Here is a 142,783-nt window from a genome sequence, read left to right on the forward strand (position 1 = left end):
AGGAGCTGGGGATGTTTAGCCTGGAGAAGAGAAGGTTAAGAGATGATATGAAAACCCTGTTTAAGTATTTGAAGGGGTGTCATGTTAAATATAGAGCAAGCTTGTTTTCTGCTGCTCCAGAGACTAGGACATGGAGCAATGGATGCAAGCTACAGGGAAAGAGATTCCACCTCAACATTAGGAGGAACTTCCTGAGAGTAAGGGCTTTTTGACAGTGGAACAGACTCCTTCCTCGGAGTGTAATGGAGTCTCCTTCCTTGGAGGTCTTTAAACAGAGGCTGGATGGCCATCTGTCACAGGGGATGCTTTGGCTGTGAGTTCCCGCATGGCAGAATGGGGTTGGACTGGATGGCCCTTGGGGTCTCTTCCCACTCTATGAGTCTATGAGAATAAAGCTAAGGGTGCCACTGGGATTCAGCTGGCACTGTAAAGCTCCACTCTCTGGGCCTCCCCTAATTAGCAGCAGGAGCCTTGCAAAGCAGTGCTTGGTTGGGCGCCTTCCCTTGCTTTCCTCGCTCACCTGGGGGAGAGGTAAGGGGCGGGGCTTAGGTCAGGTATGGGGCGGGGCTTTCCAGGGGCGGGGCTTCGCCCAGGGCTTGCAAGTTGCTCAGGGAAGAAGGAGGGCGCGCGCTGCTTCCACTTCCCTGGGAAGGGCGCGCGCACAGCCACTTGTATGTGTCTCTCTCTCTCTCTCTCGGTGGCTGCAAGTGGGCTCTTTTCCTCGGGACGCAGCTGAGGCCAAGTCCAGCCCTTGTGCCAAGAGAGAGAGCCTCGCAGAGCCCGGCAGGGAGGGGGCCCTGGGGGAGTCCGGCTGCTCCTGCTTTGCAAAGCGGCTTTGCTGGGCTGACTAGAGGAGAGGAGCCTCCTTGGCCAGGTAAGGAAGGACTCCCCCCGGATGCCTTGCTCTCTTGCCCCGAAGGCTCTCTTGCAGCTCCGCTTTAGGGGGGGAACTGGGGGGGGGGAGAGTTTGACTCCTGAGGAGACAGTATTGCCTTTCCTGCTTCCTTTCCTGGAGAAGTAATCCGGCATCGAACCGGATTTATTCCCCCCAGTGTGGCTCACACTTTCCTCAGCCTCCAAGGGGACTTTGGACCCCCCCCCCATGTGACCCCCTCCCCTCTCTTTTATTTTTCAGGGAGATAGAGCTAAGTCCCACGAGCTGGAAAGCCCCCTTTGGGAGAAACTCTGCCCCACTTCTTCTTCTCCCCCCCTCTTCCCTCTTCTTTGGCATAAACCAGAGGCAACTTGGGATGCCTCCACACTGGGGAAATAACTCGGTTTGGCACCGCTTTAACGCTTTGTCTGGCTCAAGGCTGTGGGATCCTGGGAGTTGGAGTTTGCTGTGGGGCCCAGAGTGGAAAGCTGGAGAGCCCCCTTTGGGAGAAACCGTCCCACTTCGAATAATATTCATTTAGTTTTAGCTCGCCTTTCCCTGCGGATCGAGGCGGGTTACAATAAAAGAGAGTCTTCTCCCTCCCTTTGGGTTAAACCAGAGGCTACTTACTTGGCAGCCTTTTGAAAAGTCGACCCAGGTCTCTATTTCCCACTTGTTGTGGGAAATAGGTTGCATTTTATATTGTATTTTATTTGTTATTGTCAGCCGCCTCGATCCTGCGGGAGAGGCGGCATATAAATAAAATTTCATGATTATTCTTATTCCTAATCCCTTGGCGACCTGCTTCTCTTTGCTTTTCCCTGGAGGGATGGATACTCTACTCCTAGCAAATCCTCTGTGGAGTAGTTGAGCCTGTTGTACCTGCTTCTGTGTGTGTTTGTGTATCTGTTCCCTGTGAGAATCCCACCTTCTATCCAACATTTGAGAAGTGACTTCCCTCCCCTTGCTTTTGGATGCTGGCTGGTTTTCAGAAGTAGTGCCATTATTATCATATATCCTTTATATTATTATTTATATACTTATTTATAAATATTTATATAATGTTGTGTAACATATATATTTATATAATATATTATTATATTATATAAAGGCTCAGCATGTATCAACAACCATCATAATATTCATTTTGCATTGATTTATACTCGTCTGCCGCCGTGAGTCCCTTATATTGGGAGAAATACATAAGAAAAAAGGTCTAAGAAAATAACAATTTATAATAATATTTTAATTTATTATAAATCATTATTTTCTTAGATCCCTTTTCTTATATGTTATAACTCCCAACATGTGGCCTCTGTCTTGAACTATTCGGGAGAGCTATCTGACCCGCCTTATCCCTGAAGGCTCAGAGCATGTATCAACAGCGATCATAATATTCATTAAAAAGAAGATCAACCCAGGTATTTGTACATATGGTATTTAAAAACATGGGTCCTGTATTCAAGGGAGCCAGGGTGGTGTAGTGGTTTGAGCATTGGACTACGACTCTGGAGACCCGAGTTTGATTCCCAGCTCAGCCATGAAACCCATTGGGTGACCTTGGGCAAGTCACATGCTCTCAGCCTCAGAAGTTTGCGGTGGCAAACCCCCTTTGAAGAAATGTGCCATGAAAACCCTGTCCTAGGTGCGCCATAAGTCGGAAATGATTTGAAGGCACCTGACAACAAGAACAACAACAGTATTCAAAACATGTTAGCTGTAAGAATATTTTGCATTGGGACATAAGGCCAAAGTCTTGTATGTTTATACAAGGTGAAAAGAATGGTGCCAAACCAAATAAGAACAGCATTACTTTTGCACCCTTCTTTTTGAATCACCCTGTATTAGAAGTAAAATACTTAGAATATTTTCCTCTCTGCTCATCCTTTGAGAATGTAAACTCAGCTGATTTTTACAGATAATTCCTTCTATCTGCATTTGCTGAGGAGATACCGGGATCCTTTTGCAGCTGACTTTCTTTGCCGCACTCAGATGCTCCCAGACTGTTTGGTGGGAGGTGAAAATGAGGAGGCACAGGTGGCATCAACAGTGCAGCAGACTTGGTTCCATTGCACATGTTGTATTTGCACTCAGCCTGGCAACGGGATTTCAGTCTTCCCACAGCTCCGTCTAAAGTTAAGGCGATGAAACAAACAGGCTTTTTATTATGTAATGTTATACTCTTCTCTGCATTAACAAGTTCCTTTGCAAACATTGCAGAGCTACCAGTTGCTTTCCATTTTCTCACATTTTTTCTCCCGACATAATAAATTGTTGATAGAAGGACTGCATCTCATAGGACTTAACTATACCTATACTTGACTTGATTCTAGTATCTGACTCTTGAGGCAGGGTCATCCGTGTGATTTCTTTCCCTGTCCTTGCCTATGAAATTTGTGCAGTTGCTATAAGTCAGCAGCTGACTTGAAGGTGCACACACTAAACACCCTAAAGGCATTAGATCCTGTCTGATCTTGGAAGCTAAGCAGGGCCAGCCCTGGTTAGTATTTGGATGGAAGACCACCAATAAATACTAGGTTAGTCCTCTCTACCAGCAGGCTAGTCATCTGCAGACTGGCTCATCCACAGATGTCCCCTCCCATTATCCTCAATAGCGGCGCATGCCATGCTAATGTGGTCCTGTGCATGTCCATAGATAATAATGGGACTTGAGGTCCCATACTTTTTGGTATCTGCTGGGGGTGGGGGTGGGGTGGGGTGGGTCCAGAAAAGAATCTCCATTCATATGGAGGGCTGATAGTATTTAAGAGGAAGGACTTGGCAAAAATGCTTCTTGAATATTCCTTGCTTATGAAAACCCTATGAAATTCCTGGTGTCACTGTAAGTCAAAAGGGACTTCAAGGCTCACGTATGACAACACTTTTTCCCACGTAGGCTGCGTCAGTTTTCCATTCAGTTTGCAGGGTAAAATAAGCAACCTGGCTGCACTTCAGAAGTGACTGCATGTGTCCAAGGCTACAAGGAGCTATTCTATATAAGGTAAACAATATGCCTATGCCAACCCTAAGCTGGGTGGCTCTACCTGTTATGCAAAGCCGGCTGCTCCCTGGGGTTTGACTGGGTTTGACCCGGGCTCACCCCTTTTCCCCTGTGACTTCCTGCATGAGGTGGCATTGTTGGATCATGTGATGGATGGATGGAAACCTCTGGGTGCCCATTCTTGGTCCTGTCACTGATGTCGGTTGTGGCCTTAGGGAAGTTGCTCTTCTGTTGACAAAGTCATTGGAATGGATACTCAAAGGCTGAGTTTGAATTACTCATACAGTTTATTGGATTCTAATTATAATCACCCAGAAGAAAGAGACACAGCTGTTGCTATAGAAGTTTCAGTCAGTAAGAGCTTCAGTACAAGATTCAACATCTTTTTTTATTTTCTTCCTTGTGTTCTTTTTCTTTTTGAAATGATGCACACACATTCTTGACACTGTGGAAACGAGAAAAATTTGAGGAGTGGATAATGTGCTGGAATATATTCTAGAAGACACTGTGCCCTGAGTGCCACTTGTATGATTACCTGATTCTGTTGCTGTTCCCTCAGCTGCACATGAGTATGGGATGTATCTGGAAATGGAGATGATAAGGGCTCAGTTGTGGGGCTTGCTGCTAGCTGTGTCATAGATGCAAAAATACTGTATAAATGACAGAAATGTGTGCTTAACCAGAGATGAGGAACATGTGACTCTCCAGATGTTGTTGAATTACAACTCTCATCAGCTTAGCTTATTATGAGAAAAACCAGAAGATGCTGCAAGTACTGGAAGGCCACAAGTTGCCCATCCCTGATTTAAGTTTTCATGGTTAACTTTAGGATGTATTTTAAACCAAATCTTGTGGTACAATACCAGTTAGTGGTTACGGTTCTGGTCCTAGCTCTCAGACAATTAAAGTCAAAAATGGGCAACTTAAATAAATCACACAGAAAGTGAGATGAGGTATATAGTATTGCAATGCTTCTTGTTATTATATGCCTTCTAGTAGACTTAGCTTATGGAAAACCCTATTCTAGGGCTTCCTTGACAATGGTTTTTCAGAAAGATTGGCTGTTGCTTTCCTTCAAGGCTGAGAGAGTATGGCTTGTACAATGCCACCCAGTTTGGTTCTGTGACTAAGCCAGGATTTGATCCCAGTCTCCTGGTAGTACAGCACTCAAACTACCCAGTGGTTTCCAAACTTTGGACCTCCAGGTGTTTTGTACTTCAACTCCCATAAGCCCCAGCCAGCTTGCCAGGAATTCTGGGTGCTGAAGTCCAAAACAGCTGGATGTTTTATCTTTCTTCTAATCAGATGAAAGCTGTGTCTACGGTTTGTGTTCTTTCATTTTATTCTCACAACTACTAAGAAAGAGTTAACAACCCAGCTAATGGAAAGAAGGGATATCTTTACATCAGGGTTGGAATCATGGAGCTTTCCAGATGGTATTGTACTGCAAGTCCCAGCAGCCTTCACCAGGAAAAACAATGATGAGGAACACTGGGACTGTAGTCTTACTGCTTTACATGATTTCTTGTATCTCATGTTTAAATTAACCGTAGAACTGGCTGCAACAAATTTTTGGAAATGAAAGGGGACTAAAAACCCTGGTATTAATACAAAGATCTAATCTAAAGGTATAATTGCCATAACATTTAAAGACAACTATGCAGCTGCTATGAATAGTAAAGGAATTAATTAATCTTTATTATATTATACCAGAATTCTGCACTATAGTTACGTACAATGTAATCATGTGGCTTGTTTCTCATTCTTTGATTATGGTGAAGGAACAGAATACTATATCTTTACTAAACATAAATTGGACACAGTTTATACATTACTAAGTTTCAGATGAAGTATAATTACTTATACATCTTAAATTGCTTTTAAAAGTGAATCCCATTTATTTAAATGTGTGGTGCAGTGGATCAGAGAGAAGATGTCATTTAAACATGACATAGTTCCTCTATCTTCTGAACTTTGTTGGCTAAATTTCCTGTCTAAGCCACAGTTTTCCTTCTACCTTTTGATTAAACATCCAGCTAGGGATGAACAAAATATTAACTGGATTACTATTTCCATACAGAAATCCCACTGTTAGATTTTCTGCAGTTGCAGTGGAATGTATCTTGCCTTAGGAGTACTTACGAGGGCTTCATTGTGTTCTGGATAGAAAATGTGATAAAACCATGCATACATTTGAAAAATATCCATTAACATGATTTAGTTAATGTAAAAATGTATACAGAAATATGTACAGTATCTTAAAAATGTGTACATTGAAACTATGCACAAAAACATAGTCATTTCAGGGAGGAATGCCTTCTTGCAGCTCATTTTAAATAAGGCAGAATATGAGCACAAGTGGGAACCTGAGGAACTCAGTGAGAGTGAGACTGTGAGATTTTGGCATACCTATACTTAGCCATCATTCTTTACAAAGATCAGTATTATTAGCTTTTACTACATGACTGCTGGATGAGATTGCTCAGATTTTGAAGTACATTGTTGTTTATGACATGTGTTGATGACATCCTGGCTAAGTATTTCTTTGGTTAAGTATCTGTGGGCAGGTCTTGAAACAGGTTTTTTTTTTTTTTTTTGAGATTGTGGTTGAAGAATCATTCAAGAGTAATTGATTTCAAGTGAAACCAAACACAATAGAGCAAATCCTTTGAATTTGACAGCTAGTGTGGAGTAGTGGTTGCAGTGTTGGAGAGCAGAGTTTGGATCCCTGTTCTGCCATGGAGAACACACCGGATGGCCTTGGGCAAGCCACACTCTCATAGCCTCAGAGGAATCCAGAATCCCCTTCTGAACAAATCTTGCCAAGAAAACCCTGTGATAAGTTCACGTTAGGATCGCCATAAATTGGAAATTACTTTAAGGCATACAACAACAGCTAAATAAATAAATAAATAAATAAATAAATAAATAATCACCATCTTATTTTTTTAATATTAGTTATGCTAACTATTCTGATTTCACATAAACCCTTAAAAACCATGACATGTTAATTATTTGAAAGTACCTCAATAAAACCTTTTGCTTGTCTGAAAACTTACACTCTTCATTAAAGCTATATGGAAAATTTTGTTTGTCTGAAGAGTTGGACCTTGCAGAGAGTCTACTGGCTTTCTAGAAGAATTTGGATTTCTTCAGCTATAAATATTCCATTTGAAGTTGGTAGCTTTCAAATAACAATGTTACAGAATCGGTGAATCAAGATAAAAGCACTTGCCTTAGAAACAGTATCTTCTAACATTGTTTATTCACTAGCACTATGATGTTATGGAGACCATGGAAGAACCTGGTATCACTGTATCTCCAAGGGACCAGGTGATAGGGATAAATACCATCCTTTTCACAACACCTTTTCCACAACAGCCGAACTGCTCAAGTGCTGGTAGCAGTATGAAAAGATTCACATTGCTCTTTTAGATGGCTGTTTTGCTGGGTACTTCCCAGTTACTTTTTTTATTACTCTGCCAAAATATTACCGTACTAACATAACAGAGTGAGCTGATTTTTTTCTTTGTAAGAAATAGTTTTGTAGTCATTTAATCTTAATCCTACTTTGGGTTCTTTATCTGTAATTTATAATACAGATTAATATAATAATTGATGTTAATGTAGAGTTAACTTGAATATTTATCGAGCCTATTAATATTATGTCATGCTGAGCCTTTACTGCTGATGACTGTATTAGTGAAGAATCAGCATGTCCTGATAGGTTGCTTTTGCCATTAAAACCTTTAAACCATTTTCAAATATTACTCATAGTGATGACATTAAAACAGCATGCGGTATGTCCTTCTATTTCTTGTCTCCCTTTAACAATTTTCTTAGAATTGTGGAACTTTCTTTAAGATAATCTGCACAAAGTTATTCAGTTTATAAAAGGGAAGTGAATTCTGAGGAAAAGAAGAGCAAATCTATAACAATGTCTTTGAAAGTGCTGAGAGCCTTATTGGCAGTGTATGAAGACTGTTTTGTAAATCTGGCAGATGCTTTCTGCCTATTTGACTGAAAAATGTATATGCTTTTCCCGGAAGTGTAGAAAGGCAAGGTTAGAGCCATATGGTACCAAGAGTTTTGGAATGCCAGGAAGGCGGAGTGGAAAGCTTTCACCTTGTGCCTGCTGGAATTTCAGGAATTCTGCTCTGCCGCAGTCTCTGATGATCAGAGTTTATTCTCCGCCTACAGGATGAGTATGTGTGGTTTTTTAAAGCCTGTGTGTTGCTAGATCCTTTCCTGCTCATTCATTCATACACAGAGAGAAAAGAGGAGGGTGGTTTATCCACAGTGATTAATTACTCATTCTGGACTAGGATGAGTGTAGCATAGCTATGCAAGCTTTTCCTTGAACTGCCATAACAACTACAACACAACTTTTGTCCAAGGTAGACAATTGTATAATTCTTCTGAACTAACACTTGCTAATCCTTTTGATTGTGATAATATTTGGGATTTGCAGAGATGTGGAAGAGAAGCGTGTGTTATTTTCTGGCTTTTTGTGTATGCACTAAGAACTGTTATGGAAAATCTCCTGTGAAAAATCAAAGACCAAAAAAGTCCTTAAACTACCTCTCAAGTTGTAGGTGGAGTCTCGGTTTGGAAATGCAGTTTTTAATGCACTGCTGCAGGACATGTGCTCTAAAGTCATATAGTTTCAATTAGTTTTGTTTGTTCTGGATTGTGAGTTCATCTTAGAATTGGGATGAATTATTTAAATAAGCAGTAACCTCTGGCACATTGAGTTTAAGCATCAATAAAAAAGCTGTGCTTCATTTGGAAGGCGCAATCTGTCCCTGGGTCATCATGAATGACTCTGTATAATTGCATGTGGTTCTGCCTTCTGTTGCAGGCTGCCTCCAAATGGCTGCTGGAGACTTTCCAGGAAGTCCACTTGAACAGTTTCTCCTCTTAATCTTTCCCCTCTTAAAATTTCATAAACCATAGCAAGCCCCAGGACTAAACAGGTCAGCATGTGGAAAATACTGAGCTGCCTCGTATTCATTGCCTCAGGAGTCATTGGATAGGATACTTCTGGATTGCTGCTTTATGGCTTTCCCTATCTTATTGTTTACATTTCCAGTTCCGTTTCCGGTTTCCTAATTCTACACTAAATGTTTGGAGCCACAGTACAGTGTCATTTTTTTATCCGAAGTGTAAATAGAGTGTACCATTGCTCATACCAAAAAGCACTGCATGAATGTCTTTCTTCAGTTCCATTTAGAAACGTGATTCCTTTCCTTTTAATTATTAATTTCATCCTTTTTCTTTTTTTCTCTCCCTCCTCTGCAACTCCTTCTCAGCTCTCTCATAGTATCTTCCTCCTCCTCCTTCTACAACTTTTGCCTGCACTAACCTTTTTCCTCGTTCCCTAGTCCCTTTTCTTGTCGTCTCTTTCTTATTCTTTTACCCCTGCACTCAGTTCTTGGCTAACCATATTCTCTGTTTCTCCCACTCTCCACATCTTCTGGTTACACTTACATTTTCTCTTCTTTCTCAGTGCTCCTTCCCTACTCTCTCTTTTCCCCCTCACTTTCCAATTTTCCTAGGTACATTTGCCTTCTTCCTTCCATATCTTGAAACTTAGCAAGGATAACTTTGCTCCTTTTGCAGCAGAACTGCAATTTTAAAAAGTTACTTTAAAAGTTATTGCAGTGTGGCCACACTAAAGGGTACAGGAGAAGTATCATATGGTCCAAGTCCTGGAATGTGCTGTGCCTTGTATGTTTAGTTGTTAAGGTACATTGAAGTGGATGAGATGAAAAGATGTTTCAAACTACAGGCCTGTAGCTTATTACATTTAGATTTTAGAGTAACAAGAGGTGATCAGCTTGTTTGGAGAAACAAGATAGTAAAAACTTGTAATTAAAGTGTTAAACTAATTTTGAAGCCTTGGAACTATAAAAGTAACAAACTGCTTACAAAATGTGCATTCCTAGTTCTACCTCTGATATATATAAAAAAGCAGAAACTTAGTTTAATCTTTCCATTCTTAACATTATTTATTAATTTCTCCTGGCCTGATGTTTGGTTCCTAAGTTGCTTGAGAAACGTCAGAAAACTCTTTCAGTGCTAAGGTTCAGTCTGGAAAAGGACAAATTACTAATAAATAAGATGGCTGTGGGCTCATGTAAACAATGTTTCCTGCATTGTGGAGTACCAGAAGCCCATGAGCTTTCAGAGGAAAGTGTCCCAAGTTGGAGGAAGTGACATTTAGGTAGGCTTCAATTCTAGCACCTCTTCAGTGAAGCAGTGTGTGAGAGGTGGCAAAGTGTTGTTAAGAGAGATCACAATCCCCTGTTGAAAACAGGATTCCTAATAGGCACCTGTTCTAAACTATACCTAGCTTTTCATTTCAACCAGTAGCATTTTGGCCCTCAGATATATAGCCACTGTCCTGCAGTTAGAACAAATATGCAGTAGAGACTTTATTGTATGTGGGCAGACCCACGCTTAAAGCCAGTTGGAGATGTAGGCATTTCTTTCCAAGAGCTGTTGAGAATTGGTGGGAATCCCCAATGTCCCTATGCTACCTTTGGCTGATAAATACCTCTGCCCTTTAAAGAAAAATAAATAATCTCATTTAATTCTCCCAAATCCCCTTTTCTCTGAGCTTATTCCGTTATAGTAGTATACTACTAGTATTATATCAACAGGTGGTAATATTGAGAGTAGGTATTTGTAGCTAGATGAGGCAGGCATACAAAAAATGGAAAGGAAGTGGGAGCAGAGAGAATAATGTCCTAGAGCCATGAAACAGGTGAGTGTCTGGGCAGCAAAAGCAGAAGCCTGCACTGGGTGAGGCTTCTAAATATTTATTTAGTTCTAAATGAGGTTGTGCTCCTAGAATTTTAAGACTTTGTACAGCCATAAACTTCCTCTGTTCATTTTGTCTTTTATAACAAACATACATGCAAACAAATGTCACACTTGGGTCTTCTCTCTGTGTGTATGCCCAATTGCTTGTGCAGGAACACACATGTACACTCTCTCTGTCTTTGAATCTTGATCTGTCATTAAACAGCAATAATAGTTTTGCACTGTTCTTACCTAAGATGCTTTTGTGTGACAGGTGTACATGTTATCCTTGCATTGCAAGTGAGAAATCAATTCTTATCTCTCTCCCTACAAGGTTTCAAGAAACAGACAGCTGAAAGATCTCTCAAGTGGACAGCATTTCTATAAGTTATTATGACTATTTAATCTAATTGCCTTTTGTGGCACATAAAATGTACCACAAAACTGGTTAAAATTCTTATACTATGAAGGTTTCAATTTTTTTTCCAGCCCATAGGTAGAATAGCCTGTCTTGGGGCTTTTCTACACCAGCAAATATATGTGTGTCTGTGCCTTCAGGTTGCTTGTCATCTTATGGCAACCCCACTAATTTGATAGGGTTTTCTTAGGCAAGGAATCCTCAAAGTTGTTTCTGCCATTCATTTCTCTGCAGTGTAGCCTAAAGCACCTGGTGTTCATTGGTGGTCTCCCATCCAAGTGCTAACAAGGACTGAATTTTCTTGGCTTTCAAGATCAGACAGGATCTGGTACCATTGGGGGTATTTGTACTTATATAAAGATGGGCATTGTGAGATTGTGAGTAGAGGAAGGCATGTAAACACATCTTAGAACTAGAATTCCATGGGCGGCTGGTTGAATATGGTGCAGTGGAGGAGATCAGCAAATCCTGTTTCGGATTGTAATGTCTGAATGTATACATTACAGTGTCAGTCTCCTATGTGTAGCCCTAAAGATTCTTGCAGTAACAGTTTATCCTGCAAGCTAAGCTCAGCTTTCTGTGCCTGCTGGTTGTCATAGACTGATGAAACCTGAATTGACTTTTGACACCTAGTTGCAACTGCTAACTCTTTTCCAGCACATGCAGGTGTGCACGCATACACTGTCTTTGGTGATCAAAAGCAAATTGAACATGCAGCCTTCAGTACACGTTGATGTCCTGACGTGTGCAGTTGGAACATGTGATGATTTCACATGCATAAGGGCTTCGCATAGAGGTTAAGTCAATATGCCTTCTGGATAGGCTTGTAAATATCTCTTGAAAACAGGACATGTGACATTTGATCTGTGTGTAAAACCCCACCCTGTTGCACTGCACTGATGCAGTGCCAGTTGACATCTAGCTGTAATTACTCAAAATGTGATAGGCATTGACTAGAACTGGTCTGACTTTATGGAGAATGAGAGAGAGAGAGACAGAGAGAGAATTGATGAGCTGTTAAACATAAAACATTCAGTCATACGCCTGTAGGGATAGGAGACATGCAAGAGGTTATGCTTGATACTTCTATCTATTGCTGTTCTGCGTAATTCTGAAAAGAAAAGCATGAATCAAAAGGTACAGATATGATTAACACAGAGCTATTCTGTGATGCCCTGCCCCTCTATTCAATTTTTAAGACTATTCTTCTGAGAAGCAATGATTTGTACCATGCCAGTTGAACACTGGTGTATTAGTTGAGACTCTGATTATATTTGGAGGATGAGATAAAGGCTGTGCATTTTTCTAAAAGATAAGAAACTGGATTGCTTAAATGCAGGTGTGGTTTAGTTTATGCTGAAGAAAGGACTCAATATGATTATATCTGTCTGTAGTTGTGTGCCTAGGATTTATAGTGCTTCTGATCAGTTAATAACATGCATGGCTTCTAAAAGCAGACACGTTGCAAACACTCCAGCATCCTTATCAAATATTTCAGCTTGCACTGATTATTGGTCACTTGTTCAGTTGATTGTATGTGTAGCCATGGGGTCGAGCTTAGTTTCCCTGAAAATGTTGTTTGCATTTGGGCAGATAACCTCCAGTTGAGGTACTTCCACTTCATAATACTAGCCAACTTAGGCCTGCCAGGGTGGAATGAGGAGAGGGCAGTTCTACTGTTGCTCTTTCTGTGGGAAGACCCCTCTGCTTTTGTTTGTTTCTCATTTCCATCAATGGGGGCGGAATTACAGTTGGCCCACCTTTAAAAAAGTATATATTCCAAATAGCAAAGCTTGATTTTGCCATTTTATATAAGGGACATCATTTTGCTATGCCGTCGTATTTAATGGGACTTGAGCATCCACATATTTTGTTATCCACAGGGGGTCCTGGAACCAAATCCCAGTGTTTAACAAGGACCTGCTGTATTGCTGGAATAATCACTTGGAGGTTGTTGTGAAGATTCTGGGGAAATTGTAATAGATCATGGGTCCAAAGTTTGTATTATGGATTCTCTTTCATTCCATGACAGTGTCTCATGTAACAGCCTCCTTCTCAACAATTTTGAAACAAATTTGAAAGTACACTTCTCTACCATTGCTAGTCTTATGCTGCTGTCACTCATTGATCAGGAAAAGTACTTTTTTGTCATTTCACCACAAGCATCTAATATACAACTCAAGATTTTTGCAGGCCTAATTCAGAAATCAGCCCTAGTGGCACAACTCAGTGCCAGTACAGTGGGTTTCAGACATGAAAATTACAGCTCAGTTCTGTGCAGGATATTTTATGTTTAAATACCTTATTAATACTCTCTTGTCTCTGACCAAATTAAAAAAACATTGCAGACCAAATGGGAAAAGGTTTGAAAGCTACATCCAGCTATAGATTGAAGAGTCTCTATCCTGGCTCTAGAGTGGTTTTAAAGTGGCATCCTGTAAAACTGGACATCGAAGGAAACTGCTGGTGTTTTTGTAGAGCTCTATGTGTGACTGAGGATTGCTGGATGGGAAAAGAGCAGGTTTTTAAAGGTCAGAGGCACTTGCTTCTGACAACAAAATTGCTCTGTGAAGCCCTGGTCAGTAACACCAATACAAAGCAGACAGAACTAGCTTTCCCCCCCAGGCATATTCTAGTATAAGCAGCTACTGTAGAGGCATCCCTGATGTCACCTGTTGCTTTCCAGCAACTTTTGGGGAAACTGGGGAAAAATAACATTGCTTGGTGCTCACAGGATTCTTGGCAGCTTGTGATAATTGACACTCTGTTATTGCCTGTAATGTTCTGGCCATCATTATTTCAAATAGCCACAGCTGTATAAGCAGAGCTTGTATCCGTGTCTGCAGTAGTGGGAAGGCACCCATCTGAATATGGCACACATTTAATAGCTCACTAACTCTAGGGCCTAAAAGTGTTGTAAAATATATGATCCTTGTATATGTTCCTAGAGACACTAGAGAAGGGTGGTCACCGTCCATAGCAATCTGTTTTTGTGTGTGAGAGAAAGAGGCTGCATTGATCTGTGAATATACAAGAGGCTGTTTAACTGGGCAAGTTTTTGTGCTACATATAGATTTTGAAACTTCTTACAAAGATAGGAAAGTCCCACCCTAACAAATTTTTATAAGACTGCTAATATAGATGAGAGGGTTTTTAAAATTATGAGAATATATTAAACTCTGCACTCAATCTGATAATGTTACTTCTGTTTTGAGACAGAAAATGTGTTGATGTATTTGTGTTTGGACAGACAATACATTTAGGCCACAGTGTAGAACTGTTTGGGAAGACCTACCCAGCCCTGATTTATGTTTAGTAATACTCGAATCATCTTAAGCACATAAGCAATATAAACAAGATTTGGGATTTTTATTATCTATGCTTATCCCTGGTTTAAAAGTAAAGGAGTCAAATATTTAGAAACTTGACAGCAGGAAAATGCTTCCATTGCTGGTACAGGTATCATAAATCACAGAAAGAAAACTGACTGTTGGATTTCAGAAGCAATTTATTGTCGAGGTAGCATTATTTCCTAGATAGTTGTAACTTTTAGAGTCCACAAACCTGAAATCTTGCTTTATCAAATCCTTAGCTAAATTCTAATCATTATCCAGACAGAAAATACATAATCATTTACTTGCCTGGCTCTTAAAATGGATACTTAAAATTGCTGCAAGGACCTCTAATAAAAAAAAAAAAAAACCCAAAACCTGGACAGTTCTCAGGCTTCCGGCTAGGCCCAGCCCATTTTAGTATGTATTATCGTAAACCTCCTCATTCATGGCAAGAAACAAGAGTGACTTTGCTTCCCAAACTAGGGAAAGACCTTTGTACTCCAAAAGATAAGCAAACACTTTTTCTAAATTGAAATATAAACATATGCAATAGGATCCAGTTAACTTCTGTCAGCAGAATGAGGAAAAGAGTAATTCTCCTTTTCCCTGGGACCCACTGTGCTAACTTTATGGTCTGCATGGAAGTGTATGGGCAATCTCCAGAGTGAATTCTGGGAAGGCTTGGGTAGCTTGAATTCAGAGGAATGGAGGAAAAAGTGTAATAGACTTGTTCAGTGTTGGGGTCTGCCTAGGCTAGGGACATCCAGACACAAAAGAGCAATTCTAAAACATAGTTCAGGATCTTGTGCCTTAAAAGGAAAAGTTGTTTCTCCACTTTACATTCTGAGCCATAAACCGCCATTTTATCAATTAGCACAGATTAATTAATTGTATTACTTTTAATTTTGAAAAATACTGCTTTTCCAAAAAAAAAAAAAAATACTCAAGGGATATTTAAATATTCCTATTAAAGATAAAACAGTATATAATGCTCCAGTCAAGATGGACTAAAAAGGCAATAGTAACTTAAAATATTTGAGGAAATTATTCTGAAGAATTTGGCTGAAATCAAAATCTGAACAACAGACTTTCATTAACTGTGCCTGGGCTCTTGTTTTAAATGAATATTTGTATCTTTTGCTGGTAACCCTCTACTTCAAAAGATAATAACTTTGTCCAGGATGTTAAAATTAGACGTACATTTACTCAGATGAAAGCCCCATTATACACAACTGTTGTTAGTATGAATGCTGATCTTCAATTTTGTTTTTGTTCTGTATTTTGGAAAGAGTGTCCACTGTTTTTATTTGAAGCACCAGTTGTACATTTATTGGATTGAACGTCTACTTGGTGCATTGATTGTGGGGAAACCATTCTTTAAAATGTTGAAAAATTGCTCCTGAGGGGAGAAAAAGTCTATAAATCTACTGACACCACCTAATCTGTGTTGTGGTATGGCTGTATACACCTGATGTCTACATTGGTAGAACAGAACTGGTTTCTCCTGATATCAGTCTGGGAAGGAAAGAGCAGAAACATGAACTAAATGTGATGAGAGCATGTCGACAGCAGCATCATTGCTCAAATTATGTACTTAACTGCAAAGACCTCTATATAAGGACTTGGGAAAGTGTTATATAATTTCCATGCACATGACTGCAAACAAATGAGGTCAGACTTATGAGTCACTGTGTTCTTGTCATTGCATATCCAAGGATTTTGGCGTGCAAGATCTCATGTTCGATTCTATGTTTGCATTCTGGTGTTTGTTTATCACATCAGTAACATCTCAAAGAAACAAAGCTTTCTGAGTGTGAAAGAGCTCTCCTTGCATCTTTGAATTCTTGTCCTCTCAGTTTCTTCAACTATAGAACATCTCTCTCTGTGTGTATTCACGGTTGCTAATAAAACCATCCTGGAGTAAAAACTATGGCTTAGAACTTTCAGGCACCTTGTCTTCTGTGCTATAAAAATACTTTCATAAAGCCTCTTTCTTTTTAACCTGCCATCTATGTGTGAGGCCAATGGCAAAGTGTAGAGGATGAAAAAAAATGTGTATGTATGCATGCATTTGATAATGGAATCATAGAATCACAGAGTAGGTTCCTTACAGGAATACATAGCCAAGGCACTCCCAAGAGATGGGCATCCAACCTGTGTTTAAAGATCTCCAAAGAAGAAGAGTCTAGTACCCTCTGGGGTAGTTTATTCCACTATCATACAGCTCCATCAGGAAGTTATTTCTAATTTTTAGGCAGAATTTGAATCCTTTGGTTTGTAATTTGATTCCTTTGGTTTGTGTTTCAGTCTGGAGCCACAGCAAATAATCTTGCTCCATCTTCTTATGACACTCCTTCAAATATTTAAAGATGGCTATCACATCTCAGTCTTGTCCAAGCTAAACATCCCATGATCGCTTAGTTGATAGGACTCTGTTTCCCAGGCCTTTTATTATCTTGGTCACCCTGCTCTGCACACGTTCTAGCTTGTCAGGATCCTACTTGAACTGGACACAGTCTTCCAGGTAAGGTCTGAGAAAAATAGAATGGTATTGTCAACTTTGTTCAATCTGAAACCTTATTTTGCAAGTATTACTTAAGAACATAGTAATAAAAATAACGCAATTAGTGCCTTTTACTTGTAGAATATAGGTAACATACTTGTTATAATGGTTTCCTTGTTAATTTGACTCACTACCGTATTTTATTTTTTGCCATTTAGCTTTTGCTCTACTTTCTTGAGCTAGACTTTGCCATACAAATGATACTTGTTAAGCTAAAAGGCTGTGTATTTGGTACTGAAATTTGTGCAGTTTGGAGAAACATTTTCATGATTTGCTGTGCTGTTTTTGAGGTTTGCATATGGTCTGTATTTAAATGGTTTTAGCTTTATAAATTAATGGCCCTTTAAGTAATAATAATAATAATAATAATAATGATGATTTATTTATAGCCCGCCCAATCACGAAGAATCCAGGCAGGTTACAACAATAAAATACATCAATTGCAATAGAGTTAAAAATCAAACCCTAGACCTACCGCCCCCCCCCCCCCCATTCCCAGTACTAAAACAGAATTAAACAATAATAGTATAAAAACATTAAAAACATTTTTTTAAAAGGCAGAAACATAGGCGGGGAAGAATAGACAAATGAGGGGACAATATCTCTATATCTGGGGAGGGTAACTAAGTTGAAAAGGCCTGCCAGAAGAGATCCGTCTTGAGTGCTTTCTTAAAAGCTGTCAGAGTGGGAATGTGACGGATCTCCTCCGGCAGTCGTTCCATAGTTTAGGAGCAGTAGTAGAGAAGGCCCTCTGGGAAACTGATGTTAACCTAGATTTTTTTGACTGTAGTAGATTTCTTCCAGAGGACCTTAGTGTGTGGGATGGACAATAGGGAAGAAGGAGTTCCCTCAAGTACTCTGGGCCCAAGCCATGTAGGGCTTTAAAGGTAATCACCAACACCTTGTACTTTGCCCGGAAACTAATAGGCAGCCAGTGCAGGGACTTCAAGACTGGTGTTATATGGTCATTCCTAGAAGTTCCCGTGATCAATCTGGCTACCATATTTTGTACCAACTGAAGTTTCCAAACTTGGCACAAGGGTAGCCCCAAGTAGAGTGCATTACAGAAGTCCAATCGAGAGGTTACCAGTGCATGTACTACTGTTTCCAGGTCTCTCGGCTCCAGGAAGGGGCACAGCTGGCGTATCAGATAAAGCTGATAGCAGGCGCTCTTGACTGTCGCATCCACCTGAGCTGTCAGTTGGAGCGACAAGTCAAGGAGCACCCCCAAGCTGTGAACAGAATCCTTCAGGGGAAGTGTGACCCCATCCAGAACTGGCTGACACAACAAACCTTACCAAGGAAGTGCTGTGATATGTTTGCCTTAGGTTGCCATAAGTCAGAAACAACTTGGAAGACACACAGCAAGAACAACAATAATCACATGAAATGTTACTTCAGTAGGCTTTCCTCTAACAAAGCCTCTGGTACCTTACCCCACTAAAGCAGGGCTTCATGTATTACTTAGAAATAATATCCCCCCCTTCAGTCAAATGGGTTTTGAGAACCAATGCAATAAGACAACTTTATTGGCTTTCGCATATTCTGTTGCTGAATTGCCCTTTCTGCTCATGGAGAAAGACGTTGTATGGGAGAAAAAAATGGCTAGATAGAATAACTTTCAGCTTGAGTAGCTAGATAAACTGAAGTGAACATAAGCTGGATGAATGAGCAGTTTGTACTTGAAAGGAGTGTACTCTTAGTATATGACCAAAATCATGTATGTCCATGCACACACAAAGGGCATACTGAAATATCCTTCCTTCCTGTATATTCTGTCAGTGTATATGTATGAATAATTTGCTGCAGCAAGTTAAGAGTATGTTTGAGCTAAGTAACAGAGGTCAGTAAATCAAAAGGCTAGTTTTTGCCTTAAAACATAGCCAGCTTGATCAGATGAGGTCTGCCACATAATATAACCTAAAAAAATTTGGATCAGGATGTAGACAGAGTACAGTGTCACCGTGCCTATGCACTTACTATCTGAGTTTTGAAAGGCAAGTACTTGAGTTCTGCTTTAAAACTGTAAGTTTGTGTAAATGTATTTATGTTAATCAGAATCACCACTGAAACATTGCCTTCATCATGTGTGGCGTTTCTGAGAATGCACACAAACAAGTCTTACAACCTAAAATTCAGCAGAGGAAGCAGGATGCAGTGAAGGTGGGCAGAAGCAAGCAGGTAGAGAGTACAGAGTAATGCACGAAGTTTCTTCATGATGAAGGGAGTGTTCAAGTTGCATTTGTTTATTTTTATTGCAAACATCTATGCTTGGAGAAAAGGCTTGTGTAGCCTAACAATTTGTGTTTCATAATGTTCAATTGTATTTGCTTCACTAAAACCCACAGGCTCTCTTGCTCTGAAACCACAAGGAGAATGCTAGAAGAATAAATTAACATACTGGAAATGCTGTCTAATGAACTACTCTGTAAATATATTATCATACCATTGCTGCTTTGTATTGTTCCTGTGTTTCAATGCCTATGTGTGTAGGTACCTTCAAGTCACTGGTCAACGTATGGTGACCCCGTGAATTTTATAGGATTTATAAGTCAAGGGATACTCAGAGGTGGCATTGCCATAGCCTTCATCTGAAATATAGCCTATAGCATTTGGGAGTCCTTGATGGTCTCCCATCCAAGTACTAACCATGGTTGTCCCAGCTTGGCTTAGTTCCCAAATCCAGATAGGACGTGGTGCCATCAGGGTATTTAGGCCCTTCCATGCCCTAACTAAATAGGTGAACAATTGCATTCTTCTCCTGCTTACCCCTGCCTTCATTTGATTCCCCCTCTGCTTTTTTCTCTTGTAGTGAATTATATAGCTTATGAGACCCATGGGGGAAAAATTTGCCCTTTCAAAGGTGTCACACAGAATGAAGGCAATGTATCAGTGGTGGTGGTGATGGTTATCATTAGCAATAGAACCACAACTGGTCTACTTACTCATCTTAGGAAATTTCTGGTCTTGCAGAACAGTTTAACTGCTAAACAGGATTTGGCGGGGGGGCACTCTTTTCCTACAGCAGCTACACAGTAGGTCCTCCATATCTATGGATTCATTATCCATGGATCCAAGAATCCAGGGCCTGAAAATATTTGTAAAAAATATAAATTTTGAACAGCAAACCTTGATCTTTCCTTTTATGTAAGTGACACCATTTTACTATGCCATTGCATTAAATGGGACTTGTGTATCCACGGATTTTGGTATGCATGGAGGATCCTGGAACCAAACCACAGCAGATACCATGGGCCCACTGTAGTTGCAATACTTGAGTGTGTACAGGACAAATTCTTTTGATTTATGATATGTATCTTAGGATGGTGATTAAAGACTCTTATTTGGTGAGTTGTTTAAAAATAACAAGGGCCCGTTCCGCACGGGCCTATAGTACGCACTCCACGCGTACTAGGGTTAGAAAGGGGTGTCACTGTGGCTTTGGAGCTTTTAAGGGCCCCACTGTGCTCAACGTCTTCGCTGCCCGTGGAAGGTTGGTGTGGGCGCTGGGCGTCCTCGCCTCCGCTTGCTCCTCCTCTGCCGCTGCCACTTGCACGTCGCGTGGCACAAATGACGCCGCAAGTGTGCCATTGGCGCCTAGCAGCGTTATAATCGCGCCGCAAAAAGAAGCGTCATTTTGGCGCTTCTTTTTTGCGGTGCTGGGAGCCCCATGGTTTGGATGCTGGGGCTCCTCCATGCCACAAATGGCAGCGGCGGCAGACCGCCCGTTTTGGGCAGTCTATAACACGCCAAAGCTACAAAGAGCTGGCAAAGTTTTCTGTGTGTATCTTTGGCTGAAGATGAACCATTATGCCTTCTACTGTGAATCTGAAAGTTTAAGTACTTAGTAAAGCTGAAACTACTGTAATTTCTTTCTCTTATGAAATCTTGTGATAGCCACCAAATTAGGGCCCAAACAGACAGGCCAAAATAAAGCTGCTTCGGGTCACTTGGGAGATAGGCTGTTTAAATGACCCACATGTCTTAAGAGGCCAGAAGCTGTGCCAAAGCTGTGCTCCAGTCCTTAGAACTGGGGCATGGCTTTGGTGTGGCATCTGGCCTCTTAGGACACATGCATCACTTGAACAGCATACCTCCAGAATGACCCGAAACAGCTTTATTTTGGCCTGTCTGTTCAGGCCCTTTGAAACCTTCAAAGACAGAGTAGAGAGATTTACAGAGGATGGGATTCTTGGTAGCTACTAGTTGTGATGGCTAGGTGTTACTTGCAGTGCCAGAGATAGCATGTTTCTCTATATCAGTTGCTAGAGGACACAAATGGGAGAGTGTTATTGTAATTCATAACCAGCACCATGGACTTTCCATCAGCATCTGGTTACAGGTCTCTGGAAACAAAATGCTAGACCAGCTAAGTCTTTGATCTTTTCTAACATGGCTCTTCTTACATTATTAAATATACAGAGGAAAGAAAGAAGATGGAGTAAAGTTAAAACTTTAAAACAAATGTAAACAATTATATCAGCATATAATGCCACTTTAAGTAAAAATGTATTTGCCCTGTACCAAGCTGATGGCTGTTTTATCAGCAGGGATGCCTCTCTGGAAGGCATTCCATTACTGGGGTACCACTATGATGAAAGATTTCTTCTATGTGGTTTATCTTGGTAACTCTGATGAAAGAGGTAGAGTGCTAAATGTCACCACCACTATCATATGGAATATAAATACCAGTTCCTAAGGAATACTAATAGGAAGATAACGTTGTGCTAATGTCCTCTTCTGTCCTTTCCATGTATCTTATCAAGTGGACTTTATCCCACAAAAGCTTGTGCCTTTTAAAAAAAATATTTTAATATGCCATAATAAAACCCTTGGTTGTTTCCGCTGCTACAGCTAATATGTCTGTTGTTGTTGTATGCCTTCAAGCCCTTTCCAATTTATGGCACCCCTAAAGTGAGCATATCACAGGATTTCCTTGGTTGGCAAGATTTGTTCAAAAGGAGGTTGAGAGAGTGTGACTTGCCCAAGGTCACCTAGTGGGTTTCCATGGCCAAGCAGGGATTGGAACACTGATCTCCAGGGCTGTATTCCACAGCCTGGGGGCAGCCACTTAGAAGGACCCCCCACCCCACCCTATGTTCCCACTAGATGTAACCATGAGATTGGTGGGACAGAGAAAAGAATCTTCCCAGCTCTCAAAACATGGGCAGGCTAATATGGAGAAGTATGTTTCTTCAGATAACCTGGATCTGAGCCAAATAGGGCTTTACTGGTCATACCCAGCACTTTGAATTGTGCCCAGAAATGAACTGGCAGCCAGTGGAGCTGTTGCAACAAGGACACCTGTAGCCAGCACTAGTTAACAATCTGGCTGCAGGTCTTGGGATCAACTTGAAGGTTCCCTACACTTATCAGAGGCAGGAAATTCAAACCTTAAAGTCAATTAGCTAAATCTTTAAAGCTACACTGTAACATTACAATTAAATTAAAATGTACCCAGGAAAGTCCCTTTAGTATTTACCAAAAGATCACAAAAAAGGTCATTGCAGCTGGGCATTGTTAAACAGAAGATGCAAAAGTGGACATTATTCATAAAAGTAGAACATGTTACAGCAATTTTGTAATTACACAGAATCTCATGAGCTAAGAAAAATGTTTAATATGGGATTGTGGCGTTAATGTGAGAGGTATTACAAATGTTTACCTGTCCCTCAATCCCAGTTGTACTTTATTTGAACTCATATGCTCCTTCTGTTTTAAAGAAGACTGGCAACTATCTGATCAGAATATTGTTTGTTCTGCCTAGCTTCTGGTTGATTTCAGCAAATTTTACAAGATGAAAATAATGGATGTACAGATAGGTAAATTTATATAAATATTCTTAAGCATGATGATCTTAGTCCCAACCCCAACCAAGCCCCCTCCCCCCCTCCCTCATGTTACTGTGGCAGCCTGGGCTGGATCCCACTGAATCCCTTGTTTCCTGTTAAAGCGAACCTCCACCTCCTTCCACTCCCCTAATGCTTGGCCTCTAGTATTGTACACAGTTTTTGAAAGCTTTTCAATAGCATTTCAGTGTGACCAGTTGCACAGTGAATATCAGATTTCATTTATAATAATTTTTCTTTGCTTCAGAATTGTAAGGATGGGTGAACTCATCATTTTGTACCTTTATGACTTCCTGCAAAGAGAATAAAGTTTATAAGCAAAAACATTCTTAAAAACCCAGTAGATATATTCCTGGGGGACAGAGTTTCTGAACATGTGTGGCTGATTGCCCTGAAAGTCAGTTATATTTTTCCCCAATTTCTCCCAAAATATGCAGTTAAAATAATCAAGCAAGTGTCCTCTAGTGTGTCTACACATAATTACTATTTATATTTTAAGGAACTACGTGAAAGTTAAAGCAAAGGAACTCTTCCCATCCTAACCACAAATTGAGACAGTGGGTTTTCTAACACTTTTCTATATTTAATGGCAAAATTAAGATGTCTGGATCTTTTGTTTATGAAAAATATGAATATTTAAGATACATTTTCAGTTTTCCTCCTTGTTCAGTGATTCACAGTTTAAAGAAATTACACAGTAGGAATTGGAGGTAGAAATTATTTGATTTCTTGATTTATTCAGCTTTCAGAATTCAGCTTTAATTATTGTAAGATGTATGTTTAATCTGTACATTGATCAAGTTGGGTTATTTAACGAATGAATTGCTGGTTATGAGATAATCCACTACGTGGTCATAAGTTAAAATTATGCCTTTTCACCTCACCAGGTAAAATGTACTTTTAAAATGTACTTTTAAAAAATTATGACCACTCGAAGGGCAAAATGATAAAAGTTCAGTAAAAACCACGAGTTCAGTGGCAATTACTACTAGAAGGACTGTCAGCAGGAAAATGCAATATGTAGGAAGTGTTACTCTGAACATTTGGTGGCTAGGAAAGGGGACTTTTACAACCCCCTTTAATTTATTGTAAAAAAAGAAAGAAAGGATGTTTTACTGAGTGGCATCAATATGACCTGGCATACCCATGTCACCCTACTGCTAATGCAGTGTCTCTTGCCCTATTACCAATCTACTCTCTGGGTGGCCATTTGGAATGAGCAGAAAGGCTATTGGTTTCAACCCCAAGGTACTGCCCTAGCTGCATCACTGAGGTCATGTTTCTCACATTCGCTCTCTCTCTCTCTCTCTCTCTCTCTCTCTCTCTCTCTCTCTCTGCATGTGTGTGTGCACACTACATTGTTTTTCCTTGCTTTCCCATTTGATTATAGGCCAGCTAAAGGATAGGTTCTCATCTGCTCCATCAATTATCTGTACTTAGGATATATATATATTTTTAAAAAACCCACAACCCTGTGGCGTTTATATTTAAATAATGTATCTCTTGGTACCATTGGCTTTCCATACTAAAATGCACTGCTTGGAGAGGCAGGGTCACAACAGTGTTGTTTTGGCCTGGATTTGATTTCGTTTGGAACTTGAATCAACAGGTGCTTTCAGATATGGACATTTTCTTCTCCATGAAGGGGGCAAAAGGATGGGCCTCAAACAGTGCAGTAAAAAAACCAAAGTGCAGATGCAAACAAAATGAAACTTGCTGCATCCTATTACTATTCAGTGTTGTTGGCTGCCTCCCACTGCCAGGCACAGCTTTCTGGCAGGATGAAATCAAGCCTCTCCCTCCCGTTTTTATCTCTCGTCAGCAGGTTGGAATGCTGCTTGTAATGAGAGGCTGAGTCAAAATTTGCTGGTTCTGGTGCATGCTAAGTTACAAGCACACCCTATTCAAAGTTAGTTCATAGGTCTTGGCCTTCTGCTAACTAGAGATGTGAAGCCCTGGAAAAAAACTGGGGGGAGGGGGAGGGGCAAAATTTTTCCTCCAAAGCCATCCCGCCCCCCAGAAACATTGAATTGTAGAATATTTTCTTCTTAAAACAATGAATGAAATGTTTAAGATGAGATGTTCACATATTTTTCTTATTGTTGTGTGCCTTCAAGTCGTTTTTGACTTATGGCAACCCTGACCCTAAAATTCACTAGATGACCTCGGGCAAGTCACATGCTCTCATCCTCAGGAAAATGCAATGGCAAACCTCTTCTGAACCAAATCTTGCCAAGAAAACCCCATGATATATTCTCCTTAAGGTTGCCATAAATCAGAAATAACTTGAAATAAAAAAGCTATGTAAGAATGCTTACACTGGCAAACCTAAAGATGTTCATTTTAGGTATACCTACAGTTTAGGACCTTGGCACTCTATTACTAACAAAAAATAATGTTTAAAAATTACATGCAATTTGTAATTATTTTCTGGATAAACTATACTTGTAATAAATGAAATGTGATAATTTAATGGAAAACCAAGTTATGTATTTATAAGTTGGAAACAACTTGAAGGCATGCAACAACAATACACTTAGAGCTAGGTCTGGCTAATATTAAATAGCCATCTTGTTCTCCTGTTGGTGTAAGTGATTTTTTTTTTTTTTTTTTTTGGTGGCTGACAGAATAAGATATTTTTACATTTTTATTGGCATTTGGGGAGGTGGTATCGTTGTGATTTAGGATTTTGCTACCTTTCCACTGCAGGACCTGCCCATAAGTCTCCTGATGAGCCATAAAAGCAGAGGCAGAGTAAAAACAGATCATAACATTCATGGCGAAGAACCCAATTTTCAGATTACTAATATCACCCTCCTCTTATTTTATCCAAACAAGGGGTCATCCCTTTATGTACCAATGGAACCTCTGCTGTACCAAAGTGGTCTTTTGGTATATATTTTACAAGAGGGACTATGTAGTAACAAACTGGGACCACCACGAAGAATGCAGTAAGAATGGAAGGCAAATGTATCCTGAGAAGATAGATGAGGAGCTTGAATTGAATTCAGCATGCCTTTTCAAAGGATGTGCAGGGGGAGGGAGGACATGAGTACCTTGTTAATGAGTGTCTTTCTCCAGGGATTATGGATTAAGCATAAAGAAAGCAACACAGCTGGGTGAGATAAAGAGGTTTGCTCTCCCTGTGATCTGGTATATATTTTTTTAAAAGGTAGGCCCTGTCTGAATAGACTTGATGTTTTCCAGCAACCTGAAATACCTGTTCTTTCAAGCAGACTTTTATCTGCATAAGAACCTGTTTAAGTGTAAACACACTAGCTCATCTGGTTTGCGTAACATTTCTCTGTATCCAGCTGTTGATGTGACCTGCTGCTAAGAATTGCATGTACATAATGTACATGGGTGAAATGTTGGCATGGTTTTTCTGTGCCTCTTGGGAGTCATTTAATTAAACCCCAGTGATAAAATAAAAAAATAAAAAACCATTGATGATAAGCCATACATGCACTTGCAAAGGGATTAATGGGCCTTGTATTCTAACTGTTCTCCTGATTTTGGTTACAAAGGAGGGAAGAAAGCAACAGAAGAAAAAATAGGCTGTTGGAAAATGCCTGAAAACAGTTCCATTTTGTGGGGAAGTCACTAGTCACAAGTGAAATTTGGTGGCAGAGGCCCGTTACAGACGGGCCTGAAAATACGGACAGGGTCCGTATTAGGGTTAGAAGGGGGCATCACTTCCTGACACCTCTAACCCTAGTACGGACCCAGTCTGTACAAAATGGTGGCGGCCGTTCCACACAACCGCCGCCATTACGACGTCACAACCGCGCCGCCTCCAAATGAGGCAGCACAGATGTGATGTGTTTGTGTCGCGTGAGAGCGCCTAGAGCGCCCTTTCCGCGGTGCAAATAGGAACTCCAAAACGGAGCTCCTTCTGGGGTTTGCGTCGTTGGGCACAGCCTTTACATGGCTGCGCCCAGCGACACAGAGGAGAAAGGGGCCAAGCGGCCCCTTTCTCCTCCTCCCCGCTGTCGCCGGGTGTCCTTGGGGCTTGAAGCCCCAAGGACACCCCTTTCCAGGCCATGGGGAAGCGGCCTTTTGCCACTTCCCCATGGTCTGCCAAGCGGCAGATTGGGGCCTCGGAGGCTGCAGTGGGGAAAGGGGCGGGTGCAGGCCGCCCCAAATGGGCAGTCTGTAACCCGCCAGAGCAGACAAAAATATGCTAATGTGAGTACCCTAATACTGATTAACAATATCCGTTTTAGTTACTCTATGTATGTGCCATATGAACAGTTGTCAGTTCAAGCTGTCGCTTTCAGATCTCCCACTTAAAAATTACTCGAATAAGCATGAAAGTTGAGATTGCCACTTTATTATCCATTCCACTCAGCAAGGCTTCTGAACTTTTTACAGCTGTAGGTATGACAACAATATAACAGGTCCAGCTTGTTCTAAGGAAGATTAGTGAGTAGTGGTGGGGAAAGAATCACAAAATGAACATAGATCTGAAAATATGGTAGTTGCAATGAAAGTGGTAGTTGAAGGAACTAGGCGCCAGAGTAGCCCTGTAATCCCCCATATACACACTTATGGATTGTTAAAAGTGTTGTTTTTTTTTTACATTACATGTTTACTGCTTTAGCTTTTAATGTGTTTAGATATTATTCTAAAGAAGTAGATACTAGACATTATTATTTATAGTTTTCTTTAGCATTTAATGTGTTTAGATAGTATACCAAAACAGGGCGTGCTGAATTGAAGTTTCTTCCCATCCCTTGTTCTATTGAGAGGTGCTCCAAGATTGACAGTGCTGGAGAAACTTGTCAACTAAAGGAGTTTCTTGGATTCAGAAGTTACCACTTTCAAAGGAACAAGTCGGTTCGATTGCAGCAAAATCTTTGAAGTGTCCCATAGCATCTTATAGATTAACAAACCTATTGTTGCATGAGTTTTTGTGGATGCAGTGGGCTGTAGTCCACAACTGAGCACACTGTAATATTTTTTTATTAGTAGTTAAGGTGCCATTGAAATGTGTCTGCTTTGAGTTTATTGAGAATCACCCTCCATCCTCAGTCTTAGTTCAACTATACAGGAAACAGAAAAGGAGGAAACACTCTCTTGAATGACAGCATCAAAGTTCCTAAACCAGTTTGTATTACAAAAGACATGTGAGTACTGTTCACCAGAATCTGAGTCATTGACAAACTTTATAGATGAGACACTTAATTTCTAGATGCAAAATCTACTGATACTTCTATTGGAACATTTTTAACCTGAAATTGTTAGTAGGAAACTGTTCATACTCTACTCCCTCCCTCCACTTAACCAGCTATCTTTTCTAGGAAGAAAGGCACTTACAATGTTTGCATGCATTGTTCATGGGCTGTTCTGTTTCAGTGAGGTTTAGTATGAAGTAATATGTATGGAAGGAATTGGCCAATCTTTTATTTTATTCTTCAGAAATCTCAAATCTTACAGTCCTGAAAAACAGATTAGGGTGAGATAGTGACTTGCCCAAGGCTTCTGAATGGGGATTTGAACTTCAAATTTCCTTTTAAACCCAAATCAGTACTCTTTTGTTCATTACAATAGTGTGTTTGCGACCTTGCTATTACAGTTCAGCAAGTTTGAAGCCAATGTGGCCAGCCCTCCAAAAATATTTGCAGTCTCCCACTAGAAGTTAACAAGAAGACAGTGAAAGAATCATCATAGGAAGTACTCATTTCTGTAAGTGAGTGATGCATTAAAAAGGGAGGAAGCGTTCTTGATCAGACCAAAGGCCTTATCTAATCCAATGTCAAATGCTCTGCTTCCACAGTGCCTGACCAGATACCTGTAGTAAAGATGGGGAACATCTGGGCTCAGGATGACACCCATCCCACAGAGGTTCCCCTTCTTACTGATGGAGATTTCTTGCCAAGCCCTGCCCACTTGGAAAGATTGTGAAGGAGATGAATCCCTGCTATGATTTCTGATCAGTGATTGGAGAGAACACTGAGGATTCCCTAAACTTGCTGGGCATGCAACCAGCCCTTACAGTAGCCATAAAAATCCTGTTTGTAAGACTCAGAGGGTTCTTATGATACTGGCTGAGGCTAGGGTTGCCATTTCACGGCGGTGGGCGGGACTTTCCCGCCTCCTGGGGGGCGTGCCTGGTCCCGTCCCACCCTCCCCCCATTCCCGAGTGGCTGCCCGACTCTGAGCTCCCAGGGTTGCTGCCTCCCTTTGCTACAGTGCTGAGCAAGAGGGCTGCAGCAGCAACACGATTGAACCTAGCAGGGGGCGGGGTCTGCTGCTCTGCCCTGCCCCTATTGGCCAGCCCTCTGCTTCCTTATTTGGCATGCTCCAACCTCCAAGCAGGGAGGGCTTTGCACTCAGGCAAGCTGCTTCCCCTCTTTCTCTTTCTCCTCCTTCTCCTTGTTATTCTGTTTTTTTCTTCTCCTCCTCTTCCCCTCCTCTTCCTCCTCTCCTTTTTCTTCCTTTCTTCCCCCTCCTCATCTTCTTTTTCTCTTTGTTCCTATTCTTCTTCTTTCTCCTCCTTTTCTTCTTTCTCCTCCTCTGCTGTTGTTGGCATTGTTGTTGTTGTGTGCCCAACTCTTTTCTGACTTATGGCAACCCTGCCTCTAGCCCCCTCTCTTTAAGTCCCCCTCCTCTTCTTCTCAGGGGTCCAGGGCTTCTCAAGGCTTTGCCCCCATTACAAAAGAAAAAAGACTTTGCAAGGGATCTGACCCATAAATCCCCCCAAAGTTGAGACATACCTGGGGGAAAAGAGGGGATGAGGGCTTTTGGGGGGGTTGGAGGGGGCAAGGAAAAGGAGGAACGGGGGATTGCTAAGAAGGTTTGGGAGTGGGAAATGTAGTTTGCAGTGGCACAAGGGACTGCCTGTGATCTTGCAAATGCTATGCCTGCTTGGGAGTGGGACATGTAGTTTGCAATGGCACAAGGGACTGCCTGTGGTCTTGCAAATGATATGCCTGCTTGGGAGTGGGAAATGTAGTTTTCAGTGGCACAAGGGACTGCCTGTGGTCTTGCAAATGCTATGCCTGCTTGGGAGTGGGACATGTAGTTTGCAATGGCACAAGGGACTGCCTGTGGTCTTGCAAATGATATGCCTGCTTGGGAGTGGGAAATGTAGTTTTCAGTGGCACAAGGGACTGCCTGTGCTATGGCTGCTTGGGAGTGGGAAATGTTCTTGTAGAATGGGGGGGGGGGGGTGTTTGGCCAGAAAGAGAAGTACATTTCAGCCTTCTGTCTAGGAATAATGCCAAAATGTCCTGCATTTTGAGCATGCCTAAGAAACATGCATTTATATTAACATTTTTAAAAAATTACCAATTTTTCATGTGTCCTCCATTTTTTAAAAAACATGTCCTACATTTGAAAATGTGGCCCTACGTTTGTCCTACATTTGTCCTGGTTTGGAGGTCCTGACTTATGGCAACCCTAGCTGAGGCTGATAGGAGTTACATTCCAGCAACATCTGAAGAGCTGCTTTTTGTCTATCTTGTTACAAAGTGGATTAGTATAAAGCAATTTCCTATGTTCTGAAGTGTACCTATGCCATGGTCACCAATAATAATAATAATAGGATTTATTTATATGCCACCCAATCACTGGGAATCCGGGCAGCTTACAACAGAGGGGATAATAGACAGTTCCCTGCCCTCAGGCTTACAATCTAAAAGACACGACACAAAAGGAGAAGGGAATGGTGAGGGGGGGAGGGGATCAGGTCCAGCAGTTCTTCTCTCCCTCTGAGGCCTGGACCAAGGCAGATGGACTTGAGGGAGGGCTCTTCTTCTTCAGGCTAGTCCTGATGGAGCTGGGCCTGCCTGGTCAACTCCCTCGCAGGCCGGAGGATGGCAGTTACGGAGGGAGGAGTCTCTTCTTCCAGGCTAGCCCTGATGGAGCTGGGCCTGCCTGGTCAACTCCCTCGCAGGCCGGAGGATGGCAGTTACGGAAGGAGGAGTCTCTTCTTCCAGGCTAGCCCTGATGGAGCTGGGCCTGCCTGGTCAACTCCCTCGCAGGCCGGAGGATGGCAGTTATGGAGGCAGGAGTCTCTTCTTCCAGGTTAGCCCTGATGGAGCTGGGCCTGCCTGGTCAACTCCCTCGCAGGCCAGAGGATGGCAGTTATGACTATGACTGGTTTGTGTTAATGGAACCTGGGATTAGACTTGCCCAAACAGGATTGTATGCTAGTATGCTGTTTCCTGCTCCTAAATTCTGCAAGGATGTATCTTGATAACCAGTTTGCCTCTGTTTCACTTCTTCGGGCCTTCCAGTTTCCTGTGTAATTGTACTGTAGCTGTATTGACACCCCAGCTTGGCTCTTGCTCCTCATTTTGGCCTACCATGAGCAGATTCTTTTTTTAAAAAGGATATTTTCATTTTTTTCAGCACCACAAATCTCTCTGTCAAGTGCCCCAAGATGCAAAGTTGCAAGACAGGTTTGGTAGATTTTTCTTTTCCTGTTGGCAAATACTGTGGATGCAATTACTTAGACGTTTAAAATGAGTGGGAAAGCAGGACCCCTTGAGTAGGTGATTGGAGGTGAGGATGGAGTGCCTGCCAAAATTCTAAGTTTATCTGCTGAAGCTTCCTGAAATTGGCTTTTGTGCACAGGCAGAACCTAGAAATATGGCATTAGAGGTGATTGTTAGAAAGAATCGTTACAAGTAAGCAACCTGTCTATTGCTTGAAGGAAAAATCTCTTCTTCTGTATATGTATAGAGGAAAAGGGAGAGCATGACATAATGTGAAGTTGAAGGCTTTCGTGGCCGGCATCTACAAGCCAACCGCATCTACAACAGGATGGAACAGGCTCTGTTATGGGAGAGAATACACACCACCCGCAAAGAACTGGCCAACACAAAGAACTGCTTCCACTCCACCTCAGCATCAGCCAAAAGATGAACACCCAAGACTGGGACAAAATTGACAGCCTCAACTACAGTAAAATGGAAAAGGATATGGCAGATCACACTGAAGGATAAAAACAAAAATTCAACAAATGCCATTAAAACCAGCTGAAACCCACAATGGATAAATCACGGACCATCATCAATCTCACACAGTGGCAAATTTCAAATGAGGAAACATCCATCCTGGTGAAAGGAGGCAACTTTGCAGTAACCACCACCAGAATCCCTGTTGAAGACATCATTGCCCAGGTGGAATCCGCCCTCCACCATCTCCCAGAGGAAGAAGCAGAAGAAATAAGAGGGTAAACAGCAAGGATTCTGCGCAAGGCAAAACCACCTCCCAGCAACATAACCAAAAAAGAAATAAAAGCCATCAAGGACCTCAATTTGGATCATTCTCCCAGCAGACAAAGGCAATGCCACAGTAATCATGGAAACAGAACAATACAAACAAAAAAAATCAAGAACTCCTGGATCCTACAATATACAAAAAGCTGAAACAAGACCAAACCAGCAAAATCACCAGAAAAATGAACACCCTGATCAAAAACTCCTTAATTCAGCCAACCACAAGACAAAGTTTGTGCAAATCTGAGGCTCTCCCACCAAGACTATATGGACTTCCTAATGTCCACAAGGATTCCACTCCGACCCATAGTGAGTGCTATTGGATCTCCCACATATGACTTGGACAAGTTTCTGGCCACATAGGTGCAAACCCATATAGGGCAGACCCCCCCACTACATCAAGGACTCAGCTCAATTCATAGGAAAAATCAAGAACCTTTAACCTGAAGACATAGTAATCAGCTTTGATGTGGTCCCCCTGTTCACCAAAGTCTCTATAACGGACACCATGACACTCTTCTGACAGATTTTTCCAGAAGACATCACAGCCGTGTTCGAACATTGCCTCACCACAAGCTATTTTCAGTGGGACAATGGATTCTACAAACAGAGAGATGGGGTAGCAATGGGAAGCCCTCAAAGCCCGGTGATAGTAAACTTTTACATGGAACACTTTGAAAAGCAAGCCCTGGAAACAGCACCGAAAAAGCCCTCAACTTGGTTCCGATACGTGGATGATACTTTCACCATTTAGAGCCATGGAGAAGAAGATCTGGCTATATTCCTGAACCATCTGAACAACATCCACCCCAACATCCAGTTCACTATGGAAAAGGAAAAGGAAGAAACACTGCCATTTTTGGATGTCCTAGTCATCCACAAACCAAACCAACGTTTGGGTCACGCAGAATACCAAAACCCCACACATACAGATACCTGCACAAGAACTCCAACCATCACCCAGGACAAAAAAGAAGCACAATCAAAACACTGGTAGACCGAGCAAAATGCATCTGGAACTCCACTTCTTGGGAGAGGAACTGAAGCACCTGGACCGGGCTCTACAGCTAATGGTTATTCCAGCTCAAACATCAGAAGGGCTGCCAGGCCCAGAAAAACCCAGAGGAAGGAAGACAAGCAGCCACCCAAAGGGAAGGTATTTTTACCATACATCAAAGGAGTCACAGACAGAATAGGCAAAGTGGTGAGGAAGCACAACCTTCAAATGGTTTACAAACCGACGAAGAAAATCCAGCAAATGCTTCGCTCAGCCAAGGACCAGAGAGACCCTCTCACAGCCGCAGGAGTTTACCGCATACCATGCAGCTGCGGACAAGTCTACATAGGGACCACCAAACTCAGTTTGCAAACAAGAATCAAGGAACACGAGAGACACTGCAGACTGGGCCAGCCAGAAAAATCAGCAGTAGCAGAACATGCCACAAACCATCCTGGGCATAAAATACTGTTTAAAAACACTGAAATTCTGCACCATGCCAACCATTACCATGTCAGGATGCACAGGGAAGCCATTGAAATCCACAAACATCTGGATAATTTCAACCGGAAAGAAGAAACCCTTAAAGTGAACAAAATTTGGCTACCAGTCCTGAAGAATAGCAAAATGAGGACTCAGCAAATGCAAATGGGAAACCACTCAGAGTCAGAGGCTTTCCCAGCAGATAATGATCACCAATTAGCAGACACTAATCCTCTTTTGCATTAGCCTCCCAGCCTGAGGACTGCCATTAGCACAGAACAATACACATGCAAATCACTCCTGCATTCTCAGGCTCACACAGTATATAAAGACCCAGCTTTTTCCAGGCAAGCATTCTCTGAAGATGTCAGCCACAGATGCTGGCGAAACGTCAGGAAGAAACTCTTCTAGAACATGGCCACATAGCCCCAAAAACCCACAAAAAAACCGTGACATAATGGTTTGAGTGTCAGACTAAAACTTTTGAGGCCAGGGCTTGAATCTTCTCTCAGTCATGAAAACCCACTGGGTGGCCTTGAGCAAGTTACACTCCCTCACCCTCAGAGGAAGACCAGGGCAACCCAACCCCCTCCCCCAGTAAGTCTTGCCAAGAAAATCTCATGATAGGTTCACCTTAGAGTTACAGTCGGCCCTTCTTATACACGGATTTGCCTTCCGCGGATTTGAGCATCCGCGGAGGACAAACCCGGAAGTTGTGCACACATGCTGCCATTGGGGACAAAAGTCCCTGGCCTCCCCTTCCCTTTCCCTCCCTGCCTCCCTCCTTCCCTCCCTCTTTCCCTCCCTCCCTTTCCCTACTTACCTTCTTCGTCGTCGCCACCCGCAGCTGTGAGGAGGTTAAGCTGGAGGCCACGCTTTGGCCTCCTCGCGGCCGCTGCCGCGGCCTCCACACTTTTCAAGGAGGCCGCAGCTGCGAGGAGGCAGAAGGCCATGCTGGAGGCCAGGCTTCGGCCTCCTTGCCGCCACCGCCACCACAGAAAGGCTGGATGGCTGCCTGGAGGCCTCTTGGCCTTCAATGCCACCACTCGGCCTTCCTGCTGTGGCGGCAGCTGGGAGGCCGAAGCAGCGGCTGCGGCGACAACGAAGAAGGTAAGTAGGGAAAGGGAGGGAGGGAAAGAGGGAGGCAGGCAGGGAAAGGGAAGGGGAGGCTAGGGACTTTTGTCCCCAGTGGTGGCGCGAGTGCACGCACACCGCCATTGGTGACTATGGGACTTGAGCATACACGGATTTCGGTATATGTGGGGGGTCCCCGGAACAGATCCCCCACATATACCAAGGACCCACTGTACTATAGTCAAAAATGACTTGAAGGCACAGAACACCACAAGAGGAAATGGAACCTTGGCCATTTTGTCTTCCCTTCTCATTTGTATAGAAAACAACTGTGCAACTACTCTGTACTGAGAGTAGTTCAATGTTAGTTAAGGCTGTTTTTCTTACATTGTGCATAGGAAAGTACTACAGAGGAATGCTGGTTAATGATTGCCAAGGGTGAATGACTGCTTAGGGCAAGGCAGCAGTTAGCTACAGTCAAGTGGGACATTTTTTTCTTTTTCAGATGTTCCAACTTGGCAATGTAAGTATACATAATGTCTGGCTCTTTATACCCAAATAGACTGAAGGCCAGCTGCATTTTGCAGCAGCATTTGTTTTGGTGTAGATTTTTCTAAGCTATTTATGTTAATGACTTTCTCTTCTCCCCTAAAAACAGAAATGGAGATGATTTCTAACTCCTAACCAGACTTATGGAGTCAGTAGCCCAAACCTTTGTCTCTCAATGCCTTCATAAAGGGGAAATGTGTATTAATTAGTAATCACAAATTTAGTAAAAAGGTAGCACAAGGCATTTCACCATCAGCATATGAAACTTCAGGCTACTTAGACTGATAGAACATAAACTACATGTATTTAATTAAGTATAAAAAATAAGTATAAAATAATTAATTTGCCATATAGTACTGTAAGTTTTTATTATGAAGTCAGAGTCAATACATTTCTTCTGACTCTACCTTCATCCAAATTGCTTCCAATTTGCTCCACAGTCCTGTCTAAATGATCTCTTGCTATTGCTGTTTTATTTTTTGGAAATGTAGGAAACCTTGACTTGGGTGTGCTACAAATGGTTTAAAACATGATATGCATCTCATACTAGATTGATTCAATGGTGGATTAGTTGGTGACAGGCTGGAGGTGAGAAAAAGCCATCTGATTGAATTGTTCTCTTTGAGTTGAATGTAGCTTGTGGAATTGCATCATCTTTGGCATACAAGTATCTCTTAACAGTGGCAAAAATGTCTGTTTTCCTCATGTTGCTGCATTAGATGGGGAAAACAGTGTTAACCGTATTTTATTCCAAATCTATTTGCAAACTGACAAAAGAACAGGAAAAAAATGATAAAAAATTAGGGCAGTGTAGCTTTCAATGACTGTTATGATTATACCGTGTTAGTTTAATAGCAAGCTTGTTGAGTTTTGCTAGCAGAGCTTGCACAAGATCCACAAATAAATTACATGGATTCTGTGATGCATGTAAATTATGTCTTCAGAAGTGTGCTGTTGTCTTTGTGTGCGGTCTGAGATGCTGTGGTGCAATCTGTACATTCTTGTATAACCTTGTAAACAGGCTTGGGGGGAAAAAACAGCATGTTATGAGTGCTATAACTACAGGTAGTAGGAAAGGCAGTACTTCCACAATTGGATGACCCTGCATCATATATCAGCCCAGTCAAAACTTCTGGGAGTTTCTATTTCATGATGCTGCAAGTATTAATTACCTCTTTTTCTCCTTCCTGTCTTTCCATTGCCAGTCTGTGCTGCTTTGGATTTATAGATTCCCTTCACATCATGGTTCCACTTCCCTGCCCAGGGAAAGGAATATCTTGGGATTTGGATTTATTGAGGTAGCAGGAAAAATGTGGAAGTATTAAATAGTGGTTTTGCCTTGTAGGGTGGTTGTAAGGCTTGGAGACACAATAAGTGTGAAGTTTTTTGACGTATTCAACACGCACCATATAAAGTGAATCATTTCTACCCTAAGTAGCCATGTGTTCATTTCTTGCTATAACTATGTTATTAAATCCTCTGTATGTGTGCATATGAGTGAGAAGAACTCCTGCTCTCTCTTTAAAAAAAAGGGGTGGGTGGGTAGCTAGCTATGTTGGTCATATAAGAGAACGCAATACAGTTCAATACTCACATCATGGTGGTAGCTTTGTTAGGCCAACTAAAATTCCCTGTGTCTAAGGGCTGGCATTCATGGATTTCCACAAACTATTATGGCTTTTGCTACTAATGTGAAAAATACTGTCTTCATACTGTGGTAAGAGTATCTGTTGGTGCATGCTATCATGTTGTTTTGTGGGGCACTGTTGTAGATCCCCAGATCGTTTTACCCACAGGGCCATAAAAGATGCTACCTTCCCCTCTCACACACAGTCCTTCTTTCCAGGTGTCTGTAAAGAACTGGAACCTACGTAGACCACCATAGAGTGCAGGTTGGATTTTTTTTTCTCAGCATCTTTGCAGGAAATTTCCAGGGAGTTACCTTAGGAAGCACTTAGATATATTATTCCTTGCAGTATTGTGAAAGAGAGCATGGGAATTGTGGTCAGATAGTTATTTGACCCCATCAGGCTATTCATACCATCTGATTTCAAAATATTCCACCCTTGGGAAATCTTGATATCAGTACAAAAGAGGGATTAGCACCATTGGCTTTAATGGGGAAGGGGTGAGGGGTGGGAAGAGAATTAACAGAACTTCTGTTATTGTAAATGAAGAGCTAATGGTCTTCCTCGGATTATTTTCTTATTTTGTGTTTGGTTTGTTTAGTGCTTTCTTATTCTGCCAGTATTGTTGCTATAGGATTTTCTTTGTTATCCTAACATTTCTGAAGATGATATCTTTAGATCCTGCTAAAGAAGCAGTTTGGTTTCTGTTTTTGAATTAGCAAGCAGCAGTATGGTTAGGCATTTCTATAGACCCCACACTTGAGATTTGTTGTTTAGTAATTTAGTAATAAATTTATTATTATTATTATTGTTGTTATTGTTATTGTTAACCTTTATTTATAAAGCATTGTAAATTTACACAGCGCTGTACATACAATCTTTTCAATTAGATGGTTCCCTGCCCTCAGGCTTACAATCTAAAAAGACATGACACAAAAGGAGAAGGGAAAGGTGGTGGGGAAGGGGATGAGGTCCAGCAGTTCCTCTCTACCTCCAAGGCCTGGACCAAGGCAGATGGACTGGAGGGAGGGCTTGGCTTCATAATGGATGGTTAATCTTGTACCAGGGAGGCCTGTTGGAGCTAGCCTGCCTCTCTATTAGGATAATACATATAAAGTACATAGCAATACAGGAAATGGTTCGATAAAACAGGCACCAAAAGAACATCAAATAGCAAGCGACAATTATGCAATGGCTGGGAAAGCTTCTCTGAACAGGATGGTCTTCAACTCCGTTTTGAAGCTGGTTAAAGAAGTGATGGCTCTTGCTCGCGGGGGAAGAAGGTTCCAGGAGTGAGAGGCAGCGAGTGAAAAGGGGCGAATCTGAGAAGGGGCAGAGGAAATCCTGGGCTGGGACAGCAGACCTTGACTACCAGAACGGAGGGCCCTAGTGGGAAGGTGAGGAGAAAGAAGGTCTGATAAGTAAGGAGGGGCCAGCCCATGGAGGGCTTTAAACGTTGACAGCAGGAACTTATACTGAATGCGGAAAGGGAGGGGGAGCCAGTGAAGGGATGCCAACACAGGAGAGATGTGGTCAGAGCGGTGGGCGGATGTGATAATGCATGCAGATGAATGCTGGACAGAGATTAAAGGACGGAGGTGAGAAAGAGGAAGCCCAGCCAGGAGGACATTACAGTAACAATTCCCTTTCCCTTTTCAGTTAGTAATATTAATTTTACTTCAAGAAGCCTTTGTAATTGTCCATCTGCAAATATGTTCTTTTCTTATATTTGGGTACACTACAATCAGTTTTAGAAAGCTTTTTTTTTTAGCACTACCTTGAAGTATCAGAAAAGCTATTTCAGTGGCAAAGAGAAAAAAACAGCCCTGAGATTATTATCAGTTGTTTGTTGAAGTCAACCAGCTATCTTGCTATTCTTGCACTCATTGTGGAGCTGGGCTATGTACAATCACTGTAGCTGGATCAGGATGATTAGATGTACTCCTTTTCTAAGACCTGGCCTACATTTCAGCTTTCTGTCCAGGAGGAATTTCAAAATGTCCTCCATTTTGAGCATGACTAAGAAGCATGAATTTACTTCTATATGAGTATTGTCAGCTTTTATTTGGTGATGGCCTACATTTTTCTTGAATGTCCTACATTTTGTGCCTTGTCCTACTTTGGGTTCAGGACATCTGGTCACCTTGAGCTGGGTGGATAGGAGAGACCTGCTGGTCTGTTTGTGTGATTTTGTGGTCAAGGGTGCATTTTTTCTATCCAGGTAAAGCTGGGAGGATGTACAAGGCTACAGTACAGAATAAACAGATAATCTGAAAATGTAATGCCTTTAGGGGTTTAGTGGGAAGGGGAAGAAAAGTGATCTTGTACTCCCTCGTTTGTTTGCTTGCTTAAAAATAATTGGAATCAGAGGTAAGAAATCTATTATATTCTTCCCAACTGTCATGAACAGTGGTCAAGGATGATGGGAACTGTACACAAACAACATCTGGAAAATTGCCAGTTTCCCAACCCTGATAAATATGTAATATGTGAAATAAGATGTACTTCCTGATTGCTATGCTTGCAAATATCCTGAAGGCACTTTTGTGAAGAATGACTCTGGTGTTTATCACACTGAGTTTTTTGCAGGTTATTGCAGCTCAGATCCAATGTGACTGCAGTCCTAATGCTGCGAATTCACGTTATAACGTGAATGTGTTATCAGATGCAATTCCTTTCTATGGGGGTTCCTTCCGTGGTGCTTCTGCAGTAAATCCAAAGTGACTCCTCATTTTGATGAATTCGGAAAAAAGTAAATTCACAGAATTCGCTTTCAAGCTCACTTCGATTTCACTCTGAATTAGTCTGGTGTGGAATGCAATTTTGCTTCTGCTCTGGTACACCACCGCAAACCCCCCGGTTGCAAATTTCCCATGCTGCGGCGCTGCAGTTTCCCTCCATTTCCTTTCAGTAGTCCTTTCACTTTCAGGGCAACTCATTTTTTTATATGTGTGTATGTACATGAAGGTTCATATACAGATATGTCTGTCTTTCTGTCTATCTGTGTGTTGAAATTGCTGAAATGGAAGGGAAAATAAAAAAGGAGGATGAAGACACAGAAATATGTACGAGGCAAATATTCACACAATCACACAATTACACGAAACAGGGAACAAGAACTTGCCCCCCTTTTCACCCCAAACGTACAAGATCATGATGCGTTCAGACCCCCACTAAGCATGCGCAAGGGTGCCGATTCAAATCGTTGAATCCCACTGGTGTGGTAATACAATTTGCGCACTCTCCACTTTGCTTGAATCCGCATCACGTGACTTGCCTTGGATTCGATTCCCCTTCGATTTGGAAGGGCAACGGAAGGGCAACCAGGTGTGATAAAACATTCATGTTATAATGTGAATTCGCATAGCTGAACCAGGAGTCACCCTGGATCTGAGCTGCAAAATCCTCTGTGTGATAAACACCTCTGAGGGATACTATAACAATGAGTTCTTAAAACACCACTTTGAGATATATACTTCAAGTCATTTCCAACTTAGAGCAACCCAAAGGTTAACCTGTCATGTTTATCTGGGGTTCTTTTTTTTTGGGGGGGGGGATTTGTTCACAGGGCCTTCCTCTGATACTGAAAAAGTGTGATCTGCTCAAGGCCACCCATTGGGTTTCCATGGCTCAGTGGAGATTTAAACCCTGGTGTTCTAGAATCCTAGTCCAACACTCAAGCCATTACATCACACTGGTTCTCATGTATGGAAGTAAATCTTTAAAATAAGAAAACCCGTATTAATATATCTTGGCTGAAAACAGTGCACCGTGGGGCCACTGAGTAGTCCGTAGATCCAAAATAGCACTCATATTTGGCAAGACTCTTTAAGAGAGACCTGAGACAGCATGGTGTAAGTAATTTGACTGTTGGACTGGAACTTTGGAGTCTAGGGTTTGAATCCCCACTTGGTCACAGAAACTCACTGGGCAACCTTGGGTAAGTCACACTCTCTCAGCCTCAGAGGAAAGCAAAATCAACCCCCCTCTGAACAAATCTTATCAGGAAACCCCCATGATAGGATTGCCTTAGGGGCACAATACATTGGAGATGATGGGTTTCTTTCACACTATATATTTGTATCACTTTGGCACCTCTTTAGTTGCCATTGTAGTATCCCATGGATTTTTTTTAATTTGCAGTTTAGTGAGGGATATTTATTAGTCAGAGAGCTCCTCTAGTGCCTCCACAACCCCAGGTTTCCAGCGGATGTAGCCATGGCAGTTAAAGTGGTATTAAATTGTGATGGTTTTATAGTGGAAAAGAGAGAAAGAAACCATAGAAAATGGCATGGATGCTTTTAAATTGGACCAGAGTATATGCTTCCCCTCCCCCGCCACTAACCTCCCCATCTTATCCATGAAATTGTGCACAAAAAGTCAACAACAGATTAAACCATAGTGACTAAATTCTGATTCAGAGCAGTGTCAAAAAGGTGTGCAGTGTGCAAATAAATTGCAAATTGGAGATGATTGATGATGTTACAGACTGAAAGCTTTCTGTGCTCATGTAACATACATAAAATGAAATGGCACATTCTTCTCCTTCCTTTGCTCACTTTCCAGTGACTGCCATTTACTATGGGACGGACTATTTAGGAAAATGTGAAATGACTTAATTGCATTGCAGTATTTATTGCAGGCGCTTAGTTGAAATGCTGCCAATGCCACTTTCTTCTTTCCCTCCTACATTTATTTTTGTAGTGCTGGATCCTTAAAACATTTCTGTATTCTTGGTACCTTTTTGCTCAGTTCCACTCCCCACCAGTTGCCTTTTTAACTCTCTCAGGAAGTGGCTCATTTTATCCAGACATTTAAAACTTCAACTGTAGACAAAAATAAGCACAGTACTAGGCTGTACTGTCAGACCTAAATTATAGCACCTGAAAGCCACCACTTAATGTAATGGGTTGTTTATGATGCCGTTGATGTCAGTCCTTGGTGCAGAAAAAAGAGACATTTGAGTCTCCTGATCCAGGAATAAGTTGGAAATTGTTTAATTTTGGTACATTTCTCATTCCTTTTGCTACAGGAAGAGGAATAAGGCTGAGCCATGTAAAAAAGATTTTTTAAAAGAATGCTATCTTTCTTGAACAATTACAAATAGTATTCCTCTTCTCTGAAGAGGCTACCAGTGTATTTGGTTATGTGGCTTTCCCAGTCTTCTATATGTTTGTTGGCTCTCCAGTTTGCAGGAACAAGCAAAGATGCATTTTTTCACCCAGAAGGATTCTGAAGTTTCTTATGTGTGCTTTGTGACAAAAAAGGAGGCCCTTGGAGCTATGTACACTAATTCACTGAGTGCTTTGCAGAGAGAGATATTTCAGCAATAAATAATTGATTGAGGAAAGGTGTGGAAAATAGCAATACAATTATCAGCATGACCTGAAATTCTTTTAGGAAATGAGGAATCTTATGAAAAAGAGACAAAAAGAACTGAGTTCAAACAAATGGTTATAACAAATTACAAATTATTTTTAAAATGCATTTTCAATAGTGTTGTTTGATGCCAGTACTAGAGATCACCAAACTGACACTGAAAGAAATTTAGAATTTAATCTAGAAAAAGTTTCTTCCCAGATGTGAAGAAGATACCAGTGATCAACAGTATAAAAACAAAAACAAGCTACTTATAAAATAGTTATAAAGTTATAAAGTACATTGAGTAAGTCCAACCATTTACATATCCCAGTGTTGTGGCCTCCTGAGCAAGAGTGTGTCTGTGGCCACCTACTCTGGCACCCACAAGACTCACTAGGATTCTTGATTTTTTTTAAAAAAAAGTTTTCTCAATGTTGTTGTTATTTTGACTGGCAAGTCAGCATGATGCAAAGAGAAGACTCTGGTTTCGGGAGCATCTTTGTTTCCAAAAAGGCGTAGGGGCAAGCATTCTTAAGAAAGGGAAGTGGCCAGTGGCCACACTCAGTGTTTTGTTTTGAAGCATGTCCTGCTCTCCAAAACAAACAAGCAAGCTGGCCTTGTAGAAAGTACCCTGGGATCTAGAGAGAGTGACCGGGAACAGGAGGGTGTTTTACCCACGCTGTGGGAGATTGCTTGTGGGTTGCTGTCTTTTTCTTAATGTGTTGTGTTTTCCTGTTTATTTAGGTTTGGAGGTGTGTGGACGTTTGCCTTTTATTTTATTTTGTTGGTGTTTTGCCTCCTTATGAGTGCTGGTTTTGCTTAGTTACAGCCTGCCCCTCCATATTCATAGAGGTAAGGGGCAAACCCTGCTCACAGAAGTAGAAAAATTGTGAATAAATATAAATAAATATTTATAAATAAATATAAATAAAAACTCTGAATTAGGGTTGCCATAAATCAGGACCTCCGAATCGGGACAAATGTAGGACACTTTTTTTTTTTTTTAAGCAGATCCAAGCCTCTTCCACCCAGTTTCACTTTCCTCCCCCCCAAGCCCTTCTGGGGAGAGGAAATCCCCAGAAAGGAGAAGCCTGGGCAGCGGAGGACAAGCCTAGACCGAGGACGCAGGCTCCTGAGGGACTTGTGTGCTCGGCCCAGGCCTGTCCTCCGAGGCCACTTTCCTCTTCCCAGACCTCCCCTTTCCCCCAAAGGGCTCTTTGGAGGGAAGAGAAGGAAGACAGGAAAGGAGAGGAGAGACCTGGGCACTAGCCCAGTCCTGCTCTTCCCAGACCTCCCCTTTCCTGCTAAGGGCTCTTTTTGGAGCCCTTTGAAGGGAAGGGGAGCAGGGAAGGCGAGGACTTGGCGGCTGTGGAGGACAGCCCCAGGCCTCTCCTTGGCAGCTTCATTTTCCTCAGGCCAAAGGGAGAAGCCTGACCCAAGCAGGGAAGGTAAGTAGGGAACTAGGGAGGGAAGGAGGGAGGGAGGAGGCAAGGTGAGGGACTTTTGTCCCCAATCCGATATCCCATGCTTCTTCACCGAGACTCTACTGTACACAGAAAGTGCACTTTGGGGGGGGGAACCTTTGAAAATGGGCACCCACCTCCTCCTCCTCCTCCTGTTTCCCCCTCCTCCTTCTCCTCGCCATGCACTAAGAAAGGGCACTTTTCCCTCCCCCTGGCTGGCCCAGAGTCTCACTCCTCCTCCTCCTCCAAGGGTCCACTTCCTCCTTGAGGCTGGCCAATGGCAGAGTGGGGCTGGAAACAGCTCCACCCCAGCTGCTGTGCCATTGGCCAGCCAGCCTCAAGGGGACGAGTGTTCCCTTTAGGCGCGATGGCTGCTGGCCGGGCCCAAACCCAGGATTTAGAGTGAACCGGACCGTGACCGTGCCAAACTGCAAAAACTGTTACAAGCACGGGCACAGCCGGGTTATGGCATCCCTACTGTGAATGGTGTTGTGTTTTAACCTGAGAGAACCCTCATGTAACCAGAAAAACTATTCTAAAATACATTATTAAATTCAGGTGTTGATAAGCAAATTGGATGTGTTTTGCTATTGTCTGGTTCTCTCTCCTCACCAAATATATAGGGGAGAATTGGTGGGAACAGAGAAAATGAGAGAGCAACAGATTGGCTGACAGTTGAAGAAAAGAAAAACTAGTCAGAATTGCAACCAAAGAGACCAAGAACAGGATGGATGGGTGTATATTAAGGGCTGCCGACTGAAAGCTTTTACTGAAAACTTTCAGTGAATGACATGCATGGAGGCAAAGTACTCACAGGTTTTTTTTTATTCAAGTTTTTCAAAGAGTGTATAATAATAAGGTTAACAAAGGAAAAAGGAAACAACAAAACATGGATGTGATTTTTGCTATGGAAACAGTACACATATCCATGAATACAATGAAGCATCTAAAATTATTTTGTTATTGGGGCAACTGCTAAGTCTTTCCAAAATCATGACTGCTGTGATAGAGGTTTTCAGGGGCAGCAGAAGAAGTGTACTCTGCAAATGCTCAAGGATATTTTTCTTCACCTATTTTAGAACTCATTCTGTTGCTGCTAAGCATGTATTAAGTCTGAAGTGGGTTGTTGGGTGGAAAGTTTTCCTACAACAAGAAGGTGGGGGGGGAGGTTTTTTGGGGGGAACCTTGGTTTTGTGAAAAGCTGTGAGGAAAGTGAGGCAAGGAACTAAAAGTGGATTCTTCCACAGAGACAAAAATCTTACCCTCATCCTCATTGTGTGGCCAACAGCAATATTTGATTTCTGAAGAGATATGTTGACTTTTTATTGTCCATGGGAAGCATATTGTCCCACTGTATGCCTTTCTCCATAATTCCAAGTTTGTAGGGAAAGCTGTAGTTGATGTGGAGAAAACACTCAAGATACAGCTAGCAGTGCTCTTTAGTAGTCAGTTAGCTTCAAGGATCTTCTGCCATAGAGTTACTGACTGACCTTCAGCTAACCCCACGTATTATTGTCTGAGCAATAAAAGGAGATCAATGTCCTCTAAATCTCTGCTTCTTGAGATATCTGATATGTAGAACCAGCAATTATTTTTTCCAGTGTGACAGGAACCACCACTATATTTGTGTCCACTAGCTACAATTGTGCTTTTTTCTTTCCTGGAAACTCTCCAGAGACCAGCAACTGTTGGCTTGTGATCCAGCACTAGTCCAGGGATCACTCCTTGGAGTAGCACTGTGTGGAATGGTATAAATGTAATACAGGTTGTATCTGTCCATGGCATACTGCAAATACTTCCTACTTTGTGTGCTTGTAGTACAATTTTACCTGAGCAGCCGCACTGTTTCTCTGTCAAGCTACACTACTGGACTTTGCTCTTGCTCTGCCAATTAATGTATAGGAATGTCCTTGTTCTAATCTAATGTATAACTTGTCAAAGTGGATGATGTTGTTTTATGGAAATGTACTTATTGAAATTTTCTATTATTTCAATCTTTTATGCCAACAACTACTGAGTGTAACACTGACATTTTTAATATGAACCACTTGGATATTTTGCAGCATGCAGATATTATAAATAAGTAACTAATTATCAAGGAGTGCACTTTTCAAAAATCACATGTTGTTATATCTGTAGAAAGTGAGGACTTCGGATGAATCTGTCTGCATCGTGCATTTGCTTGAAAATCTCCTGCAATGTATTGCCAGTTTGAATGAGAATGAGGTTAGGATATTAAGGAAGGGTGTCCGTTTTAAAAGCCAGTGAAATAATGAACCTAATTCAACTGAAATAACAAAATTATTATTGCATTGAACAGTGGCTGAGGAAAACAAACATTTTTTCTCTATCTCAGTGGGTGGTAAAAGCAGTGGCAAATTCAACAGCACTGAATGGTCCCTTGTGCATTATTGTGATGTTTTACTGCGTCTGTCAGCTCCAAGAAATGCTAGTTTTACTTACTGTGAGTTGAGAATTGTCCAGACTGCTGGGGATTTACATATAGCTGTGAAGGTTATTTTTAAACAGCTTAGAGACCATTCCAGGCTAGAAAATGTCCAAGTCTAAATCCAGTTGGGTGAGGGACTGTCTGGTGGATAAAACAGTTTCTGCTTATTTTACTTTTAAAGATTAGTTGTTATTGAAAATAACTAGGCTTTTGTAAAGACATTTCAGCATTTTTGAATTGTATAGAAGCTGGAATCCAGAAAATGATAGTATCATGGGGAAGGGGATTTTGCCCTATAGTTGATTAAATGAGACTGGAATCTTTTAAAATAGATGGTCATTAAATGGGTCAGCAACTTAGAAAATACCTTAAAAAGGTAAAAATAAAGGTTTTCCCTTGACATGAATGTTTAGTTGTGACCGACTGTGGAGGGTGATGCTCATCTCCATTCCTAAGCCAAAGAGTCAGCATTGTTAGAGAACTGCTCTGGCGATTATGTGGCCAGCATGATTCCATCTGTTACCTTCCCACCAAAGTGCTATCTATTTATCTACTTGCATTTGTATGCTTTTGAACTGCTAGGTTGGCAGAAGCTGGGACAGGCTATGGGAGCTAACCCTATTACATGGCACATAGGCTTCAAACTGCCAACCTTCTGACCTTCCGATCGTCAGAATTTGCATCTTAACCACTAAGGCTCATCAAGCCACTTTGAAAATACCTTACTAGTCCTTTAATTGTACATTTGAACTTGTATCTTGCTTGCATAGTTACAGGGAATCTTGGCAACTTTTCCCACACGCCTCCTGTTGTAGACTATTTTGTTATCCTTTGTCCAAATCAGCCTGAATTTCCCCAGTTTGGCACACGCAAATTTCTGCTTTCCACTTCCTGGGGATGAGGATTATGTCCTCAGCTAGTTGCAGATGCAAACTTGTTTGTCTCCAACCTTTATCAGCTTGGCATTTGCTCTTTGATGATTCATAGGCATGTTCTGTCCCAAGTCTAGATCATTTCTATGTATGAAAATATTTATAGCTCTTAACATATACAGCTTAACTTAATGTAATTGTTTGACCTTCTCAAGTACTTAGAGCTTCAAAAAGTACTCAAAAAAAATATGATATCCATTCTTTGTTTGACCAGAACAGAGAGCAGTCCATTTTTATAAATGTACAAATAATTTTCTGAACTGTTGATTTCTAGCCGTTCTTGTGTGTTTTTCTCTGCAGCAACTTTAAGTGGTTAATATTTCTCTGCATCTATGAAGACATGTACCTAAATCTCAAAATTGAAACATAGGCATTTGGATATGATAGCTATTTGTTTATGGATGCACAAGTTTGTGTGTGTGTGTGTGTGCCTTTTTTAAAATCTAGGCAATGTCTTTTTGCACTTTACTTTGACTTGAAGAAAAGAACATTTTTTCAGGTGTGGCCTTGTTAGCCAAGGTGACTTTGTATTGAGAACTGGATTCCAATACTCTGATATCCAGCCAGGAAGTTCCAGTTCTTCATTCTTTTCATAGCTTTGGTGGGTGGCTTATCACACATTGTTCAATATTTGAACTGGAGAATTCTTGTTCTGTTAGTTGCCTTCTTAGAACTGTTTACACACAACTAAAAATGGAGGAAGGGGGCAGGAGATACAGGGGCAAAGTATAGCAGCCACCCTTTAAAAAAATAGAGGAAATCAAACACTAAATTACCCAAATCTTCATTTTTTACCCCACTGCAAGTTTCACATCAGAACATTTCATAGCTATCTGTCTGGTTTGTATTCTTTTATATTATGAGGCTGTATGTTTAAGGTCAGCACAGTATAGTGGTTTGGGAGTTGGACTACTACTCTGGACACCAGGGTTCAAATCCCCACCTGACTACAAAAATGCACTGAGTGGTCTTGAGCAAGTCACATCCTCTCAGCCTCATAGGAAGGTAAAGGCAAACTCTAGTCAAATCATGCCAAGAAAAACCCAAGATGGGTTTGCTTTAGGGTCATCATAAGTTGGAAAGAACTTGAAGGCACACAACAACTATTTACCTTAAATAAAAGTGAAAAGGAATGTGTTAACGTTGTGTGCCTTCAAGTTGTCTCCAACTTATACCTAAGGACTCTCTCATGGGGTTTTCTTGGTAAGATTTGTTTAGAGGGGATTTGCCTTTCATCCTCTGAGCCTGAGAGTGTGTAGCTTGTCCAAGGCTACCAGTGGCTTTCTGTGGTTGTATGGGGATTTAAACCCTGGTCTCCAGAATCGTAGTCCAACACTCAAACCCCAGTCTACCATACTGGATCTCTGATGCAAAAAGCAATATGAATTAAGCCAATTGCATAATAATAGTAAGACATAGAAAGAACAAGAGCTGTTTACTGTGTGTGGTATGCCATTTCAGTCTGACAGTTTCTGCAAAGAATGAAAAGAGCACAGTAGTTTCTACTGTTCTCTTAGTTAATCATTCAGTCTGTCTCCAGGAACTTGTTTCTAGCACATAGCCTAATGTAAATATTGTTTGTTATCCCTATGATTCAGGCTCTATCACATACATATTTTCTGTGCTGTCGATTAGATGACTTGTCATGCTACTGAAGACTCTGTTGAGCTCCACATTTACCAAAAGCAAACATAAGTTAAATAAGTAATATTATTATTATTATTATTATTATTATTATTAGTTAAATTCATTGTGCATGTGTTTTCATAGTTGTTTACAGGTGATTTGGTACCATTTCCGCCTTTTCTGGCTAGTACAGCCTCTAAAATTGAGCACAGTTTCTGATCTCATTTCAATTCTCTCATGCTGGTTGACTACACCTTGGCTACGTATTGTGCTCATTAATGCAATGACTGAGTGGTTACAAAATAAAACTGTGCTTTAAACTTGTTACTCTTCATTGGTTTTTAAGCCAACCTGGTGCAATCTGTGGGAAATCAAGTATAAACATAGACAGGATCATTGTAGTTAGCTACGTAAATTTCTTGGTTTCTGGATTTTGTGGGGGGTGTTATTGCTGACCTATTTAAAGAGGAGAGCTGTCATAGTTCTAAACTGTCTATCTTCCCCAAAAGAAAGGCTTAGATTGTCTAGGAAAATACAGTTGAAAAAACCCACATTCAGCCAGATGATTCTGTGAATAATCAAAACAGAACTGCCTGTTGGAACAAACAGACTAGAAATTGGGGGCTGGGGGAAGAAGACAAGTACCAAAATCTCCAAATGTCCTAAAATTTCCACTAGTTATTGTTTTTGTTCTTGAAGCAGACTGAGGCATTCGTCTGAGAATGAAATCAAAGCACGTAGACTTAAACTCTTGTTTCTTTTAAATATCTCTGCAGGAAAGACTCACAGACATGATCTAGAAAGCCTAATCTTCTGCTGTTTTGGTGATGGAGCTGAAGGTCTGGGTGGATGGTGTCCAGCGGGTGGTATGTGGTGTCTCAGATCAGACCACCTGCCAGGAAATTGTCATAGCTTTGGCACGTGCCATTGGTAAGTAATCTTTCTTTCTTTTACTTTTCTGTCTAAAAGTAAGCCTGTACCTCAATCCTATGTATGTTTACTCAGAAGCGACTTCTGTTAGGCGAAATGGTACTTACTCTCATACACATATACACAGAATTACAGTTTTCATTTTCTTGCCTGAATTACTGCTTTAAAATCCTTATTTCAGACGAGTGCTTTACTCACACCTCTGAATGGTCACATCCATATTATGTAAGCAAGGACTGTTCCTATGTAATAAATGAATAGCATTGATACCTGCGTTCATGTGAGAAGCTTGCAAGATTTATTTACACAGCTAAATTGCCCAAAGGCTGTCAATATTTTGCTGTTTAGAAGTAGAATAACTGAACTCTGTATGAAGAGATTGGTTTGAGCATTGACTTGCTGGTATGGAAATCATTCCTGTATCTGGGCATACAAGTGGATTCTCTGCTGAAGACTTGTTTCCACAGTTTGACAGCACTGCCACTGCTTCTTCTGTGTGCCTCACACAATTGGGTTATTGTGGCTGTGCAGAGGATCCCTTCAGAAAGTTCTAGAGCTGAGTAGCTTAGCATGAAACCGTGCCCACTCCTGCCTACCATGCATGTCCCCACCTGCCAAGCTGCTACCCCTCAGTTTCTCTTTGTCTGCCAGCAGAGCGATGAACTTTGTGTCCTTTCATCGAGTAGATCCTCCTTCATTTTTTGTCCTTCATTTCTTTCCTCATGTTGTCTATCCAGTACTTCTTCCTTTTCCCTTGAGCTTGTTCTGTTTGGGAAATGAGCATGTGGTGCTAGGGCTTCATGTCCCAGTCTTTCAAAAACAGGGCTTTCCAGATTCAAATCCCACATCTGGGAGAAGTCACTAAAGGTCACAGATAAGATTGCCACCAACCAGCCACTTTTTATTGCCTTCTCGACCACCACCAAACTGAGGAAACCAAAGTCCTCAACCTCTGTACCATGCCCATCTCCATTTTTTGACCGCTGTGTTTTCCTCAACCTTCACTTCAGTACTGATGCTTGCCTTGGTCATAAGCAATACATCCATGCAAGCTACTATAGTACAGTTGGCCCTTTCTATCCGCAGGCTTGCCATCCCCAGATGGCTCCCGCCCTGTTCTCCCCAATGGTGGCACTTAGACGCAGCCGTGCTGTCATTAAGAAGAACAGGAATTGAAGTTCCATAATTTTTGGCATCTGCAAGGGGGGGAGGTCTGGAAGAGAATCCCCATGGATATGAAGGGCCAATTTTATCTGCACTGGTCTCGCCATACCCTCAACCGACTTGCTCTGACTATTCCAAGTCCTCAAGGAAGAGACCATCCTCACCCAACAGTTGTCCAACTACCTAGGACCAGCCGGACTCAAAACCAAAGGAGAAGGAGTACAAATATTTGAAACAACTCAAAACCCTACCCAGGGATCCCGCTAGATACCAACATCCTCAGCATCCCTCACAAGTACCTACATCCTTGGTACAGAAGGAACCCTCTTTGCTGCCTTCGACAATACTTGACCATCAGTCCCAACTGTGCAGGATATACAGATTACCTTGAGACTCATGATTCTGAAGAGCTGTCCCCTCAACAGGACTAATTATCCCTTGTTTCATGACCCGTGCACAGACACCATCGGTAATGGTAAGACTACTTTTCTCCTCAGTCTTATTTAACAACCACTATCAGATGGAACAGTCATGGAAGAAATCCCCTAGTCTCTACTGTGCCTACTCACCATTTTACCATGACTGGTGTTACCATCATGACTATAGTCAGTTCCATCACTCACCCAGTCATTAGAACCAAAGCCACTCAAAATATACTTATGATTATCCTGGGGGCTGACCTCGTCACAGAGATTGACTCTGGCATGGAGGCTCTCTGCGACCCCACTCCCCAATACCCACATTACCTCATTCCTTGCCGACTTCACTCCGATATCATCCCCATTCTCCACTACCAAGGACTAATGCCATGATATTGAAGCCAATATCTCTCCAGTATCAGCAGCATCTACCACACAACCCCTCTACATGATCACATCTGCAGTCTACTCAACACCCCTTCTAAACATTATCTCACAAGATTCCTCGGTGGCTCTGATACCTTTAGTCTCCAGCTCCACAGCCCCACCAGTCATACTCTCTCCTGCCATACATCTGCCACATCTCTGAACCCTCAACACCAGGATCTGCCAGACACTTTAGAAAGGGGATATGATTCATATTCCTTGTCCCTGGACTCCCTGTCCCCTCTGATGTTGTCCCCTTTGAACGGCACCAAGAAGACATCACTGGGCTCATCCCCAGGGGGCAGTGAATGGCCAAGTCCTTAGGCTTGGAAACTGTATCTCCTCTGCTCCATTGGTTTTGGTTTCAAACTCAGTGATTTCAGTTGATTGACTCATAGACTCCAATCCTAGCCATGACCAGTGCTACAGGAGCTCCTCAACCAGTCATGGTGGAAACTTTCTTCCCTGCCACTGACTTCATGGTGCCTGGAGAGTCTGTACCAGACCCAACCCAAGAGTGCTAAATTTCAACACCCAAACTCTGTTCTATAGTAGTGGTGATATCCTAATCCAAGAGCGGGAAGCAGGCACATTACACAGGGAAGGCAGAGGGTTGAACATGTATGTGGTGCACACCCACAAACTCAGAGTATCTGTCAGGTTGTAAGCCCCTCACACTGGACTTAAACCTCAGTTCCCCTCTGGAACTCATAAAACTGTGTTCACTCACTGGACTCAACAGAACCCTATTTGAAGTTCTTAAATGTCACAACGGAACTGTCAATCTCTCCCCGCTAGCATTTCATTGGCTGAGAGCAGCTGGCTCGTGATTGGCTGCTGCTGTTGCTAAGCTAATCCATCTTTTCTCCACATACCTCCCTCCTTAATAAGTTATTGATACATTCAAGCTCCTTTTAAGCTTGCATGTCTCAATGAGTATTCAAGTGATAGTTCAAAACAATATATCAGTTTTAAACACTTTACCTATTTTTATACTTACCCTTAAACAACCTTATGTATATATCTATAACATCATATAATCATCAAGTTATACATATAATATTTATATATTTAAATACTTATTTTATCAGTAACCATTATGGACTTATGTATCTTTCAGTTTTCTCTGTAAACAATAACCAATTATATATATTTTTTCTTTTAAACATATGTCCAATATCAATTCTATCTGTTATAACAACTTACCATATTTTTCTTATAAGTTTAGCATATTACAACCATAAACCATATCGCTTGTTGGGTTTTAACACTTTAATAACCTTTTCCCCCAGCTTTAGATCCTTTGTATGTTCCGTTTAAATTTATTATCAACCATAATTCAAGATAAGAACTGAGACCTGGCTGGGGACCGAGAGCGATGCAGTCTGGGCACAGGCTCTCCCAGCCGGGTACACAGTCAAGGACCAGATCAGGTTAGGTGGGCGGGGGGGTGGGCGGTGTTGCCTTGGTCTATAAGAACACCCTTCCCTTAACCAGGAACCATGTCCAGAAAACTGACTTCATCGAGTGTATTTACCTGACCCTGAGGGCCAGGGACAGGCTGGGGATTCTGTTGGTCTACCGTCCACCCCGTGTGCTAACAGACTCCCTAGCCGAGCTGACACAACTGTTCTCGGAACTGGTGCTGGAGTCCCCTAGGCTTCTAGTCCTAGGGGACCTCAACATCCCTTTCAAGGCCAGCTTACGAGGTCCAACTGGTGTGGCTCGGGAGTTCATGGCTACCATGACTGCCATGGGCCTGTCCCAATTGGTCTCAGGGCCTATGCATTGCGCTGGTAACACACTTGATGTCGTCTTTAGTACGGACATGGACACTCTATGGGCAGAGGTATGTAATATCTCTGCCCTATCATGGACGGATCACTTCCTGGTTGAGGCTCGACTTAAGGCTTCTACCCAAATCCCTCCCGGGGGTGGAGGACCTATTAGGATGGTCCACCCTCGAAGGCTGATGGAACCCAAAAGATTCCAAGAAGCCCTAGAGGGGTATATGGTTGGAACTGACGGCGATTCTGTTGATGCCCTGACTAACATCAGGGATAAAGATCTCTCCAGGGCTATACACAGTATCGCTCCTAAGCGTCCTTTCCGGCCCGCTTCCAACAGGCAACCCTGATATACGAAAGATCTCAGGGAAATGAAGCGGGCCGTGCAATGACTAGAGCGCAACTGGCGGAGACACCAGCAGTTATCTAACAAGACACTCCTTGAGACCCTTTTGAGGTCTTACGGAGTGGCAATAAGTGCAGCTAAACATTCGTTTTATGCTGCACGTATTGCATCCGCGGAGTCGCATCCGGCAGAGCTGTTCAGGGTAGTGAGGGAGCTGACACAACTGCCCCCCTCCCTGAACCCTATATTAGAACCATCTAAAGCCTGCTGTGACGAATTTAACAACTTCTTCGCGGATAAAATTTCTCGGATAAGGGCTGATCTCGATGCCAGTATTTCTTCAGAACCTATAAGAGAGGTATCCAGAGCTTCCGTGGACTCTATTAAACTGGATCATTTTGAGTTTGTGAATACCGAGGATGTAGACAAGATTCTTCGAAGTGTTAGGAAGACGACATGCTCTCTTGATCCCTGCCCCTCATGGCTGACAGCCCAGGGGGGAACGGCAATAACATCTATGTTGTGCCGTATAATCAATTCATCTTTTAGTGAGGGCCGTTTTCCATCTAGTTTAAAACTAGCAGTAGTTAAACCTCTGTTAAAAAAGCCCTCCTTAGAACCCCTGATTCGCAACAACTATCGACCTGTTTCGCTGCTGCCTTTTTTGGGGAAGGTGATCGAGAGAGCAGTTGCCTTCCAGCTTCAAGCGATCTTGGATGAAACGGATTTTCTAGACCCATTTCAAACTGGCTTCCGGGCGGGCTATGGAGTCGAGACTGCCATGGTCGCCTTAGTCGATGATCTCCGTCTGGGCATGGACAGGGGAAGCGTATCCCTGTTAGTGCTTTTGGACATCTCAGCGGCTTTTGATACCATTGACCATGGTATCCTTCTGGAACGCCTAAGGGAGTTGGGTATCGGGGGCACTGCACTCCAGTGGCTCCGTTCTTACCTCTCGGGCAGATTCCAGATGGTGCAGCTGGGGGACGTGTGCTCCAATGAGAGGGCGCTTACATCTGGTGTCCCTCAAGGAGCCATTCTGTCCCCCATGCTATTCAACATTTACATGAAACTGCTGGGAGAGATCATCCGGAGACACGGGGCGCGGTGTTATCAGTACGCTGATGACACTCAACTATGTTTCTCTGTGTCTCCGACTGATGCAGTGACTAGGGATGGCATCTCTCCTCTAAATGCCTGCTTGGAGTCGGTAATGGGCTGGATGAGGGAAAACAAACTCTGTCTGAATCCAGAGAAAACGAAAGTACTAGTGATAGGCTCCCTGGGCTCGGGTAGTGAAATTTCTCCACCTGTCCTGAATGGGGTCACGCTTCCCCTGAAGGACTCAGTTCACAGCTTGGGAGTGCTTCTGGACTCGTCACTCCAATTAACATCTCAAGTGGATGTGACGGTCAGAGGTGCCTGTTATCAGCTTTGGCTGATACGCCAGCTGCGACCCTATCTGGGCCGGGGGGACCTTGAAACTGTGGTACACGCTCTGGTAACCTCTCGATTGGATTTCTGTAATGCACTCTACATGGGGCAACCCTTGTACCAATCCCAGAAGCTTCAATTAGTGCAGAATATGGCAGCAAGATTGGTCGCCGGTTGTTCTAGAGCTGACCATATAATGCCCATCTTACAAGATCTTCATTGGCTGCCCATTCACTTCCGGGCGCAATACAAGGTGTTGGTAATTACCTATAAAGCCTTAAATGGCTTGGGCCCAGGTTACTTGGAGGACCGCCTCTCCCCATATAATCCGCCCCGCACACTCAGGTCAGCTGGGAAGAATTTGCTGAGGGTGCAAACTGCGAGATATGCATTGACCTTGCAAAGGGCCTTTTCCATCTCGGCCCCGCAAATTTGGAACACCCTTCCCGATGAGCTCTGCTCCATCACCTTCCTGGATCTCTTTAAAAAGAGACTCAAGACCTTCTTTTTCCATCAAGCTTTCCCCCATGTGCCTTGATATGTGTGGTTTCCCCCCTGTTATGTATCTTGTACCATTGATTATCAACTCAGCTGGCTTTGATATGGTTTTTATGGTTTTAAATTGCGATTAAATTTTTATTGTCAAGTTTTAATGTTATGTATATATTGTGTTGTTATTTTTGATTATTGTATTTTGTATTCTTTGTTGTGCACCGCTTTGATCAGTTTTGGAAAAGCGGTATATAAATATTTTTTTTAATTATTATTATTATATTCAATCTTCTAACCCCTCTCTTACTGGATTAAAGACTAATACACTGGTGCCTCGGGTTACGAAATTAATTCGTTCCGCCATTCCTTTCGTAACCCGAAAATTTCGTAACCCGAAAAATAATCCGTTAGCACTGGAAAGCCTATAGCTGCACTTTGCAGCATTTGAATTTCGCGCCGAAATGAATTTCGTAACCCGAAAAATATTTCATAACCCGAAACAGTTTTTGCCAATCCAACTTTTTCGTATCCCGGAAATTTCGTAACCCGATCATTTCGTATCCCGAGGCACCAGTGTAGAGCCTTATCCTTTGTCTGTGACTCTTAGACTTTATATTGAAAAGCTCAAGTCAGAGAGTATTGTATTTTGTTTTTACGTGGTAAAACATGGTTTTCCATCCTTTTGTTTGTGTATTGGCTTTATGGTAATTTTCCAAAAGTGTTTGAACTTCTCTGTCTTTAGAGTTTAGCCTATTTTTCAGTCTGGCTATCTCTGTGTACAAATCTTCAGTTTTTAACTTCATGTTATCAAGCTCATTTTGACCTTTATTAACTTTTCGATGCAGAATCTGATTTGCTTGTTTTAAATCATATAGTTATTCTTGGTGGTTTACAGACCGCCCTTTCCCCAACAGATTGGGGCCTCAGCTGCCACAGCAGCAGCCTCTGAGGCCCCGATCCGCCACTTTCCAGGCTGTGGGAAAGCGGCAAAAGGTCGCTTCCCCATGGCCTGGAAAGGGGTGTCCTTGGGGCTTCATGCCCCAAGGACACCCGACAGTGGCGGGGACGAATAGAAAGGGGCCACTTGGCCCCTTTCTCTTTTGTGTCGCTAGCGCAGCCATGTAAAGGCTGCGCCCAGCGACACAAACCTAGAAGGAGCACCGTTTCAGCGCTCCTTCTGGCGCTGTGGAAAGGGCGCCCTCGCGCAGCGGCAGGACGTCACTTCCACACAGCTCTGTTTGGAGGCGGCGCTGTCATGACGTCCCAGTGGTGGTGCCCATGTAGAATGGGCGCCACCATTTTGTACGTCCTAGGGTTAGGGCGTCCGGAAAGGACGTCCTTTCCTAACCCTAGTACGTACCTAGTATGTACTTTTTTGCGTCTGGAACACGCCCTTGTAACTTTTTATTTTCTTGCATTAAAGCCTTTTCTATTCTTTTGAATAATCTTCTCATTTGCACCATCTAGCAAACCCTGTAGTCTGTGAATATCTTTTTCATATTTATGTAGTGTTTCGGTGGACTGTTTAGATGACTGTTTTATTCCAGAAACTATATACTCTAAATCTGAAATAGCTTTTTCTTTCTTATCTAAACTCTCTTTTAGAATAACAGTTTTCTTTATTTTCCCTTCCATAAAGCCTTGTAAAGTCTGGTTTTCGGACTTCAGTTCAGCTACGTTTTCTTGAAGTGTACTAATACAATAGAGTCTTGATTATCCGACATAAACAGACCGACTGATAGTCGGATAGCCGAAAATGTCGGATAATCCGAGGCTCAGTGTCCTCAATGGCGGTGCGCACATGCACCCGCACCGCCATTGAGGACAAAAGTCCCTCGCCTCCCCTCCCACCCTCCCTCCTTCCTGCTTACCTTAGTCCTTACCTTACCTTGAAGAGGCCTGGGTGCCCGGCCCTGTCCTGTCCTCCGTGGCCGTGGAGGACAAGCAGGGGCCGAGGATGCAGCCTCCTCAAAGAGACCTGGGTGCCCGGCCCTGGCCTGTCCTCCTTGGCCGCGGAGGACAAGCCTGGCCGAGCACCCAGGCCTCCTTTCCCAGGCCTTCCCTCTCCCTCAATGGGCTCCCTGGAGTCCTTTGGGGGAGAGAAAAGGGAGGCAGGGAAGAAGAGGCCTGGGCGCCCAGCCAGTCCTCCTCTTCCCGGACCTCCCCTTTACTCCAGAGGGCTCTTCGGAGTCCTTTGAGGGGAAAGGAAGGGAGGCAGGGCAGGAGAGGACTTGGCGAAGGTAAGTAGGGAACGAGGGAAGGAAGGGAGGAGGGAGGGGGAGGGGGGAGGGGAGGCGAGGGGCATCGGATAATTCAGAGTGTCGGTTAACCGAAGGTCGGTTAACCGAGACTCTACTGTAACTTCATCCTGTCTCTTAATTTACTGTACTTTACAGAATCATCTAGCTTTTGTTCAGTTTGTAAAAGCTTTTTGTTCAGTTCCTTATTTAGAAGATCTTTTTCTTGAATTAAACTCTCCAACTTTTCTATCTCTTCTAACTTTCTTATTGTATCAACCATATTTTCTTTAGGTAGCTTTTGTTTTTGATTCTCTAGCTGTTTTCCACTGTGTTTCGCTTTCAGGGCAATCTGGTCTTCAGACTTCCGTCTCCGAGTGAAGTTTCTGTCTTGTTATTGCTTTGTAGCACAGTCCGTGATGAGATACCACGGCTACGTTTGGCGCCAGGATCACCACCTTCAAATCTGTAGGCAGCAGCTTGTGAGCTGGAGAAACACCTCTCCCCTTCCAGAATAACTGAAGAGAACACTGTAGACAAAGGTCTCTCAGATGAGGCTTTTATTCTTAGCTCTGTACATATTGGAACTCCTATCTACAGACATCTACACAGTCCACCATCCATCAAACAGAAAAAGCCACAAAGTCAACTGACTATCCTCAGCCAACTGTCAGAACCAACTGCCAAGGCCAACTGTCAACAGAATATTCAAATTCCCCCCAGCCAGCGCCTGATTGGCTGATGACCCCTGGCTGCTGAATAGCTGGCCTGTTGCTATTAAATCCCACATTGTACATTTTACTATGGACTTTACATCCCAACAGTGGTGACAGGTTTTCCACATAATTAACTGCTTTTGAATCTGACTTTAATTCTTTACTTTATACCTTGGGACAATTGTATTTTAAATGTCCTCGATTGCTACACTCATAAAATGCTTTATGACTGGATTCTGGGTTATCTTTTTTAGACCACTTATTTTTCTTACTTAGCTCAGAGTCACACTCTCTAGACTCAGTTTTTTTCTCCTCAGCCTCATTTCTGTCATGGTGCCAGGGCTTAACATTTTTACCGTAACCAGACCTCTCACTTGAGGCTTCCCCATTTTCAGGGAGTTTCTTATCGCCATATTCTGTTTTAATTTCTGTTAACTTTTTCTCATTTTTTCTTATAATAAATCTTTGTTATGCTTCAGTTCTCTCAACTGTTTTTAAGCTCCATTTCTCTTAGCTGTGTCTCATATTCTTTTTTCCTTAATTCTTTTTTATGTTTCAGTTCTTTTAATTCAAGCCTAATCATGTCAAGCTCTTTGTCTTTTGACTCTGTATCATCACAAACTTGTTCAAAATTAGCTATATATAAGGCAAGATTACCTCCAATAACATATTTAGGGGAGAAAATTGCATCATATAGAGGGAAACCATTAATGTTATTCTTGACAATGTGAGTAACTCTAGATTCTAAACTGATCGTTAACTCCATGTCTTCATTTTTATGTCATGCATATCTCTCATTCTTTAGTTCTTTCATTTTAATGTCATGTATTTCTCTATGATGAGTACAGTACTTCCAATTTCTATTAAAAGCCTCTCATTTTCAATCTTGGCCAATCCAAGCTTGATTTTCCAAATCTCCACACTCTCATGTGATTTAGAAATGGAGGTGTCAAGGCTGGCCACCATTTCTTTTCCAACTACCTCTTCTTCTACCATTTCTGGCATTGTTGGAGGCTGGACTTTGTTATGTGGCATGTTGTTAGTATTTCCCTACAATTAACAAAACTTTTACCTCAGGAAACACTTTTATTTTGCTGTGTCTCAACTAAGTATAAAGAATCCCCTTGGATCTTGAACTCAGACTAGTGATTCCTTACTTTACCACAGACTTTTACCTCAGGAATCACTGTGTGTGCTTTTTCCTTTCCTACCCATCTCTTACAATTACCCAGTACATTTACCTCAGAGACTAGTCACTATCTAGCATGGTCAGTCTCCAAATAATCTCCTACAAGATCCCCTTTACATTTACCTCAAAGATTATTCCCCTGACACAAACACCTAGATTTTAAACTGTAGGCTTTCTTTTCTTTCAGTTTAATCAACTATCAAGTATCTGGTATTTCACACTCAGACCCCTATAACTCAAGCACACCTTTAGCAACCAGATTTTTCGGATCCCTGCGCTGCCTACCAATTTATGTGATGCACACCCACAATCCTTTCCTATGATGGCAGGCACCTGGGAGTTCTTATCCCACTGCTGCCACAAAATTATGTGACAACCCACTCCAGACTCTTTATGTTTAGTAGCATGTTGTGTTTTAAAACTCATGCCAAGTGGTTTTTTAAACAATAATAAAAGTTTATTAGAAAACAGAACTGTAAAATGTATGATGGATATGAAGTTGTTATTTTAGTCTTTCTTGGGCACTTGGTTCCAGATGTATCTTTGTATTCTTATTATTAACTCAGCCACCCAGGATACGAAATCCCTCAGGATATAACAGATCTGTAACTCAACCTGTCAACTCTTTACATTGTCAAAGTTATTGTTTTCAAGGACATTCACCCTGCCCTTTTCTCGTGTTTAGTTTCTCTAAGCTCTATCCTGCCACTCAGGCAAAATATAACCCGCAGGTTATTTAATAATAATAATAATAAGAAGAAGAAGAAGAAGAAGTTTTATTTATAGACCGCTATTCCGCAATGATCATAGTGGTGTACAATAAAAATTGCAATACAAAATTAGCCCCTACCCACCCCCTCACTCCCTCCAGGCTGGACGATGACAGTTGGCCGTGGAGGGAGGGCTCTGTCCCTTCAGGGCAGTCCTGATGGTGTTGGACCCACCCTCTCACTCCCTCCAAGCTGGACGATGACAGTTGGCCATGGAGGGAGGGCTCTGTCCCTTCAGGACAGTCCCGATGGTGTTGGACCCACCCTCTCACTCCCTCCAGGCTGGACGATGACAGTTGGCCATGGAGGGAGGGCTCTGTCCCTTAAGGGCAGTCCTGATGGTATTGGACCCACCCTCTCACTCCCTCCAGGCTGGATGATGACAGTTGGCCGTGGAGGGAGGGCTCTGTCCCTTCAGGGCAGTCCTGATGGTATTGGACCCACCCTCTCACTCCCTCCAGGCTGGACGATGACAGTTGGCCATGGAGGGAGGGCTCTGTCCCTTCAGGGCAGTCCTGATGGTGTTGGACCCACCCTCTCACTCCCTCCAGGCTGGATGATGACAGTTGGCCGTGGAGGGAGGGCTCTGTCCCTTCAGGGCAGTCCTGATGGTATTGGACCCACCCTCTCACTCCCTCCAGGCTGGACGATGACAGTTGGCCGTGGAGGGAGGGCTCTGTCCCTTCAGGGCAGTCCCGATGGTGTTGGACCCACCCTCTCTATTTCTTTAAGATATCTCCCTAACTCGGAGTATCTGTCAGGTTGTAAGCCCCTCACACTGGACTTGAACCTCAGTTCTCCTCTGGAACTCATAAAACTGTGTCCACTCGCTGGATTCAACAGAACCCTATCTGAAGTTCTTAACTGCCACAACGGAACTGTCAATCTCTCCCTGCCAGCATCTCATTGGCTGAGGGCAGCAGCTGGCTCGTGATTGGCTGCAGCTGTTGCTAAGCTAATCCATCTTTTCTCCACAATGTTCAGCTGCAGGTTCTCCTCTCTGGCCTAGCAGTACCAGTGGCCAACATACAGGCCTGCATGTCTGCCTATCAGAGGTTCCTCTGGGACAAGATGTTCTCCTTTATTCCCAACTTCCCAAGAGACCACAGCTCTTCAGTTCTCCAGGAAGCTCTGGTGCTATATACCCAACAGATACAGTTGGCCCACCACCCCGCAGAGAGCACATGGCCAGAGTAATGTCAGAGACACCACAGAAATTGAACAGGATGAAGCAAGTGAACATCACTTTTGTTTGCTCTATCAACAAACAAGGAGATACATATGCTGGGAGAAGGGGCGGCATGTCCCATAGGGAATAATGGGGCACGCACTGCCACGTGCACAAGCCCCATCCATTTAAATGGGGCTAGAGCATAGGCAGAATTTGCTTTACGCGGGGGAGTCCAGAACAGATCCCCGCATAAAGAAAGGGCTGACTGTATATTCATACTTAGATGATCCAAACAATTTAATGTACCTTTTCATGGGCTTCCTGCTGCTTGCAGATGCCATGGCAAAATTCAACAGGAACAGGTCCAATGCAGCCTTGATTGCACCAATCTTGGTCTCTGGGACAATTTTGCTTCATTTTTCTCCTCTGTCTCTTCTGGGGCTGAGTCATGTCTCTTTCAAAGACAGCAGAGCAAGTGGCACACTCTCAGAGATATGGCCTCCACCTCAACCTTGAGTAACTCAGGTTGTCAGCATGGAGGATAACTCCATGATATCACCTTCACTCACTGTGTTCTTGACAATATCTAGGAAGACCTCCATTATGTGATCTGCTGACATAAATTAAGCAAATTCTGCGCATTAGCATCAGAGAGATCAGAAGCATCCTCTCCCACAACGCTCCCAACTGTTCTCCACTTCAGAGAAAAGTTGTCCTCCAACCAGAATTATGTTGGCGTGAGAGAGGACCTGGACCAAGTTGGTTGGCTCTGTTCTGTAGCTCCACTGATGAAGCTGTTAAAGATTTTGCACAGTCACTGCTTCCCCAAGAGGCTCCTCTAGACCACTTGTTCACCTCCACTCCAAAGAAGTTGCTTTGGAAAAAGCTTTTCATCAGCACCAGTGGGAAGCAACACTTTTCAAGAGGAAGTCACTGATAGGGCCGCCAAATTTTTAAAAAAGAAAGAAAGAGGGGGGTGGGGTGGGTTCCTGTACCTTGAATGGTTATGTAAAAGAGGGTATTTCAGCAAGTTTTGCTCTTCATGCAACCAGGTAACAAAATACCTGCTGAAATTCCCCCTTCTACATAACCATTAAAGGGGTAAAATTCAGAGACATAGCCATGTTAGTCTGGCATATGAGTATGCAAAGGGCTCTTGTAGCACCTTTGAAGCTAACTGAGTGAAAGAAGCTGTAACATAAGCTTGATCTACTGCCTCAGATGCATACAAGAAGTAGGTTAAGTCTATGAAAACTTATTCTACAACTTCTTTTGCTTAGTTAATTTGCCTACAGGTACAGGATTCCTCTCCAGTTTTTATGATGGCAGTCCTTAACAGATGGAGGGGAGAAGAATTCCCCTCTATATGTTGTATCTTAATCAAATTGCTGCCCTCCTGTAAAGAGGACAGAATGAAATCCTTCATTGGCTCTAGTGAGCGACTTTTCCCCTTAGGTTTAATTGCTGGGCTCTCTCTGTGTGTATGTGTATGAATGAATAGATATGTGTAAGTTGGGGGAAATGCCTCTAACCAGGTTGTGGACCCATCCACTAATACAGTATATATGTGGCTCCAGAAATGTGTGCCATAAGGAAAGGTTTATGCATCCTTGGGAAATGCATGTTCCTTGAACTCCTCTTGCTGAGCTAGTGAAGGACTAAAGGTGATATTGGTAGGGCTGTATTGGAGAAAAAGTAGGAGGAAATAGTTGCTTAAAATATCCTTCCCGCTTTTCCCTATGAGTGCGTCCTGAACAGCTTCTACCATGGCTGGGCTTTCTTCCCATTCCAGAGCAGAGGGAGAAGAATCAAAGTGCCTGGGAGGCACTTACAGGAAAAACTGGTTCAGGAATAGTTACATACTCACTTCTCTTTGTCAACTCTGTCCCCAAACATGGCTTACAAGGAAAATGGGCAAGGCAACCCAATATTTTCATTGGCAAGTGAAGGTTCCCATTGTAGGTAATCTCCTGTTCCAAAACAACTAAAACCAGCTTCTCGTATTTAGTACAGGCTGGGCAAAGTACCCCCAACCTCTGGAGCCCCCTGAAAAGTGGAGAGACCCCACCACCACCAATACTTTGCTCCTGCCCTGGCTTAAAATCTTATCCTTGGAAATGCTCCCCCCCCCCTTTCCATCCACCTCACCTCAGTCCCTTACTTTTCAAACCCACACAGCTAAGGGTTAAGATGAAGGGTGGTGGGTTGACATTTAAGAGAATGATGCAGAGAGATGGCTCAAGATAGAATTGTGCTATAGCTAGTTAAGGGTTTGTGCTCTGCAAATAATATTCTTCTAATAACTGATCATGTTATTGCCAACTGACATTGTAAAAATGTGTGTTATAGCAGAACTTATTGTATGTCGTAAACAGTTTCTTCTTCCTGACACTGGCTCATCCTGTAACCAAAGGCAGTTTCAGGTGTTACAAACAAGTGTCACTGTTAACCTGTATTACCTCTCTGTAGTCAGCCTGTGACATACATTTATAACATCTCCATGGGTATCCTTACTTGAAAGCCCTCCATGATGTTCTTCTTTCAGAGAAGCAGCCATTGTTTCCCTGACTAGTAGTGGTGAGAAAAATGTTTCCTTAAAGCAATTCAGGGCACTTTTATTCTGGGGGTTCAACCTTCACTCATGGGAAACTGTCTAGTAAGAGTATAGCACATGCCAGTGCTGTTATAGGAGCACTACTGAAATGCCCCATACAAATGGCCACCTAGTTGATTGTGCTTCTCCCTTTTTCTTATCCCAGTATTTCTCTCCTCCCCACCTACCGCCTCTTTTCAGACTAGTCCAGCCCACCCCAAGCCCCCCATGGAGCAGTTCAGCTTTAAAAAGAAAAAAGAAAAGAAAAAATTCCCATCAGCATCTTTGAAAGCTTTTTCTGCTGGACTTAATCCTCCTCCCCCATTGCCATCCCCCTTTTCTTTTGTGTCACGTGTTAATTAGATTAAAAGCCCAAGGGGGGGGGGACTCATTGTTGTACTTTTACTTGTAAAAGTGATGGCACTATATAAGTACATAATAGTGATGATAATTAACAGTAAACTGCAAATCCCAGGATCCGATAGGCTGGAACCTTTATAGTGAAAGTAGAATCATAACACCATAACTATGTAGTGTTGAAAGGGACCTAATTGAAAAGAAGCAAAAACAGGTAGCAGAAACCTTCTCTGTCAGTTGTGTGACTCCTTTTTATAAGCTACATCCTCAGTTCTATTTATTTATTTTATGCACTTCTGTACTGCTGCTTAGCCAAAAAGCCTCCCAGATTTGGTTTATAAAGACGGTCCCTGCTCTCAACATGACAACCTGAATTTAAGACATGAATTTAAGACAAGGAGTAGGAAGCAGAGAGGAAAAAGGCAAGTTTGGGTTACAATTTTTATAATAACCAGTTGGTTTAACCTGATGAAATGGCTCCTGACAGGTGACAATTGTGGGAGAACTGATGGCAGCTGGTGTCACAGCAGAGGCAAAGGAATAGCCCTAGTTGTCCTACCCGCTTACTGTTGTCAAGTTCCTGTGGTGGGAAGGCCCTGTGGCAGTCTTCCCAACTAACTGTTATTTGGAGAAGGTAAAAAATAGCCAGAGAAATTCCTGTTGCTTCTTGCCTTCTCCATATGGTCAGTGAGAGAAATGAGAGAAATTTCTGCCATTTCCTGGTAACCTTCTACAGCTGGCAGAAGGTGGAAGTGTCTAGTGGGAACAAGTAGTGGTTGGCTAATTTAAAAAACACTAATATTTGTGGACCGCTGCCTTATATTCCCCATTATATGGATGCGAGAGCTGAACAGTTAAGAAAATGGACAAAAAGAGAATAAATTCATTTGAGATGTGGTGCTGGAGAAGCGTGCTGAGCAAAAAGAACAAAGAAATGGGTCCTAGAACTACTACTACTAATAATAATAATAATAATAATAATAATTTTTATTTTCCCTCCTCTCCGTGCAGATCAAGGTGGGGTTACAACCCAATAAAAACATACAATACAGTTGATAAAATCCAATACAGTACATCATCTCAATAACAAAAATCATATAAAAACTAATTTGTTATAGTACAGCAGTTTATAGCAGTAGAATTGCACACAATCATCATTAAGGGTTGAAGGATGGATCCTAATCAGGGTCGGATAGATAGGCCCGCTGGAAGAACTGCTCAGGCCTGAAGTCTCCCTGGAAGGAAGGATGATCAAATTGAGGCTGCCATACTTTGGCCACATCATGAGAAGGCATGAATCATTAGAAAAGACAGTAATATTAGGAAAGGTGGAGGGAAGTAGTAAGAAAAGAAGACCACATGCTAGATGGATGGACTCAAGGAGGTCACAGATATGAATCTGCAAGAACTTAGAAGAGTAGTGGAGGACAGGGAGTCTTGAAGTTGTCTCATCCACAGGGTGACCATGAGTTGAGATTGACTCTAGGGTGGTTAACAACAACAAATCTCACTGAGTAAAGAAGGTTCATAGAATCGTAGAGCTATCCAGTCCAACCCCCTGCCATGCAGGAAATCCAAATCAAAGCATCCCCAACAGATGGCCATCCAGCCTCTGCTTAAAGACCTCCAAGAAAGGAGACTCCACTACACTCGGAGGGAGTTTTTTCCACAGTTGAACAGCCCTTACTGTCAGGAAGTTCCTCCATATTCTTTCCCTCTTTGTCTTTAAGACCACAGAAAGACAAGAGACTTAGAGTCCCTGTAACATAATGTCCTGAGTAATGCACTAATGTCATTGTGCAGTTCTGGTGTTTAATTGTTAAGTCCTTGTCATGTAAGTCCTTGTCATGTAAAATAGCCTTGAGTATTGCTTGCCCCTTCCAAGCCCCAAAGAGTGTGTTGCTTTTCCATAGTCAGAGAGGTACCATAGTTTACATCTGAAGCATAAAAACATGACTCACATGTCAGAGTATGTATGCTTTTCCTCTTTAACTATTATATGGGCACATCAGTGCTGATAGCATTGCTTGAAGCAAACAGAGAGGGTTTGTTCTGCTTTGTGATGTGGAAAGCAGAGCTTGCATTAACATTTGCCCTCTAACTGAAATTAGGGAACTTCCGTCCTGACTCTTCAAGACAAGGTTTCAGTTACAGCTTACATGAATACCCTTGCGAACTGGTAAAGATTCATCTGGGCTTTTAAGGCAACAACCTGGTGGGCTAGAAGCTTATTGAATCTCTGCTAAAAATCATTGGAGCTGCGCTAGCTCATGGACTCTTGCTAATGACAATTCGGTCTGAAGGGGTTTAGGTTCTTACATTAAAACACTCCCAAGAGCTGCAGCCAGAAAAATGTCAATGGAATTTGAAATATATTTTAAGACATCCCATAGAATCTTTTCAGTTAATATTGCTGGGGTGGAACACTTTTAGCTTCATCTTTTTTTTCTTTTGAGGTTTTTTTAATTTTTAAAACAAATGCTATTGTCCTTATAGCAACCTAAATACCCTAAAGACACCAGATACTGTCTGCTCTTGAAAGCCAAGCAGGGTTAGCTTTGGTTACTACTTGGATGAGAGGCCATCAATGAATACCAGGTGCTATTGGCTACAGTTCAAAGGAAAGAAGTGGCAGAATCACCTCTGCATATTCCCTGCCTAAGAAAATCCTGTCAAATTAATGGGGTCACCATAAGTCAACAGGTGAGGGTGCACCCCCCCCACACACACACACACATACACACTGTTTAGCAAATACTGTTGTCCGTTTTCCTGCCTCTGAAAAAGAAGGGATTAATACAGTTCTGTACATTCTGAAAATTGTTGGCAATGTAATTATTTATTTTGTGGTGCATGGCCTTAATTGTACATTTCCATTATCATTACCTCCAACAATACCTCTTTTTATCAAGCCTTGACAATGTTTCTAGTATATTCTGTGTGCCAGATGAAACTCCTTAGAAGAGAAGAGAAGATGCACTGAACTCATGTGTGAAATACACCTCAATTCATTTTTAGTGGGAGTAATAGAGGTATAGGTATAGAAGAGGATCTATGAAGTTCATGTCTGATCCTGAGATGATGATGATGATGATGATGATGATGATGATGATGATGATGATGATGATGATGATAGGATTTATTTATATGCCACCCAATCACTGGGAATCCAGGCAGCTTACAACAGAGGGGATAATAGACGGTTCCCTGCCCTCAGGCTTACACAAAAGGAGAAGGGAATGGTAAAGAGATAAAGGTTGACCTGAATGGGCAGCCTACCTTCTGCACTGCAATTGTTTTTAATAGAGTAGTAATCACCTCCATTTAGCCTTCTGTATATCTCAGTTTCAACCCTAGCTCTTATTGGGAATTATTTGCATTATTTTTATATAATATGCGGTCTAAAAGTATGTTTCCTGAATTCTAAAATGGGATGTGAGAGGCATGGAAGGAATTGAGGGTCATTGGCATGTCTTCCTATTGCTTAACTATTCCTAGGCTTATGCCTGTCACTTCATAAATATTTAACCCCCACCATACCCCCGAAAGCATTCAGCCTTTCGGTGTAACAAAGTTGGACCATATTACTATGGAATGTGAGCTAAATACAGCTGGAGGTGGGGGGGTCTGTAGTGAAAAATATTCTCTTCCCCCAAGTAATGCCTTCCTTTCTCTTCTCAGGTCAAACGGGTCGGTATGTTCTCATCCAAAGGCTACGGGAGAAAGAGAGGCAGCTTCTTCCCCATGAATGTCCTGTAGAGTCTCTGGCCAAGTGTGGACAATATGCTAACGACGTACAGTTTATATTGCAGCGCACAGGCCCCAGCCTCGCAGAAAGGCCTTCTTCAGACAATGCCCCCCAGGTACCTGAGAGGACGTTTGTCAGAGCCAGCCTGCCCATCAAACCTCGGCCAGTCAGCACAGAAGTGCCCAGGCCCAGGCCCCCTAAAAAATCCTTAACTTTCAACTTGGGTTCTGTGTCTTCTAGTGAGGTGCTTGCCAAAAGCAAGCTGAGGCAGCACAAGAAGGACGCTGCTCTGGGCTTGAAGGATGGTGCCAGTGGGGGGCTCCTGTCCAAGGAGGAGCTGTTCAGGACTGTTCTGCACCAACAGGAGCACCTCTACTCCCTGGAGAGACAGGGGGATGCTTTGGAATTGGATATCAGGCACTGGGAATCCAGTAGGGGCTCCCACCTGGAGGAAGAGCTTCTACATCTGGAGCAGGTAATCCGGCAAAATGAGAGTGAGCTGAGCGAGGAAGAGTTTTGGCAAAGCGAACTGCACTCTGAGAAAGTGTGTGAAAGGGAGTACCAGGAGAAGGTTCATAGTCTGCGGGCCACCATGGAGGAGTACACACAAAAAATCCATGAGCTTATGGTGAAAACAGAGGCCTTGGAGAAGGAAATCCAGTGGGAAATTGCAGAGAGGGCCAAGAGAGGGAAGGAAGCTCCTACCCTGAGCTCTGCTGAGCTGGAAGAAATGGCAGCTAAAATGAAGAAGGAACTGGATGCCAAAGCCAAACAAAGTGTCCAGCTGGAGAAAAGCCTGGAGATGGTGGGAATGGCCTTGGAAGAGGCAGAACACAGCCTTCAGGTAGGTGTCTAGTAATAACACATCTTTCTGAAGGATTCATAGACAGACAGTTTCAGCCTGTGCTTTTAAATCTTATAGAATGCAATTGAACTTAATCATTCCCTCCCATTCCTGTGTTGAGAAGGTGTTGCAGTTGTGTTTGTGGTGGTGGTGGTTGTTTCTACCCTGCCTTTCCCCCAGTTTAGGACTGAAAGCAGCTAACAACAGTTTTAAAAACACATAATTAAAAATCCAGAAAATGCAAAAGTTATACATAGATTAAAAATCAGAAATTGAAACCCATTAAAACATAACCATTGAAGAAACACAGACACAGATACAACAAATTAAAAATTCCAGCAGATTGTTTAGGTGGCATGGACCTTATACAATCAATCATCAAATGTCTGTTAGAACAGCAAAGTCTTTGTGAAGAGAAAGTAGGGAGGATGCCTCCCTAACTTTGCTAGGAAGGGAGTTCTGGAGCCTGGGGGCAGCTACTTGTATGGCCTTCTCCTGTGTTCTCATCAGATGTACCGGTAAAGGAGGTGGGACATAGAGAAAGGCCTCCCTAGCAGATATCTAAGCATAGGCAGGTCCATAAGGAAGAATTCAGTCCTTCAAATAACCTGGACTGTATAGAGCTTTATAGGTCAATACCAGTACTGGAAATGGACTAGCAACCAGTGGAGCTGTTGAATTGTGTGCTTCCTTTAGCCAACCCCATTTAGCAATCTGGCAGCAGCTTTATGGACCATTTGAAATGTACTTGTATTTGTTTTGCAATCTAAGGTGCAAAACACACTACAGAAATAATCCATTTTGAGACTGCTTTAACTGCCTTGGCTCAATGCTATGGAATTCTGGGAACTGTAGTTTTGTGAGACGTTTAGCCTTCTCTGTCAGATTCCCAGGATTCCCTAGCACTGAGCCAGGGCAGTTAAATCAGTCTCAAACTGGATTATTTCTGCAGTGTGTTTTGAACCTTGACGTGAATACACAGGCATATAACTGAAAGGACAATTTTAAAAGCTTTATCTTTTAGTCTGAATGCTAAACAGTCCATTCCAAAGAGATGAAATACTGCTGCTGGAAGGTTGGCTTTACTGAATTAGAATATAAAGCATTGTGATCTCTTTGGCAGCCTGAAACGTTTGGAAATCCTCCTTTTCCTGGCAGATAGCAGTAAATTAGTTGAGTCCTGGGAGCTATTGGATTATAAACTGGGAAAACCACAGCAGAATTTGTAGCTGTTGCAATAGACAGATGGAGCTGATCCTGCAATAATGCTGAATGGTCTGGGACTAGGCCAGCATGACACATTCTTGGCACCAGGCTCCTGGTTGTTTTCTGTTCCGCTTCATTGAAGAGTCTTCCCATGAAGATTATGATGTGCTTTTGCTGGTATGGAGCCCCAGTGCCAGGCATATTCTAGGATCATGATCCTACACAAAGGACTTAAAAGCTCTTTTCTGCCAGATAGGAAAAAAATGGATTAGTAATCAGCTTTGTGCCATAAGATTTATGTGGAAGGATGAAACCAAATTATCACCCTTATCAGGAATGGCATTGTAATGCGGTGCTGGTTTACATAAGCAGAAGAAAGTGTGTGAGTATATTGAATATGCAAACTTGTAGTACACATGCAGTGTAAGACTGGGACCATCTTAAGATAAAAAAGAACATTGCTTTGGAGCAATATAAATATCAAATAATAACATAAAACCCAATGTCAAAATGTACCTACCTGCTGCTATTACAGTGGAAGAATCACTCCTAAAATGTGTGATGGGCTCACTGAGTAATTGCTGAAATAAAAACTAGTTTTCAATGAAGCTAAAGTTGCTCCCCAGAGCAGAGGCTGCATGTTATAGCTCTGTATGATTCCCTTTTCTGGTTTTGCCTGCTTCTAATAGAAGTTTGTGGAAGGTGGGTGAGTCTGCTGAATTACTGCACTGGGCATGTTTTGTCCAGTACAGTTACATCCACTACACAGCAGCACAGTCTAAATTTCCTATCCTCAGAGTAAGTTGGCCCTTTAATACTGAGTCAGAAACACAGGGGTCAGGGCTGTATTTTGAGGGAGACAACAGTTGTCACTTTAAAAACATCATTTTGGGGGGATAGAAAAGTGAGCTTCTCATTTTAATTCAGAGTAACAACTACTATCCCCCTCAAAACAGTCCTGACCCCTGTGTAAAAAAATCTGAGGGCCAATATGATGTGATGGTTTGAAGATTGGACTGCAACTCTGGAGACTAAGTTCAAATTTCTACTTGGCCAAGGAAACCCATTGGATGACTGGACATGTCACACTTTCAGTCTCAGAGGAAGGCAAGGGCAAACCCCCTCAGAACAAATTCTGCCAAGAAAACACTGTGATAGGTTTGCCTTAGGGTAGCCATATTTTAGAAATTACTTCAAGTCACACACAAACAAATAGGAAATCTGGCTGGAATGTATGTTTCACGCTCTAGCTGCATTTTGCTTCAGTTTGCCTGGATATGCCTATGTGTCTTCCAAGGCACTGGTTGATACTGCCTCCCCTATCATTATGCTTTGCTTTAAGTAGATAAAATATTTTCCCTTCTTTTCTTACTGCTTTTATCTATATACTAGGCACGGGTGCCCTCTTATGGCTTAGGAAAAAACCACTGTGCACACATTTTGCCTCTTCTCCATTTTTTGTTAGAATGACGTGATGGTGTGTGTGTGTGTGTGTGTGTGTGTGTGTGTGTACGTACATGTGTGCCTTCAAATCACCTATCAAGTTGTGGCAACCCCATGAATTTCATAGGCTTTCCCAATATAAATGCACACATACTAGACTTTGGGCTGCTAGCAGGTAACTTACTTCAAGATAAAAGAAGGTGGGGACAATTTGCCTCTTAGCTTTTGGAATGTGTAAGGATTGACTACATGGGTGTCATGATATCTGTGCCTTTAACACTCTTCTTACACATAGTTTCTGTAAGATTTCTATTCATAGTTGAGCAGTGAACTTTGACAAGAGGTTGGGATGGGATCAAAAGCCTTGCTTCTGCAGTTTATTATCACAAATGCAGATAGCTTTGGCATTCACTCTGCCTGTTCCTTCTCTGTCTTGCAGGCTCAGAACCAAGAGCTGGAGGAGCTAAATAAGGAGCTGAGGCAGTGTAACTTGCAACAGTTTATCCAGCAGACAGGAGCCATGGTGACTGCTCCACAGGCCAGATCAGAGGCAGAACCCCAGCTGGATGAAACTAACCATGAGCTGCCAGCTCATCAGAGAAATGGAGGTTGGAACACAACTCAAGCAAATGGGCAAAAGAGGGCAGGGGAGACAGGAGAACTCTAAAGCCATTTGTCTTACAGTGTTGTAATTCTTACATTTAAGCTGATAGACCATTTTCTGTCCATGAGCTGCAATACCACTTTTGATAGCTCTAAATTAGAAGTTCATGGTGGTCAGCTAATTGACTGACCATGGCTTTCTTTAAAGATCCATTGATAATATCTGGCAGAAATAGCAAGCAGCCAGTAGTAGAAACTTTCTCATAAATCCATATTGCTGCATGTGAAAGAAGAGTTAACTGGGCATCTGTTTAGATTTTGCTGTGTGGGTTTAGAGTCACAACACTATTGGATATTTCTGCTAAGACATTTATGTCTAAAAATGAAATGTAGGGAAAAAATGAAGTTTCTGAGTTGGCAGTTGAGCATGATTAAGCAAACGGTTCATTTCCAATTCTTGCTTTATATGCCTCTTTCTCCATGTTAAAACACGTGTTTCCCATGTGTGTTGTTTTGCACTACTGGCAATTAGCACTGTAAATATTTAAACGTACCTGTATAGGGTTTGAAGTTCCCTTCTGTTCTGTAGGATAGTGTTGACGCTGAAAATGCAGGCTATTCTGATTTCTAGTGGACTGAATTGTCACTGCTTCTCTTTTGCAGATTTCTCCGATTCACCTCCCCGAGCCACAGCCAAGCACTTCCTTGGCCATCCACGGAACCTCCAGAACCCCCTGGTGTCCAGCTTGAACCCTGAGGGTGTGTATGTTTGAACTGGCCTAAGTCCCTCGTGTGCTTAATGCCTGGTCTTGCCAAGAAGTCCTGCAATTGTTCTAACCTTGCTCTGCTGGGGACAACTTTCATCTGCAGGGAGTTTGCAAACTCTTCAGCTTCCCAGTTTTTCTCTCTTTCTTTCTCTCCTCCTTTAGAACAGTAGCAGTTTGGTTCTTTTGTGAGGCTTATACCAAAATTGTTAGGACCTGCAGTAACTAAAGATAAGGGGAAAGAGGCTAAGAACAAGAGCAGACAGAATCATTGGACATTGCTTCAGGGACTTGAAGTGACAGGCCCAGGGCCAAGTGTGGGTATAGTCCATTAGTTGCATGCTGTGTGGAGGATGGGATGTTGACAAATACTTGCCAGTTAACATTGTGGCTGTTTGCAGAATGGCATCTTGTTGGAGAACAGTTGCTTTAGCTTCCCAGTATTGCTTATTAGGTTGAGGTTACTTGTACATTCAAGCATAGTTTAAAACTTACTGAAAGGTTATTGCCATGCTCTTGAAATTAGTTTGTCCTTCATGTATGCTTCTTCAATCAAATTCCACACTTGGGCTTGGATGCTTACAGAGTTGATGGTGATAGGTTTTTTACCTTTCCTGTTTTATAGTCTGAATACACAATGCATGCTTCATTATCTTGAATGAATTAATTGCAGTTTTTTCTCCCTCTATCATTAATTGTTTCATCTTGGGGGAGGAAAGGTTGTTCTGGTCACATGAGAATATGAAATGCCATACTTTAGAGCACACCCAAGTTGATCTGTACAGTTTTAAGATTCAGTTTTGAACTTCTCAGTCTTTTAGACAAATAAAATTAGGTGCTGTGTAGGAAATGAAAGGGAGACTTTTTACATTGCACTCGTAGGTCTAGTGTCCGTAGGAAACATTTAGATCAGCTCAGGAACAATCTCTTCTTTAATTTAAAGTTTTTGTTCAAGAGAAAATTTGTATCAATTTTTACTTCTCAGTTCAAAGCCATTAGAGTGGATAAGAATTCCACTTGCTTGCCTGGAAATGGTGGAATAGTTTGGCTGAGATCTCTGCTTGGCTTAAAGTTTTGTATTGTAATTCATGTATACAAAGACAGTCCCCTTGAGTGTCAGCCAGAAAGCTCGGTCAGTCAGAGGAGACTCGTGTGCTTTTCTGCCCCAGATGAAACCACACAAGAATCAATGTTTGTGTTGTTTTCACAGATCAGGTTTTTAAACCCTTTGTAGTGGAGCTGTTGAAGGAATCACATGGCATTAGTTCCACTGGTCTGCAAGTCCATGGAATGTTCTGCTGGTCTCTTTATATTCCACCAGGAGCTTCATGGTTATTCTCCTTGGTTGTGTCCATAGAAAGGATGGGAAAAAGCCAAATCCTCAAGATATCTTGGAGGTATTCTGGGTGATATCTTTTGAGCATCAGATCTTTAGCACTTCAGTCACTGGCCCCAGAGTAAGTGTGTGTAGTGACCCAGCATAGTGCAGTGGATTGAGCACTGGAATACAACTCTGGAGAGTGAGAGATTCCTCACTTGGCCATGGAAACCCACTGAGTGACCTTGGGCAAATCACACTCAGCCCAGAAAACCCCATGATAGGTTCACCTTAGGGTTGCCATAAGTCAGAAATGACTTTAAGGCACACAACAAGAACAACATGAACAACATGCATCTGATGATTATTTTTCATGGATTTGGAGTCTAGTCTCATCACTAGGAGACCTTCAGCTTATTGTTGTTATAACACCTGTGTAATTATTTCATCTTGCTCCATCTGTTTGTGGCTCTATTTTATTAAACCAAATAAGTCTGCCCAAATTGTTTTTCTCTGGCTATGGTTGTGTGTTCAACTTTGAGGATGCTTTCTGAGAACATTAGCCTGATACTCCTCTTCAAACATGGGAGCATTTGAGAAATAAAACATGGTCTTGCTTTGGACTAGATTACTATGCTTGTGGTTGATATTGTGTGATTTTCTACATTGTGATGCTGCATCTAGGATAATCCTTTCTGCATTCTTCTGTCACATACTTAACATTCATTTCAAAGTTTGCACTCATTTCAGGTAGATCCAGCCATTGTAAACACTGTGTCAGTGTTTTTGTTTAAAGTGCAATTGCATGGAATAGGTTCTTTCCCCTCCACTTTCTGTCATCTTCTCATTTACCAAACAGTAAGCAATCATAATGGGATCACTTCGTTTATTTTTGTGTGTCTTGCAGTCATATCAACAAAGCAGAGCATCTGGAGGTAAAAAGGCCAGCCAAGAAGGACTGATTGCCTTGCGAATATAACTGTATAGAAAAAAACTGTTTCATGTATGTATTTGACTTCTTTTTATGATGATCGGATGGGTGTAGATGGTTGTGCAAAAATATTTTGCAGACTTTTTTTTTAAAGAGAAAAGGAATTTGATCCATTTGGAGGAAATAAACTTGATGTATTTTTAAAAATCCCTTTTGTGATCATTTAAAATGAAGATGCTGTTTGTGGCTTCTCTGAAAATTTATATAGCCTTTCTTATTTTAAAACTTGATCACATATAACAGTGCTTAGGATTAAATAACAGCTGTCCTGGAGGAGTGTGAAGCCTGCTGGGGATGAACTATCCAAATCATACAGTAGCAAGTCCTCTACATCCATTCTGAAGTTTATACTACAAGATAACTGCCGAACAACAAAAGGCCAGAACTCTTTACTGTACTGTATCAAAGTGCTGGAGTGCTCCTGCATGCATGCATGTGTACATTGTTGAACAGCATTTATTTTTATCATGTATGTTTTATATTTTCTGGAAATACAGAGCTCTTTTTAATTGGAATGGGAGAAGTAAACTCCATTTCTTGTGAACCTATAAACACAAAAGACAAGTCATTTTAGGATAGAATATCTATGGCCATCATGTTGTTATTGAGACTGAATGCATTTCAGGAAAGACCTTTCAGATCTGGTAGAATGGGATTTAGGTGCTAGCACTATCTTGCCATTTGTGGCTCATGCCAAGTGTTACATTATCAAATTTTGCTTACAGAGAATTAAATTTCATCAGTTGCATCTATAGATAGGTGCATATTTATTGTCTTTAAAGTCTTGTGATGGAATATATTTCAGGTATGAATTCTATGCTCCCCCCTAGCCCAAGCTGTATAAAAGTAGAATTTCCTCTGTAAGTGAATCACTGGTGACTTTTGACAGCCTTGAACTTTGTGCTGCATGAAGGAAGTCCTCCATGCAATCTCTGGCTGCTGGTTTGTGTATTTTGATCTTCCTGTCTTGCAGAGTAGCTTCTACAAGGCTTCTGTTTCATATTGAACAAAAGGGCCACCCAGTGAAGCACTAGTAGTGCAATGCAATACAAACTATATTGGCTGTATATAATTTGTTGTATTTTGATAGCAGTTTAGATGCCATTGGAAGGGTATGTATCTGCACATTCAAGGTTTAGTAAAGGGGATGGTTTAAAATGTTAAGATACCCTTGATGTCCCCATCCCTGTATTGGCCCTTTCTAATGTCCTACACTGGGCTGGAGGTTTCTTGGACCTACTTTTCAGCGCCCCTTATCAGCTAGGTCTGATGACCTGTTCAGAGATTTGAATGGGAAGCAGTGGGCAGAAAGCTGCAATAGAAAGAATGGATGTCTTTCTCCCTTTCCATTCATAACAGCCATTTCACTTTAGAATTCATTATACAGTTGGCCCTCCGTGGGGGATCTGTTCTGAACCCCTCATGAAAACGGAGGCTTGCGTATATTCAAGCCACATAAGCTTGAATGGGATTGCCCCCGTGTGCATGGCCGGGGGAGCATGTGCCATTGAAGACAACAGAGGTCGCCCATCCACAAATATTCAAGGGTTTGGATTAGTTAGGAGGGGCGACTACACAGTGTTCATTCATCCTGCTGCTGAGCATGTTGCAAGGAAAGGAGAAAATAGAGCAAAAGAGGGAATTTCCCCAAAAGAGGAAAAGTTTGATCCATCTTCATCTTCAGGACTTTTAGTCAGTAATGTTGCTATTGTGTCCTGATCAGACCTTAGAACAGACTGTGAAACTGAGTGTCCTAATTTAATATAAACATCAATACGGGCCTGCAATATGTTCTTGCAGTTTAACTATTGTCTTACCTAGCTAAGTTATTTTTAGAAAACTCAAAATGAGCCAGATTACTTTCAAGGCATGTCTTCCGGTGCCTTTAGGATATTTCATTCACAGGGGTGATCATTGTACTTCTGTACTGATGCTAGTTGTTCAACAGGCTAAGAAAAAACAGCTGATAGCAGGACTTCTCTTTTGAAATCCCTGGAACCCACACTTAGGATGAGTCTGATTGTAGTCCAGCAGGAGTGTGAAGTTGTATGGAAAGAAAATACTTTGTTTATTATACAGTATGCAAAGCAAGAGCCAAGTAGTTCCAGTTACTATACTAAGAAGCACAGAAGTACCAAGAATTTAAGCTGCTCTTTTTCAGTCAGGCTGGCAAGTCTGTCTCCTGCTTCAGACATGCAGTCATTCCACCTTTTTCAACAGATGCTGCACGTCTCACAAAGGTTTATGCACAAGTTCAAAATTATGAATTAAAAATTGTGATACTTTCCCTAAACCAAGTGTGGGTGTATCTTTTAGCAAAAGAGGGGACCAGCATTGGTAAAAACTAGTTGAAAATCTTTCCAATGTGTTTTCCTGTCCTTGCCCATGTGTGAAAAGTATTGGGAGGAAGCATTGTGGGTTTTTTTGTCCTTAACATTTTAAAAGACACAAGTTGTTGATTTTACCAAGTCTGAACGAACCCCTTACATGATCCATTACATGGAACTGGTTTCTGATGTACTTAACTCAGTTGTTTTTACCGCAACCTTAACTTATAACCTCAACTTGTTTCCAAATATAAAGCAGCAGATTCCACATTTCTTGCGACAGCCACAAAAAGAACATCCTAGACCCGAAGTAGGAGTCATGATTACCCTCCTCTGTCACATTTGTCTACAATTTTTTTAAAAATTGCCAAAATCACTGCTCTGAAAGCCTCCTGGAGTGGTGATTCTCTGCTAGAGCAAGTTGAAGCTCTGGCTTTAGTGGAGGGCATTTTTTAATCAATGGAAATACATTTTGGGAGGTGGTATCATCCACAGAAGGTCACAGAGGCAAAATAGTTTGCTGGATCTCTGGAGTTTGCCAGCTCCTGTTCTAGGACTCATGCCAGGAAGGGATGGGATGGGAACACAAAATTAGGTAGAATCTCTATCATTTTTCTAAGCTTGATTCTTTTTAAACTATGCCGATTTGATTTATAATAGGTGAGGATAAAAGAAACACCATTTCCAAACTGTGGTGGGAGCAGCTTTTTTAAAAAATAGGTGAATTTTAGTAGAGTACGGTAAGAAGAAATGATACAATATTTACTAATAGGATTTCCCCCCTGACATTCCCCCCCCCCCCCCCTGTATTTATGTTGCCCAAAGCTGATGTATGTTCTCATTGTGAAATCTAGGGAAGCAAATCCAGGTATGGGAGGATTGAATGAATGGTTGGTTGGGAGACCATAAATAGCTCTGGAAGCCCTGGTCTCTTTCTCTCTTTTTTTAAAAAAATGTTCTTTTGTATATCATGTATATGAAATGTGATTTCCTTGTTCTCCAGCTAGGGAAAAAATAATGTTTCATGTCTGAATGTATATATAACATGCAATTTCTGGTTTCAAATTGTAATAAAACTCCTAAAAATAATTTGCATAAAGGTGGGTCTTTTCATTTGTTACCAAACTTACTGAAGTGGAGGAACAACGCTGCCATCATCTGGTGTTTGCTCTCAGTGCAGCATTTTCTTCATTTATGTCTGCTGCTATAGGCTCTTTCTTCTTGGAGTTATTATCCACTGAAAAGTACCTTGTTCCTGGGATAGTTTTTCTATGACTCAGATTTACAAACAACCCATCCATATGTTACAGCTTCAAACTGGGACTATATTTGAAGGTTCCAGATACAATTGCAGTACTTTCGAAGGCACCTATCTCAGACAGTTTCAATGTTTTGAAATACAGTACTTGCTTTGGGAACTGAACTTGGGAATGGTTGTTCAAAAGCTTCTTTATTACTCATTCCATATTAGAAAACATTGGCCATTATGAAACAGTCGTAATGTTTCTGACATACTTGCTGAAGCTAAAGAATAACAATAGCATTCCTTGTAACTAAAAAAGAATATACTGTGTGTGTGTGTAGTTTTTGTGGATTTTTCGGGCTTTGAGGCCATGTTTAGAAGACTTTATTCCTGATACCAGCCACAGCTGCTGGTGAAATGTCAGGAATAAACTCTTCTAGAGCATGGCCTCATAGCCTGAAAAATCCACAAAAACTATGGATGCCGGCCATGAAAGCCTTTGACTTCACAATAAATAAATAAATAAATAAATAAATAAATAAATATAACTTAAACTTTGATCCAGCAACCCATTTTATATGTTATCTTTGTCATAAGACTAGCCCTCTTTAAATCTCTTTAAAATCCTAACTTGAGTGGTAATCATACATCCTTGTAGCATCTATCTCAGCCATTCAACACATATGCATTCAGGGATGAAATGAAGTATGGTAGTTGTTCAGGAGGGGAAAGTATGCCTTTTCCCTCCTGAACAACAGCAGTGTGGTATAGTGGTTTGAGCTTTGGACTATGAGCTCTGAAAACCAGAATTTGAATCCTGGCCATGTAAACCCACTGGGTGACCTTGGGCAAATCACACTCTCTCAGCCTCAGAGGATGGCAATGGCAAACCCCCTCTGAAGAAATTTGCCAAGAAAACCCTGTGGTAAAATCAGAATTGTAGAGTTGGAAGAGACCCCAAGGGCCATCCAGTCCAACCCCAATTGCCATGCAGGATCTCACAATCAAAGCACCCCCGACAGCCATCCAGCCTCTGTTTAAAGATCTCCAACGAAAGAGACTCCACCACTTTTTGAGGGAGTGTGTTCCACTGTCAAACTGCTCTTACTGTCAGAAGTTCCTCCTAATGTTGAGCTGGAATCTCTTTTCCTGGAACTTGCATCCATTGTTCTGGGTCCTAGTCTCTGGAGCAGCAGAAAACAAGCTTGTTCCCTCCTCAATATGACACCCCCTCAAATACTTAAACAGGGCTATTACATCACCTCTTAATCTTTCTTTTCCAGGGTCACCATAAATCAAATTTGAAGGCACCTAACACAATGAGATTACATGAGAATCTTTGGGAGGGGCACTGGGATTAAAGATCTGGATTAAATTGCAAATGAGTGTTTATCTGTGACAACTATAACTCATGAGGATATCATCATGCTGGATGCCTAAAACCTCACTCTGTTTTGGGATGTCACCCAAACTGCAGTACCCAGCTTTAAGATGAAATTCTAGGTATGGAGCTTCATAGAAGGAAAAGGGTTGGGGCTGCCACAGCTCATAGAGACATTATTTTTCAAAGGGCTAGAAAAGAGTTTTCTGAAGCACTGCTGCTAAAATTCTGTAATTTTTTTTAAAGGTGCTGAAAAGGGAGAGAGATTTTTGACATCTTGGTAAGAATCCTGAGGCTTAAAAATTAGCACAGTAGTCTCTTTGAACTGATTTGGGAATAAAAATAATTATTAGGTGTAGATCTGGGCAGCATCAGGTACCTAGGACACACACACACATATTTACACACCTTATAACTGTAGCAACATTGACACAAGTTTACTTTTAAAAAGGAATGCTTCAGGCATAACTAGCATATAGACTTCTTTATAATAAGTAGAAATGAATAAGTAGAAGCTAATGAGTACATGCCTCCCTCCTGATATAAAGCATTTTAGTAATAATAATAACTAACTGAAAGAGATGGTCTGCTTTTGTCATTTCATAATGACATGAAGCCTTCAGCTCCAGTGTTTTCCTTTTTAAAAGAACATATTGTTTTCAATTGTCCCTTTTTATCCTGGAAGACTTTATTCCAGTTTATGGAGAATAGTTATGTGTATTCAAGGTGAGGGAATAGTTAAAATGCAAGAAACAGAATGGAGAGGGCAAGAAGTCCCTTTCTGAGATTTTCCTGAGTTCATTGAGATGGCACCCCTTCAAAAACAATAGTGATCCTCCTCAGTATTGCTGTGTTTTAAGTTCATTCCAACAAAATTTCATTGCAGACCTATAGCTGGTGACAGCCTCTTCTTTGAAGCACTTTGCATGTCATTTTCACAAGCCAAGATAATAACCTCTGCAGACTCCTTTTGAAAATAATCAAATCATGCTGGCCTGCTTTTGCAAAATGGTCAGCCATCATTTATGGTTAAAACATGCATTTCCCTTCCTAAAGTGATTATATCCTCTTCCCAAACCTTAACAATGTTGAAACTAGATCTGCTGCTAAAACTCCCAACAACTCAGGGCTGATAAGCAGACGAGGAGAAGAACAAACAAACCTTTCCAGCTGACCAATAAAAGTGGTTTGTGTTCAAAGAACAAAAGAAACCACAGCCTTGATCCTATTCATATAGAATACTTAGAAATAACTAGTTAAATCTAACTATTTTCCTCCTAATTAGTTACCCCGTTTCCCAACATGGTGAGCTAAGTTGTTTGTTAATAGGCATTCTTTATCAGAACTTTGAAATAACTAATTTGATTTACTTGTGTACTGATCTCTTTCCCCTTCTCTCAATAACAGATAAATCTGTAAGGTAATAGCACTCACTGTTCCTGTAGTTGGTGCAGTTGTGGTGCCACAACAAATTACAATTCCCAGAATTCCATAGCATGGAGCCGTGGCAGTTCAAGCTGTATCAAAACTGATTATTACTGCAGTGAGGATGCAGCCTAGGTTTCTAAGAACTGGAGATTGCAGGGACTGGACTTGAGAGCCTTTGCCTTCACACGTAAAACTTGTGCTATAGCACTGGGTTGTGTGGGGTTTTTTGCAGATCTTGCTTCATCATTCTGGGAGGAAGCAGTTCTTCAGTAGGGCAGAAAACTGTTCAGCACATGGTCAGAGATGCTAAAAATAGTTCTGACTAAAGAAGTCTCTGCCCTTGATTCACTAACTGATCTTCTGCACTTTGGTATTGCAGTGGAACAGTGTCATGTAATTGGAATGAACACATTATTCACCTTTCCCAATCTGGACAATCTATGCTGTTTGAAGGGTGAATAAACAGCATAAATGCTGATGGGAGTGGAGTGGAGAGGAGAGAGAGGCAGATGAATGATTAAAAAACATTAACAAGTTGTTAGATCTTATATTTGAGCATTTCCTTCCCAACCTAAGTTGCAGTTTTCAATACATCTGGAAGTTGGGGAAGCAAAATGTACCTTTGAAGGAGCTGACATCAGCCTGTGCTAAGAGTTAGTGGTGGTAAACCTCATAACAGTCCTGGTAAATTGTTCCCAAAACAAACCATAAAACCCAAGCAATGAATTAATAGAAATCAAGGAATTAAACAATTTCAATTTTTTATGTTCATGACAATGAAACTCCCCATTTCTCACAGTTAGTATTAATGAATTAATTTTCAAACCAAACATTTCAAAGTCTGACTAAAAATATGAAAAGAAATGAGAAGAAACAAAAAAGGTACATTGAGCAGTATCTACATCAGAAGAGTAACATATTTTTGTTATTAAGACTAATTAAATAGCCATCCTTTGGTTTTTCTACATTTCCAGCACATACCAGTGGCACTAGTGCAGCCAACTGCATTTGCAAATGCAACAATTGTGTTTGGGGCAGAGGTTAGAAGCCCACTACTTACAAGTAATAAGCTGCTTATCATTAATTCATTTTCTCAATAATTATAATTGCCTTGCAAAACTATTGCAACTTTGCTCAAGTGACACAGTTGTCGCTTATATTTGTGGGCTAAGCATTCGATTTGATTATTCATGGTTACTGTGCTATACAGTATTTGCCAATGCCCCACAGCATTTTTAACAGAAGCTTTGATAACACCAGTGTCACATGGAGAAAGTCAAAACTGCTGGGGTGTCTGGGCCAGACCATGAGTGTGTTTGGTGGGGGGGGAGAGCATGAAAAGGGAAGGTTTATGTGTTCACTTGCTGGGGGGTTGAAGGGGATGGGATATGGGGAGTGTGAGGAGGTCCCTTGCTCATGTGGACAGGAGGGCTGAAGGGGATGGGTGTTTCTTTTCTCTGCCCACCCACCCATCCACCAGCCTATGTGAGTGAGTGAGTGAGTGAGTGAGTGAGTGAGTGAGTGAGTGGGAACACATATGTGCCTGGGCCTCCAGAACACATACTTTTTTGTGTTACATACAGTTGGCGGGGGCCTGGTGATAGTCCCATTTTCCCACTTTTGCTGTGGGCTACACCCCTAGCCCCTGAGAAAATTGAAGGCTGGAAGTAGGAGTTTGGCCTCACTTTATGGTGGAGGGAGAATGATACATGGTTGACATCCTGGCTCATCCTTGGTGTCCTGCAGTTGCATTCTACTCTGTTGTGGAAGTTGAGGTGACAACAAGGTGTGGGAAGCAATATTCTACACAATAGGCTAAGCAGCTTCCAACAGGGTTTCCCCCAAGTAACTGAAAGCAGTCTATCAGCTATTTTTGACAAATGTATTACATTTTAAAAATTGTAACTACAGTCACTCCTCCAAGTCTGCGGACTTCAGATCCACAGACATGAAAATCTGCAGAGGGGCAGCCGCCATTAACCTCAATGGGGCCTGCGTCCATGGCGCGCACCCCGTGTGCATGTGCCCCATTCAAGCCTTATGGGACTTGAATATGTGCGAGATTTGGAACTCACTGAAAGGGGGGGGGGGGTCCAGAATGGATCCCTGCAAGTTCCAAGGGGCAAGTGTATTGTAACTATGTTTTTATATTACTGCAATATTTGAAACCACAATGAAATTACATCTGTAGTAATATTTGTAATATATGGAAGTAAAATAAAAAAATTAATATTAAAAAAATTAACTATGACAGCATTGAACTGCCTTTTGGGGTCCTTGGAGCTACTGTATAAATGTGGCTAATAAATCTTTGAAAGTAATATTCAAAGCTTTATGTGAAGAGACTGTTGCAATTTTGGAGGTCACTTTGTAGAGAAAAGCAATGACAAATCTTGTGGCACCTTAAAGACTAACACTGATTAACATTTATTATGGCATAAGCCTTTGTAGACCAAAGTCCACCTCATCAGATGTGCCATCAGGGCTGGGCTGTCTCTTTATCATCAAGTGGTTGCCACTAGCCCAGCCTCTGCACTAGCCAGGGCATATGGTGTATCTGGACTGCTGCCCAGAAGGAAGTGACTGATCATTGCAAATATCCTGGACAGAAAAATAAAAATCTATTTTTCTGGGAATCCAAAAATCCTTTAGTGGCCAAGGCAGGGTGGAAATTGCTATTTAGTAGCCAGGGGCCCCATTCCCACTGGCCCAATTAACGTGGGTGGAACTGGGTAGATCTGGATGCCCCTCCCCCGAATCTCTCCGTTAGTGAGTGAGTGCCCACTATATTGAGGGACATTTTAACCCGAATGCCTTATTGGGTTTAACTTGAAGGCGCCTGCTGTCAATCAAGTGATTGTCATAGGTGACATTTGCAGGGGCATCGGAAGTGTATCCCCCCCTTTGTTTAACGTGCCATGCACAAAATGCCCCAAAGTGCACACATCAAAATTTAAAACCTCTTTTTGTGTGTGTGGGGGGGGCATTTGGGTCAGTGCAGGTTATGATCTGCCCTTGGCCCCATTTTCAACCCCAAAATGCAAGCTAATGAATCCTGTATCCCCAGCTCCTTGCCACCCCAGAATGCCTCTTACACATGTAATAATAATAATAATAATAATAATAATAATAATAATAAATAACTTACTCACCTCGAAAATGCCAGAAAAGGATGCGATTGCCATGCATTCTTTTTTGCTTTTAAAAGCAATTCAGGGCTAGCCCTGAAGAGACAGTAGCATTTTGCCAGTTGCTTAATTGACAAGAGCAACAAATGTAACATTCGAATTATAGCATTGATTCGCAAAGGGAAAAAAGTCTAGCCCTTTGCAACATTTCCCCTTTGCTGGAAGCCAGCAAATAGAAGGAAAAGTGAACAAGCAGCTAGCCATGTTCTATCCATATATATCTGCCTCAAGAAAAAAAAACATGCACATATTTTGTCAAAAATAATTTTAAAAAATAAAAAAGGGGAGGAAGGTGCCTTATGGGAGCTCCGTTGACCTGACCTGAACTGACCCTTTTCCTCCTGCTAGAGGAACTTTGCCATTGCCTTCCACTGAGGCTGAGAGACAGTGACCTGTCAGTTCTAACTGACCCATGGAATCAATTAGGAATAAAAGGAAATGCAGCGCAGGCATTTTGACTGTAGCATCTGCATATAACACAAATAATAATAATAATAATAATAATAATAATAATAATAATAATAATAATAATAATCCAGGAGCAAGAGGAAATAAAGCACAAGCAAACACACAGACATGTCACCCAAAAAATCATGTGCATAAATTGTCAGAAATAAAAAAGACACCTTCTGCTGCAGCTGGATTTCCCTACATCCCCCGGCTTAGCCCCACAGCCCTATTTCCCTGGGCAATCCTCCTCATCCTCTTTCCTTCCGACCCTCTCCTCCCAAGCTACCCTGACTCCTTCATCCTCCTCCCCCTGCTCCGTTAGAGAATGCCCTCCATGGCTCCCTTCTTCCCAGGGCTCCTTCCTCCTCCTCCTCTTCCTCCTCCATCACTTTCTCCACTCCCCCCCTCCCTCTTACAGCCCTTTGTAGCCCAAAAGTCACCCTGATTTCCCCTTTTGCCTCCTCTCAGCCTCCAGTCCTTCGGCTCTTTCCTCCTCCTCCTCCTCCTCCTCTTCCTCCCCCTCCCTTCGGATGAGGGGAGGGAATGCTCTGACCTCTGCCCACCCTCCGACCCTAATCCCTCCCTGAATTTGCCCCAATCGTGATCGAGGGCAAGTTCATATTTCACGGAACCCGGGTCTTTTGGGAAAAGACGGATTTTAGCCCGATTCTGGATACCCTGGGGTAAGGGTCATTTCCTTGTGCAAGCCTCGACATGGATTGTGACAGAATCAGGCCCAATATGAACTTCACGTGCAAATTTCGAATCCTGAACTGGGTTAAAAGGTAGTTTGAATGGCCCCAGGGAATGTTCAGGGTGCCCAGGCAGCAGCCAGGTGTAAAGAGCCACTTTCTCCTCCCCAGATCCTCAGGTTGTTTATCAGAGATCCAAAAAGAGGAGAGTTGCTATCTTCTCTTGGCTGGCAGGGCACCCCACGTTCTCCACTAGCCACCAAATGGCTAAGGAAACACCCAGATGTAAAGGGTCCCTGATTCAGTCCCTATTGTTTCCACTTTAAGAAACAAAAACATTCCTAATAATACATCTTGAATAACTGGGGATAGAAGGTATGTATCTGCAGAGACCTCTGGCAAAAAGAAGATGTCTTTCCCAACAATTCTGGGTTGCAGCTGAAAAATGTAGAATTCACTGGGAAACACTGAGGGCTGAGGATGCCCTTTCCTTCCCTATCTTGTCCCTTTGTCCCTGACTTCAGTTGCAAAAATATGACTTGGACTGTTTCTGGACTACAACAAGCTGACCAAATTCCATAGCACCCATGCAACATGATTTTAGGAGCATCCCTTTGTGATCTGCATCAGTTTTTAGAGTTTAAAACAGGGCTAAACAATAGTCTCTTTTGTAATACTGAGGGATAAGAGGCTGTGTAAGAACTGTGCCATCAAGCCAGCCCACTATCAGTGACATTAATGGACAGGCATTGTTTGCTTTGTCTGTACAAAGCAGTTAAAATGCTGGAAATTCCTCCATAGCTATCGACTCAGCATATCAGAGTGTTCTAGCAGTTAAACCATCTCATTTCACACGTATCATTCTCCAGTTCAGTCATTATTGCAGTGTGAAGCAAAGCTCCATCATTCCTTGTATAAAGTGTCATAAGAAATCTTGGCGGCATATAAACATGCACTCATGCACACACACTTCCTCCATCCTCACACCTACCTCAGGCATCTATTGGTATTGTACCTGGCATTCAGGTTGCTCAGGCTCCTGGACTGCCCTATTTCAGTTTTCCCCAAGCTGGTACCTTCCAGATGTATTAGATTACTACTTCCAGCATGATGAATAAGCATAGACGCGTTAGCTGGGTATGGGGAGAGTTGAGGTCCAACAGGCTGCTGTAGTTCCTTTGTAATCGTTTCCCGTAATCATTTTGATTACTGTATTTTGTATAGCTTTTATACTTAATATGACTTGTTATAACTCTGCTAAATGAACATGGCCAATAAACATGAAGAGTATTTATAAAATGATTTCATAAATGGCGGGATGTCTTGCTTTCCATGGCACAACTTCGCCAGTGTCTTGTTGGTGACTTACACTATAGGAGGATCCCCTTAAAGGTAAAGGTTTCCCCTTGACATGAATGTCTAGTTGTAACCAACTGTAGAGGGCAGTGCTTATCTCTCTTACTAAGCCAAAGAGCCAGCGTTGTCCAAAGACCACTCCAGTGGTCATGTGGCCAGCATGTCTGTACAGAATGTTGTTACCTTCCAGCTGAAGTGCTACCCATTTATCTACTTGCATTTGCACGCTTTTGAACTGCTAGGTTGGCAGAAGATGGGACTAGTGACGGGAGCTCACCCCATCATGAGGGCCTCAAACTGCCAACCTTCCGACCTTACAGTTTGTAAGAACTGGTGCCTTAACCACTAAGCCACTGCATCCCTAAGCATCTCCTTACACTAACATAAATACAGATAAAGTCTCCATTATCCGGAATTCCAAAATCTGAAATACTCCCAAAACTGAATGTTTTTATGGGTGACAGAGACATTTGCTTTCTGATGGTTCAGTGTACACAAACTTTGTTTCATACACAACATTATTTTAAAAAATTAAACATGTTGTATAAAATTACCTTTAGGCTATGTGTATAAAGTGTATATGAAACATAAATGAATTTAGTGTTTAGATTTGGGTCCTATCTCCAAGATATCTCACTAAATATGTACATGCAAATACAGGTATTCCAAAATCCAAAAAAATCTAAAATCCCAAATGCTTCTGGTCCCAAGCATTTTGAATAAGGGAGATGCAACCTGTACTTTAAAAACCTTTGTAGAAGCACGTCTCCTGTGCCAGCTTGTGCAACATGTTCACTCTGGGTGCGCAAGGGCAGCCAGATATCTCTTGGCTGCAACTTCAACTCCCCCAACAGGCACCAACTGGCCAGGGAGATGTGTCTATGCAATGTCCAGTCACCATTTTACACTGGGGAAGAAGCAGCAGCCTTACACTGGAGGGCAATAGCACCTGTAGCTCATCTGCGCCTGGGAGCAGTGGAGTTGTGCCTGGGATCTGTCCAGGATGAACCGTGAAGGAATCATAGCTCTCACCGTCTATCAGGGTGTCTAGATGCCATGACCACAAAAGAGGAGACGGAACCACAGAATGTAGAACATTTAAGAAAAATGTCAGATATTACAAAATGAAAACTAAAACCACTTATATAAATATAAATTTATTTCATATGGTTTATTTACAGCTTATATTACATATATTGCATTTTATAATGTACCCAACCATATTTTTCTGATGGACCTATCTTTGTTAAAATGCTTGCAATAGATTTATAGAACTCTGAGCAAGACAAATGCTTAAAATTGTACTTTACTAGCAACAAATCTTTGACTGAATCTTCATTTAAATTATTCCTTTCAATTTTTCAACATTGCATTGCATCCTCAAGCAGCCCATTGCTTAACCCCACATTTGCCATCCTTCCCCCCCTCACCAAAGAAACAAACTTGCCCTGAGCTCTGGGGCCAATTCTTGTCTGCTGTTGCTCCTAGGAAAAAAGAACTTTAAAAAGATCCAGCACATCCCTCTATTTGCAGCAAGGACAGGCTGCCAAACAGACAAATTTCCTGAAGGGAAACAGCAAATGTGATGCTATATAATGGGCTTCTTAGTCATGCTCAAAACAGAAGACATTTTGGAATTCTTCCTGAACAGAACATTAAAATGTAGGACATGTCCTGGAAAAGGAGTACATCTGGTCACCCTGCCTTCTGGACCAGCAGCATAGATGTGCTGGTGGAGACTTCACACTTAAATTTTAAGCTCAGTCAGAACTCAGACAGGATCTTGGCCTTCAACCCTCTGTAATATGGAAATGCCAAGAAAACATCTGATTCTTCTTTCCTTCCATTGTGTTATGTTTTAAAATGGCAATAATGACTTCAGTCAAAGAGTAGTCTGTGACTCTCTTTCAGGTACCCACACAAGGAAGGCTACAATTCCCATTGAAAGGCATTTCTAGCTCTGTTCTATGGGACAGAATTAGAGGCGTCCCTTTTAAGCATACCATGCCTATTATTTTGCCTTTCTGAAACTCCTTCTATAAGGGAAGTCAAAAAATGACAAAGTGGTGTTTATACTGATGCCAGCTATTTGATATTTTACTCCTGCTCTGTCTGGGAGGTTCTTGTGTGTTAGCTGTAAACCATCTTACCGTAGCTGCAAAAACAAGTCAAGTTTAATATTGTAATAAAAGCCACAGATTAATGGCTGCTGAGGTTTTCAGGTTACACTCGGTGGAAGAAATACAAGAAGCAAGGCCAAGCAGCATGCAAGAAGTGCCTGTCTTGACTCCAAGAAAGTGATCTTTCCTTTATTTCATTGTAGGTTTTGAAGAAGCAACAGCCTCTAACACAGCTGCCTAAATCTCTGTTTCAATCTGGAGTGCTAATTGTAAGCACAGAATTGTGACCATGAGAATCTTCCCCTCCCAGTAATAGGAGTGACACTGGTCCTCAATGGTGCACCCTCTATATCAGCCTTTCTCACCTGACAGCCTCCAGATGTGTTGGACCACAATTCCCACAATCTAGCTAGGGGATGGTGGTCATTGTAGTACAAGACATCTACTGGTTGAGGAAGGTTGGTATGTCTATGCATCTGTGGCCAGTTGACTGAACTTCCTTCCTTCTTTCTTTGCCTGCTTCATTTCTTCCCTTATATCTCACCTTTCCACCAAATGGTGCTGTGAAGACCAGACCACAGTTTCTGTCTCCTGGCTTTCATTATAATAGAGGCAGTCCTCAAGTAGGTGTTGACTGCCAGAGCTTTTCAGCTTGGGCTTGATGTCCCTTGCTTTCAGCAAAACGTGTTGCATCCATTTGATTATAGGCCTGGATTAATGAACTTAAAGATAACAAGTCACTTTTCTGAAGCAAGAACTGAATGCAGTATCTGGTTGACTCTAGCTCTGGGTAGATATATACAACCCTCCAGATGTTGAAATGCAAAGTCCATCAGCCCTAGCCTAGTGAATATTGTTGGGAGTTGCAATCCAACCACACCTGGACATGCAACACAATTCCCATCATTGTTGTAGCAGTTTATTAAAGAACTCTATGCCATTCAGTAGTTTGCATTCCTTCACTACACATCAATTTCTCCAAGATGTTGCCTTCTGATTTTCTTATAGCTCCAGCTGATCACTAGTGCTAAGCAGCTACTGGGATCAATGGTGATCCATTCCCCTCCCAATCAAGATGTGACTGCCTGACATTTCTACCCCATCCCTCTCACAAGTGATCTCCAGTAGGAGGGGGATTTGCAATGGATCTTTTTTCTGCCTGTCACACCAGATTGCTCACAGGAGGGAGTGAGAATGTCAGGAAGCCATTTCTTGATTGTCCTGGGAACAGATCCCCATCAGACCCAGCAGTTACTTACTGGACAGTAGGCTTTGGGGGACTTTCATTGTCTCTATGTTTAATTGGGGATTTGGCCAGAATTCACTGCATAGCTTTGTACTTACAGTGCCACATGGTAAATAATGGTCATACAGGATTCCTCCAACAGTTCACCGTGTTATCTAGGTCCCCCCTTGGAGGGATTGGGCTAAAGACTGGACAGAAGAAAAAGATCAACTGGAAAAGCCTGCTTCCCATTTACAATGTGAATTTTACACAACACTGGATTTCACTCATTATGCAGGTTACAGCATTGCAAGTTCTACAGAGATTCTGTGAAGGTGGCTGAGAGATATAGCAAAGCATGCCAAGAGAATATATCCATAGTCACTATTTGTCTCCTTCTCTGTCAGCCCCACCCATTCTTTTGTGCACACTCTTCCATACCAAGAAGCATTACATGGTGGGTGTACAAATGCCTCGTGGTTTTAGCAGAGAGAGAGAGAGAGAGAGAGAGAGAGAGAGAGAGAATATCTTCTTGAGCATGAATTAATGAGCTGCACAAAAATATTTGGGGAAGACAGTATTGAGATTCTTAAATTCAGATAAATAATGTTCAGAATGAAAAGACCGATGCTTAGGGGAGAAATACTTTATTGATTATAACACCCAGAATCCTGATAGCCATGTTGGTGGGAATGATGCTGGGAACTGCAATCCCAAAACATTTTCCCTTTAATTCACCTGTTAAAATGCAGTGAGGATCTCACCTGATGAGATCTGTCTCTGGCCCAAACCACACTGCAGAAATAAACCAGTTTGAGACCATATTAATTGTCCTGGCTCAGTGCTAGGGAATCCTGGGAATGGTAATTTATTGTGGCACCAGAGCTCTCTGGCAGAAAAGGCTAAATAGTTCACAAAACTACAGTTGACAGAATTACCTAGCATTGAGCCAGGGCAGTTAAAGTGGTCTCAAACTGGATTATTCCTGCAGTGTGTTTTGGACCTTAGTGAAAGAGGGGAAATAAGACCACTTCTGTGTACATAGTGTGTGACTGTGGCTGAGTCCTTTAATGAAAGTCCACCCTCCTGCTGAGAAACACAAAACAGTAACAAATATATGTCAATAGGCAAACTATTCCAGCAGTTCTCTGTCGAATTAAAAAATTGTTATCTTGTGTCTGTAAAATATTTCCTTTAAACCCAGTGACTTCATCTTGCAGGGATAAATCACTTTAGTCCAAGCCACTCAAGGCCATTGAGCATTGCTATGTATGACAAGATGTGAAAGCACCATGTTTTGTTAGACTTATTCCCAGAGTCAGTTAAACACAATGTTACTGGACAGGGAACAAGCTCTAGCCCTTATAAGCAGTACCACTATTGGCTTGGTCAGATGGATATCCATTGGATTTAAAGGCCAAAGAAGGCTGGACATCTGCTTTCCTTCAAGAGCTCCTGTAAATCTACAACCAAACAGATGAAATGCCTCCATCCCACCCGGCAGCTAGGCACAGAGGCTACGTCAATAATACATTTCTGCTATTGAATATTTTATTGACGATTTGACTTCCACTGCTTGCCGTTCCCATTTCAAGGATGCCTGGTTGTTTCTAATTAACATTTAATGTCCCGGGAGAAGGCTTCTCACTATAGGGGAAACGTTGCTATTCTTTCCTAGACCACTGCAGAGCAACGGGAAGAGGATTTCTGGCCACCATACAGCAAGCTATTACTTAAGCATAGTGTGGAAAATGAAGAGTAGGACCATAGGAAGGCAGGATTTGGAACAAGATCTGAAATGTTTCAATACTTCAGAGAGCTCCTTCCATAAGCCCAACTGTTCTGGCTGCTGATCTCCACATCGGCATAGAAATGGAGAAATTCTACCACTGCAGCTGCAGTCAGGTGCATCAGGGAAATTAACTGGACTCAGAGAGGTTTTATTTGCAAAAAAGGGGTTCATTTTATTTTTATACTATAGTTCCCAAGTCCTTTAGCCAGCAAGGAGTTTTAGCCCCCCAAAAGGAAATTTTCCAAGTTCTCTGTAAATTACACCCTAATTAGAGCATAATTCTCCAGTTGATGGGTTGGATTTAAAATCCACTTCTATCTGCAAGATGCTTCTGTCTCAATGGGGGAATTTTGCTTGCAGAACAAGGTGGGTAAATTACTTTCTCCCTTTCTCTCTCAATTCCCCTATCATTGTTGTTGGGCTGTTATTAATTACCATCAAGTCAGCTTCTACTTATGGCAACACTATGAATAAGAGAATTCCAACAATTCTGGTCCTCAGCAATGCTGATCAAGTCTTCCAAACTCAGGACTCTGACTTCCTAGACTGAATCAACCCATCCATACAGTGGTTTTCCTCTTTTCCTAATGCTGCCCACTTTACCAATTCACCTTATTTGATTCATGATATGTCCAAAGCACAATGGCCTCAAGTTTATTCATTTTAGCGTAAACTCAGTTTAGCCGTAAATCTAATTGGCAAGTCTCCCACAAAGCAAACTCTACTGATCAGAACATCCTTTTGTCATGGCAACATGGGCATGGTGGTTACAGACACAGGCAGCAACCCAGCCCATGTTTGGTGCCCCCATGAAACTAAAATTTTCAGAATTCCACAGCACTGACCCATGGCAGTTAAAGTGGTATCACCCTGGGTTATTTCTGCAGTGTAGACACAACCTTGGCTGCCTGTCCTCACTGCATATAGTGGGGCAGGGTGGATTCTTCTAAAGTTCTTTATTCTTAGCAACAGCACATAAGACTTGACCTCAGGGCGCATGTGTTTCTTGGAGGGGGAAAGGACAGCTAATGTGGTATTAGGGAATGGGCTGCTTGAGGACACAATGAAAATGTTTTTCCTTAATTTCAGCACAATGGACAAATGAAAGGAATCATTTAAATGTAGATTAAGTCAAGGGTTTGTTGTTAGAAAAGTACAGTTTTAAGCATTTGTCTTGTTCAGAGTTCTATAAGTCTATTGCAAGCATTTTAACAAAGATAAGTTCATCATAAAAATATGGCTGGGTACACAATATAGTATAGGTAATATAGTTGTAAATAAACCATATGAAATGAATTTATATTAGTGGTTTTAGTTTTTATTTTATGTTCTACATTTTTCGTGAAAGTCCTACATTTTATGGTACCTTGTCTTCCTTTGTGGTTATGACATCTAGTCACCCTGCATGCAGTTTTAAACATTACTGAAAAATCTGGCCAAAAGGAAATCATTTGTAAATTGTAACATCCTTTCAAGAAAATCTATATGGCTATTGAAGGCTGCCCTTTAAAAGTCCTCTCATGTAAAAGACCCTTTGGAAAAACAATTTGGCCAAGGCTTTGGAAATCCCTCCCTGGGGAGGCTAGAAGGGCCCCCTCCTTGCTGACCTTCCTTTGGCAGAGAAAGCCTTTTTTAAAATTTGCACAGGCTTTTAAATTGAAGTTTTTCAAGGAAAGTGTGTTGAAGAGATTTCTGTATTAACTGGATTCCCCTGCTTTTAATAATTTTGAAGAGAATGTTTTAAACAGTTTTGATATCATTTATAGTTTAATTCTATTTTAATGTTGATTTATTCCCATGTTTTAACTATATTGTAATCATGTTAATCTGTAATCCTTGTTGAGTCCCAAACTTTGTGAAAAGGTGAGATATAAATAAAGATGATAACAACAACAATATTGTGAAGTCGAAGGCTTTCATGGCCGGCATCTATGTGGCCATGTTCTAGAAGAGTTTATTCCTGATGTTTCCCCTGCATCTGTAGCTGGCATCTTCAGAGAGTGAAGATGCCAGCCACAGATGCTGGTGAAACATCAGGAACAAACTCTTCTAGAACATGGCCACATAGCCCAAAAAACCCACAAAAAAACTAACAACAATATTGTTTAGGATTATTGCCACCATTAAGGGCTAGAGCAGGAGTGGACAACTTGTACTTGTCCAGCTGTGGGAGAGAATAAATATATGGTCCTGAGGACCTATCTTGTTCTGCAACAAGCCCCCGCAAAATGCCTTTAAAATGCAAAAAATAGAAACCATATGTGGCTGGAAGTGTTGTTCTGTTTTCATTTTTGGAAACTTTTTTTCTTGTGGGGAGGAGTTTGGAGATTCTGGGGCATCTTGTACCCTGTTTAAATGCCAAACCACTGCTCTTGCCATCTTCTCTCCTTGGCTTTTACCCCTGGTTCAGTAGAGCTCTGAAGGATTTGGAAGTTTGGTCCATTAAGACAGAGCATGCAGCTCATGGGGAGCAATTTGGCTGTATCTAGACTGATGTCTCTTTCATTGGCTAGAAACCCATCAGCACCAAGCCACCTCTGTTGAGGAAATGGTAAATGATAAGTTAAAAACAAGGCTAACCTAAGAAGTGTTCGAGGCAGGCAAGCAATGGCTGCCCTCCACTCATATTCTTGAACCACAGCTTTAGGATGTGCTGTCAGTTGTTCACACTCTCCCCCTGCCTAAGCAGCTTACCTGGTCATGATAACAGAAACATCTGGAATATTTTGCAAGCCATGATGGAACGCTTGAACATGGCCCCAAACTTACTGGGTGGCTCCCATATCAAGGGGGCAGCAAAACCTGAGCTGATTTTAGCAGGAGCCATCCAAGGTGCTGAAACTATTTTAGCCATTTTGGATAGCAAGAGCCAGAGTGGTGTAGTAGTTTGAATATTGGACAACTCTGGAGATCAGAGTTTTATTCCCTGCTCACTCGTGGAAAACCACTGGGTGAGCTAGAGCCAGTCACACTCTCTCAGCCCTAGAAAACTCTGTGATCAGTTCACCTTAGGGTTTCTGTAAGTTAGAAATGATTTGATAGCACCTTCAAAATTCAACCTAATTCCTGGAGTGAATTCAACACCACACTGACATGGAAGTCTCTAGCCACCACTGAAACTTCTGCTGCTGTCTTGGCTAACATTGTGGCATTCACATGTCCCAGGAAACACAGCTCACCTGCCCCCAGTGGCAGCAGAAGTTTAAAGGCAAGAGCTGAATGCCTGCTTGGCTCTGAACGCTGGTCTCAGCAGCAGACATCAGCCATGTTAAAACCGTCCAATGCAATGCCCAACATGGCACTATAAAGTCACTGCATCTGAGGTATTTTAAAATGGAAACTGTCTGTTGATGAAGTTCTGGATCTCCCAGGTGGGATGGAGGTGGGGGACAGCAGAGACTCAGAAAGATTGGCTGGTTCATTTTGTCACCCCTTCCAACCTACCTTCATGATAGAGCTGGGCCTGGTTAAAGGCCAAAATATAGAGGGTTGAATTAAGATTTCAATCCCCCACCCCCCAAAAAGCAAGTATCCTATCCCATGCTGCAATGCTGACATTCAAAAGGACTGCCATGTAGTGGTATAAGTGTTAGATGCTGAAGACCAGGGTTCAAATTGCCATTCTATCATGGAAACCCACTAGGTAATCTTAGGCAAGTCACCCTTGTTCAACCTCAGAGGAAGGCAATGGCAAACTGCCTTTGAACAAATCATTGCCAAGAAAATCCCATGACAGGTCCACCTTAGGTTTGCTGTAAGTTGGAAACAGTTTGAAGGCATGCACATGCAGAGGATCTTTTAAAGGCCTAATTGCCTCACAGGAGACATTTTGGGAAGGAGGTGCTACTGTTGGGTAGGGAAAGGCTAACCTCAAGTGTTACAGAAAAATCAACCTTTGCAATGTAATAAACTGTTTAAAAGAACCAATTTGTGCCAAATGGGAGCCATTTTTCAGAAGGAGCTAATATTTGTTGTGTGTAGATGTAGATTAATGGTATTGGAGAAATTGTACTGGAGATACATAGTAAAGGTGGTGTCTTTCCTTACTGTAGACATGAAGCTTACTGGGTATTTGCCTGGGATCTAGGTTGTAGTCTAAAAGATGCTTTGCCCTACCCCTGGTTTAAAGCTTGGCTGCTCTGGGTTTGACATGAGGAGAATGCCCCTGGCTGTTGGCTTCCACTGATCACACGTAGAACAGGGTCAAAACAGGCAGAACCATTTTAGTCCCTACTAGTCATGAGAAACTGATGGGGAAACTAGTTGTGCTCTTCTTGAGAAAATTTTCCTGCCACTTGCCACCTTTCCCCATTGAGCTAGGATGAAAATGCTCAAAAACAAAGGCTAAAAGGGAACAGTCTAGTACTCTAGAATGGCTACTCTTTCTTTCACATAGGTCTTCAGGTTTACTGGGCTTGCTTGCCACTTACCTCCTAAATAGGATTTTTGCTGGCAAAAACCCCAGACTCCCTCTTCTTTGGAATTCAGCACAAAGTCAACACACAGCTTCTCCAGAGGAACACCAAGATATTAAGAGCCAAGTACTTTCATAAGTAGTTTTTAAAACTGTAGTGAATGCCATATGTGGACATCCTGAATTTGTCAAATCAAGGCTAAGTAAAAGTGTACAGTGTATAAAGGTGTACTCAAAAGAAAATTTCAGTGGTTGCAACAGCTAGAAAGGCAGTTGCCATTGGTCATCTCATGTGGATGCCTCATGTTTCCAGAACCTGACAAAGATACTTTTGTGGACTACATCTCCCAGAATCCTTCAGCCAGCATGGCCGGTGATCATAATGGTCACACGATTCCAGGAAATGTAGTCCACAAATGGACATTTTCTGAAGTCCTGCCTATTTTATCATTCATCACATTGGATATTGTGCTCAACATTCTAGGGATTCAGTGGTAACTGAAATTCTTGAGGGTAAGAGTTCAGCAATGACCTTAATTATCTAGACAGGTTGTGGACTCTCTTGTCATTTAAGTCCTGAAGCACAAAACAAATAACTTACCTGCTGTTGAAGTTGCTCTAGCTCTAGATGTCCTGTGTTGAATGTAGAGTTGGATTTGATGGCCGATGTAGCTCCTTCCAACTCTTTGATCCTATTTTCCCTTAGGCTGTCCAAGGGAAGTGTTTTGTGGCCATGGAGACTGGCTCTTAACCTACCTGAGATTTTTAAAAATCCTATGGCCCCCAGACATGTGGACGGTCCTCAAATACTTTATAGAATTATCAGTGACATGAAGGGAAGGTCTAACAGCTTAATCTTGTGTTATGTCTTGACTGAACTGTGTGCCAACTGAACAATTTGCTTGGAGAGAATGAACAGCCTCTCTTGATTTTAAAAGACTGAAGAACTTTATTTCAGCACCATTTACTAATCTGAATACAGACTGCTGTGAAACACATTCACACTATTAAACTTGCAACAAAAAGCATTAGTATTGTGACTAACATACTATTTATTCTATAGCTGAGGGTGGTTAAAGGAAGGTAGATGGGGAAAGTGCAGCCCACAGATGCCCCCCAGGCTGTTTTTCAGAAACTCTGAGCTCCCCCTTTTCCCCAAAAAACATTTTGTCCCCAAATGCCCCCTAAAGTCCCTTGGGGCTATATGGAGCACTTCTGCCATGTTTTGTCACACAAATCCTGAGACATTTTAGGAACAGAAGAGACCAAAATCCAAAACGTAGTGAAATTACCCCTCACATCCCTTAGAGGATGGGGGGCATTTGGGGGTCAAAAAGTTCGTATGAGAAAACATTTCAGGGTAATAAGGGGTGGTATGTACAGCGCTGTGTAAATTTACAGGGCTGTATACAGTAAATAAAGCTTAATAATAATAATAATAATAATAATAATAATGCTTGCCCACCCTGATCAATGGGATTATTTATTTCCATGAAACCTATCTCATCAACAAAATCATTTTACTTGGACTAGGTGATTCAAAAAGAATGGTGAAAAAGTAAACCTGTTGTTACTCAGTTTTGCAACATTCTTTTTAAATCATCCTGTGTTAAGTTTCCTATATAAGAGTAACTTCATTCTTGCCACAGAAATCAATAGTTGTTTGGGTCTCCTTTTGGCCCTAATGAATTGGTGCTGTTTTCATGTGACTGATTTTATGTAGTAAATTCAATGTGTTCATTTTCAAGAGTGATGTTCTTGAGTTGGTTTTTCCTATTTTTGAGTGGAGACATTACTAAAATAGGAACCATATAAATATGTGAGCCTTTGCTTTTTATATTGTCTGCCCTCTGGGCTACATGAAAATGCTAGCCCCATCTACAGTAAAGCCACTGAATTAATATGAATTGGGTAAAGTGGCACTTATTTCTTTCATCCAATCCTAAACTGGGACTAGCAACTGGATGTTGGATTATGAACCTGTATTTGTAACAGTAGGATTTATCATGAATGACTTATACTGAAGTAAGTAAACGTTTTGAGGATGTTTTATTAGCTCTACACTTAACACCATTTATATAAACAATTCAAGCAGAAGTGGACACTTGCAGCCCTCTGGATGTTTTTGGCTTACAACTCCCAGCTTCTCTAACATGTATAGCCAATAGTGAAGGCTTCTTGGAGCTACAGCCTAGAAACATCTGGAGAGCACAACTGTCCATCTTTATGCTAAGAAAATTGTGCTAATAGCTTAAAAACAAACTGTCAAAATCAGTTCTGAAATTATTAAAAAAATTCCCCATGATACCTATAAAATGTGCATGGAAAGAAGGATACAGAGAGGAAAGAACGGCTTCAGGCAGCTTGACACGACAGATCAGAGTTCATACAAAAGTCTGGAGTTTGATAAAAGAGCAAGTCAGAAAGCTAAAGAGAAATGGAAAGACACTGAAAAAATATTTGAAAGAAAAGAGATAAGTATCTCTGGATAAAACAAGAGGGGGGGGGGGGAATGACATAAGATAACCAGTACAAGAAACTCAAGTGAGCCAGTAAGGGAGAAACAAAATATGACAGTATCAGAAATCAGCACAGAATCCTTTTGGAAAGCTGAAAATGCAAAACTAAGAACAAAAAAATGGAAGGTTTAGATTGTGAAGAAAACTCAATTTTACATGAGATAGCAGAAAAATAAGATTGCTAAAAGAGCTGAAAGGGGGAAAAACTTGTGTGAAGACATATCAATACAGATATGCACTGGTATGGAAAGTATCTGAACAGAAACAGTATTTTCTAGAGGAATTAAACTTCTCTTTATGGGATGCCTTTGGGTTCTTCATACAGGTCTCCAATCTACTGTGCTATGGAGGCACTGAGGTCTCTTTCTGGATGTTTCCTGACAGAAACAGCAGATAACCTGATGCATCATAACCTTTTCTCTTATGCAAAGCACAAACCTTCTGCTTGCACCTCAAAATATGCAGCTGAAAAATTGCTAACACATCAAAACAGTAAAGCCAAGAATATCTGTCGTAAGTAAAATGTGCACGGCATATCCTGCCAGACTGTTTATTCTGTAACAGCAACAAAACGTGTATCAATTCCTAATATGCTGGATTCTTGAAACAGCTTTCTCTAGGTCTGGTATCTTGAAGTAGTGCCTGTTAAATGAATGCAAAGTATGGGCAGAGTCCTGCTAACTCCAACGCCTTTCCAGGTGATGTATTCTTCATACATGCAAAGACAACAGGAGGGGCTGTTTTAGCAAACAAGAGGGAGGCAGCTTGCAAGCAAACTCAACGGGAATGTTTTGATCAGGCAAACCTAATCAGTCATACAATACAAACCTTTGTTATCTCTGCCCCTACCTTGTGTCAACAGAATCATACACACACACAACACAAATGAAGTGTTGCTAAAGGAATTTTAATTTAAATATTTCAAAATGTAATGAACCCATAAGGAGAAAAGATGCCAATCGCTGGGCAAAACTTGCTTGCTAGAAAGGAGACAGAATTTAGAACTTGCCTTATTATTTTTTTAGTGGTTTTCATTCTGTACCAAAAGATTCTGGTTGCTTCTGGAAGAGCGAGTTCTCTCTCTCTGTCTCTCTCCCAGTGGAATTTCCTGCCAACTGATTTTAAGAGGAGGTATTATGTAAGCCTTTGCTAGCATTTATATGGAAGTAACGTGTGCTTTTCTGATCTCAACCCCAAATGCTATTTACATTCTTCTAAGATCCTGTTGGCATACATCAAGTCTGGGGTACACTTGAAGCAAAGCAGGATGTTTCCCTTGACCTTGGACAGACCTGCATTGGACTTCTTCATAAAGATGAAAGGAATAAGATCAGATTACCTTCATTCATAAGACGTTAAACCACCAGCATTGTTAACTCTTCCACTATATTAAGGCATCAATCTCCCCACTTCTGTGAACCAGTAACTCCATCAAGAGTCTTCCTACTTGGTTTATGGTAAATTGCTTACAATCCAGCCCTAAAAGGTTTGCTACATGTGTTGCTAAGGGGTTCCACTGCTTTTACAACCCAAGCTACTGATAATCTCAATGCTAGTGTTCTGGTAGCAAAATATTAGGATTATTAGATATTCTTGTGTAAATCAGAGAACTAGCTGAGCAGTACCCTTAAGCTTTATGCCTCATGTAGTGAAACTTTTAAAAAATAAAAATAGATACTAATTAAGTTACTTTACTCAGCAGAAAGCAAAGGGGTCTTGTAGCAGTTTGAGACCATCAATTTCAAAGGTGCTGCAAGATCCCTTTGTCTGATAATCTGATATTCCAGATTATTCCTGAATTCTGCTCAGAGTAGCAACTGTATAGCCCTTACTGAGATGTCCACAGCATTGTCTCTTAATATTAGCATCCCTTACTGTTCACATCTGCTAAGTGGCAAACTCAGCACACCACCAAATGAGAGTACAAATGTAGCAATAAGAACATTCAGATGAAATGATGTCAGAATTTGAAATCAGATTCTTTTACCACCAACCCCTTTTCAGCGATAAAATAGGGTTTACAAACAAAACGTAATAAAACAAAGCACTGTAAACTAAGGGTTGTTTTTCCAGAAGTAATATGTACACAGTTTATATTGCAAAATATTTATTTAGAAATGCAACAAAATGACAGATTTACATCCTACACATACACTCTTCACACTCATACTACAAAAAATTTATTTTCAACAGTGAATTATTATTACTAAATTTCTTTTCCCAAAATTGACACTCAAGGCTATTTCTTTCCATTATATGCTCCTAGACCTTGGTACTTTTGGGTAAATGCTGTGAACTTTTCCTTGAAATGAATTCCACCCAGTTCCCCAGCTTTCACTGCTTTTTAGCATCCAATCTTATCTACAACCTCCCTCTCATTCAGCCTTGCAGCAATCCTGCACCAGGTCCAGGGTGACCAGATGTCCAAATCATAGAGGACAAGGCTTTTCAAAATGTAAGACATTCAAGAAAAATGTAGAACATTACAAACCAAAAGCTAAAAACACTGATATCAATGTAATTCATGCTGCTTGGTCCTGCTCAAAATGGAGGACATTTTGACATTTCTGCTGGAGAAGGTTGAAATGTAGGACACACCCTGGAAAAGGAGGACATCTGGACATCTTGGCTGTCATAGTTATTCCACTTTACACACAAGCCCACAAATCCATGGGCCACTGCCGTGACAAATATACTGACCTGAAATATTCCCCTCCAAACAAAGAGTCACATTAAAGTTTTTGTTTTCTTATATATTCAGAGAAGCCACCTGCTTTCATTTATAGTTCTTTGTCAATGTATACTCAAGGTTATCTGCATATTCACTCAAGATTTCATCACTACTGTACACTAGTTGGTACATGCAAATATATTACTTAATTACTAGCATGTGAATATGTGAGTTGATTGGCTTGGAGCAGTTGGGAATGACAGGATATGAAAGGTATTCTGCATGTTACCTCATTCACATTCGCAACAGATCTTGTAGTAGTCAAGTGATGAACATCCATGGCTGAGTCAGCCCTTAAGTGCAGGAAGATGTAGGGTGACTTCTGTAATGGAAAAACCACCCAGTCAGATTGCAGTGATCTGCATAGACATTTAAAGGTGCACTGGAACACTGCTTGGGGGCTGAGCATGCTAAAGCTCACACAAAATAACCTGGAAAGACTCATCTCCCAGCAGCTGTCAACATTGTTTTAAAATAAAAGGTAAAGGTTCAATAAGCTTTGCTTATAATCAACCAAGGGCAAGAAGACCACATTATGATTTTAAAAACCCACAACCTACATGTAAGGAAAATCACATACTACATCTGCTCTGATGTTTACATATGACATTGTTGTCAACATCTACACCTTAAACCATTTCCTCCTGAACGTTCCTCAACTGTTCACATTACTGTGGAAATAAAAGCATTTGAGCAGTGATCCAGTGCAACTGACTGGATGGTGTGACTACCTTCAGGAATTTTGATTCAAATTCCTGTTTAGCCATTAGGTGTCTTTGGGATTGGAAAGGGCAGTATCATCTTCTTGGATTCAGTTGTCCATCTGTAATGAAAAAACACCAGGACCCATTGGCTAAGAGTGTCAGGAGGATGTGATGAATAGAATAATGAAAGTACAACATTATTACATATCAAGAGATAGTAAACAAATGAAAGGGGACCAAAGCCAAAAGAATTTGGTAGGGTTTTTTTCTAACTTAATGTATACAATGAAATGCAGGAAAGATTTCCTATACCCTAAGGATGTACTTTCCACAGAACACAATCTGTAAAATCATTCACACATCTCCAAGGCCATAGTGACACATGCATTTTAGAATAAGAATTATAACACCACAATTGTCTCCCCACTGCTGCTAATAAATGTGACTAGGAGTTCTGCTTTTCCCACTTAAACACTACCATTCCCAGTTCCTCCACTACAGGGGGAGAAGATGCTCCTGCATCCACCTACAATTATAATCATAGTCCACAATGCTTTGTGTTAGGCTTGGAAGCTAACACATGTCCTTCTAACTTATCCCACCACTGCATCCTTTACTGTTCTCATCTGCTCTCCCGTAAAACTGACTAGTTTGGGGGAAAGCCTTGTCAGTTTCATTTGTTATAATGTGTAGACTCTTATGCCCTTACCCTTACTTCAAGTATGAGGGTGGGAGAAAATGGACAGATTAAGCTTTCCCTGAGTTTGAGAAAATGGTAAGGCTTTTTCTCCCAACACATCTGTACACAAAGAGATACATGGGAAGAAAGCCTAAGCCCAAGAGTCTACTACTCTGTGCAGGAAAACATGGCTGGCAGAAGACTTCACTTCAGTTTTTTTTAATTGTCTTTTCAAATGCAACACAAAAATATGCAAGAAGATGGAATGGCAGTTACAAACCTATATAACCATTGATTGGTGTTAAGATAATGGATAGCATTTGATAACCTGCATTTATATTTTTGTGGATGTGCAGCTTCAGCCAGAGTGGGTCAAATGTGCTTTAAGTGGCAGAGATGAAATCTAAGATCACAGGGCATCTCTTTCTCCCTTGCTTTTATGGAGAGTACACCACCATCCTGATTTGTTTGTGGGAAAGAGGAGCACAGGATGCTTAGGCTGTTGTTTGCTTTAAAAAAAATATAAAGAAGAATGGCTACAGTTAATAGTCAAAATGTTAGCGAGTTTCCTCTATTTTCCCCGTCAACATACAAAGTATCTGTCACTTTTCTCACTCACAATAAGAGGCTAATCTTTTATTATTTAGTAAATCTCCACTGTGCTTTGTTGTTGTTGAAAGCATTGGGGGGGGGGGTTGACAAAGATGTTCATTTCCGTAGCTCGGTTGGCATACATTTATGATCTTCTCAGAGGGATCTTTGGGAGGCCTTTTCACTTGTCCATTTCACCAAACTGGTCTTGCGGAAGAAATCCAGAAACGCTCCAAGTAGGCCTTTGCTAATTACACCCCTTCCCTTTATCCCGAGTTGCCAGTAAAGACAAAAACAAATGCCTACTTAAAACTTAAGCCCATGTGTTTCACACATCCTCAAGGGGAAGCGCACACACAGATGTCAACTCTGCTTTTCTGCAGTCATCACGGACGTGCAAGCTTGCTGGTAGCTGATGTTCGGGTCTTACAGGAGGTCCTTTCTCCTACTGCGCTCCAAGGGGAAGACCAGCCACCAGGCTCTAATGTGTAGAAGGATGTCGCTGCTTCTGGGGGCAATGGGCAGGGGGCAGGAGGTAACAGGAGGAGATGCAGCAGTGATGATGTCCGAAAAGCAGGTTAGCCGCTGTCACACGCACAGTGGGGACACTAGCAGCACAATGTGCGTTAGTCAGTGGCTCACCTGCTCCTGGAGAAATGAACCCAACACCGGCAGGCTTGGTGGTTTCTGTGGTGCCCACCTTCGCCCCCAACCCACACCTGCCTCTGACCAACAAGGACCTGAAACACACAAGGGACAAGTGAGCAGCAGAGTCCCCACCAACATTCACTGAGCCACAATATACACATTCCTGTGGATTTATCCCCAAACAAGCTCTTTCAGCACCCCAGCTCATTGGACCTTATGCAACACAGATGCAGATGTGGACCCCAAGGAGTCTTACTAAAACCCTCCAGCAGTTTTTTTAAAATGACTACATTTTACTATTCTACTGAGATGCCTCCCTGATCACTTTCTGCTTCATTTCACAGCAACTCTCTCCACCCAGTTCCCCAAAATTAAAAACAGCAAGCAAATTGAGGAAAAAATCTGAGGGATCTTTAAGTCAGCCGTCAGAGACCACCCACTATTTCAAAGAGAGATACCAAGAGATGCCGCTGTAGGGATTTTCCTACTGAGACATTTCTGTTTCTAGCTTGAGTACAAACCCCACTAACTTTCATACCGAAACTCCCATTTATTTTTATGCTGTCGAACTGTATCCTTGGTCACTCACAGACTTCCCTAAAACACCACCAAGTTTTTCTTGGATGTTTAAGGCAGCTTTCAGTTATGGCTCAAGACCACAGTGTTTGTTATTGTTGTAGTGTGCCTTCAAGTCATTTCCGACTTCGTTGACCCTAAAGGCAACACTATCACTGGTCTTCTTGGGCAGATTTCTTCAGAGAGGGTTTGCCATTGCCAGCCTCTGAGGCTGAGAGAACGTGACTTGCCCAAGGTCACCCAGTGGGTTTTCCATGGCCAAAGCAGGATTTGAACCCTGGTCTCCAGCGGAGTCTTAAGGCAGCTTTCGGTTTTCACTCAAAAGTGTAATGTTTACCAGACAGCTTTTTCATACTCTTTAGACTGGAAGGGACTTCATTCATTCAAAGACAGAGCTGTGTTAGTCTGGAAGATCATTGTGAAGGGATCTTGCAGCGCCTTTGAGACTCACAGAAAGAAGAAACTGGGTAGCATAAGCTTTGCTAGACTTGAGCCTCCTTCCAAATGCATCTGAGGAAGTTTAGACTCAAGTCTAGGAAACCTCATGCTACACATTCCTCTCTTTCAGTGAGTCTCAAAGGTGCTGCAAGATCCCTTGGCACAATGATTCCTGCACTCTTGGACATTTCAGAAGCCCAGCCACACAAGACAACTTTCCCAAGAAGAAAAGTGAACCTACTACTTGCTTCTCTTCAGCGGATGGTTTTGTAATGCAAGGGTCAGGATTAAACAGGACCAAAGGAAAGCTTAAAAGGGGGGACCCCTTCCTGAGAGAGGGACCCAGGCCTCCTTGCTGCCCTTCCTGTCCCTCTGGGCGACCCTCGCATCCCCCACTTCCTTGGAGGGGCTTTGGGAGACACAGTTCGCCCCTCAAGGCGGAGGAGCCTTTTAACCCAGGAGGAAAGCAACAAGAGGAGACTGGCCCAGCCTTTTACCCTCCCCTGGCTTTAAGGGGTCTTGTGGCACCTTTGAGACTTAACTGAAAGGCAGAAGTTGGCAGCATGAGCTTTGCTGGACTTGAACCCACTTCCTCAGATGCACTTGGAAGGAGGCTTGAGTCTAGGGAAAACTCATGCTACAGACTTCTGTCTTTCATTGAGTCTCAAAGGTGCTGCAAGGTCCCTTTGCAAACTGATTTTCCAGGCTAGATCTTTGGATCCAAGAGAAAGAATGAAGTCCTCTTCCAAGTGTTTTGCAAAAGGCTCAAGTGTACGAAAGCTTAGGCTCCCAGCTCTCTTTCTTTCTGGGAGCCTCCAACGTTTCCAGAGTGGGTCCTCCAGGTGTGCTCAGGACTTCATTTCCCAGAATCCCCGACCATTGGGCTAAGCGGCTGGGGCTTCTGGGACCTGAAGTCCAAAAACACACCTGGAGGAGCAAAGTTTGGGAGCCACGAGAAGAGATCCCTTTCTAGACTAGGATTTTTACATGCCAAACCTTAGTGCAGGGGACTAATACTTCCCGGTCTGCAAGATGCACTCAGAGCATTTAACACTAGCCAATACATTTAATGTAATTATGTGTGTGTGTGTGTGTGTGTGTGTGTATATATATATATATATAAAACACATTTAAAATGCCTTGCAGTTGCACCCACTCCTTGCAAGTGGCCAGCCAGCCCTCGCCCGCCTCCGGAGCCTCGACCGGGACTTACCTGCCAACTTTCTCCGCAGCAGGAACGAAGGACCCAGGGAGCGAGCGAGCGAGCCAGCGCTGCCCCTGCTGCTGCTGCCGCCGCCGCTCAACCTGCCTCCCCACCCGCCCCGCCCTAACATTCATGCAAATCAAGGATTGTGACGCGCCGTTGCGTCTCCTCCAATCAGAGCCGCGCCCGAATGCTCGGTCGCCACGCCCCCTCGGGTGGCTGAGCCAATCGTCGCTCGCCTCCTTCCTTTGGCCCAGCTCCCGCCTTCCCTTCCCTGCGAGTTGACAGTGCGGGGTGCGGCGCGTTCGGTTCTGCACGTCCTGACTTGGGAGGGAGAGAGGGAGGGAGGGACCAACTGTACTCGCCCAAGCATCCACACACAACTAACCAACCCCCCCTCTTTCTCTTTCGGAATGGTTGCGCCAGAAAGGAGCATAGGAAGTGGTGATGGTGAAGAAGAAGAAGAAGAAGAAGAGGGATTCACCACGGCGGAGGAGGCCCTCAGTGTCAGTTTGGTGTTGTCTTCCTATCCTCCCCAACCTAACCCCACCCCGCCCCGGCCCCCCTTTTCCCCTCCCAGAGGCTCTCTCTCAGTGGTAGAGCCCAGCCCGGGCTTTTTTGCCATGAGGACAGTGTCAATGCGCACGTAGCAAGCGCAGAAGCAACAGAAGGACGGGTCCCTAGCGGCGCGCGCCAGGGAGTGAGGGAGGGAGTGCGCGTGCGCGTCCCCTCAGCTGGGTCTCCTGCGCGAGAGGCGGCAACGGCTGCTGTTTGCAGCTGGAGCGGGGCTTCCCTTCCCCCTCCCCTACACACAGACATAGCAGCGCGCGCTGACGCGCACGCGCGTTGTCCTCAGAAGCTCCCTGAGACCCCAGCGCTGCTACTATTGCTGCTGCTGCTGCTGCTGCTGCTCCAGCCCAGTACAGTACTTTTCTCTCCCTCGCCTCACTTTTCCCATCTTCTTTTCTTTCTAACTTCCGTCCTCGCCGCAAAGGAGGGCGAGGCATGGCCACAAAATGGAGGACACATGGCCAAAGCAGAAAGCTGCTTCTGTTCTGATGGTTCTTGTTGTTGTTGGCCTCCAAAACACACTACACAGAAATAATAACCCAGTTGGAGACCGCTTTAAAGTGGTGGCAAATGAAGTTCTGGGTGCCTTAACAGGCTTACGTGAGAAACGACTTGAAGGCACGTAATAACAACAACAACAACAATAATCCAATTCGAGACCGCTTTAACTGCCCTGGCAGCACTCTGTCAGAGAAGGCTGAGTAATGTCTCACAAAACTACATTTCCCAGGATTCCCTAGCACTGAGCCAGGGCAGTTAAAGGCGGTCTCAAGATGGATTATTATTACAGTATTATTATTGTTAGTACGTGCCTTCAGGGCGTCTCTCAAGCCTGTTAAGGCACCAGAACTTCATTTGACACCGCTTTAACTGCCGTGACTCCCATGCTATGGAATTCTGGGAAAGCCCCTGGTGCCACAACAAACTGCAAAACCTCTGGCAACTAAGGCAAAGTTTCTTCAGAGAGGAAGAATGGTTGGCCATGGCCGTCCTCTGAGGCTGAGAGAGTGTGACTTGCCCAAAGGTCACCCAAAGGGTTTCCATCATGGGCCCAGTCAGGATTCGAACCCTGGTCTCTAGAGTCCTAGGTCCAGAACACACTGCAGAAACCATCCAGCTTTGAGACCACTTTCATTGCCGTGGCTCAGTGCTAGGGGATCCTGGGGATAGTAGCTTATTGTGGCCCCGGAGCTCTCTGACAGAGAAGGCTCAATGTCTCTCACAAAACTACAATTCCCAGGATTCCCTAGTACAGAGCCAGGGCATTATTTCTTCAGTGTGTTTTGGACCCTAGTCCCAACACTCAAACCACACTAGCCAAAACCACTCCTATGAATATGAATCTACGCTTTTTTAGCCCTGCTCAAAATGGAGGACGTTTGGGACTTCGTCCTGGGCAGAGGGTGGAAATGGAGGACATGTCCTGGAAAAGGAGGGGATGCCTAGCCACCCAGCAACTTTACAAGAAGAGGCGAGAAGACTCGTTCCCCTCAGCCTGCTCTCTTTCACCTCATTTGCTTCTTCTTCTTTCAAGGATGCCTGTCTTTCTCCCTCTGTGTGTGTGTGTGTGTGTGTGTGTTGTGTGTGTGCGTGCAAAAAGCCCAGGGGGAGACCTGGTTATCTTTAGCACACTGGAAGAACAGTACATTCAAGACTGTGCAGCAAACGTTGCAAATCTTGCACGCTGTGCACCTCTTCCCCAAAAGCCCCCAAATACTTGTGTACCTGAGCCTCCTCCTCCTCCTCCTCCTGGCAGCTCAGAGGTTGGAGCCAGACAGCCTTGCTTTTCTCCTGTCTGTGAGTGTGGGACACAATGAAGGGAGAGTAGTGCCCTAGAAAAATCCCCCAAGTCGTCCACTGGAGGGATTTTTAGTCTTTGCAGGAAAAACATGCTCAAAAGTGTGAAAATGTGGGTTTTTAGATCTGTAAGTCATGGGATGCACTCACATTACAGAAACAATCCACTTTAACTGCCATGGCTCCATGCTGTGGAATTCTGGGAGCCATAGTTTGTTGTGGCACCAGAACTTTGGTTGACACCACTGTTAACTGCCATGGCTCCATGCTGTGGAATTCTGACACAGTTATAGTTTCTTGTGGCACTGGAGCCTTGTAATTCTGGAAGTTGTGGTTTGCCATGCCCATCCTCTGAGGCTGTGAGAGTGTGACTTGCCTAAAGGTCATTCAAAAGGGTTTCCATCATGGTCTGAGTCAGGAATCAAACCCTGGTGTACAACTCCCAGAATTCCAAACCATGGAGCCATAGCAGTTAAAGTGGTATCAAACCAGGTTATTTCCACAGTGCAGATGCAGCCCTACTTTCAGCCTCAGGGGAAGGCGATGGCAAATCTCCTCTGAAGAAATCTTTTCAAGAAAACACCTTGATAGGCTGCATTAGTGTGTGCATTTTTGGCCCTTAAAAAGACTGCGTTATAATCAAGTGTCAACTAATACGTGTGTGTAATTGATGTTTTTATTAATCATTTCCCAGCAACAATCTGCAATCCTTTTTTGTGCTACACTCGACAGTAATTGTGCCCAATGGTGTGGCAGAAAGAGCACAACAAGGTAATCTGTGTGAGCAGATTATGCTAAACATACTGACCATGTGTTACCTGTATGATGTTTTGTGTAGATCAGCTGTTTCTCCAGTGCCCTTCACAGCCCTGAATGCACATTTCATGTCCAAAAAATGGGGGAGCTGATGTCTATGTGGAAACAACTAGTAGTAGGCTGTCACAATGCTGTGGAGGTCATTGTGAAACCTCTCCTGCCTCCCTCCGTCTTTATCATTTTTATGATGAGATTTTCAGAATTGGGGTCAACTACAACCCATGGCACTAGCACTGTCCAGGTTGTAGAAAGATAAAAATCCCTGGGAGGAGTGTGGCGGATGCCGATGGCGCGGCTTCCTCTTCTGCCTCTGATCCCAGTGTGGCACACACTGTGTGTTACATAAGAGGATGCCTGATGGTGGGGTGGGCACACACACAGAGCGGGCAGGGTGGGCTGCTCTCTCCCAAAGGAGAGAAAGGCAGGGCAGGAAACTTTCAGGCCAAGAACTCCATGAGGCAGAAGGGGATTGGTGTAGTGTGTGTGTGTGTGTGTGTGTGTGTGTGTACACATTTGTGGTGTGGAATGGCCCCTTACCTCACTTCACAAGAATGGGGATGGAGGGTAGCAGTGCTGGATAGGGTTCCTGGGGTACTGTGGATTATTTAAAAGCAGGCAGTTCCCCCCCTTTCCCCTTCTCTTGCCCTCTTGCCTTTTCCATTTCCCTGTCATTCTCTCCCCTCTATTCCTGCCTCTCCTCCTCTGCCTCAATAGTTTAATACCATTTTAATTGTCAGTTTTGTAAGTTGTTAATTATACTGTGTTTTTTAGACTATACGCTGCTTTGTGTCCCAATCTTGAGAGAAAAGTGAGATAAAAATTGTTGTTGTTTTTGCTATTATTGTTGATTTATTAACTGTATTTTACCATAGTCACTATAATTATTATGTCAATTTGCTTTAAGGAGGGAGGGGATAGTGGAATTTATTTTATTGTATTATATGGTTTTTACTGATGTAAGCCATCTTGACCTTGTTGAAGAGGCAGGATAGAAATAAATATTATTGTTGTTGTTGTTGTTGTTAATGTCAGGATCTTTCTCCTAATGATGAGGTGGAATCTCTTTTCCTGCAGTTTGCATCCATTGCTCTGGGTCCTATTCCCTGGAGCTGCAGAAAACAAGCTTGTTCCAACCTATATGGTGCCATCGATGTACATGGCACTTTACAAACATCATCATCATTCTCATTATCATTTTCAGCTTCTCTCAACCCCCAATCCTGCCACATAAACCCCCCCCCCTTCATCCTTTGATCTCCTACAGCCCTACTTCCAGCCCACTTCACCATGCCACTTCCCATCCCTACTCAGTTCTTTCCTAAATCTTTTCCTGGTCCCTCCCCATCATCATCATCAAGTTGGAAGAAACCCCAAGGGCCATCCAGTCCAACCCCCTGCCATGCAGGAACTCACAATCAAAGCCCCCCCCCAAACAGATGGCCATCCAGACTCACTTTAAAGACCTCCAATGCAGGAGAGAGACCCACCACTCTCTGAGGGAGTGTGTTCCACTGTCGAACAGCTCTTACTGTCAGACGTTCCTCCTAATGTTGAGGTGGAATCTCTTTTCCAGTAGCTTGCATTCATTGCTCTGAGTCCTAGTCTCTGGAGCAGAAGAAAACAAGTTTGCTTCATCCTATACAGTGCCATCCATGTACACTGCACTTTAGCAACGGTTACAGAATAGAGCATTTATAACTATTCCATGAGTTACCACACCAGGTGACACCAACCATAGTGATGCTACTGATTTCAGTTTCCAAGTGCAGACTATGTGTGACAAACAGTTACACATGAATCGCAATGAACAGTCTACCAGGTACAGCTGTTTCTTCCAACTGCAACAATACTGGCGGGCTGCTGAACAATGTAGGAGCATCTGGAAAGAGTTAATTCCCTAATTTACTTTCTGGCAGACATCTATACAACAGGGAAAGTGCACTAGCTCTGATCTACTCTACATTCTCTGCTCTTTTACTCTGGATTACTTGGTTAATTCCTCACTCGCTCCCTGCTTTTTAAGCCTCATGTTTGCCCCTCTGAGCCAGTTAATCAGCTACTTTTAACATATATCCTTTTCTATATTGACAAAGGCATCACTTTCCACATACTTTAGTGGTCGCCTGTTATACTCACTTTCAAGGAAATGTAGATTTAGTGCCAAAGGAAGTAGAATTCAGCAAGCAAGATAAATTATGCGCGTTGACTATATATCAAAGCATCTCCTCTGCTTCTGAGAGGAGAATTAGGCATCTTGACAAACACTCCTGTTATAAGAGACATGCCCAGAAAAAGAATTGGGCAGCACCTTATCCAATTTCCAATTTAAAACAACTCTCCAAAACCACTCTTGTTCCATGTTGTCCATGTATTCTTACAGCTGAAACATTTTTCCAGATATCCCATCCATTATTCTTCCTATCTCGTAACAGCTGTGACAAAAACTGCTTTCTGTTTCTTTTATGGCTTCTTGCCTACTTGCAAATCTTACTCAATATAGCAATTTCATTGGAGTAAAATACTTGTGAGTCTTGAAAGTGAACTACCTTCCTTCCATTTAAAATAGTCCAAACTTCGGAGTTTATCACACTGGAGGAATTTCTCTTAATTTCGAATGAAAAGAAAGTGGGGCCAGAACACATTCACGTAAAGTCGCTAGTTTAGCGAAATTACATGAATACTCATTGCATTCGAACTGGCTCCCCAATGCCCAAAAATAGCATGCTATTGCCCAAATTTGTGTGTGGTAGTCTATCACGCAATAACATGAAACCCAGTGATTGTGCTCGGACTGACTTCCCATTGCCCGAATTTGCATGTAGTGGGTTGTCACGCAATAACGTTAAACCCCATGATTGCGTTAAGATTGCCATTGGATTATACTTCCAATTTCCCTTGTCTGATAAACTCCATAATCATCTGTTTAAAATAGAGATTGTGCCTATTTGGGTGCAACATTTATTTGTCTGGGACTAGTAGACCCCTTCCAATAATACTTGTACAAAACAGCATGAACTAACCCCTTTTCAAGAGTGTGGTAAGCTTATTGGTTAATCCAGTCCTGCTGGCATATATGTAGAGTAATACCACTGAAGGAAGGGAATTACAGTGTTTTAAAACCGCTGTAAATGAGATTAAACTCAGGCTAATTGTTTTTTGGAGGGATTTTGCAGTAACTAAGCCCAAGACTTAGATCTCTTTGTATGCATTAGCAAAGTTTAATATATATACAGATAAGATCTCCCATTGGATTTCTCAGTGGGTGCTCCCAGATACTGGAACTCCCTACCAAGGAAGGTTTGCTGTCCCCTTGCTGTTGGTCTGCTGGCAAGCAATGCGTTTTGTATTCAGGCAGGGTTTGGGCTGCTGAGAAAATGATGGGGTGCCATAATTTCCCTGAGTAATGTGTTGCTTCATTGCAATTTTAATGGTTTAAAATGCTGCCATTAATTTAATTTGGTTTTAATATTCAATCTTGTTTGGTGTTTTACGTATTTAGTACTGCTGTGATCAGCCTGGAGTCCCATTTTTGGGAGAAAGGGAAGACAAATGAAGAACAGTTTTTCCCAAGGACAATGAAGGTGGGAAAACTTTTTTGTGGTGGCTACTGGAGCTATGCTTAACTGCAACATGAGGTACATAAATATTAAAAGATAAAGGTAGCCCCTTGACATGAATGTCTAGTGTAATTGACTGTAGGAAACGATGCTCATCTGTTTCTAAGCTGAAGAGCCAGTGTTGTGCAAAGACTGCTCCGGTGGTCATGTGGCCAGCATGACTGCACCGAATACTGTTTCCATCCCACCAAAGTGGTACCAATTTATCTACTTGCATTTGCATGCTTTTGAACTACTAGACTGGCAGAAGCTGGGACTAGTGATGGGAGCTCACCCCATCATGCAGCACTCGGGCCTCAAAGTGCCAACCTTCCGATCAGAATTGGCATCTTAACCACTAAGCCACTGCATCCCTAGTATCCCTAGCAGATATTGCCAAGAAAACCCATAATAGGTTTACCTTAGGGTTGCCATAAGTCCAGAGCCGGCTCTAGGTATTTTGCCACCCTAGGCGAGAAATATTTTGGCGCCCCCTGAGAGCAAGAAGCAGGAGACCCAGAGGAGAGTGAAGGGTGCTTGGTGCGTGCACGCACAGCCAGCCAGGCACCCTTCACTCTCCTCTGGGTCTCTTGCTCCTTGCTCTTCGCAGAGATCAAAAGGCAGGAGACCCAGGGAAGAGCAAAGGGTGCCCTTCCCTCCCTTGCTGGGTCTCCTGCTTTTCACTCTTCATGGAGAGCAAAAGGCAGGAGACCCAGGAGTGGGTGAAGGGCACCCTTTAGGCACCACTGGCCCTCCTGCTGGCCCTGCCGCCTTTTGCTCTTTGCAAAGAGCAAAGGGGGGCAGGGCCAGGGGAGGGCAGAGGGCGCCTGGCTGGGGTGCACGCACGCAGCCCAACCAATCTGGGGCGCCACTCGCCCTCCTGCTGGCCCTGCCCTTTTTGCTCTTTGCAAAGAGCAAAAGCGTGCAGGGCCAGCAGGAGCGCGAGTGGTGCCCCAGGGATTGGCATGCACTCTCTCCGTGCCGCGCTGGTGCTGCCCCTAAACCTTTGGCACCCTAGGCAGATGCCTAGGTCGCCTATATGGACAGGCCGGCCCTGCATAAGTCAGAAACATCTTGAAGGGTGGCAGCAACAACAAATCTCACCCTCAGATCCCAGTCTAAGATCTGTTAGCTGCTTTCCTCCTATTCACTTATTCTTTGTCATGTTCAGAGTACTTCCTGTATTTCAAGATGGGCTGCAGTACTTTTCTCTGTTACCCACACAATGAACTCGTGAGGTACATTAAAACCTGTGAGGTAGCAACTTGCACAAGAGAGCTTTGTGGGTGAGCAGGGATTGTATCTTGGGAGGACTGGACCCCATAAGAGTGATAAGGTTTTAATTGTGTGTTCTTTGAATTTCAGACAGAACCAATGTTGAGGTTGTGATTATAATTTCAACTGGTGAAGATGTTGTTTCTGTGTGACTTAGAGAAAAACTTTACAGCCCAGCAATAAAAGTGAATGCTCAGTGACTGAATTTACGTGGGGAATGTGTCTGTAGTTCTAATTATCCCAGTGTTTATCTGTGCGTGACATACACTGAAGAGCACATCAGAGTTTGGAACAGATTCAAATCCTCTGTGTGAAGACAATAGGGTGGTTCTTGGTCAAAGCCAAACTATATCTTACGATTACAGACTGTGGACATCATTCCAATAAATAAGTGTCCACAATTTTCTGATGAGGTGGAAATATAGTTACTGCCAGATTATATTTATTTTAGCAAGATAATAAAACAACACATCACTAAATCTATTTAGCAAGATGTTTGTGCAATTTTCCAGGGTTTGATCATGTTCCTATTATTGCCCTTTAGACAGATGCTTGAAAACTTTTATTTCTCTCTCCAAAAGGAAACTGGTGAAAAACAATACAAATGGAATATCTATATATGTCTCTTTATTTATATCCCGCCTTTCTCCCAAAGTGGGACCCAAGGCGGATAACATACATAAAACACAAATATAGTAATATATTTAAAGCTAGGTCAATTATGATCATTAATTTATTGCAGTTCATGGAGTTCATCACAAGAACATGCTTTGTGACTCTATGGCACATATCAGCCATTAATTTCTAGATTTCATGGGATGTAAGATATCATGGGATATGATCCAGTTATTTTGCATAATGCTGTTGCCCAAAGGAAATACCTGTGTGCTTGGTTAATGAGTGTCCTCCTTATAATGTTCACCCAGGCCCAAATGAATGTGATGGATGCATGGTGATGTCGATGCAGAAATGCATTCCTGATTGTATCTGGACTGTGATCAATTGTTGCCATCTAATTTATTAAAATTTATTACCTGCCCTTTAAGCAGATTATCAAAGTGGCTTACAATTATTAAAAATAACATAAAACAAAAGTTAAAGACAGTCAAATTTGTAAAAGCAGCATAGATGTATCAAAATAACTTAAATAAAATAAATAAATCAATTAAAATTTGATTCTGCAACAATTTGCTTCTCTTATTAAAGGCTAGTGTTGGGAAGGAAGCATTCAACCTTGCTGAGGCAGAAAGCCTATACAAAGATTATGTTTCAAAGGCATGGGTGCCTCACAACCTCCATGTGAAGCTTTCTACAGAAGTCCCATAGAAACAAAATGGAAATCATTGCAGTATCTGAGAGATTGCACCCTTTCAATTGTCTTGGGATCACAGTGATTTTCATTAAAAAACAGCAACAGCATCCTAAAGGTTAGGCTTACCTTGCTTAAATGTTGGAGGTATTGTACAGAGTGGTTTTGCTCCTGCTTGCATGACCACTTATGGAAGTTGACAGGAGATTATTTTTCTGAGTCTTATGTGTCATTTGATCTCCCCTAACATTTTAGCATCTGCTTGAAACTACTGGGAGATACTATCTGGAATTTTAGAATATCTGGATGGCACCCAACTCTCTTTTTTATCCAACTGAGATGAAGCATTGAGTGTTGTGAACCAACAGAGCCAATGAACAGAAAGTCCAGGTAAGATGGAAACTGTTAATGGATGTTTTCTTTGCCCGGTTGAGTGGTGTTCGGCCTGTTTTGAAGGGAGCTGTTAGTCTTCTAAAGAAGGGATGGTCAGCTTGTGGTTTGTCAGATTTTTTATATTTAACCCTGCAGCTCCCAGAAGCCATAGCCAACAAAGGTAATGAGGAGAGACTATGTGCTGTAGTCTTGAAACACTGGGGCAGGGAGACATTTTGTTCCACCTGCTTGAAAAGATCAAGTTCATAGTTTGGGAATGGTCTTGGAGCGGCTTTGGAGACATAGAGCAACATTCATAAATGTAGGCCAGTATACCAACTATTAACTCTAAGGCAGATAATTATCCATGCTCTGCTAATCTCTTGTTTGTACTGCCTTGGAAAATGACCCAGAAATTTCAGCTGATCCAAAACAAGTGCTGTTAGTTTATGAAAAGGGTCTAGCAAACATATTATGCAGTGTCTCCAGGCCCAGTTAAATGTGCTGACATTAAAGCCTTAAATGGGTTGGAACCAGATAGCCTCATGATGGGGGGGCATAGGTTGAGAGCCAGCATGGTTTTATGGTTTGAGTGTTGGACTACAGTTCTGGAGACCAGGGTTTGAATGTCCACTCAGCCATAGAAACCCACTGAGTGCCCTTGGGCAAGTCATATTCTCTCAGCCTCAGAGGAAGGCAAAGGCAAAGGCAAAATCCCTCTGAACAAAACCTGCCAAGAAAACATTGTAGATTTGCCTTAGGGTCACCATAAAACAGCAGAAATTAGTTGAAGATACACAACAAATTGCCTTGGACCTCACATGGGGAAGAGATCATACAGTGAAGGGGGCATGTAAAACTAGCCTTACTGCCACCTCCTTTCTTTCAGAATCTCACTAATTTGAGCTCCTTATATTGGTTATTTGCTGTCATCAGCTTTGATATGTGGTGACTCTGCGACTGAGAAGCCCCCGAATGAGAGGCCTCCATGAGCCCTGGTCATCAACAGCTCTGCTTAAGTTTTGCAAACTCAGGGTTATCTGTGGCTTCCTTGACTGAACCAATCCATCTGTATTGTGATCTTCTTCCTTTCTTAGGGCTGTCCGCTTTACCAAATATTCTTGTATTTTCCAAGGAGTTGTGTGGTCTTATAGTATGTCTAAAGTACACTGGCCTCAGTTTATTAATCATTTTATAGACTCATTTAGCCATAAATCTAGTGGGCAAATACACCAAGCTCTATTGGTTATACTGCCCTTTTATCACAACAATATGGGCAAGGTGGTTACTGAGTGCATCCCAGCCCAAACCGTACTCAGGTATTTTGGAGGGTAAGGAGAATTATAACTACAGTCATTTCCCCCCATCCAAAGAGGCTTACACTTTTACTCCATTTTATTCTCTCAACTATCTGTGAAGAACATTAGGCTGCTAGTCAGTGACTGGGCCATGGTCATTTAAAGGCTGAAGAAACTGGGTTTTTAAGTTTCAGTCTAACACTCTTAACTACTACTCCAGGGGTCTCAAACAACTGCCATGACTCAATGCTATGGAATTCTGAGAAGTGTAGTTTTGCTGTGGCACCTAGGGTTGCCATATCCCGCCGGGGGGCGGGACAATCCCGGTTTGGGCGGTGCTGTCCCGGTCCCGGCCCGGTTTGGGGCCCAAACCGGGACGGCCCCGCCCACCACGGCCACCTCAGGCCCTGCGGCGGCTCCAAGGCCTTGCTGAGGCCTGGGAAGGCTCTCCGCGGTTGGAGCTCCAGCCACGGAGACGCTCCCTCCCGGGCCCCAGCGAGGCCTTGGAGGCAGCTCCGTGGTCGGAGCTCCGGCCGCGGGGTCCTCAAGGCCTCCACGAGGCCAGGGAGGAGGAGGAGGCCGCTTCCCACCGCGGCGATCGCCGCGATGAGGGGCGGCCCCCGCCTCCTTCCCGGCCTGGGAGCCGGCCGAGGCTTCTTCCCAGGCCAGGAGGAGGAGCAGGCCGCTTCCCACTGCGATGGGGAGGAGGAGGAAGAAGCCTGGCACCGTGGCGATCGCCGCGATGCCAGGCTTCCCCCCGCCCTTCTCGGCCTGGGAGCCAGCCTAGGCTCCCTCCCAGGCCGGGAGGAGGAGGAGGAAGCCTGGCACCGTGGCGATCGCCGCGATGCCAGGCTTCCCCTCGCCCTTCTCTGCCTGGGAGCCAGCCTAGGCTCCCTCCCAGGCCGGGAGGAGGAGGAGGAAGCCTGGCACCGTGGCGATCGCCGCGATGCCAGGCTTCCCCTCGCCCTTCTCTGCCTGGGAGCCAGCCTAGGCTCCCTCCCAGGCCGGGAGGAGGAGGAGGAGGACAAGGTTTAAAAATCTAGGACTTTTTTTTTTAATTTCCTAGCCAGGAAATTTTAAAAAAAAAATGTCCTACATTTTCAAACCTTGTCCTACATTTGTCCCGGTTTCGAGGTCCTCCATTATGGCAACCCTAGTGGCACCAGAACTCTCTGATAGAGAAGGTTAAATGTCTCACAAAACTACAAATCCCAGAATTCCATAGCATTGAACCATGGCAGTTAAAGTGATGCAGTGCGGATGCAGACTGAATTACAGAATTCCTTCCCCAGAAAGGCTCAACTGGTGCATATGTTGTGCTTTCTTTCTCCAAGAGCAGCCAACATTTCTTCATCCTTCATGCTTTTTAAAAAATAATGTTTCTGATTTTTAGTTCTTCCCACTGCTGTTGTCATCTATTGCTGGTTCCACCTCCATTTGATTCTGTAGCTGTTTATCTTGTGTATGGAGTTTATCACATGTGAAATTTGAACTAAAATCTAAAGCAAATTCAAAGTGAAGGGGAAGCAGAGTCAATTTGAATCTAAGGCAATTCACGTGATTAATTAATTAAGCGTAATTGTGGTCATTCCTGAGGCAAAGTGAAGCGAGTGCAAAATAAATGATCACACCAGTACATACCAGGCGGAGTCACCAATTGGCACCCTTGCGCATGCTCAGTGGGGCTGTGAATGCATCGTAAACCTTTGCACTTCCTGGGTGAAGAAGGGGGCCACTTCCTGGTTCCATTTTCACGTGAATGCAAGCCTCACATGAACGTTTGCTTCACGTTTCTTCCTCCCTTCTATTTTCCCATCCCTGGCAGCCAAATCCAAACGGGTCCTCCGTGTCAGAGCCCCCAACCATTTCAGCCACATCTACATTTATCCCCCTGTCTTTCTCCTCATCCATTTCTATACCTATCCTCTGTGTCAGAGCCCCCATCCATTTATTATTATTATTATTATTATTATTATTATTATTAAGGAATTATTATTATTATTATTATTATTAAGAAATTTCTTTCACTGCAAAATAATCAATGTAGAAGCTGCAGCTTTACTTGGAAGTAAATCCTTTGGATCTGAAGGAGACCCATTTTGGAGGAGTGCAGAAATGATCCGGTTTACTTTTTTCTCCACATTCCCTAAAATACCACCTCGCTGAATCCAATCCACTCTCCTTTCCTTTGTAACAATTGCCTTCTCTTAGGTTGCATTCCACACCAGACCAATTCGGATTGAAATTGAAGTGGGCTTGGAAACAATTTTTGTGCATTTGCTTGTTACCGAATTCACAAAAATCAGGAGTCACTTTGGATTGATTTTGGATCTGGCTCGGAAGTACTCCCCCATAAAAAACAATCAAGTGTGATAATCTATCATTTTTTAACGTGAATTTGCATGATTGGACCAGGATTGACTTCGGATTGGAGCTGCAAAACCCGTCATGTGATATCGTCCTATGTTTTATTGCGCTTTTATCTTTGATTATTTTAACTTCTGTTTTGTGTCCAGAGTGTTTTAAGCTACTGAGTAGCATAAATAACACAAATAATATATGAATTACATAATATATAATTAAACTCAAATAGGTCCAGCTTATGGTTTCAGCTGAATTCTCAAATATTTTGTTTCGAAGGCTGTATCTTTAGGATTTCTAGTCTTTTAGGATTGGTGTGCCAGAAATGCATTTCTATAGCATCTTCAGAAAGAATGTACTCCAAATGTATCAACTGATGTATAAGTGAATACCACTGATACTGTCTCATCTAGCCAGTTGCCATGTTTTTTGCTCAAAATTTGAGTAAAATAAAATAACATTCCTTTTTTGCTGAACACATTTTTCCAACTATTGTGGGCTTTCTGTCAGATACTGTACCAGCTTTTTAAAACTGGACCTACTCCTATGTTTTTAATATTAGTCAAACAGGCTGAAATTTCACAAGCAGTGCTTGCCTATCCTTGAAACAAGAAATGCTAGATACGCATAGACTATTATAGGTAGTGGATTTTTTAAAATCAGAATATTACGGTTATCATACAAGAATTGTACCAATGGCCAGTAGTCTAGATTTCTGTCTCTGACCCCTGACCCCATCGATTACCCCCAAATAATTTCTCTCTCTCTCTCTCTCTCTTTTTAACCAAGAGCAACCCTCAAGAGCAACAAATAGAGCTTTGTTTGAAAATGGTTAAAAATTGAATCCTTGAGTCCTTCATTCATAGTGGAAGCCTTGTTTTTCTCTTAAACATCCAACATCTCATGAATTATAGTTGAAAAGCCAATTTCCACTGTTCTCTTTTGCTTAAAGATGCCAGCAAGGGACAGCTGATGCTGGTGTAGTTTGTGCTGAACTGTGTTGAGTAGCATGAGAAAAAAATACACACATGCTTTTCCTACTTTTTTTTATATCAAGAACCATCCTCAGTCTGGCGAGAAACAGACATAGGAGATTAAACAGAGGATGAAACACCCTTGACCGCGATCACATGAAAGAGTTTCAAATGACATTGCGCAGATCCCGTCATTGTGCCATAATTGAAGCGGCATTGCCCAGCATTCTGCATTAACGGGAGTTCATGTTAATGCAATGCCACTTCAATGATGGGATAATAGTGCTGCAATCTGAAAGGTTTTCATGGGATCACAAAGACAGGATAAGGACGGGGAAGCTATCCCTTCCTTATTCTATCCTCGTGTGATAATCTCCCCAGTGAATGAGTACAGAGAGATTGCTTTTGACATTTTACATTATTTTTTGTGTTTGTTTTTAAAATCTTTGTTTTAAATAGTGCACTATTCTCAGAATAACTTTGAAACCATTTTTACTTACCTGATCTATGTGAAGTCTGACTCTATGAAAGAATACTCAAAAGGAATCCTCAGAATTCATCAGAGCAGGGGTGGGCAGAGTGGGAGTCCTCCAGATGTTGTTGAGCACATCAGCCCCAGTCAGCACACTGACCACAATTGTAAAGGATACTGGGAGATGTGGTCCATCATCACCTGGAAGGATGGATTTTCTCCACCCTTGCTGAAGAGCTTAATGGCATGTACGGCTGTAGTTCTAACACAGGCACAGCTACCCCAGTCCATTTTTGGCCACTTTCATGGCTAGTGCCATTCTGTCATGACCATCATTTTGGCAACTGGACATGATGTTTGAGGAGGGCTGTGCTGTTTTGGATTTTTGTAAAAATATTTGGTATAGTATGAAAATTAAGGTAATGTAAAGTTATGTATGTGGTGTATTGTATATATAATATAAGTGGTCTATTGGGAAGGGGTGGGAGCATGTTGGCAGTAACTGGTGATGAATGTTTCAACTGGAATTTTAGTAGGTGGATGTAACTAAGAGATAATGAATGGGTGAATGAAATATTTATTTATATCTCATCTCTTCCGTTTTGGGGATCGAGGCGGGTAGGGTTGCCATAAGTCTGGACCTCCAAACCGGGACAAATGTAGGACAAATGTAGGACAAAATTTTCAAATGGAGGGCACATTTTTTAAAACATGGAGGACACACGAAAAAAATTGATGGTTTTAAAAAAATGTTAATATAAATTCATGTTTCTTAGGCATGATCAAAATGGAGGACATTTGGGCATTATTCCTAGACAGATGACAGAAATGTACTTTCCCTTTCTGGCCACCCCCCCTCCCCCATTCCAAACAGCACATTTGGGCATTGAACATGGCTTTACTTAACATGGCAATCTGTTGCATATTTCAGAGGCTTATTCGATAACCAAACTCTTTGGGTTTCACACTGAATATGCTATGCATACTGAATATGTCAAGGTGGTTTAACAAGAAGTGGGTTTGCCCTCGGATTCAACTGTACTTCTCAGAAGTGTGTATTTGGTCAAGGGACTTTGGTTTTTTTTCCACTGCACATGAGTTTGTAAAAATCAGAGCAACTTACATTGGTCGTGCCTCAGAAACTGGCTCATTTGATCATCATCATCATCATCATCATCATCATCACTATCCTCTTCCTCCTCCTCCTCTTCTTCCTCCCTCCTCCTCCCTCCCTCCCTCCTCCTCCCTCCCTCCTTCCTCCCTCCTTCCTTCCTCCCTCCCTCCCTCCTCCTCCTCTGCCTCCCGGGCCCAAGTGGAGGAGGAGGTGGGTGGCTGCCTTGGCGCGCTCCCCCCCGCCCGTGCGCCAAGGCAGCAGGCAGGCAGCCACACACCTCTGCCTTGCGTGCCTCCATGCGACCGCGCTAGGCGCTTGTCTTGGGCCCGGCAGGTGGAGGCAGAGGCAGAGGGGGAGGCAGAGGTGGCTGCCTGGCTTGGTGCTCCCCTCCCCCGCGCGTGCGCCAAGGCAGCAGGCAGGCAGCCACCCACCTCCGCCTCAGCCTCCTCCTCTGCCTCCGCCTCCCGGGCCCAAAGAAGTGCCCAGCGCGGAGGCGTGCGAGGCAGAGGAGGCGGTGGGTGGCTGCCTGCCCGCTGCTTTGGCGCGCGCGCGGGCGGGGAGCACCAAGCCAGGCAGGCACCTCTGCCTCCTCCTCGGCTTGGCGCGGCCTGGAACGGAGGAGGAGGAGGAGGTGCGCCTCCTGCGCGCCCCCGCGCCCCCCTCCCCCCCTCCTCGCCTCCCTGCCCCCCTCCCCTCCCCTGCCTCCCCACGCGGCCGCACCCCCTCCTCCTCCTCCGTTCCAGGCCACGCGGCCGCGCGCAGTAGGCGCACCGCCTCCTCCTTTGCTTCCTCCACGCGGTCGCGCGGCCTGGAACGGAGGAGGAGGAGGAGGTGGGTGGCGTGGCCGCGCGGGGAGGTGGGGGAAGGTGGGTTGGTGCTGCACGGGCCCCAAACCGGGGACTGGGGGCCAAACCGGACCGGGCCCGGGCCCCCAAAAGCGGATTTGTCCCGGGGGCCGCCGGGATATGGCATCCCTAGAGGCGGGTAACAGCAAAATGTATATAATACACAGGGATAGAAACAACAAAAGACCCTAACCCAACCCTCCCTTCCAATATGAAATTAAATGGTAAAAACATGCGCTCTCTCTCTCTCTCTCTCTATGTGTGTGTGTGTATATATATATATATATATGCATCAGAATTATTACAATCCATGAATGAGAAAAGTTGATGGAAAGGGCGGATTCAATTGGCTTCTGGATATTATCAATCGTGAAAGACTGCCGGGAGAAAAAGGTTTTTGTCGCCTTTTTGAAAGCCAGGCTGTTTCTACACTGCAGAATTCATCCATTTTGACACAGGTTTTACTGTCATAGCTCAATTAAATGGAAATATGGGATCTGTAGTTTTGTGAGATCTTTAGCCTTCTCTGTCAGAAAGCTCTGGTGCCACAACAAACTACAAACCCCAGGATTCCATAAGATGGTGCCATGACAGTTAAAGTGGTATTAAACTACATTAATTCTGCAGTGTGGCAGATGCCTAAGTGAGAAACAAGAATTAGACTCGGAGATAAGAGTTACAGAAGAAACAGTGATGAGTGAAATGAGACAGTGAATGCAAGGGGTTTGTGTTTTGGGCCAATTAGGACAGTAAGTTTGGTTCAGCTAGGATTATGAAGAGATAAGGAAAGAGTTAGGGAGATGTGTTAGAGCCAATTAGGATTTAGATGAGTTAACTGAGTAATAATAACTGTGCTTTAAAATTATGTAACCATAAGCTTCTGTACACCAAGTAATCATTGAACGTGTGTTGAAATTCTGTTTAATAAATTATGCTTGGGACATACACATATGTCTCTGCAGTAGCAGCAGCAGTTCAAGAGTGGTGGTAATTTTGGTGACATAATGATGGGTAAATGGAAGTCACCATGGGGTTCCTAGCTTTTTTAGAGCCCTTCAGTACAACAGTATTGCACTGTTTTAAAGCCTGTTCAAGGGACAGAGAGGATTGCCCAAACCACTGAGGAATTGTCAGGGGGACCTTCACTGACTCAAAGGTCATGCTGGACTCTCTCAAGGCTTGCATGCAGTCCGGGATGCATAATTCCCACCACAGAAATAACAATATCCTTCACTGTATTGTCCTTGCACTGTTTGCTGTCAGTTCAGTGACCTGGTTCTCACCAGAATAGTCCTGGATGTCATAACAACAACAACAACAATAAGGTCCTGTCCTTTAAGTATGAGGAGGATGTTGCTAGTGTGATCACAATGCTCAGATGTTATATGGTGTGTGTATGTGTGAAGAGTGCCAGTGTGGCATAGTGATTTCAGTGCTGGATTACAACACCGGACAACATGAAATCTACTGGGTGACTTTTGATATGTCACATGCTCTCAGCCTCAGGGCAATGGTAAACGTCCTCTGAAGAAATCTTGCCAGGAAAACCCCATGAGAGGGTTGCTGTAAGTAAAAAACAACTTGAAGGCACATAACAATGTGTGTGTGAAAGAGTGAGAAAGAGAGGTGTCTACTTTGCATATGATCTCCTGCTCTTCATAGTTCTATGCCTGGCCCACATTTGGACAGTCCAGGCATTTCAATTATGCTGGTTAATTGTTACGTAGTCCAGGAGGTAAGGACTCAAATAGAATGCCACAGGAAGGTGATATGAGAATCTCCAGCATCACTTTTCTTGTTTAATTGATAGCAGCCACCCCACAATTTTGCTTCATATCACCTTCTCTGTTGCCAGTCTGTGCAGCAAGATTAAAGATCCATGCATTTCTCCCACAGGAGGTTTTTTTTGAGGAACAATTTTAATTGAGACTAGAGCTAGCATGAGGAGAGGCAAAATCCCCTCCTCCAGCTCTGCCATCCTAATCTAATTGGGGGCGGGGTGTATTGCAACTATATATAATGTAATAATATGTCTGCTATGTCATATCATGTTTCTCTCCTAATATTGCCAATATTGTCTTCATGGCAAGCAGGGATTCAGCAGATGAAAATTGTGCCAGCATGATACGCATGGCAAAACAATCTGATTCATTTCCACTCATAATACAAATATTAAAGGAGGGGACAATGATCTGGTAACACTGCTTGAGAAGTCAATGTTCTTGAATGCTAGAGTTGTGTGCCCTTTGCCTTGTTTCCATTTGAATGATTTTTCCCCTTATAATAGCCCCTTCTTAAAGAAGTCACTAAAAAGAATTTATTAATAGCAACTGCCAAGTGGTACATATCCTATGGTAACTGCAACCTTATGAACTGGGTGCAGTTTTCTCCCCTTTGAGTATCAGAGCTTAGAAAAGTGACCTTTTCACTTCCAGAATCCCCCAGCCAGCAGTGGCCATGCTGGGCTGATAGAAAGGCCTCTTGTTTCTATCCCAGTTGGGTGATTCTGGGAGATGTAAAGATAAATTAATTAATATTAATAAATTTTATTTATATGCCACCTCCCCCACAGAATCACACACTGATTTCAAGAGCAACCTCTGTGGTCTGGAGACTGTATCTTTAGGTATAGGTCAGGATTGTTGTCTAATATCATTTTCTTTTAGAGATCCTTGAAACAGTCAACAAGCTGGTGAATAAGGACAATATGGTAGAAACTATAGCCATGGCCTTCTGAGGGTCTTGAGTAACACTTACCAGTTATGGGTTCCTCTTATATGTCAACATGTTCAAAGAACAAGTAACACAGCCCGATTGGTTAATTTACATTCACATTGACATTTAATGCACTAGGGAAGCGAGTGACTGGAGTTTTAGGCTGCATCATCACTGCAGAAATAATGCAGTTTGACACCACTTGATTTCATGGCTCGTTTGAATCATAGAGCTGGAAGAGACCACAAGGGCCATCCAGTCCAACCCCAATCCGCCGTGCAGGAACTCACAATCAAACCACCCCCAACAGATGGCCATCCAGCCTTTGTTTAAAAACCTTTAAAGATGTAGATTCCATCACAGCTGCTCCCTAAATTGCTATGGAATCCGAGGAATTATCATTTCATGAGGCATTTAGTCTCCTCTGTCAGAGACGTCTGGTGACACAACAAACTACAATTCCCATTTACATGTGGTGTGGTAATTTCCCATCTTGTGAAATTACCATGCTGAGGCGTTCTATGGGAAACAATGGATTGAACTATATTGGTTGGTGTCAAAGTGGATTGTTCCTGTAGTGCAGATGCAGCATTTCTGCTTTTCTCAGTGCTCCTGTGGAAGAGTTTTGCTTGGTCTCACTGAGTTACTTGGGGCCTTACTAGCACACCGTATAATCCTGATAATCCTGGACTCCTTAGCAAGAGGACCTTATATTGGCATGATGCAGTTCTCCTCTCCTCTCCCTCTTTGCTTGCAGCAGGAGGATGAGGAGGACAAGGGCACAGCAGACCCTACTGGCAGGAACACCGCATTGCCCTGCCAGCTGGAGGCCAAAGGCTGGGCAGCCACTCTTTGCCAAGGCGTTTTGGATTGGAAACTGGGCCATCCCCAGCCAGGGACACCCCCATTTCCACCTTTTGGCCCAGGAGGAATTCCAAAATGCCTCCTCCTCCATTGTGAGCAGGACTAAGGTTTCATCCGCACTGCAGAAGTAATCCAGTTTGACACCACTTTAAGTACCATGGCTCTGTGCTATAGAATCCTGGGATTTGTAGTTTGCTGTGGCACCAGAGCTCTCTGACAGAGAAGGCTGAGTATGTCACAAAACTACAGTTCCTAAAATTTCATTCCACTGAGTCACGGCAGTCAAAGCGGTGTCAAACTGGATTATTTCTGCAGTGCAGATGAGGCCTGAGAAGCATGAATTTACATTCGTATGAGCATTTTTAGCTTTTATTTGGTCTGGGCCTATGTTTTTTTCTTTGAATGACCTACATTTTGCAGTGCTTTGTCCTCCTTGGCGATGAGGACACCTAGTCACCCTGGATATTCAAAAATGGCCAGTAAACCTCATTTCGAAATGCAGGTGTACAGGACCACAATCTTACCTAAAGAGTCCCAAATGATGCACATCCTGCATAGGGTTGCCATAGCTGAGGACCTCCAAACCGGGACAAATGTAGGACAAGGTTCAAAAATGTAGGACAATTTTTTTTTTTTAATTTCCTGGCCAGGAAATTAAAAAAAAAAAAAAGGTCCCACATTTTTGAACCTTGTCCTCCTTCTCCTTCTCGGCTTGGGAGGAAGCCTGGGGCTGCTCCCAGGCCGGGAAGGAGCGTGGGGGCCGCTTGTCATCACTAGGGTTGCCATAATTGTCCACTTTTACCAGGGACAAAATGTGGAACAAATTCAAGACCAAACTGTAGGACAACTGCAGGACAAAACTCAGCCCAAAATGTAGGACATTGAAGAAAAATGGTGGACCTTAAATGTCCTACATTTTGAGCTGAGTTTTGTCCTGCAGTTGCCCTACAGTTTGGTCTTGAATTTGTCCTACATTTTGTCCCTGGTAAAAGTGGACAATTATGGCAGCCCTAGTCATCACGGCCATCGCCGCTGTGGCAAGCGGCCTCCTCCTCGGCCTCGCAGAGGCCTTGGAGGACCCCACAGCCGGAGCTCCGACCGCGGAGCCACTTCCAAGGCCTCCAAAGGGGCCTGGGGAGAGCTTCTCCCAGGCCCCAGAGGCCTTGGAGGAGCGCTCCGCGATCGCGGAGCCGCTTCCAGGGCCTCCAAAGGGGCCTGGGGAGAGCTTCTCCCAGGCCCCAGAGGCCTTGGAAGAGCGCTCCGCGATGGCGGAGCTGCTTCCAAAGCCTCCAGGCCCTCGCTGGGAGGGGGGTGTCCCGGGGGCAGGGCCAAACCGGGGCGGGACCGTGTGGATCCGCCCCAAACTGGGAAAGTCCCGCCCCCAGGCGGGATATGGCAAGCCTAATCCTGCACATTTGTCCTGCTTTAATGTCCAGCCTATAATGGTTTGAGTGTTGGACTGTGACTCTGGAGACTAAGGTTCAAATCCCAGCTTGGCTATGTAAACCCACTAGGTGACCCTTGGCAAGTCACACTCTCTCAGCCTTGGAGGATAGAAATGGCAAACCCACTCTGGAGAAACCTGCCAAGAAAACCCCATGATAGGTTCACTCAGTGGGACCAGATATGCTACCACCCACAAAGGAGGACAAGACACTGCAAAATGTAGGGCGTTCAAGAAAAATGGAGGGCATTACCAAATAAAAGCTCAAAACACTCATATACATGCTCAAAATGAGAGTGTTTTGGAATTCCTCCTGGACAGATGGTTGGAATGTAGGACATGTCCTGGGAAAAGGAGGACGTCTGGTCACAATGGGTTGACCTTAGGGCTGCCATAAGTCAGAAACGACTTAAAGGCACAAAACAATCAACAACAACACAACAGTGTCCAGCAAATCAAGGAATTCCTTGTTGGTCACACTCCCTTTAAACTCACCCTCTTTTCCAGAGCCCAGAAAAACACGCAGAGTTTTGAGTGTCTGCTAGAATAAACATTTGGGAACTCAACGCTTCATAAGGCAGGATGGGAAGCAGAACGTTCCCTTTCAATTGATAGTAAGACCTGGGAAAATATATGGACTTATTTCCCATTTAAAACTAGGCCCATTGCCGTTAAAGAGAATACTATCAAGTTGGTCCCTCAATGGTACTCACCCCAGTCAAACTGGATCACTAAACAAAGTATACCCTTATCCCCACTCCTGCCCCATTCTCCATTTTTATGAATGGAAATGAAGCCCTGCAGCATGAAGAACCTATTAGTTTGCTTCTGGCTGTTGCCAGGATTGAGAGAATAATAATAGCCAAGAACTGGGAACCTGGGAAGCTGAATATTGCAGGATGGTGGACTAGACTCTGGGGCTTGTGGTTAATGGAGGAAATGGCGAGGGGCTTACGCTTTGGATTGGCCTTTCATAAGGTCTGGCACCCATTTATTGAATGCATCCAGCAAGGTTTCGTCTCTAGGCATCCCCCAATTTTAGCTAAATGTTTATGGAAAGATGTCTTTCAGGATCCCTGAATACACATTTTATCTATAACTTTCAGGGCCTTACCTGGGTTATTCCCTGTATTTATTATTGATTTGATGTATTGTTTGTTGTCATGTTGGCAGCCAGGCTTGTCTCAGGAACATCTAGGAGGGACCACATTACTCTGGTTTTGAGGTCCCTCCACTGGCTGCCTATCAGCTTCCGGGCCCAGTACAAGGTGTTGGTTATCACCTTTAAAGCCCTAAATGGCTTGGGTCCAAGCTATCTCAGGGACCGCCTCCTCCCGTACAATCCTCCCCGCGCTCTCTGGTCCTCTGGGAAGAACTTACTGCAGCCTCTAAAATCTAGGCTTGCGGCGACCTCCCAGAGGGCATTCTCTGCTGTCACCCCCAAACTCTGGAACGACCTGCCAGATGAGATCCGTCAGATAACATCATTAGACAGCTTTAAAAAAGCTGTCAAGATGGATCTCTTCCGGCAGGCCTTTCCAGACTAACCATCCCGGCCCAGGTTCCCTGATTCCCTCATTCCTCCCGTGGCCCCATCTTAGTGATGGTCGAGGATCAACAGAGGGATATCAGGGGTTTTAGTTTAATTGCTGTTTTTATGCTTGATATTGTGTTTTAATATGTTATACTGTTTAATATTGTCTTAAGGGGGGAGGGATAAAGTGTTTTTAATTGTTGTATATTATATTTTACTGTTGTCAACCGCCCGGATTGGTTTGCCACAGGGCGGTATATAAATAAATATTATTATTATTATTATTATTATGTTTTGTTTTAAAATGTATTAATACATTTAGGGGGGAAAGGAATTTAAAAGGAGGCTTCCCTTTAAAACCCCCGCCAAGGAGAGGCTTCCAAGGGGGTCCCCAGAAAGGAAGGGGCACTTCGCTTCTTTCTGCCAGCCAGTACAAGCAAAATGTTTTGTGAGAGCCTGATCCTTTTCTGTCAGAGAGCTCTGGTGCCGCAATAAACTACAGTTCCCAGGATTCCCTAGCATTGAGCCAGGGCAGTTAAAGCGCTCTCAAACTGGACTGTTCCTCAGTGTGCTTTGGACCTTTGACCATTTGTTAAAGGTTTCCTTGCATATCATTGAGAGACCACAGGCGGTGATGCTTCCTTCCTCATCAGTTCTCTGCGTTAACTTCATATATTAACATATTGGTTAAAGTGGTATCAAAGCGGGTGATCCGCGCAGTGCGGACGCAGCAAAGACCGCGCGCTGAGAGGGGCCGCTTCAGCCTAGAATGCGTTCGGACGAAGGACGAGCCCAAAAACCCCTCCCCCTGTTTCCCCCCGCCCTCCCTCAAAAATGGAACATTCCAGGGTTCCCCCTCTCTCCCCCTCCCTTTCCCGGCCTACGTCATCCACTCACCCGGAAATGGTGGTGCTGACGTTTCTTTCTCTTCCGGGGCGGGCTCGGCCTTCTGAGTAGCCCGGCGTCCCTCCGTCCCAGTTGGCCTGGTTCCTTCTGGAGGCTTCGTTGACGGGAAGCGACTGCGCATGCGCGCCAGTGCCCTGCTTTTCTCCCTCTCGGAGGAAGCCTTGTGGGGTCCCCTCCTGAAGGTCAGAGGTACGTCGCGAGGGGAGGGGAGGGGAGGGGGTGTTGCTATGGAGACTGAGGGAGGGAGGGGGACTGGGCGCCATTTCGGGATGGGGCGCAGGGCGGCCAGGTGTGCCCTCCTCACCGCTGTGGAATGGAGCACCTTCCAGGCGGGAAATGGAGGACCTGGCCAAAGAAGAGCTTTGGAAAACTCACTAATATCAGTTTAAATCGTGCCTCTTAGTCCTGTTCAAAATGGAGGACGTTTTGACATTCCTCCTGGACCCAAGCCTGAAATGGAGGACGTGTCCTGGAAAAGGAGGACGTGCCTGGTCTCCCCCCCCCCCACCCTTGCCTATTAGCCACAGTGACCATGAACTGGCCTTGTGTGTGTCATTTCCCAACCTGGGGCAACACCAAAAAGAACCTGTAAAGGTTAATGCATGCTGCTGAATCAGGCTCAGAATGGAGGACGTTTTGGAAACACTTCCTGGACAGAAGGTTGAAATGGAGGACGTGTCCTGGAAAAGGAGGATGTGCCTGGTCACCCTGCCTATTAGCCATAGTGACCATGTACTGGCCTTGTGTGTGTCTTGCATGCCTTCATGTTATTTTCCTATCTATGACAGCGCTAAGGAGAACCTCTAAAGGTAAATGTATGCTGCTTAATCAGGCTCAAAATGGAGGACGTTTGGGAAACTCTTCCTGGACAGAAGGTTGAAATGGAGGGCATGTCCTGGAAAAGGAGGACAGGTCTGGTCACCCAGGCTATTAGCTGTAGTGTCTAACAGTTTTGTAAGCTGCTCTGAGAGCATTTCTAATGAGCGGGGTATAAATACAGTTCATAATAGTAATAGTAATAATATGTCTTTATTCATAGAATCATAGAGTTGGAAGAGACTGCAAGGGCCATCCAGTTCAACCCCATTCTGCCATGCAGGAAATCCACATCAAAGCATCCCCGACAGATGGCCATCCAGCCTCTGCTTAAAGACCTCCAAGGAGAGAGATTCCACTACACTCTGAGGAAGGAGTCTGTTCCACTGTCGAAAAGCCCTTACTCTCAGGAAATTCCTCCTAATGTTGAGGTGGAATCTCTTTTCCTGCAGTTTGCATCCATTGTTCGGTGTTCTAGTCTCTGGAGCAGCAGAAAACAAGCTTGCTCCCTCCTCAATATGACTTCCTTTCAAATATTTAAACAGGGCTATCATATCACCTCTTAACCTTCTCTTCTCCAGGCTAAACATCCCCAGCTCCCTGAGTCGTTCCTCATAGGGCAAGGTTTCCAGACCCTTCACCATTTTATTTGCCCTCCTTTGGACACGCTCCAATTTCTCAATGTCCTTTTTGAATTGTGCCCAGAACTGGACACAATATTCTAGGTGGGGCCTGACCAGAGCAGAATATAGTGGCACTATTACTTCTCTTGATCTAGACACTATACTTCTATTGATGCAGCCTAAAATAGCATTGGCCTTTTTAGCTGCCGCATCACACTGTTGACTCATGTTCAACTTGTGGTCTACTTGGACTCCTAGATCCCTTTCACACGTAGTTTCATTCAGCCAGGTGTCACCCATCCTATATCTGTGCATTTCATTTTTCTGCCCTAAGTGTAATACCTTACATTTCTCTGTGTTGAATTTCATTTTGTTAGCTTTGGCTCAGCTTTCTAGTCTATTCAGATCATTTTGAATGTTGGTCCTGTCCTCTGGAGTATTAACTATTTGGTGTCATCTGCAAATTTGATAAGTGTGCTCCCAATTCTGTCATCCAGGTCATTGATAAAGATGTTGAATAGCACTGGGCCCAGGACAGAGCCCTGTGGGACCCCACTGGTCACTTCCCTCCAGGAGGAAAAAGAGCCATTGTTGAGCACCCTTTGGGTTCGGCTGGTCAACCAATTACAGATCCATTTAACAGTTACTTTGTCTAGCCCACATTTTACAAGCTTGTTTGCAAGAATGTCATGGGAAACCTTGTCAAAGGCCTTACTGAAATCCAGATATACTATGTCCACTGCATTTCCTTCATCTATCAAGCTGGTAATTTTATCAAAGAAAGAGATCAGATTTGTCTGGCATGACTTGTTTCTCTGAAACCCATGTTGACTTTTTGTGATTATGGAATTGCTTTCTAGATGTTCACAGACTCTCTTTTTAATGATCTGCTCTAGAATCTTTCCTGGTATTGATGTCAGACTAACTGGACGATAATTGTTGGGATCCTCTTTTTCCTCCTTTTTGAAGATGGGGACAACATTTGCCCTCCTCCAGTCTGCTGGGACTTCTGTTCTCCTGGAGTTTTCAAAGATTATTGCCAAAGATTACATTTGCCAGTTCTTTTAATACCCTTGGATGTAGTTCATCTGGTTCAGTTAGTCTCAAAGGTTCTACAAGATCTCTCTACATAATAATAATAATAATAATAATAATAATAATAATAATAGTGCCTATGATCTGACTGTGTGTGTGTGTGTCTTGTGTGCCTTCATGTTATTTTCCAACCTATGGCAACCCTAAGGAGATCCTATAAAGGTGAATTCCTGCTGCTTAGGCTCAAAATGGAGGACGTTTTGGAATTTCTCTTGGACAGAAGACTGAAATGGAGGACATGTCCTGGAAAAGGAGGATGCCTGGTCACCCTGGGTTGGGGACTCTGGATGTGGGGATGCCCTCAGCTCAGGACCAAGAAGGTCAAGAGACCGGGGATGACACCAGTTTGACACCACTTTTGAGAGCTCCAGCTCCAGCCTATAGAATCCTGGGATTTGTATTATTATTATTATTATTATTATTATTATTATTATTATGAGTGTAAGGCACACAACAACAATAATTATTAAAATACCAGTTCGTTTTAATGCCCACTCAGCCATAGAAGCCCACTGATTGACCTTGGGCAAGTCACACTCTCTCAGCCTCAGAGGGAGGCAAAGGCAAAACCCATTCTGAACAAATATTGGCAAGAAAACCCTATGACAGGTCTGCCTTAGAGTCATCCTAAGTCAGAAGCAACTTCAAGGCGCACAACAACAAAAGAGTCCTTAGCCTTCTCTGCCAAAGAGTGTTGGTGCCTCACAAAACTACAAATCCCAGCCTTCTGTAAAATGGATCCAGGGCAGCTAAAGTGCTGTCAAACTGCATTATTTCTACAGTGTAGATGCACCCTGACGCTGTTGTGTGCCTGTCTGCACTAGGTTGCTTCCTAGGGCCCTGGGGTTGGTGTGGTGTAAAATGAGGGCATCCCCCCACCCTCCAAATGAGAATCACAACTTCCCAAATTTCTAACATTGTGGAGAGTGAGGTGCTGAAAATCACTCAAACTCTGTATCTGTTGTGTTTGTACTCCCTTGGTACCTTTGCCTGCCCCTTTTCTTTGGATGCTTAAACCCTATTTCTGAATGTTAGAAATTGGGGGGATTTAAGAAAAAAATCTTTCTGTAGGGTACAATTCTTATTTGAGGAGAATGCCCTCATTTTGTCGCCCCCCCCCCCCACGTTATAGTTACACACTTGGCTTAGGATTGCTATAGAATAGATTTTGTGTTTGTTTTTTTAAAAAAAGAGAATTGTAATGTTTTGCTATATGTTTTCTCCTTCCTGTGGATGGTGGTGAACTACCGTATATACTCAACTATAAGTCGAGAAATTTATGCCCAAATATTGACCTAAAATCTGGAGTCAAATTATACAAGGGTCAATACAGTTACCATGGCTTGAGATCGACTGGAGGACGGTTAACAACAACAACAAACAGTAATGATGCTCATAAAGCTGCTTTAAAAAGTAGCCCTGATGTCCCACTCTCCGTGCCTCGGCAGCGCTTGCTGAAAGAGCTGCGAGGCACCATGTGAGTGTGCTGCATGGAGTGATTCCCATCTCCAAACTTTTCTTTCTCCTCTTTGCATTTCCCCATTTCCCCTCCCTGTGCAAACTCATCTCCAAACCTTGCCTCTTCTTTGCATTTCCCCATTTTCCCTCCGTTTGCAAACTCATCTCCAAACTTTGCCTCTTCTTTGCATTTCCCCGTTTTCCCTCCGTTTGCAAACTCATCTCCAAACCTTGCCACTTAGTTGTATTTCAGACCGCTTGCAAGCTGATCTCCAAACCTTTGCTTCTCTTCCTCCTCCTCCTTGTGTTTCCTCTGAAAACCAAGCTTCTCTTTCCCCCCCCCTCCACTTCCACTTTGAAGCCAACCTTAAAATCTGTCTCCTAAATTCTGCCCTCGACTTATCCACGGGGCATATCAGAATCCAAGATTTTGATCCTAAAACCTTCCCTCGACTTATACATGAGGTCGACTTGTACACAAGTATATACGGTAGATGTCAGCATTAATTGCCCATTTCTGTCTTGCTTCCTTCTTGGGTGCATTCTCATATTGCACTTTGTGACATTATCTCAAAAGGCTATTTTCTGCATTTATTTCCCTTTATTGGTGTTTACTCTCACACACCACTCCTATGATGAAAATGACAACACAGGAAGGCTTTATAGCCCTGACTGTTAGGCATAAAATCTTGCCTTTATTTGTTCAGAAAACTTTACAGGTATATCATATTCTTTAATGGTATTATTCAAAATTGCCACTCGCAAACTCATTTAGAGAGTTGTTAAAACAATAAAACAGCAGAGTAGCAAGCAGCAGGAGAACTGAGCAAGCTCACAGAGTTTACAAACATCACCTAGGTGAGTAAAATGTGAACACTGAAGAAACATAGATGGATGGGAAGTGAATCTCTCTTTGGAGAGCACTTCATAAATAGGGTGCTACAATTGACCTCTAAAGTGGACACACTTAGGAAAAGGTATTTGGAGATGACATCAGTAAGGAAGGAGATTATTGTGAGAATAGATGGTTCTTTGAACATAATGTACAAAAAAAACGAGACCTGTTTCATGGTCACTCTAATGGTAGTATCAAGTTCCAAATCCTGAAAACTATCGTAACTTGATTACAGCAGTTCCCAAACTTTGGTCCTCCAAGTGTTTTGGACTTCAAGTCCCAGGAGCCCTACTCAGCTTGGTCAACAGTCAGGAATCCTGGGAGCTGAAGTCCAAAACCTCTGGAGGACTAAAGTTTGGGAACCACTGTTTTATTGTGAACCGTGGTCCAAAACACACTGTAGAAATAATCTAGTTTGAGACCACTTTAACTACCCTGCCTCCGTGCTAGGGAATCCTGGAAATTGTAGTTTATTGTGGTACCAGAACTCTGAGAAGAGAAGGCTAAGTGTGCCACAAAACTACAGTTCCCAGGCTTCCCTAGCATTGAGGGCAGGCAGTTAAAATGGTCTCAAACTAGATTATTTCTGCAGAGTGTTTTGGACCTTTGACCATTTTTTAGGATTCCTTTCATATCATTGAGAGACCAGCTGTGTCTGTTACTCAAATACAGGTGGTGATGCTTCCTTACTCATTAATTCTGTGTGCTAACTTCATATATTAAAATGAAAACAAATATGAAATCAGCTGATTCTCCCTATCATTTGCTCCATTTGAAATAGTGCCTGTGTTCTAGTAGTCATGACCAACCCAACTCAACATCCGTCAAGTAAGAAAGTTTCTGTACTATACCAGATTGACTCAAAGTGGCCCATTTAGCTATTCTGCCCTGAATTTGAGATGTTTGAATTTCCCTGATGTGGAAAATATTTCAAATTTATTATGCAAGGTGGAATAAATATTCCATAATAACATTTCTATACTTCCTGCTTGAGAAGCCTTGTATCTGGGATTTTCCAAGACCACGGTACAATAACAAAAACCATGGTACAGTGGAACCTCGCCATAGGCGGGCGCGCCATACACGGCCTTGAGCATATGCGTTCAAGCCGCGGCGCGTGCGGGGGGGCGGAAGGGGCGATGCGTCCCATTCAGTTGAATGGGTGCACATGTGTGTTGCGCCGCGCGTGCGCCCGTTGCACCCTACGCACCTCCGCGCCGCTGTGCACGAGCCCCATTGTTTACAATGGGGCTCGAGCATAGGCGGAAATCGCCATACGCAGCGGGATCCGGAACGGATCCCCTGTGTATGGCGAGGTTCCACTGTACACTCAATATCTTTGAAAAATGAAGCGAGCCGTGCGACAACTAGAGCGCCACTGGCGGAAACACCAACGCTTATCTGACAAGACGCTCCTAGGAAACCTTTTCGTTTCCTACAGAGTGGCAATCGATGCAGCAAAGAACTTGTTCTATGCTGCACGTATTGCATCCACAGAGTCTCGTCTAGCAGAGCTATTCAAGGTGCATAGAAAGCTAATCCAACTGGCTCCCACCCCGAATGTATTACTAGAATCAACAACGGCCTGCTGTGACGCATTCAATGACTTCTTTGCCAATAAGATCTCTCAGATAAGGGTCGATCTGGATGCCGACATTAAAACAGAGACTATGAGAGAGGTATCCGGTGACTCCGCAGACTGTGTTAGCCTGAATCGTTTTGAGCTTGTGTGTACCGATGAAGTGGACAAGCTCCTTGGGTGTGTAAGGAGGATGACCTGCCCTCTCGATCCCTGCCCATCTTGGCTGACCGTTCAGGGAGGAGATGCTGTAACATCACTGCATCAGGCTGTAATAAATGCATCCCTTAGAGAGGGGAAATTTCCATCCGTACTTAAACATGCAGTGGTTAAGCCACTCTTAAAGAAACCCTCTCTAGATCCACTGATAAGGAACAACTATAGGCCAGTCTACTACCATTTTTGGGCAAGGTGATCGAGAGGGCAGTCGCCTTCCAACTCCAGGCTGTCTTCGATGAAGCTGATTATCTGGACCCATTTCAAACTGGCTTTAGGGCGGGATGTGGATTTGAGACTGCCATGGTCGCCCTAGTCGCTGATCTCCGTCTGTGCATCGAGAGGGGAAGTATGACCCTGTTGGTGCTCTTGGACATCTCAGCGGCATTCGATACCATTGACCGTGGTATCCTTCTGGAACGCCTGAGGGAGTTAGGTATTGGGGGCACTGCGCTCAAGTGGTTCCGTTCTTACCTCTTGGGCAGAATCCAGATGGTGATGCTGGAGCACAGTTCTCATAAAAGAGAACTGACATCTGGTGTCCATCAGGGCGCCATTCTGTCCCCCATGCTTTTTAACATTTACACGAAGCCGTTGGGAGAGATCATCCGGAGACATGGGGCACGGTGTTATCAATATGCCGAGGACACCCAAATTTACTTCTCTATGTCTTTGACTGCTGCAGTGACTAAGGATGACATCTCTCCTCTGAATGCCTGCCTTGAATCAGTAATGGGCTGGATGAGGGAAAACAAGCTCAAGCTGAATCCAGAGAAAATGATAGGTGCCCCTGGTCCGGGGAAGGAGATTTCCCAACCCATCCTTGACGGGGTCACACTTCCCCTGAAGAATGAAGTTCACAGTTTGGGAGTGCTCCTGACTTGTCTCTACAATTGACATCTCAGGTGGAGGCGAGAGCCAGGAGTGCATGGTGTCACCTTCAGCTGATACGCTAACTGTGTCTCTACCTGGCTCAGGGGGACCTTGAAACAGTAGTACATGCACTGGTAATCTCTTGTTTAGATTTCTGTAATGCGCTCTACATGGGGCTGCCTTTGTACCAAGTTCGGAAGTTCCAACTGATTCAGAATGCTGCAGCCAGACTGATCACCAGGACACTGAGATCAGAGCACATTACACCGGTGTTGAAATCTCTACATTGGATGCCGATTAGCTTCCGGGCGCAATACAAAGTGTCGGTTATTACCTATAAAGCCCTACATGGCCGGGGCCTGAGTAACTTAAGGGAACGCCTCTCCCTACATAATCCGCCCCGCACTCTCAGAACATCTGGCACAAAAATATTAGAACACTCCAAAACCAGGTTGAAAACTACCTCTTGTAAAACAGTTTCTGCGATGGCCCCTAGACTTTGGAACAACTTACTGGAAGAGATCCGTCTTATACTTTCTTTGGGAGCCTTCAAGAGGGCATTGAAGACGGTTCTCTTCCGGCGGGCCTATCCAACGGATCTTCCTCTAATCTGATTTTGAATATCTGAATCCGATGACTCGATTCTTACAACTGTGAGCAATACTGTAATAACTCTTCCTTTTTTATTTCTGATTGAAGTATTTTGTATTGTCTATGTATTTTATGATGTTTTTATTGCTGTAATCCCGCTTCGATCTGAAGGGAGAAGCGGGAGATATAAATAAAAAATTATTATTATTATTATTATTATTATTAATATAGTACTAACAGTTTAATCCTATAAACACCTCAGTGCATTGCATCAGACCCAAATTAGTTGCTGTAGTACTTCAGCCTTGGAAGGGCCAATCTCATTTTTATGATCTTTCATTCATAGCCAACTTAGATGCATATCCAAGAAGATCTTTCTCAGGATTAAACTGGAAAATAAAAATATTGTTTAATTTATTCCTCAGATCTATGCAGGAAATGTATCTCACTAGCTACTTGTTTGTTTGTGGGGGGGATCCCTGTTTTGAGTGTACAGTCCTGTTAAATGTGGTTATTTGCATTCACTGAAATTTGCACCCTTTATTGTGGGATGGACCCCCAGAAGCCTCTCAAAGCCTCCAGATCTCCCAACTTGTTTTGGGTTGATTTGGGGGCAGTGTTTTGCCCCTAAACCACCCCAAATATCCCCACCTGAAAGGCAACAGTTCGCTTCCCTGACCTCCAGACCTCTGAGGTTGCCCACGTTAATTCAGTTCAGTTTTTATTACAACCATAGACCAGCACAGGTAAAAGGGGATACAGAATAAAAGAAGGTAAAAACATGGTAAAAACACAGGTTAAAACAGTATTTAAAATATATTTTAAGATTCCAGTGTAGCAAGACAAGCTTGGTACTAGTCTGCTATGGAGGTCATTGCCTGACAAATTTTATCCACAGCTATACAGAATTTGGCAATTTTATGTGTTGTTATCAGGGTTGATATCCAAAACCAACAGAGAAGTGTAAAATTGACTGGTGTGTCCTTGGTATTTATGCAGTTTTCACGTTAATTCTTGAAAATAATAATAATAATAATAATAATAATAATAATAATAATAATAGATTTATTTCTAGCCCGCCCAATCACGAAGAATCCGGGCGGGTTACAACAATAAAATACAACAAATTACAATAGAGTTAAAAAATCAAACCCTAGACCTACCACCACCCCCCATTCCTAGTACTAAAACAGAATTAAACAGTAATAATATTAAAACATTTAAAACATTAAAAACATTGAACAAACAAAAAATAGGCAGAAACATTGGCGGGGGAAAATAGACAGATGAGGGGACAAATATCTCTATATCTGGGGAGGGTAACTAAGTTGGAAAGGCCTGCCGGAAGAGATCCGTCTTGAGTGCTTTCTTAAAAACTGTAGAGTGGAAATGTGACGGATCTCCTCCGCCAGGTCGTTCCATAGTTTAGGAGCAGTAGTAGAGAAGGCCCTCTGGGAAACTGATGTTAGCCTAGATTTTTTGGCTGTAGTAGATTTCTTCCAGAGGACCTTAGTGTGCGGGATGGACAATAGGGAAGAAGGCGTTCCCTCAAGTACTCTGGGCCCAAGCCATGTAGGGCTTTAAAGGTAATCACCAACACCTTGTACTTTGCCCGGAAACATTGTTGTATGTTACCTGCACTAATTCTTAACCCATTTCTTGGCATCATGTATCCAATAGTATCCAACAAAAGTATAGTGTCTAGATCAAGGGTAGCAATAGTGCCACTCTATTCTGCTTTGGTCAGACCTCACCTGGAATACTATGACCAGTTCGGGGCACCACAATTCAAAAAGGATGTGGAGAAATTGAAGCATGTCCAAAGGAGAGCAACTAAAATGGTGAAGGGTCTGGAAACCATGCCCTATGAGGAACGTCATAGGGAGTTGGGTATGTTTAGCCTGGAGAAGAGAAAGTTAAGAGGTGATATAATAGCCCTGTTTAAATATTTGAAGAGATGTCATATTGAGGAGGGAGCAAGCTTGTTTTCTGCTGTTCCAGAGACTAGGACACGAAACAATGGATGCAAACTGCAGGAAAAGAGATTCCACCTCAACATTAGGAGGAACTTCCTGACAGTAAGGGCTGTGGAACAAACTCCCTCGGAGTGTGGTGGAGTCTCCTTCCTTAGAGGTCTTCAAACAGAGGCTGGATGGCCATCTGGCAGGGATGCTTTGATTGTGATTTCCTGCATGGCAGGGGGTTGGACTGGATGGCCCTAGTGGTCTCTTCCAACTCTATGATTCTATGATCCAGTGATATTAACTTTTTTTTAGTATTTTAGTGTAATGCTTGAATTTTAATGATAAGTTCCAATACTTAAAATATCAATTAGTTTTCTGTGCAATGGCAGTAATCTACAAGCACCAAGCTGGCGGGGGGGGGGGGAACTATTTAAAAAACCCTATACACATGGTGGTGGTCTTCAATTCCCAACAGAGAAATATACAACTGTATTGTATAGCCTTTTATTAGCATTTTTCCTTCTGTCCTCTGTGTGTGTTTGTATATAGACATATGTATTTTAGATTGTACCCCTTTGGTAAGGCTGGCTTTTTTTTTTTTTTTTTTTTTTTTGGTTAATTGGTGTTTTACTTGTAACTCTGTACAAGTAATATGTGCATTGGTAATGTTATGTAAACAGCATCAATAATACTATTGCAGATAGAGGCTATTAAATGTAATTATTTGTCACTTTGTTATTTAGCAGTCGTTAAATCCAGGAGACCATATAGTCTCTTACATACTTTGTATAGTGTATGTTAGAACTATTTTCATTGTATTGCTTTCAATATCATCAAATTAAAATTTAGATTTCCTAGCTTACATGAAAGTCTTGCACAACACAAAGTCCTGTATGGACTTAAAAATTTGGTCCGTCAGTAATATCCAACAAGTTAGTAAAACTAACATCCTGAATTTTAAAAAAAAGATACAAAGGCAGACAGGAATGTTATCCAAGTTAATATGTCCACATTTTAAAAATCCATTTTAACCTGAACATTACAGAGCCTTGGTGCCCTCACAAAGGACCTTTCCACACAGGGATTTTTTTGAGCACGGAAGTAGGGTCAGTTCGCAT

At 42.8% G+C, this 142,783-nt stretch overlaps 2 protein-coding genes across 10 annotated transcripts in view; both read left to right on the forward strand.

Annotated features, from left to right (window-relative positions):
- Positions 1–685: 685 nt before the first annotated feature.
- RASSF7 (Ras association domain family member 7) lies at positions 686–78,997 on the forward strand. Of its 2 annotated transcripts, XM_089520865.1 has the most exons (6): positions 686–874; positions 49,416–49,569; positions 68,352–69,262; positions 72,351–72,519; positions 73,178–73,273; positions 75,504–78,997. In XM_089520865.1, the coding sequence occupies exons 2-6, from the start codon at positions 49,467–49,469 to the stop codon at positions 75,533–75,535; spliced, it is 1,311 nt and encodes a 436-aa protein (XP_089376991.1). In that variant the 5' UTR covers positions 686–874; positions 49,416–49,466; the 3' UTR covers positions 75,536–78,997. The 2 variants fall into 2 exon arrangements, with proteins under 2 accessions (XP_089376991.1, XP_089376992.1); XM_089520866.1 differs by lacking the exon at positions 72,351–72,519.
- Positions 78,998–107,722: 28,725 nt separating this feature from the next.
- The window catches only part of PHRF1 (PHD and ring finger domains 1), a 79,977-nt gene continuing 44,916 nt past the window's right edge, over positions 107,723–142,783 (forward strand). For 4 of the 8 annotated variants that reach the window (XM_089520867.1, XM_089520874.1, XM_089520873.1 and 1 more), the window contains exons 1-3: positions 107,723–107,799; positions 113,976–114,111; positions 116,912–117,046. The gene's annotated coding sequence lies outside the window, so the exon portion shown is untranslated. Of the gene's footprint in view, positions 107,800–110,354; positions 110,432–113,975; positions 114,112–116,911; positions 117,047–131,623; positions 131,745–131,865; positions 132,365–142,783 lie in introns of those variants that run through there. The other 4 variants (XM_089520868.1, XM_089520871.1, XM_089520870.1 and 1 more) reach the window with 4 other exon arrangements.

Source organism: Sceloporus occidentalis, unplaced genomic scaffold, assembly GCF_023333645.1.
Source record: "Sceloporus occidentalis isolate IW3139 unplaced genomic scaffold, rSceOcc1.0.p SCAF_4, whole genome shotgun sequence".
NCBI lineage: Eukaryota > Metazoa > Chordata > Lepidosauria > Squamata > Phrynosomatidae > Sceloporus > Sceloporus occidentalis.

Bases quoted from the DNA above. Each gene is read 5' to 3' on its own strand.
- RASSF7 (XM_089520865.1), top strand. From the start codon at position 49,467: ATGGAGCTGAAGGTCTGGGTGGATGGTGTCCAGCGGGTGGTATGTGGT. The intron at 49,570-68,351 runs GTAAGTAATCTT...TTCTCTTCTCAG, and splicing joins AGCTTTGGCACGTGCCATTG to GTCAAACGGGTCGGTATGTT. The intron at 72,520-73,177 runs GTTGGAACACAA...TCTCTTTTGCAG, and splicing joins AGCTCATCAGAGAAATGGAG to ATTTCTCCGATTCACCTCCC.